This window comes from Hemicordylus capensis, chromosome 1, assembly GCF_027244095.1.
Source record: "Hemicordylus capensis ecotype Gifberg chromosome 1, rHemCap1.1.pri, whole genome shotgun sequence".
NCBI lineage: Eukaryota > Metazoa > Chordata > Lepidosauria > Squamata > Cordylidae > Hemicordylus > Hemicordylus capensis.
Window position 1 is genome coordinate 31,894,786 of NC_069657.1, and position 144,179 is coordinate 32,038,964.

Sequence of the window (144,179 nt, forward strand, 5' to 3'; positions counted from 1 at the left end):
TATATCAAAACATTTAACCAGGGAAGACCCCATTGTGGGCTGCACCTGAAGAACAATGCCCATGTAAATGGTGAAGCCTGACAGACAGTTAATTATGGATTTCCGTTTTGACTTCACCATATCCCTGTTGGCCTCTACTTTCTCGGGAACAGATTCAGGTTTGGAACACAGGAATCTGGCTTCTACTGAGTCAGACCATTGGTCTGTCTAGCTCAGTATTGTCTACACAGACTGGCAGAGGCTTCTCCGAGGTTGCAGGCAGGAGTCTCTCTCAGCCCTATCTTTGAGATGCCAGGGAAGGAACTTGGAACTTTCTGCATGCAACTATGCAGATGCTCTTCTAAGAGCAGCCCCATCCCCAGATCCAGGCAGGGAAGGAGAGAGGTTTTTAAAGCAAAGTGGCAGAGAGGAACCCAACAAAGAAGAGTATGAAGGGAAGGAGGAAATCTGCTCCCAGTTCCATTACCATCAGAGGTTCAGTTGGTGGTGACATGGAACCGGGCCTTCCCTGTGGTGGCAACAAGGTTCTCTCTCTCTCTCTCTCTCTCTCTCTCTCTCTCTCTCTCTCTCTCTCTCTCTCTCTCTCATTTTATCATTCAAGACTAACCCTTGTCCTTTCCTCAAAACTACTACCATTTTGAAATCTCAAACTTGTTTCACACAGAGGTCAGTCACACATTCAAAAACCTTGTTCTACCTGGGTTGGGAACTGTGTGTGCTCCCAATTTTTGTTTGTGCGCAATCAAGGTAAGAGGGAATCCTGGGTAGAAGGGATTGTATAGAAGCAAGGTAGGAGGGAAAGCTAATCAAGTTTCTGAGGCTATTCTCACAACAAGCAAAAACAGGGCTTGAGGTCTGAAGGCAGGGTTAGCACTCCCGTGTGAAACCTCGGCAGGCTCTCAAACAGGGCTCTATCAAAAGAGGGTCACCCAGTTCCCAGCCCCTCCTCTAAAACCAGGTTCAGCAAGCAGGGGAGGTTGCTTATCCCCTCCCAGTGCTCATGTGGAGCCACGGGACACTGCTTGGGGGATACCATAGAGCCTGGATACCAGAGTGCCCTGCAAGGCAAGCAGAATGTTTGGGAAAAGCCTGGCCATCTACAGCTCTCACCAGCACTCGCTCTAACTTTCTTAAAGTCGCAGGTACCTTGTAAATGAGCCCAAGGGAAAATATGAAAATAGGAAGCTGTCTTCCACTGAGTCAGACCATTGGTCCATTCAGCTTAGTACTGAATACACAGACTGGCAGTGGCTTCTCGAGGCTCTCAGGCATGATTCCCACTCAGCCCAACCTGGAGATGCCAATCAGGGAGCTCACCTGTGGCATCGCACCCCCACAACGCTCTCGCTCGCTCTCACCACCCCTGCAATGCTCTCGCTGCCCCCGCAATGCTCTCGCTCATTCTCGCCGCCCCCACAACACTCTCATTCACTCTCGTTGCCCCCGCAATGCTTTCGCTCACTCTCGCCACCCCTGAAATGCTCTCGCTCGCTCTCACCACCCCCGCAACACTCTCACCCCCTGCTCACCCCCCGCAAGTCTCTCCCCCACAAGTCTCTCGCTCGTGCTCTCTGACCTCCATCTTTCTATCTCTGTCTCGCAGTCCTTGCTTTCCCTGCCACTGCCAGGGACAGTCGCCTGCTCGCCTGACAGCCTCCGAGCTCCCTGCTCCCTGCCACTTCACAGTGCAGCTCAGCCAACCGTCTGCCTCCCGCAGCCCCCAGAGCCAACTGTCCAGCTCCCGAAGCTGCCCCCAGCCTCCAAGCTCCCTGCTGTTTCACAGCGCCCCCGATCCAACTGTCAAACTGCTTTCCAGCCACCGCGCAGGGCACATGGCCTGTCAAGAAGAATTAATAATATAGAATATCCCACTCTTCCTCCAAGAAGCCCAGAGCAGTGTACTACATACTCAAGTTCCTCCTCACAACAACCCTGTGAATTAGGTCAGGCTGAGAGTGAAGTGACTGGCCCAGAGCCACCCAGCAAGTCTCATGGCTGAATGGGGATTTTTGTGCTCCTTCCTGTCCCCTTCAAGTCACTGGACAATAGCAGGAGTGTCCCTGCCCTTGCCTGCAGCTGTCCTTGCCTGCAGCGTGGTGTAGTGGTTAGAGTGCTGGACTAGGACTGGGGAGACCAGAGTTCAAATTCCCATTCAGCCATGCTCCCTGCCCCACTCAGAATCCAGGGAAGGGAAGGGCAGGGAGCAGCAGGAGTTTTGCTATCACTCTCCTCCTTCTCGAGCAGAGAGCGGCTTCTCCGGGTGGGTCTGACAAGGTCTCCAACAGGCAGGGAGTGGGTGGGACAGCCGGCCAACCTTCCAGCAGGCAGGGGAGCCCCTTCCCAAAGTGCAATGGGCCCCGCTGTGCATCCCACCTCCAGAGGCTCCTAGCGGTTTGGCCTGCTGTTGTGCTCGCTTCCAGGCTGGGCCGGTAGACCACGGTGGTGGCAACAGAACTGGGCGCTGCTGACCAGGGCCATTCTGTGGCACTCCTGGCCACTGGAGGATGGGGCTCTCCTTCCTGGGCACGCTCCTCCCCCCACCTCATAGCTGCACGAGAGGGAGCCCTTCTCACCCTGCAAGGGGATGCAAGGATATGCTCCATACGGAGAGAGTGCAGGGCCCTCGAAAATGCAGGGCCCGTAGCATATGGCCAGTGGACAGGGTGAGTGGGCAGATGTTCAGCATCACCCGCCCACCCAGAGGTGCTCCTAGCCCCAGACCATGGGGCCCTTGCCCATGGCCCCCAAGGTGTGGGGGAGGCATTAAATGGCTGCTGCAGGGTTGTTTTCTGCCTCCGTGAGGCCAAATTACTGATCGTTAGAAGTATTCTAGCCACCATGTGTGCAGGCAGGGGCAGGGTTGGGGCAGGCCCCTGTGGTGGCAGTGGGTGGAGTGGGAGCGACCACTGGAATGACTGTCTGCGCAAGGGTCACTGGTTCGGCCTTGTGGCGGCAATGGAAGTGTGTGGGGGCTCGCGGTGGCAGCAGGGGGCTCACAGCAGCGGCGGAGGGCCTCATGGCGGGGGCAGTCCAGGTGCCCAATTTGCCTGTGTGTGACACAAAGGGGTTTCAGAGACGCAAAGGACTACTGGGAGTTTTTTAGAGCAACAGCGGGGAAGGGGTGGCAGGGAGGTATCCTGCCGCTCCAATTACTCTTAACATTACTGCACCAGAGCAGGAAAGCGGCGGGAGGGTAAGTAAACCCTCCCGCCGCTCTTAAAGTTACCCCCACCCCAGTGCCGGACCGCAGTTTGGCGGTTCCGTGCACACCCCTAACTACATTAAGGAATCCCATGGAAAATTGGTGGATGTTGTCAAGGGTTTTGACCTAGAAGTTGTAATGGTCCTTGTAAACTACATCTTCTTGAAAGGTAAAGCAGATGGTGCTCCCCCTGCCCAATGTAGTAGGAGACATCAGGGGTGTAGCTAGGGGAGAGGGGGCCCGTGTTTGCTACTCCCTCTGGCGGCCCCTCAGAGTGAGGGAGATAATGAAGAAAATTGGGGGCGGTGGATCTGGGAGGCCCTCAGGAGTTGGGGGTCCCAGGTTCTTTGAGCCCACTCGCTCAATTATAGCTATGCCCCTGGGAGAGGTCAAAGCACTAACTTCTCAGCAAACAAACCAAAATTATTTGCAAAGACCTCTTTGCATGGACTCAAAAGCCATGTAGGGGTTTTTCAGATATTTGCAAGTTATGTTAACGAAGGTATAGCTGGCAGTAGTAGTGACTGTGTAAACTCAGCCTTTCATGAGAAAGGGGAGAACTGAGAGTGCAGGGAGAGCATCTGTGGCTCATTTCCAATAACCAATCTAGAAAAGGAGATCTTTTTCACAATCAGTGAGAAGGGCTTAAGAACATGAGAACATAACAACATGACTGCTGGTTCAGGCCCAAGGACTATCTAGTCCAGTGGCCTGTTTCACACAGTGCCAACCAGATGCCTCTGAGAAGCCTATAGGCAAGAGTTGAGGGAATGCCCTCTCTCTTGTTGTTGCTCCCCTGCAACTGGTATTGAGAGGCATATCACTTCTGAGGCTGGAGGTAGCCTATAGCCACCAGACTATTATTTATTTATTTATTTATTTATTTGTCAAATTTGTACACTGCCCCAAACTTTTGTCTCTGGGTGGTTAACAATAACATAAAACAAGTTAAAAACATATACCTCATAAGGAAGATGCTCCAGGCCCCTTATTATCTTGGTCTCCATCTTCTGCACCTTTTCCAGTTCTACAATGTCCTTCTTAAGATACGGTGAACAGAACTGCATGCAGTACTACAAATGTGGCTGCTCGATAGATTTGTTATTATAGATTAGCACTATAATATTATCATTTTTATTTTGAATTCCCTTCCTAATGATCCCTAGCATGGAGTTTACCTTTTTCACAGCTGCCACCCACTGAGATGAGACTTTCAACCAACTGTCCACCATAACCCCAAGGTCAGTCAATGACAGCTCAGACCCCCACTGTATATTTGAAGTTGGATTGTTGTTGGGTTTTTTGCCCCAGTACAGTATGCATCACTTTACAGTTGCTTACATTGAAAAACATTTGCCATTTTGTTGCCCACTCACTCAGTCCGGAGAGATCCTTTTGAAGTTCCTCACAATCTGTTTTGATTTTCATGACCCTAAATAGTTTAGTGTCATCTGCAAATTTGGCCACTTGGCTGATTACCCCAAATTCTAGAACATTTAAGAACAAGTGAAAAAGCACTGGTCCCAGTACAGATCCCTGGGGGACCACACTTCTTACTTTCCTCTATTGTGAAAACTGGTCATTTATTCCTACCCCCTTTTTCCTGTCCTTCAACCACTTACCAATCCACATATGAACCTTTCCTCTTATCCCATGACTGCTCAGTTTACTCAGGAGCCGTTGGTGGCAAACTTTGTCAAAAGCCTGTGTCAACTGGTTCACCTTTATCCACATGCCTCTTGATACTCTGAAAGAACTCTAAACATTTTGTGAGGCAAGATGATCTTGCAGAAGCCATGCTGGTTCTCTTGCAGCAGGGCCTGTTCTTCTATATGTTTAACAATTTTGTCCTTAAGCATGCTTTCGATCAATTGAATTTATTGAGCACAGAAGTTAAGCTAACCAGCCTGTACCTATGACTGCTTGTCAGGGTACCTGGAAGTGGATATGGAATCCCAGTCAACTACACCTACTCCACCTCCCTACGTATTGAGTCAAGTCTGATGCTGCACTCAGAAACCTGACGGACATCTCTCTGCTCATTCAACTGGAATTCTGTTGCAGTCTATGCTGACGTGTTCATTGTTCTGTGTTGCATCATGCCCTGTTTTTCCATCACCTGATAGGATTTCCATCTTTGCTTTGTTTAATGTTCTTAATTCATGCTGGGACTGGCAGAAGTTTGCAACATAAATAATGAAGAGGAACAAGGAGAACAACAGAGCTGTCCAAATTAATAACAAATGCTTCTCTTGCCTCCAGGGCTCCAAAGTACTCCCTCTGCTTAATCAGAAAAACTTCTCTGAACAGAACATATGTATTCAATGATCCCATCATAATTTGGTATGAGGGAAAGATTTGTGCCATAACTAGTTGGTTTTGTGAGGTCAACACATTTCTAGACAAGCTTCTTAAAAGGCCTACAAGTTTCCCCAACCCATGACTATAAACGGGATTATTCACACTCAAGTCCACTTCTCTGAGAGGTGATCAATTCCAGGAATCCATCTTGGAGTATTACTTCCTTTAGATGAAACTTACAGTGACATGGTGATATGTGGCTCATTTCCAAATATACAAGCTGAGCATTAGAGCTCAATAGCAGAGCACTTAGAGAAACACAACAGGTAACTACAGTTCCAAGATAGACAACCAGCATCATTGGAGACTTTGACTAGCTCCCCTTTTTATACATTGCAGTCTCCAAAAACCCTGCATAGCTCTTCCTCTCCGTAGCTTGCCACCTGTATCTTTTCCTACTGATTTTGCAGACACTGTGTAGAGTGGGTAGGAGTGTGATGACTCATCTCATATCAGCTTTATCACATTTAAAGAGACAAGAGAAAAATACAAAAGGATTACCATATGTGAGAAAAATAGACTGTATGTCCGCTGTATGTCTTTTTTGTTAACTACCCAGATATTCACTGGATTCAGCAGAGGGTGAAGGGAAGAATCACCTCATATCTGCTGTAAAGGTAAAGTGTGCCGTCGAGTCAGTGTCGACTCCTGGTGACCACAGAGCCCTGTGGTTGCTTTTGATAGAATACAGGAGGAGGTTTCCATTGCCATCTCCCATGCAGTATGAGATGATGCCTTTCAACATCTTCCTATATCGCTGCTGCCCAATATAGGTGTTTCCCATAGTTTGAGAAACATATCAGCGGGGAGGCAAAATGGCAACCTCTGGCTTGCTAGTCAAGTCATTTCCCTGCTGCACCAATAGGTGGCCCAAGAACACAAGTGTGGCAAATACTTAAAGCAGGGTGCCCACACCTCAGGAGTGAAACATACATTGAAAACAATATGAGTAGCAATTATGATGTGCTGGCATGCTACATTGAGGTCTTGCACAAGATCGCCAAGACCCCCTGAGATGCCCACAGTAGCACAGGCCGATGGGAAGCATCCCCATAATGCTGCACAACATGTGGGCCATTAATTCTAAACATTTTGTTTGACCAGAGATGAGTCCAGGGCTCAGGGTGTCCATGGCAAGCTATGCTCTTTGTTGGCCTCCTGCTACCTGGGTTGGCCCCAATATAGATGCTCCCCACTACGTCCTGAAGGCACTGAGACAGTCTGGGCACTGAGACAGTCTGAGGGGTCGTTAGTGCACCCTTCTGAGGGTCTGGAGTCTCAGCAGCTTCCCAATAATACTGACACATTTCAGTGGCCCTGCATTGTACCAGAGAGTTTGAATACCATGCTATCCAAAATCTAAATGGGTTTTCTTAAAGAAAGAAAGGCAACTTGAGCCTTTCCAGGCTGTACAATTGGGGTAGTGGATGCAGACATTTGCCCCTAAGGAAAGGCTCATTTGCACTGTGGATGGGCCCATTGCCCAGTGGTAGAGCATTTGCTCTGCATTCAGAAGGTCTGGGGTTCAATCCCTGGAATTTCCAGGTGGGGCTGGGAAAGACTCCTATCTGAGACCTTGGAGAGCTGCTGCCAGTCAGTGTAGACAATGGTGAACAAGATGGACCAATGGTCTGATTCAGTATGGCAGCTTTCTATGTCTTCCTATATTTCACTGATCCTCTGTTGGAGTGGAATCAGTTCAGACATTTACTCTTCTCCTGAACAACTGCTCAGAAGGAAATGGGCTCATTTTATAAGTCTACATACAGTTTAGAAGCACAATTATTCTTCTTGCTTGTCCTGTTGGAGCTTCCGTAGCTGTAACTTTGTTGTGCAGTGCACAGAAATTGCAGAATTTGCAATTTCAAATTGCACAGAAAAGCGATGTGCAAAGGGGGTGTACACATACATTAAGAAATGCCAAGAGATTTATGTTGCCTTGATTGATAAATATGGATTCAAACTGGGTCCAAAAGCTAAAGTACGTACTGTTACAGCATGTAGGTAAGTCTTTTGTGCAGTAAGGATTAGGGGTGTGCAATTTGTATTTTTGGTGTTTTGATTCATATCCGAATTGAAAAAACCCCTGATTTGTTTTGGGGTCCAAATCTGACCCATCCGAATTACCCCAGTTTCTATTCAGAACCGAATTAATTCAAATCTGAATATGAATCGATTTGGATCAAAAAATGGGCCCCAGGACCAAAAGAGTGAGGTGGGGTGGTATGCTTAATGTGTGGAAGCTACCACACAAATTGCAGAGGAATTGGGCAAAGGGCTGATTTTTGGTGAATTGTTGAAGTGTTAGTGTCTATGGGGCATATTTGGGGCATAAAGGGGGATCTGGGGCGGAAGAGTGGGGTGGGGTGGTAGTGCCTAATGCATGGAGACTACCACCCAAATTGCAGAGGGATTGGGCAGATTGTTGGTGAATTGTTCAAGTTTATGCGTCTTTAAGGTTTCCCCCCATAAGTTATAATGGAGGTGTATTGCTTCACATCGGGGGGGGGAGGGGTGTCCTAGAGCAGTATGGGGTTGGTGGTAGTGCCCAAGTGGGGCAAGGAAGCTACCAGAATTTTTTAAAGGATTTGGGCAGAGGGCTGATTTTTGGTGATTTGTTGAAGTTTATGCATCTTTAAGGTTTTTCTCCATAGGGAATCATGTAGGCTTCCGAAGCCAAATAACTGCACTTGGGGGCACTGGGATGGCCCAGAGTGAGTGCCGGTGTAGTGAACAGAGGGTGCCATCCACCCTCATGGGTATCTAACCCATGGGGTACAGGGTTCTGTTGTTTCTGAGGTGTTCTGAGTGTGGATTCTCTGATAGCAAATGAGAGTGGATTCATGGTTTGTATTGAAAATCTCATTCCCTACCAGAGAATCTACACTCAGAACACCTCAGAAACAACCAAACCCTGTACCCCATGGGTTAGAAATCCATGGGGGTGGCTGGCACCGTCTGTTCACTACACTGCCACTGTACAGTATCTCAAAAGCCTTAGAGTGTCTGGCCGTTTGTTGAATATATAAATAGATTTTTTCTAGGCCCGTAATTACTTATCGTAAATTCTACTATTGCATTTTTTAAACTTTAGACAATTAATAGCTTTTGTTAAGATTTATGGATAACTAGCTTAGAGCATCACCGCACAGAGCATCTGCGTGCTAGTACTTGATTGCTCCCCTCACCATCTCCAACAGCCCCGCTCACTTCAGAGATCTATTCACCCTCATCTGAGCCACACTCCTGCTCCTTTTCCACCATCTGGATGCTTCCATTGTCCTCACCACTCTTGGTCACTCCTCCATCCCTTTACTCCATCCCCCTCACCCCTCTTGGTTGTGGGTACAGCATTGCTGGCACCCATAGGCCAAGCTGTGCTGCCCCTAACCCCAGAGACCTCCCCATCCTCACCTGAGCCCTGCTCCTCCCAACAGGAGCAGCAGCACTGCTTGATTGGGCCCTTCCTTGCTGCCGCCACCACCATGGTCGCTCATTCTCCTCAGGCAGATGATAGGCCTGGGCCCGTTCCTTGCCTGCCTGCCTGCCTGCCTCTTCCAATGGCCTCTGTAGGCCCAAATAGCAGCAGTGGTTGACTGGGCCCTTCCTTGCTGACCTACTCGGGCCTGTCCCTCACCCTTCCTTCTTTCTTTCTTCCCCTCACATCTTTTTTCTCTTTTTCTCTCTCCTCCACTCGCTCTTCCCCTCTGTCTTTCTCCTTCTCCCTTCTTTCTTCTTTTCTCTCTCTCTCTCTCTCTCTCTCTCTCTCTGAGTTAACAGATCTGTTTCACCTTTTTTCCTCATCTAATTCACACAGTGACAGCCTTCTTCTCCTCAAGGGGCTCTTTCCTCCCTCACAACCCCTCTCTTTGCAGACCCGTGCCCACTATCCTTTTCTATATACAGGTGAAACTCGGAAAATTAGAATATCATGCAAAAGTCCATTAATTTCAGTAATGCAAATTAAAAGGTTAAACTGATATATGAGACAGACGCATTACATGCAAAGCGAGATAAGTCAAGCCTTAATTTGTTATAATTGTGATGATCATGGCGTACAGCTCATGAAAACCCCAAATCCACAATCTCAGAAAATTAGAATATTACATGGAACCAAGAAGACAAGGATTGTAGAATAGAACAATATCGGACCTCTGAAAAGTATAAGCATGCATATGTATTCAGGACTTGGTTTGGGCCCCTTTTGCAGCAATTACTGCCTCAATGCGGCATGGCATGGATGCTATCAGCCTGTGGCACTGATGAGGTATTATGGAAGACCAGGATGCTTCATTAGCGGCCTTCAGCAATTCTGCATTGTTTGGTCTCATGTCTCTCATCCTTCTCTTGGCAATGCCCCATAGATTCTCTATGGGGTCAGGTCAGGCTAGTTTGCTGGCCAATCAAGCACAGTACACTGCATACTTTTCAGAGGTCCAATATTGTTCTATTCTTCAATCCTTGTCTTCTTGGTTCCATGTAATATTCTAATTTTCTGGGATTGTGGATTTGGGGTTTTCATGAGCTCTACGCCATGACCATCACAATTATAACAAATTAAGGCTTGACTTATCTTGCTTTGCATGTAATGCGTCTGTCTCATATATCAGTTTCACCTTTTAATTTGCATTACTGAAATTAATGGACTTTTGCACGATATTCTAATTTTCCGAGTTTCACCTGTAGATTCCTCTCCTCTACAATCAAAATCATCTTCCAACCAATAACAGTTGCATCACAACTGACTTTAACCATCACAGGCTCATTCTCCCTATCTGCATATGAAATCTCCACTGCCCAATCACAATGGTGCTTCTGTTCTCACAGGCTCCTTGTTCCTATCTGCATATGGATCCAGTTGAAATTTAAAAGTTAACATTGACATAGGTTATCAGAATACATCTCATTTAGATAGGATTTAGCTGTTCACTGATGAAGTAGTGGCCTCCTTCCAATGGAAGAGACTTTGGAAAAAATCTCAAATGGTAGCACAAGAAATTAATCTACAGGATTACTCAGTGTTTTAAATATATTTATTATACCGTTATTTTGCAGCTCTTCTCTTATTTGTCATCAAAATAATCATTACTGCACTAAAGGAGCTTGGCTCATGCTAGCAAAGGTGTACTGCAAATGCAAAAAATGGTTTCTTAATCATCGAACAGGGCTCTCTTTGTAAGCTTCTCTCTGTTCACTTCATATTCAGGAATCTTCAGGGCTTCCTCATTTTCCCAATAAAAAGCATGCTTCGTGTGCTATAATCAAAAATGACCATCAAGTATGGTCTATCGAAATCGAGATCAGAAGTCTCATCAAGAGAAGTTCCGGCAGACAATGGCATGTTCTCAAAAGTGGTGGTAGATGCTGTCTCAGTGCCACCTTCATGTAGATCCAGAACTGCCTTGTCAATAGCCTGCAGGGAAAGAACATCTTAGCCTCGTCCCATTTCACAAAAGCACAACTGAAAATGACACCACTATTAGGGGTGTGCAATTCGGGTTTTGGGGTGATTTGGCTCGGACCCCAACTGAATCACCCCTGTTCTGTTTTGTGCCCGAATCTGGGTCACCCGAATCACCCTTGATTCGGTTCGGATTCGGATTTAATCTGAATCTGAATCTGAATCGATTTGGGGGGGTAAAAAGGGGACCAGGGGCAAAATTTTGGAGTGGGGTGGTAGTGCCCAATGGGTAGAGTCTACCACCCCAATTTCAGCAGGATTGGGCAAAGTCCAGGTTTTTGGCGAATTTTTGAAGTTTTAGTGACTTTGGGGCAGTTCGGGGGCATAGCATGGGATCTGGGCAAAAGGAGTGGGGTGGGGTGGTAGTGCGTAATGGGTGCAGGCTACCACCCCAATTTCAGGGGGATTGGGCAAAGGGCTGATTTTGGGTAAATTTCTGAAAATTTCATGTCTTTGGGGCAGATTGGGGCAGAAAGTGGGGCCTGGGGCAGAATAGTGGGGTGGGGTGGTAGTGCCTAATGGGTGGAGGCTACCACCCCAATTTCATGGGGTTTGGACAAAGGGGTGATTTTTTGAGAATTTTTGAAATTTTAGTGACTTTGGGGCAGTTTGGGGGCAGAAAGTGGATCTGCCCCAAAAGAGTGGGGTGGGGTGGTAGTTCCTAATGGGTGGAGGCTACCACCCCAATTTCAGGGGGATTGGGCAGAGGGCTGATTTTTTGGGAATATTTGAAGTTTGGGTGTCTTTGGGGCAGATTGGGGGCAGAAAGTGGATCTGCCCCAAAGGAGTGGGGTGGGCTGGTAGATATTGCCTAATGGGTGGAGGCTACCACCCACCCCCAATTTAAGAGTGATTGGGCAGAGGGGTGAATTTTGGTGAATTTATTTTTATGAGGTTTGTCTTCATAAGGTGAAGTGTGCTAAATTGATTACTTCCTCATATTATTCATAGTAATAGAGAGTGTGAAAAAGTGAAAGTGGGGTCATGAGAGTTGCCTAATTGAAAAAAAATCTCATTTGCTATGATACAATGAGAATTCACACCTATTCCCTATTCCCACCCCACTATTCTGCCCCAGGCCCCACTTTCTGCCCCAATCTGCCCCAAAGACATGAAAATTTCAGAAATTTACCAAAAATCAGCCCTTTGCCCAATCCCCCTGAAATTGGGGCGGTAGCCTGCACCCATTAGGCACTACCACCCCATCCCACTCCTTTTGCCCAGATCCCATGCTATGCCCCCGAACTGCCCCAAAGTCACTAAAACTTCAAAAATTCGCCAAAAATCAACCATGAACCGAATCACCCAAATTTTTCAGGTCCGAAATTCAGGTGATTCGGCTTATGCCCGAAAAATATCGGGGGACATCGGGGTGATTCGGTTCAGCCCCGAATCACCCGAAATTGTTCGTTTCGGGCACAGATCGTTCTGTGCCCGAAATTTTTTGCACATCCCTAACCACTATTGAAATGCTGCCCAACACCTTCTCCTACCACTGTTCTGCTTTCTTCCCTTGTCCTGTGGAGTGATTGGTGGGAGGTGCTGTTGTGTCCACTGAGAAACAAGTGTTATGGCACATAGGGCAAGGCACATGAATGCTGCAGGGTCTTTATAGCCAGGGCTAGCCTGGGCATGGCGTGGAAACGCTAGAAGGGGGAGGCAACAAGCTCCTAATGAAAAGACTAGACATTGATGCAACAACAATCACAATATACTTACTCATTTGGGAATTCAGTAGGAAAAGGGTACCTAATTGTATTGCTAGCAAATCAGATTGTCAACATGGGCAATTTCAATAGACTAAAATCGCTGGCATATAGAAAAACATAGAATACACACAATAGCACTCATTTCAAAGAATGGAATAGCCATAGAGTTTTCAAACACATGACTCCTAGCAAGTGTTAAACTAGCTGCATAATGTGGCAATGCTCTGTGGGGATGGTGCAGGGAACCGATGCTGGGGGAGCTTGCAGGAGACTCCCCGGGAAGCCAGGAATGTGTTTCAGGGAGCTATGGCTTGAGAGGTCTGGAGTGACAGAAAGGATTTGAGGGAGGACTAGGCCTCACTTAGAGCAACCGTAGGGGTGGGCTTTTCCTTATAAGGAAAAAAGCCCAGGAAAACAACAACAGGCCAGAAGTTTTCTCTTCTTTAGTAACAAAAGTGCCCTGAGGAAGAAGTTGGCTGAGAAACTGCTAGGGAAATAGGAGACCACAGCCTGGAAGCTGGAGACAGCAGGAAGACCCCTGCCTGTGTAAGATAGGGACCAGTTCAGTTAGATGCCCAAGGGAAGTGATTTTCCTTTATTGTGTTGCTTGAATCTGAGTTGCCGGATTAATGAGAAACCTCTCTCTCCTGCAGTCTGCTCTATGAAAAGACAATTGTTCTTATTGCCTACCTATTTCTTTTAATCTGGAAATAAGCCCTTGTTGGTGAAGTGTGCTACTCTTCATTTGGAGGTCTGCTTTAGTCACATGCCTTTGGAAGCCTAGCAATGCTCAGCCCCTTTTAGGGAGGGTTTTGCCACTTTACTCCCCAGGAATCTTGTATGGAGAGAGTGGTTTGTCCCACATTAAAATAAAATGAATGGTGGCAGCCAGCTGTGAATCTCTTACAGTCAAGGATTCACTCAGTAGGAGCTATGACAGGGTCCTGTGGGGTTTGGCTGGATGTTATCCAAAGCATCGCAGGGAAGAGCAAAAGAAAGAAAGAAGGCTAATTTGTTCCATGGCAAGGCCAGTGTGGGTTAAAGAGTGGGATAAGGCATCACTAGCATGGTGAAGGGGTTTGCCCCAGACTGGCTTATGGGAGCTATTCAGCTGGGTGGATCATATCCTCTCAGGGCATGCCTACCCCCACCCACTCATGGTGGTGATTCTGACTAGCCTCCCTCGGGCACACCTTGGCAGGTGAACTATGAGAAGCCAGGAGTGAACCTAGGCCCACTCTGTGTCTCTGAAGCAGAGTGGTGTCCCATAATAGAGAAGGAAAATGATGGTGGCTGCCATAACATCACCACCGCCTCCTCAAGTTAAGCGTGTCATCAAGTCGATATCGACTCCTGGTGCCCTCAGAGCCCTGTGGGGTTTTTTTGGTAGAGTACAGGAGGGGTTTACCATTGCCTCCTCCCACGCAGTGTGAGATGATGCCTTTCATCATCTTCCTATTTCGCTGCTGCTTCATATAGTACCAGCAGGGATTCAAACCAGCAACCTTCTACTTGTTAGTCAAGCATTTCCTCACTGCGCTACTACTACTTATATACCACTCTTCAACAAATTTCTCAAAGCGGCTCACATAGAAAAATAAATAAGACATTAAAAAGTTGGTCCCCAAAAAAGCAGGGATCACCACTCTGAAAGCAAAAGTATGGTTTTGCATAAATAAATTTTGGTTAAGCCTGGTCTTCTTTCCGGCTGATCTTTCCCCTTTAGTGTTATCAGACAGTTTCGTTCCCAAATGGAAATCAGCTCTGAAATTAAAATTGCATCAATTGGGCATGTCTCAAGAAGCTTGTATTGGGCAAGGATTAGAGCAGGAGCTTTGCTTTCGGGTTATGGCTCCGAGATATAGATTTGCAGGAGGAGTCCGCACGGCTACCCAAGGGTATATACTTAGGTTCTCAAACTTTTAACTATAAACCAGCTGAATATTTAGACCAGATCTTGGTACCAAAATTTAGGAGATTTTTGACCCTTGCATGATTGAACGTTCTCTCTTCGGCAGTACTTGATGGTAAATTCAAATGACTTCCTTATGATCAGACTTCCTTATGATCTTCCTTATGATTATCCCTGCGGCATGTTTGTCTTTATTGCCAATTTTATAGAACATTCACACCAAATTTATTGCTCCTATTTTAGCCATTTATCCTGGTTACACAGACCAATTTTATTTGGAAATTATGCTGACCAATTTTAAACCTCTAATTTCAGATAATGTGGCAAAGTTCTGTTTCATGGTGTCGAAGCTCCCTCACGAATGTATTAGTAATGTGAACAGTTTGTGATTTTGTAAACTTTGAAATTTCTTGAATTTTCTTATTGTTATTAATTGTTAATCTGGTCAGTAACTGCAATAATTTTACTACTACTACTTCACTCCACAAAGCAAACAATTTGGAGTTCAAGTTGGTTCAAATCTGGATCCTGTTATCTGTCATCATATTAGACATGTTCCTCATTCTGTCAGACCTTTCACTACAGGGGCCTCAATCCTCCCTCTGCTCGCAATAGCTTTATGAAGCAAAAGAAGTTCACTAATCCAGTGAATTCTAGGGAACTAAAAACTTCTTCACATCAAACACTAAAAGAGTGATACCTATCACTGAATGTCCATGCTCTCTACTATAGGTAGGTAAAACAATTAGACCTATTAAAAGCAGGATAATGAAACATAAGAGCTGCATACACAGAGGGATGATTCAGGATGCTCTAGAGCAGTTTAGAACCCAGAGGCACACTTTGGACCGGACCTCTGGTCTGAAGTCCAGTCCCCTGCCATGTGGGCTGGGGCTAAAAAATGTCCCTCAGTTCCTGGTGGTGGCAGCCATGCCACCATTGGGTGACCACGTGTGCAAGACCACCCACCTTCTGATACTAGCAGCCTGCTGCCACCAGCCCCAATCTCTCTTCTGCGGGTGGTGGCAGAGGGGGATAGTGTGGACCACCCACCTGCCTCCTTGCAGAGGCTGGCCAAAGAAAGACTTCCGGATACCCAGGGGTTAGGAGGCCGAGGGAGGGAGCAAGCAAGCATGTGATCTGACATGCTTGCTTGCACGTCATGTTCTTGATTGCATGAGGGCAGCAGCAGCGAGAGGGAGAGAAGGCTGCTGTGAAGCCAGGGAGCAGCCCTCCACAGCAGCCAGACTCCACACCACCACAGCAGCAAGTGAGGCCAAGGCTCCTCCATAGCAGAGCAGCACCCTCTGGCTGTCTCCTCCCTCCCTCCCCCCTCCCTACCCTGCTGGTCTGCCTGGCTAGGAGACTCCGACGTGGGCGGGGCTCGGAGCTGCTCTCTATCTGAATGGTTATACTGCAGTTTCCAACAACAGTTTCCAACAACAGTTTCCAGCAATAACCCTCTTCAGATATTATCTAAAAGCTGCTCTACTTGTGTAGAGTGACTAAAATAGGACCAGAAGTTCCGCCCTGAATGCATCAGCCATGCCCCTCAGAGCCCCGCTTACACTTAGAGCAGTGTCCATCTACCTCTGGATAGGAGTTGCAGTACACTTCTCTGTCCAAAAAACCAACCCATAATAATAGTACTGGCAACAAATGGAGGAAAACAGAAAAGATTAAAGGTGTGCATACGGAGTAAGACCCCAGTTATAGCAGAGGTATACTTTTGCTAACTTTTGTTCCAAACCCCCACCTTCACTCACTGGCTCAGGCAACACATGCACACCAGCCATATACTGCTGCCTCTTGTTGTGGATCCATACTTGTCTCTTATATCTGGCAGAACAGCACAGGGGTCCTCCCAGAGGCTGTTTGCTAGTGTCTACACTGGGTCCCCTTTTCACCGTGAGCATCTTTAAGAGAGGGAACTTTCTTCTGTTCCTTTGATATAGAATCCGCTTTTAGAGAGCTTTTTTGGTTGAAAAGTGGTATATAAATATGATTACTACTACCAATACAGATTTGGAAGGGTCCTAATAACATTTCTTCAAAAAGATTGTGAGAGCAGCCTTCCATGTCTTCAAAGGTCAGATCTGTCCCAAGTACCTCCTGAGAGACATCCCATGACATTCTGATGACCTGTGGTAATGCTCAGGTGACACCTTCAGAGGCTACCTGGCTAGGTACACCTGACTCACTTATTCAAATCAGAAAGCAAGTCTTGTGTACACCAGCATACTTAAAATAAGCAAGCGTGGATAACAGTGCCACCTAGTGACATCTGCTATAACTATTTACCATCAGTCAACAAGGGGTTCTTTGGGTTCATAATTGGCTAAGCCCTAGTTCATGCTGGTTTGAAACCCTTACTCGGTTTTTGACACTGATATCTGAAGTGGAAAATTGGAGGAAGAGATTCATCACTTGTTATTTGCCAGGCAAGCATTTACCAGGGCTAGCACATCCTTGTGTTTTAGTTTGTCCCTGCCTTGCGGGGGTGGAGTCTGCTAGCGTTGGGGGAGGTCCACATTCTTTTGACCCACATCCTGTGTCTTAGTTGGAAGCCTACTGTGGAGAGAGCAGGAGAAGCTTCAGGGGGTGAGCAAGCTTTTCTAATCAACAACATCTAGTCTTTTTTCTCTTTAAACTAACTGAGGAGGGGAGACTTTGAGGGGCTGGTTTCTGTTCAAGAGATAAGTTCTCGTCTGTGTGTGTGTTATTGGCTAAAATATTCCTGTGTTTCACTTTGTCCTTGCCTGGAGGGGGTGAAGTCAGCAAGGGCTGGGGGAGGCCCCACATTCCTTTGGCCCACATCCTGTGTCTCAGTTGGAAGCCTATTCTCTACATAAGAGGTGTAGGCCCGAGAGCATAGCCAACAGGACGTTGGAGTTTTGCAGGAGTTTAACAGGAAGTGTGCGGGGGAGCCTGGAACAAGCCCCTGTGATCACAAGGAGCCCGGTGGAGAAGAGAAAGTAAGTACCAATCCTTCCCTCATATTCCTGAGAAAGGCACGTTGGAGAGTTAAATAGCTGACCATTACAGCTGAGACCCATCCTTCAAATAAACTATCTCTAAATACTGTAAACAGCCAACAAAACCACTATGAAGCTAGAAAGCCAGCAAGAGAAGGGGCACTTCCCAGTGTATTGCACAGAGTGCCACATGTATGACTATTTGCTTCATGGGCAGAAGTCATGGGTGTGTGCTCGGTGCAATGAGCTCCTGGATCTCAGGGAACAAGTTTGTTCCCTTGAAACCAAGTTGGCAGATCTGGAGAAGCTCAGAGAGGCATGCAGACGAGACCTTCAGGGATGTGGTAGAGGCATCCCACTCCAGGGCTGATAGCTTCTCTGCTGTCAGGGAGAATGGAGGTCTTGGGTAAGGAGGACATCGGTCTGAGGAAGAGGGAAATGCTCCTTTAGAAGAGACCCCCTCAGTGGATGATAAGCCCATATCCTCTCGCACAGGGGATACTCCTCCAGGGGATGCGGACCTCCATCAAGTGGGTGATTTGATCATTAGAGGTATAGAGAGAATGGTTTGTGACCTGAGTGTTGACCACACAGTGACTTGCCTGCCTGGTGCGAAGATTGTGGTCATCACATAGCAACTAGATAAGCTGTTAGGCAGTGCTGGGGAGGAGACAGCTGTCATGGTGCACGTCGGCACCAACTATGTTGGGAAATGTAGTCGGGAGGTCCTGGAAGCCAAATTTAGGCTGATAGGTAGCATTTTGAAGTCCAGGACCCCCAAGGTAGCATTCTCAGAAACGCTACCTGTTCCACATGCAGGTACAGCGAGACAGGCAGAGCTGAGGGGTTTCAGTGCATGGATGAGACGTTGGTGCCGCGAGGAGGGGACTGGGACACATTTTGAGGCAAACAAGGCCTGCACAAAAGGGACTGGCTGCACTTGAACCAAGATGGAATCAGAGTGCTGGTACTTAAAATCATAAAGGTTGCAGAGCAGCTTTTAAAATGACGCCTGGGGAATAGCCAACAGGAGGTGGGCAGTATCCGGTTCAGCCAATGCCATCCCTTAAAGTGCGAAGGTGCAAAGGATTCAGATAAAACAGAAGGGGACAGAGCAGACAGAAGGCTGTGCCAGCTGGTCAAAGAGTCAAAAGAAAGATAGCAGACACCAGGGAAGAGATACAGTGCATAGGTGCTTATATGCCAGTGCCAGAAGCCTCCGAGCCAAGATGGGTGAGCTGGAGTGCTTGGCTGCTAATGCAGAAATAGATATAGTGGGCATAAAAGAAACATGGTGGAACAGTGAGAACCAGTGGGACACTGTTATCCCTGGATACAAACTCTATAGAAAGTAGGGATGTGCGAATCGATTAGGATACAAATCGATTTGTACCCGAATCTAGCTGATTCGGGTGATTCGGAGACAAAACGAATCACCCCTGTGGTCCATTGGCTACATTCGGGTATAAATCGAATCGCGGCTGATTCGATTCGAATAGATTCGGGTTTCGGATATGTCCTATTAATTTCCCCAGATTCCCAGCTTTCATTTTAAAAAAAAAGCTAAGCTCTAGCCCTTATAGAAGTGGAGTTATGGAGCAAAATGTGTGGTCACTATTTTTCAAGTGTTCGGATTCTTTGGTGTATAATAACTTTCACTCAATGAATCCTTATGAGGATTCATTACACACCACCATTTCTTCTATTCATTTTGACTGTCTTTTAGACAGTGCCAATTGTCAACTGCCATGTGCCAACTACACCCCACTCCCACCCACAAGGCAGTGAGGTACTACTCAATTTAAGTTAAGTGCCTAATGGGTAGAGGCTACCACCCAAATGCAGGGGGTTTGGGCAAAGGGCTGGTTTTTGGTGAATTGTTGAAGTTTTCCATAGGAAATCATGTAGGTTTCAGCAGCCCCATAACTGCACTTGGGGGTTGCTGGGGTGGCCCAGAGTGAGTGGTGGTGTAGTGAACAGAGGGTGCCAGCCACCCCATGGGTTTCTAGCCCATGGGGTACAGGGTTGTGTTGTTTCTGAGGTGTTCTGAGTGTAGATTCTCTGGTAGCAGATGAGATTTTCAGTACAAACCATGAATCCACTCTCATTTGCTACCAGAGAATCTACACTCAGACCATCTCAGAAACTATAGAACCCTGTACCCCATGGGTTAGCAACCCCATAGGAGTGGCTGGCACCCTATGTGCACTACACCACCACTCACTCTGGGCCACCTCAGTGCCCTCCAAGTGCACTTATGGGGCTGCTGAAACCTCCATTATACCTTATAGGGAAAAACCTTAAAGATGAGTAAACTTCAACAATTCACCAAAAACCAGCCCTTTGCCCAATCCCTCTGCAATTTGGGTGGTATCCTCCACCCATTAGGCACTACCACCTCACCACACTCTTCCACCCCAGATCCCGCTTTATGCCCCAAATCTGCCTCAAAGACACTAAACCTTCAACTATTCACCAAAAACTAGCCCTTTGCCCAATCCCTCTGCAATTTGGGTGGTAGCCTCCACCCATGAAAGGTGGTAGCCTTTCACCCATCCGAACACTTTAAAAATAGTGACCACACATTTTGCTCCATAACTCCACTTGTATAAGGGCTAAAGCTTAGCTTTTTTTAAAAAAAATGAAAGCTGGGAATCTGGGGAAATCAATAGGACAGATCCAAAACCCGAATTGATTCAATTCGGATCAGCTGCGATTCAGATCCGAATCAAATTTGGGGTGATTCGAATGGGTCAGATTCGGATCCAAATCGAATCAGGGCTGTTTTGATTTGGTTACAAATCGAAACACAGAAAATCCGAATTGCACACCCCTAATAGAAAGGACAGGGAGGGACGCCTTGGAGGAGGAGTACCACTGTATATTAAAGAAAGGATAGATTCTAACACGGTAGAAAACATAGGTGGACTGGAGTCCTCCACAGAAATCCTATGGGTGACAATACAAGGCCTGAAAGGAAATGTGCTACTGGAGACATGCTATCGCCCCCGGATCAAAACGCTGACAGTGACTAGGAGTTCCAGGAGGAAATCAGGGAGGCTTCAAGGAGAGGCAGGGCAGTAATAATGGGTGACTTCAATTACCCACACATAGACTGGTTAAATTCACAGTCAGGTAATGACACAGAGGTCAAATTCTGGATACGTTGAAGGACTGTTCCCTAGAACAGTTGATCTTGGAACTAACCAGAGAGAAGGCGACCTTGGACTTGATCCTGAGTGGCCCCCAGGACCTTGTGCGGGATGTCAGTGTTATCGACTCTTTAGGCAACAGTGACCATAGTGCAATCAAATTCAGCATACATGTGGGGAGAGAATCACCAAAGAAGTCTAACTCAGACACTTTGAATTTCAGAAGAGGAAACTTCTCCAAAATGAGGAGTATGGTGAAAAGAAAGCTGAAAGGGAGAATCAGGAGAGACCTTTCGCTCCAGAATGCATGGAGTTTACACAAAACCACAATACTAGAAGCCCAGTTAGACTGCATTCCCCAAAAGAAAAAAATGTACCACTAAGTCCAGGAGGATGCCAACATGGATAACAGGAAAAGTCAAGGAAGCCATAAAAGGGAAGAAGACTTCCTTCCGAAATTGGAAGGCCTGCCCAAATGAGGAGAACAGAAAGGCACATAAACTCTGGCAAAATAAATGCAAGGTGACAATAAGGGAGGCAAAAAGAGAGTTTGAGGAACATTTAGCTAAAAGCATCAAGGGGAATAACAAAAACTTCTTTAAATACTTCAGAAGCAGGAAACCTGCCAGGGAGGCGGTTAGACCTTTGGAAAATGAGAGTGTGATAGGGATTATTAAGGAGGATATGGAGGTTGCAGAGAAGCTCAATGAGTTCTTTGCATTCGTCTTCATGGCAGTGGATACTGAGCATATACCTGTTCCTGAAACAGGCTTTTTAGAGATGGAGGCGAAAGAACTGAGTCAGATAGCAGTGACGAGATGATGTTCGAAATTGTCTTGAAAAATGGAAAACTAGCAAATCGCCAGGGCCAGACGGCATCCATCCTAGAGTCTTCAAAGAACTCAAGTGTGAAATTGCCGACCTCCTTGATAAAATATATTACTTATCCCTACAATTAGGCTCTGTACCAGAGGACTGGATAGTAGCCAAAGTAACACCAATTTTCAAAAAGGGATGCAGGGACGATCCGAGAAATTACAGGCTAGTTAGCTTAACATCAGTTCCAGGCAAATTGATGGAAAGCATCGTCAAGGATAAAATTGTAAAGCACATAGAACTGGCCCTGCTGGGAAAGAACCAGCATGACTTGTGCAAAGGTAAATCTTGCCTCACGAACCTTTTGGAGTTCTTCAAGAGAGTCAAAAAGCATGTGGATAAGGGTGACCCAGTTGACATAGTATACCTGGACTTCCAAAAAGCTTTCGATAAAGTTCCCCATCAAAGACTCCAGAGGAAATTTAGCAGTTATGGGATAAGGGGACAAGTACATATGTGGATTGCTAACTGGTTGAAAGACAGGAAACAGAGGGTAGGTATAAATGGACAGTTTTCACAATGGATGGAAGTAAGAAGTGGGGGCCCCACAGGGATCTGTACTGGGACTGGTGCTTTTTAATCCTCTCTAATAAAAGGCTTGGTGTCCGTCCGTGGTGTCCGTGCCGTGGTGTCCGTCCGTGGTGTCCGTGCCAAGTGTGTGTCCGTGCCTCCCTGGGCTGTTCTGGGCATGCACAAAGAGCATGCCCACAACAGAGCAAGGGAGACACGACCACCAGCACCCGGCGGCCATCTTGGGTGGCCAGAAGCAGCCGCCCCGAAGAAGCCGGGTAAGCGGCGGCAGGGGAAAGTGGCCGAGGCGCAGCCCAGGCGGTGGCGGAGCCATGGCCAAGGCCTGGCCGCGCCGCTGAAGCCGGGCGGGGGGAGGAGGCAGCGGGGGAAGCCGGACAAGGTGGCGGTGGAGCCACCGCCGAGGCCTGGCGCCGCCGCCGAAGCCGGGTGGCTGGGACACGTTGGGGCCCTTGCCCGGCCGGGGAGACGGAGGCCGGGACCGGGGGCCGAGCGGAGGCCATAGAAAGCATTAAAAAAAATGCAGCAGCCGCCGTTGCTGCCGAACTCCCACCCTCCCTCCCAACTTCCGAGACCACCTTACCCCGGCCCATGTCAGTTGGGCGAAAAAAGTCCTTAATTGAAGAGGGAGAGAGGAGCTCGCAAACAGAGCTCCTCTCTGAGCAAAGGCTCTGCCCGAACTGACACTATGGACGTGAAGGACCCAATAGGCGTCCTTCACGCCCAAAGTGCCAGTTCGTGAAGAGCCTTTGCTCAGAGAGGAGCTCTGCTTGCGAGCTCCTCTCTCCCTCTTCAATTAAGGACTTTCTTTGCCCAACTGACACGGGCCGGGGTAAGGTGGTCTCGGAAGTTGGGAGGGAGGGTGGGAGTTTGGCGGCAACGGCGGCGGCTGCATTTTAAAAAAATGCTTTCTACAGCCTCCGCTCGGCCCCCGGTCCCGGCCTCCGTCTCCCCAGCCCAGTCTCCGTCTCCTCTTGGCAGCATTTTCTTTTTAAAAAAACCACACAGACAAACACACACACACACACAAAACATAAAGTGGGGGGAAGGCTAGCGCCCGTTATTATAACGGGCTTAAAAATACTAGTTGATACATAAGTGATCTAGAAGCAGGGGTAAGCAGCAAGGTGGCCAGATTTGCAGATGATACCAAACTCTTTCTGGTAGTGAAATCCAAAACGGATTGTGAAGAGCTCCAAAAGGATCTCTCCAGACTGGGAGAGTGGGTGACAAAATGGCAAATGCGGTTCAGTGTTGGAAAGTGTAAAGTGATGCACATTGGGACAAATAACCCCAACTTCAAGTATAAGTTGATGGGATCTGAGCTGTCAGTAACTGATCAAGAGAGGGATCTTCTTGGGGTTGTGGTGGACAGCTTGTTGAAAGTGTCAACTCAATGTGCGGCAACTGTTAAAAAGGCCAATTCCATGCTAGGAATAATTCAGCTTCAGGAGGCCTCCCTGGCCATTTGGAAACCACCCCCCCAGCCAAACCTTGGAGGCCACGGACAAGGGCCCCAAGGTCCAGGGGTAATTACGCTTCTCTGACTGAGTCTCAACGCCTCTGAACAGCTCCTCCAACACTTGGGTGTGTTACAGATATTCCAGGCACATGCTGTAATCCTTTCAAACATTGCAATTATAAGATATGTATAATGGCTCTTTTAATCCATTAAGATTCCATCTACCCTAAAATTTCAAAATAATCTGGTTTAATGGACCACCTTGTGAATCACAGAACAGATATTTGGTAGAAAGTGACTTGTTGAACAGAAAAATCTTCCCAGTCTTCATTCATTTTCACACAAAAGCACACATGAGCATAGAATAATTACTGTGTAGTTACAAGAACCAACAAATATTTTTATGTTGATAATTGCCTATACTTTAGATTAGGAATTTTGTACTAGACAGAGAGATACCCAAAATAAAACACATTAGTGTTTAATTTGTTGCAAAATGTTTGTCAATGGCATTTCTGAAAGTAACTGAGGTCTAAAGACCTGTTCATGCACACTGCACATCAAACCAGATCTGTGTTCTCAGGGCTGTAAGTAGAATACTCTCTGTGCAATTAGTTTCCTACAGGGTTTAAGAACATAAGAACAGCCCTGCTGGATCAGGCCCAAGGCCCATCTAGTCCAGCATCCTGTTTCGCACAGTGGCCCACCAGAAGCCCCTGGAAGCCACAGGCAGGAGTTGAGGGTGTGCCCTCTCTCCTGCTGTTACTCCCCCGCAACTCGTACTCAGAGGCATCCTGCCTTTGAGGTTGGAGGTGGCCTGTAGCCCTCCATCTAGTAGCCATTGATAGACCTTTGAAACTCTTGCCATTAGGGATGTATGAAACATTTTGGATACAAAATGTTTTGTACTTGAAATGAGCCATTTTGGGGTTTTGTAGACAAAACAAAACATCCATTTTCCAAATCTGAATTTAATTAATTTTGAAATTTTTTTAATTTTAATTATTAAAACTTAATAATTTAAGTTTTAAATTATTAAGTTTTAAAATAATAAAATTAAATAAAATTCAAAACTTTCAGATTTTCAGAAACAGCAGAACCCTGTCTCCCATGGCTTAGCCAAAAATTAATTATTTAATTTTAATTATTAAAACTAATTTTAATTAGTTTTGAATTTTATTTAATTTTATTTAATCTGAAAGTTTTGTACAAAAAAACAAAAAGTCCCTGTTTTGGCTACAAACTGTTTTGTTGCTTCAGACCTTTATTTTGTGGTGATCTCTGAGTCAGTCTCCATTTTGTGTTGTCACCTTTTTGAATTTTCCGCCCTTCCACTCATCGCATTGGTGACCTAAATCATGGGCTGACCTGCTGACAATTCCCTCCTTGTTCCCCATTGGCTCTTATGCCTCTTGCCACTCTTTACTGACCCACCTTGACCAGGGGAAGGGTCGAAGAAGGGGCAAGGGTGGGGGAGAGTTCAAAGTGGGGTTTTCAATTCATTCAACAAGTTACTTACTTATTCGCCATTCTGCCTTTCTGCCTCATTGAAGAGAGAGAGAACTAGTTTGCATTGCATGGCATGACTCAGTTTGCCATGATGTTGCCATGCCATTGCCCATGCCTGCCTGCCTTGTTGCCAGCCTGAGCACAGCCTGCCAGCCTGAAATGGCTACTAAGATTGTGCTTTTTTTTTCCTGTGGGTTTTTTTTTTTGTTGTTGTTAGTTTGTTTTTTTGCCTGAATCCAAAACACCTCAATTTTGTTTTTTGTTTGAAATTGCAAAATCCGATCCAAAACATTTTGGATTTTGAAAAATGGCCCCAGGAAAAAAACTAGTGGGTGGGAATGGTAGTGCCCAATAGGTGGAAGCTATCGCCCAAATTTCAGAGGGATTGAGCAAAGGGATTATTTTTGGTGAATTTTTAAAGTTTTAAATTTTCCCCATAGAGAATAATGGAGGCTTCAGCAAAAGTATAGCTTCATGTCAGGGGAAAGGGGTGGCCCAGAGCAGAGTAGGTTGGGTAGTAGTGCCCAGTGCAGGCAAGGAAGCTGCCAGAATTATTTCAAAGGGCAGAGGGCTGATTTTTAAAAAAGATTTAATGGAGTTTATGCATCTTTGAAGTTCTTTCCCACAGAAGATGATGGAGGTTTCAGCAGCCCCATAACTGCAGTTGAGGGGAACTGGGGTGGAACTGGAGCGAGTGGTGGTGGAGAGCACATAGGGTGCCAACCACCCCCATGGGTTGCTAAGCCATGGGAGACAGGGTTCTGCTGTTTCTGAGATCTTTTGAGTGTAGATTCTCTGTTAGCATATGAGAGTGGATTTGTGGTTTGTCATGGGGAAAATCGTAAACTTCAAAAATTCACTCAAAATCAGCCCTTTGCCCAATTCCTCTGAAATTTGGGTAGTAGCTTCCACCCATTGGGCACTACCACCCCCCACCCAATAGTTTTGCCCTGGAGCAATTTTTTTAAAGATCCAGAATGTTTTGGATTCAGATTTTGCAATTTCGAACAAAGAACAAAATTGGGGTGTTTCGGAATGGCTGATCTCAAACAAAGAACAAAATGGGGGTGTTTCAGATTCGGGCCAAAAACAAAACAGAAAGAAAACAAAATGCACAATCCTACTTGCCATGAATATTATCTCATTTTCTGTAAGAATAATATTCAAGACAGGCCTGTTAAATATAGGTATAACGGGAAATAAAGTGATAACTACTTCATTGTCAGTGGTAGCTGCAGCTTCTGTGCCATTCTCATGGAAGTTCAGATGATCTTTTTGAATAGCCTGCATGGAAATGAAACAAGGATTAGGACTGAAGAGAGAGCCAGATTTTATAAAGTTCATTTGTTCTGGTCCTGCCAAGTGAAGGAGTTTCTTTAATCCCTTGCACAGGGGTTCTTGAACGTGGGTCTCAAAATATTTCTGGGTTCAAGGCAAGTCCAAGCACAGATTTGGCACCCCTTGTCATCCAAGTTACTGGCACTTTCTGTTTAGTAAATATTCAAAGCACATCCTTTTTGAATTAGTTACAAATTCATTGGGGTTGCCTCTCTCTCTCACCTTAGGAACTTACAAAGCTAACCTTGTCTAAGAGGAGGGCTAGTTAAGTGGGTTACCCACTATGAGGGAGCCCGGTGGTTCCCATGCTCTCCAAAAAGTGGGCTAGGCTCAGTTTCTGAAGATCTTGAGAATCGCCTCAATCAGTTTAAATAAACAAGAATACCAAGAGGAGCAGACCTTAATCTGCAATTTCCTGTTTGTGGCTATCCTGAATATATTGAGGCTCTTCACACGATCAGTGTGAGGAGCTGTGAGGGGGTTTGCAGGGAGAGTGGGCTTAGACCTACAGATGATCAAGCGCAGCCCTGGGCGGCCGGATTGGGTGCCCACACAACTGCCCACTCTGTCACAGGTAAACAGGTAAATTTGGCTGCAAATCATTTTGTACATGAATCGATTGACACATCCATACTAAATACTCAACAGCAGTCCTACCCACACAACTCTGTGGTAGGGATGTGCAAACAGTTTCCCACCTCGAACTTGTTCAACTGTCCGGGGTTGAACCGAACCATCCGAAAAACCCCTGACTGTTTGGGGTGTTCGTGGACGTTTCTTAAAAAAAAAAATAGATCGATTGTTTTAACTTACCCACTTTGGGGGAGTTGTTTGAGGCGGGGGGGTCCAATGGTTCCCCCTCCCCCTGCTGGCCTCCCTTTATGCCCATACCGGCCATTTGGGTCATGCAGAGGCCAATTGCAGAGGCACAGCAGCCTCCAAAATGGGCTGGTATGGGCATGAAGGGAGGCTGGCGGGTGGAGGGGAACTTCAGCGGACACCCCGCCACCTCCAGCAACTCCCCCGAAGGGTGTAAGTAAATATTTATTTATTTATTTTAAAAATTGTTTGTGAACCCCACTTGACCAAACAGAATTAGGGGGGTTCGAGGGGGTGCCAGACCATAGTGGCCTGGTCCGGTCTGGGTCCTGTCTAGAAACAAACCAAACTGGACCTTCCAGTTCCATGCGCACCGCTACTCTAAGGTAGACAAGGGCATAGCTATCATTAGGTGCTGGGCCGCCACCCCTCAAAGGTGCACCTCGAGGCCCCAACATGCCCTCCATGTCTGACCTCAGATGTGGGGGGGGGGGGCTGGTTTTGCTTCCGGGTGGGGCTGCACTGCCACATTCCTAAACCTCCAGGGTAAGTCCCTTCATCCTAAATGGCTCAACTGAAAATGACCATCCAGGCGAGTTCACCTATTTCTCTGGCTACTGAATGAGCATCATCAACTATTTCATTGTTTCAGAGAATCTGCTCCCCCTGGTGGAGAGGTTTGAAGTTATCCCAAAGTTCAATAGTGACCATCTTCCAATCATGCTCCAGCTAAAGCCCTTCATTCTCTTTATTGAGGACCTCTATCACCCCCCCCCCCCGCCTAAATCTACTACTGGAAGATGGTAGGTAGATAGATAGATAGATAGATAGATAGATAGATAGATAGATAGATAGATAGATAGATAGATAGATAATGTGCTCATTTCTCTCCTCCCCACCCCATTCCCCTTCCTTGCCTACATAACTGCTTCCCTTCTCTTCTTTGTTTGCTACTGTAGTTGTACTGTTTGCTTTTGAGGCATTTGTGCCCACATAACCTGTTTAGCGAAGAGAGCTGGTCTTGTGGAAGCAAGCATGGCTTGTCCCCTTAAGCTAAGCAGAGTCTGCCCTGGTTGCATACAAAAGGGAGACTAGAAGTGTGAGCACTGTAAGATATTCCCCTTAGGGGATGGAGCCGCTCTGGGTAGTGCATCTAGGTTCCAAGTTCCTTCCCTGGCATCTCAAAGATAGGGCTGAGAGAGATTCCTGCCTGCAACCTTGGAGAAGCCACTGTCAGTCTGTGCAGACAATACTGAGCGAGATGGACCTATGGTCTCACTCAGTATATGACAGCTTCCTATGTTCCTATGTTTTTCTTGTTTACCAGATACTTGTTATTTTAATATATTTCATTTCTTGTGCCTGAGTCTGTTGCTTCTCAGGGGCTATTCCAACATTCATATCTTCCTGTGCCCAGACTGTGGACCTCTGTTTTTGCACCCTTGCCAAATTTGTTTTTTGCTAATTTCTCCAATGCAGTGAAAAATGCATTGTCCCACACATGCTTGGAGACCCACATCTGAGCAAGTCTGGTTACACAAGGATATCTGTATATTCCTTTAGGAGTGGTTGCATCGTTAAGTCCCAGCTAGCAGAGCAGATGCTCGAAGTTGCTCAGCCTCTTGCACTCTTGATCCACTTGCACGTGCTACACATGCACAACAACAATAGCTTTGCATAATTTGCTGTAACATGTATGGGCTGAGGAACAGGTTTAACAGCAGAATGCATGCCACCAGCACAACAATAGTCTTGAACTCAACTCCTGACTTAGCAGAACTAGCTAACATAACATCCTTGCACTAGTGTGACATGTTAGCACTAGTGCAGTGTTAGTCTGAATTTTAATTCAGTATAAGCCCCATAATGATTCTTGAAAAGCATACCTCCAGCTCATGTTCCCCAGTAATTCCAGATTGTTCTGCTCTCTCTTTGAAAAGGTCAGTAACACCCAGGTTTTTAAGCACCTCTGTGATATCGTAACTTTCAGAAATTGAAGTCTTTGGAAGAGACACACTTCTTCTCCTGTGAATGAAGAAATAGAGGCCATGTGAGTACATGGAGTACAAGAACACATTGTACAAGGCACTCTGTATCGCAAATTACTATCTGGTCAAGTTGATAGAAAACCAACTTGAAATCCCACCTCATTCACATCAAGAGGCAACACAGTCCCATCTTCCCTGCCATCCATGAGTACAGCATCTGTTTTGTAAGACAAAAGCTGTACCAGTGGTTTCATCTGTGTGCGGAATGAGTTTTGGTCTGGGTGGCAGTATCCAGGCAGTGTGTGTGCATGTGCATTCAGAGGGGGCCTTCCTGATTCAACCTGAACAGTATCTAAAATTAACTGAACAGACATTAAGAAACATGAGCATGTGCACACAAACGCACACCTTAGAGAGAACCCTGGTGGGGGCGGGGGGGAGATAGCATTTTTGTAATGTACACTACAGTACATCAAAACCGAGCTGCAGCATCAGTGGGAGGTGGCAGCAGGGGCTCTCTCCACCCACTGCCAGACTCCCTCTTTCCACACATGCACGGATGTTGCCTTTCAATTGAGAAATCCCATTGTGTGGACTTGCAGAGCCAACCTGAGTAAACAACTGACTTCTACTCCAAGGAAGGGATTTCTCTGCTCCCCCAGCTTGGTTCTGGTGGCGCACACAATTGAAAGGCTACATTCACTTATGCACAGGGCCTGAAAGAGGCCACTGAGTCTCCGTCCAGGAATCTGGGAGCATGCCTCCATCAAACGCAACACCGTAGCTGCCCATTCACAGCGTGGCTGCCTGGTTATTTGGGAGGCCAGTGGGGGGTGGGTGGAACCCCCACTGCTACCTCCACTGTCCTTGCCGCCACAGCTTGATTTTGAAGGTACTATAGTATACATTACAAACAGGCTTGCTTGTTCCTGGCCCACCTCCCTACCGTCTCCCATTCACACTGCTGCTGTGGTTTGGTTTTCAAGTTACTTGAAATTCCTTGCTGGATTCCTCTTCACAAATATGCCTGTTGAGCTAGCTCACAAGGTGGGGATGTGGCTCAAATCACCAGCTCGTACCACCAACCCTATCTGGTTCTAGGGAGAGCCTTCAAGCTGAGCTGGCTGAATTTCAAGCCGGCTCACACACCCCTAGGCTACACCGGGAGCCGGGTCTCATGATCAGAGAGACCCGGTTTTGGAGAGTCGTTCTCCCCACCCACGAGCAGATAGGGAGCCCTGGGCGGCTGGAGTGCGCAGGGCATACTGGGGAGACCCCCGGAGCTGGGGGGCAGCTTTTTGCCTCCCCTCCGGGGGTCTACTTGTGGGTAACCACGCTGCACAGCTGCACCGCTGCACCGCGGCTACTCACAATCTTTAAAACCAGGTTTGCGGAGCACTCACTCCGCAAATCTGGTTTTAGGGCAGGGGTAGTTAGGCAGGGTACCCGCCTAGGAACCACCGGGCTCACAGCCAAGCCCGGTGGATCACACAATGGGGCAAAATCGGGCTATCCTCCACTAGCCCAGTTTTGCCCCATTGTGTGAATAGCCTCCATGACTCAACTACTGCAACACGCTCTACGTGGGGCTGCCTTTGTACGTAGTTTGGAAACTTCAGTTTGCGGTAGCCAGATTGGTCTCTGGGGTAACCTGGTGACACCATATTATGTCTGTCTTAAAACAGCTGCACTGGCTGCCAATATATTTCCAGATGAAATACAAAGTGCTGGTTATTACCTTTAAAGCTCTGAATGGCTTGAGTCTGGATTACCTGAGAGAGTGCCTCCTTCTGTATGATCTCCATCGCTCATTGAGGTCATCTGGAGAGGTCTGTCTCTGGTAGCCACCAGTACATTTGGTGGCGACTCGGAACAGGGCCTTTTCTGTAGCTGCTCCTGGTCTATGGAATGCACTCCCGGCAGATATCCACAGTTTAGGCTCACTGTCGGCCTTTAAGAGAGCTCTAAAAACCTATTTACTTGGCCTGGCATTCCAAGGCTTTTAAAGTTTTGTTGTTTTTAAATGTATTTTAATTGGCTTTAAATAGTTTTAATCATTTTTGAATTGTTTTTATATTGTTCTTAGCATTGTTTTAATTGTGAGTTTATGTCTTTTAAAAGTTGTTGTACACCGCCCAGAGCCTCTGGATGGGGCAGTTTATAAATGTAATAAATAAATAATAATAAATAATGTGTTCTAAGGTGGGAGTTTTAATTTGACAGAATAACTGGGTACAGTATGCATAGTTATATATGCATAAGGATAGTGAATATCTGCACAGAAAATAAAGCTAACACATCCCCTACACCATGCTGCATTACCGTAGTTTCAATAAGCCCTTCCATTTTAGCAAAATTTCTTCTCTGAATGCCTCTTCCACCAGTTTCAATTTTCCTTGCTCAGGCAGAATGAAGAGTGCCGAAACGTTGCCTTTGTAGGGGATCTCAACCACCTCACAGAACAGTCTCTTATCATAGTAACTCCTAAAATAGCCTTCCTCCTCCATCATATCAACTTTCACTGTTGTGTCTTCATCCACAAAGAAGAGATTTTCTTGAGCATTCAGAAGACTGAAAGGATTTTCCCAGGAGACTTATGAAAAGAAAGACAAGAGAATCATGGTTATACTATGCAAAAACATCTGTGCATTTTAAAAATCTAAAGGAGTGCAATATGTATTACAAAGTAATTAAAAGATCAGAAATTGAATATAAGCCTTTGTGCTTGGGAACATTTTCAGTTTCTTGTTTTAGAAATTCAGTTTTCAGAGCTATATGTGTATTCACAGTTGTGTTCTAAAAACTTCTTTTCATTTGCAAAATGGGAAGGAGTGATTTTCTCCAATCCCCCCTTTTATCTTGAATTTCCTGAAGCCCTCAAAAATCTGCTATTGAGGATCGTCCCCTCTGCATCTTGTTTAAATGGCCTATAGGCCTATAATGGCCTATATATAAATGGCCTATAATGGCCTATAATCTTGCCTATAACCTGAATGCCTAAACAAGGTTTGTGGGTTTCTCTTGACAAGGAGATTTTCTTTGACTATATGAAAGAACGTTTTGCTGACATCATATAGAGCTTTAAAATGAGCAGAAGGACACCAGAGAGAAGTAGCAACTAAACTTTCAGAGAAAGCAGCGTCTAGAACTACTTCTTAAAGAACAGCTCCCTAATAGCAGAAAAAGGAAGTTTGCAACAATAAGCAACTAAAAAAGGCATTGCTACAAGAATAGAGCAGGTTCTTGAACTGATGAGGGACCATATGTGAAAACCCACTTCAGAACAAATTGTAGGTCATTTGGAGAGGATTACCGCAAACGCGACCCATATCTAGATTGAACCTCAAAAAGAATCACAACTGCACTTCCCTCACTCCCAGTCCCCCATCTCAAGAACTAAACCCCTACTATTTGGTGGGCAGTAATTGACAGCAGGAGGGAGTTTGGCTTGCTCTCATACAGGTCTGACACTTGAAGATTTCTCAGCATAAACAGGAACATCATTTGAAATTCTGGGGTAGGCTGGAAAGCCTTTTGCCACCAATCACATCACCACCAAATACACTCATCATAGGGGTAACGGTAGGTCTTATTTCTCAGCATAAACAGGACCATTATTTGAAATTCTGCGGTAGGCTGGAAAGCCTTTTGTCACTAATCCCACCATCACCACATACACACATCATAATGGTAATGGTGGGTCTCATTTTATTTTATTTTGCTTCCAAGGGGTAAGGGTTTTTTAAAAATCCATTTTGTGAGAATTAACTTGCAAGCACTCATAAAACCTCTTCATGGTTTTTGAGGATTTGCAATAAGTGCTTTCGAAATATGATGGTAACATGCTGAGAAGGGGCTTGCCCTTTCCAACTATGTTTAGGAGGGAAAGTCCATTTACTTTACCTTTCATTATAATATAGTTTACGAGAAATATGCCATCCTCTGGATCAAGACCCCGGATCACATCTACTAATTTCCCTTGGGTTTTCTTCTTTAGGTAGCTTTGGATCTGGGCCTGGGCTTCTGTCCAATTTTTCAAGTCTATTGGAAGAACTTCAGCCTGGTAGTAAAGTTTGGAGTCATGCAAGAACTTTGCTTGTGGCTGCCATTTGTTATCTATGAAAAGAACATTCCCAATACGCAACTCAATGTCAGAGTTATTGCGGTTCATCATTTGGAAGAGATGATGAAAACATTCATGTATTTCTTGCTCATTCATCTCTGAATGGTTCAGACCAAGAACTGAAAAAAGCTGATTCGCAGTGGCAGACTTAGCCTCCAGGGAGACCATTGCAAGGACAGTGAAAATGCTCAGTGGAGAAAAGAAAATGTTCTTGCCAGGATCCTCCAAAGCAGCCTGGTGGTATAATTTGAAGGCAAAATCAGCACTTCCTGCAAATATCTTTTGACAAATCTCATTTTTGCTTCTTTGATGACCTTCAGCGGAAGGATGAGGGTCATATTGGTGAACATGTTCCTCATGGTGACCGGTAATATAATGAGCATAAGTAAAAGCACAGAGACCAGCAAACAGCAGACAGAGGTGAACATTAGCCATCATATTCCTATGGAGTTAATCTGAAATGAAAGAATCACATTATATTTGTAAATTTCAGTGTCAAGTGCTGCTGAGACACTTGCCACACAAATCTGCAGTCATGACGGAATCTACATGGGGAACAGGTGCATCTTCTGCTGCCATTAAACTCCCAACAAATGAGCAGGGTTTGAACCTCTTGCACAGCGACTGGCAACCATGCTGGCACTACTGGAGCCTTTGAGATAATGTGACAGCTCTCAGACTGTTTGTTCTACATTGGTCTAAATGGGTTCATAATCTGTAGTAATAAAACTTGGTGCTGATTGTCCCATGGAATCGTAGAGTGAAGGGTCTATCCCATGCAGAACACCTGGTCGTATCTTTGCCAAGGGTTTCCCACAAAGTCCATGTACTCCTATGGATGATATCAAAACATTTAACCAGGGAAATCCCCTTTGTGGGCTGCACCTGAAGAACAATGCCCATCTAAATGGTGAAGCCTGATAACCAATTTATTACACTTTATGGATTTCTGTTTTGACTTCACCATATTCCTATTGGCCTCCCTTTTGGGGGGAACAGGTTCAGGTTTGGAACATAGGAATCTGGCTTCTACTGAGTCAGACAATTGATCCATCTAGCTCAGTATTGTCTACACAGACTGGCAGAGGCTTCTCTAAGTTTGCAGGCAGGAGGCTCCCTCAGCCCTATCTTTGAGATGCCAGGGAAGGAACTTGGAACCTTCTGCATGCAAGCATTCAGATGCTCTTCCCAGAGCAGCCCCATCCCCTAAGGGGAGTATTGTATGGTGCTCACATGTAGTTTCCCATTCAAACACAAACCATGATGGAACCTGCTTAGTAAAAAGGACAATTCATGCTTGCTACCACAAGACCCGATCTCCTCCAGGTTCTCTGAAGAGCAACTGAAACATCCACACATTCACTTCACCAGATGTGTTCTTTAACTGCCGGCAACAGGCGATCACCTAATGGTAAAGAAACTCCCACATAGGGGTAGTGCTCCAAACGTTGGGGAAAGAAGACTGATAATCCGGACAGGAGCCCTGCAAGTGCGCAGGGCATACTGGGAAGACCGCCGGACCCAGGAGACGGCTTTTTACCTCCCCTCTGGGGGTCTACTCGTGAGTCACTGTGGCACGGAGCCGCACCATGGCTACTCACAATCTTTAAAACCAGATTTGCGGAGCACTCGCTCCACAAACCTGGTTTTAGCGGAGGGGTACTTAGGCGGGTTACCCACCTAGGAACCACCGGGCTTGCAGCCGAGCCCGGTGGTTCACACAATGGGGCAAAATCGGGTTAGCTTCCACTAGCCCGATTTCCCCCTATTGTATGAATAGCCTCTTTATTTAAAAGGGAGCACAGAAGGTGATGATACAATGTATCATCAAAGGACATCCCTAAAATCATGCTGTTGAGAGATGTGGTGCTGCTCTGTAAGCAGCAATACTCTCACCAATTTTTTTTTTGAGATTTTGAAATCTGTTTTTGAAGACAGGGTGAAGAAAGAGCAGGCTAACCCCCCCACCACCACACACACACACAAATACTAGTTCAAGTTCTTTAATGTTACAGCCACAAGCCAAAACAAAATAAAAAGTTTACAATTATATAACAATAGGTAGAGTGTATATAATTAGACCAGATTAGAATTAAAATTAGTTGAAATTTTTAACAAAATCGGAAACATAGTGATAATAAAAATTAAAACAATAAAATGTCCTTATTAACCATCCGGTGATGTATATTTATGGCAGCAGCACAGAATTTAGCCACAGTTGATGTAATTAAACACTCTGAGTCTGAAAGCAACAAGGAACAATAAAATTGTTCGACCGGGGAAAATCGACCGGGGAATTTACAAAGCAAAGGTGTGATGAAAGATTCACGAATATCCTTATAAAACAGACAGAATAACAAAACATGTTCAATAGTTTCTACCTAATCCAGCCCACAAGGATGTCAGCAAATGGATCCCCTCTATAGCACCCTTCTAGAACTGCCGAGGGTAAACAGTGGCAGCGAGCCAAGGTAAAAGCTTTTCTATGCCTCGGAAATTCCAGCCAAGTAAAATAGTTCATTGCAGAGACTAGATATCTTCTTTCCTCTGAGATGTAAAATTTGGAGACCTTCCCAAGGTCATTTTGCCATTCGGAATCAAGCACCCGTTGTTCAACCAGCAACCTTGCCTGATCAAATCCCAGCTTGGACAGAATTGTAACAGAGAGGCCCAATGTAGCTATTTTAGCCTCAATAGACTGGATTCACCTGGAGCCAAAAGCATCCTGTAAAATTAGGGGAGCCAGGCCAACTGGATGATAAATTAGTTTGAGCCAGGAACAAAGTATAATAATCCAGACACTGGCCTCTACCCTAATAAATGAGCCCCTAGTGGTGCAGTGGTAAAACCACCGCCCTGTAACCAGAAGGTTACAAGTTCGATCCTGACCAGGGGCTCAAGGTTGACTCAGCCTTCCATCCTTCCAAGGTCGGTAAAATGAGTACCCAGAATGTTGGGAGCATTATGCTAAATCATTGTAAACCGCTTAGAGAGCTCCAGCTATAGAGCAGTATATAAATGTAAGTGCTATTGCTAAGTGCTAGTGCTATAAAGCCAGTCTCCAAACAGGCAGCAGCATTTGAAACAGATCTTGGGATATTAAGAGCAGTTCTCAAAACTTTTGACTGCACACATTCCAGAGTTGTTATATTGGGGGGGGGGACCCAGCTGCGCTCCATAAAGTAGTTGGGACAGTGATTTGGCTTTGAATGGTTTAAAAGCTGCTGGTAAGTAATAGCCACCTTTTGATCGCAAGTACTGTAAAATGGCGAGTGAGCTTTTCTGGGTATTGGAGGCTACATAGTTCACGCGGGCCTTCCTAGTGCCCCCAGCATGGAAAACTACCCCCTAGGTACTTAAAAAATAATACCTGCTCAATAAGTTGGCCCTCAATCCTCCAAGTGCGAATCTTAGGTCTCCGTGCGAAAGCCATTATTTTGGTTTTCTGAAAATTTATCTCCAAACCCTCCTTCTTGCAGTACAGATTTAGTGCACTCTGCATTTTTTGAGGCCAGTTGGCGTCCTCGACAAGAGGACCACATCAACTGCATAAAGAAAGATAGATAGATGCCTCCCTACAAATTTAGTCAGGTGGAAATCTAAAAGGATCAAATGTTCCACTGTAGAATTTATGTAGTAATTAAATAATAGAGGAGCAAGTATGCAGCCCTGCTTAACACTTCTCTGAGTCACAATAGCACTTGTTAGATGCCCTTGAAGGCTGCATCTAACTTTAAGAGAAGAGTCTGAATATAGCGCTTGAAGCAGGCATAACAGACAACGGTCTGTGGAAAAAGTCCCCAGTTTTTCCCTAAGCTTAACTCTTGAAATAGAATCAAAAGCTGCCTTCAAGTCTACAAAGGCAGCATATAAAGAGGTCGTACCTCTTACTAGAACATACTAGAGGGAGAGAAGGCGGGGTCTAAGTGCCGAAAGGGAGCTCATTTCTTTAGCTCCGCATCTCTCAGGTTATTTACAAAGAATCAACTCGAAGAAGCTGAAACAGAGACAAGAAGCTGGTTTTTCCACAATAGTGAAGATCTTCTGTATCCGTCTAACATCTTTTTGAAGAATCCCCCTCCCCTTGGCCTCGTGCAGAGGGGAGGGAGTTTGTCCCAGCCCGGCCCTGCACGAGGCCAAGAAACAGGCCTACTGGCCCGTTAGGTTTGGGGGCAGGGTTTCGGCCGTGATCGGCCGATCCCCGCCCCATTCTCCTCAGTTTGGCCGGGCATTCTTGGTGGAAGGAGCTCCTGACGCGAGCTCCTTCTTGACGAGAATCGGGTGGGGTCGCCCAACAGTGAGCGTGAGGAGTATCCGGCGGGGCCTTCGAGCCCACATGGTGGCAGAAGGACACGGTTTTGGTGGTGGTGGTGGCGGTACGGCCGTTGGCGGAATTGGCGCTCGGCCGATAGGCCTCCGCGGCGGCATGGGGCTTCAGCATCTGAGGGCTTTAGCCCTGTGGTTTGTTCCCTCGCCCCCTTCCTGTTCCCCCGGTGGCTAGTTGTGGGCCGGTTTGGGCCCTTGGGTGGTGGCCATAGCTGGGGGGGGGGGCTTCCCTAACTCCCTCTGGGATCTTTGTTTATCAATCTAACCAACCCTTTTTAAAAATTAGAATCGGTTCACAATAATATTCTTATATCTATATGCTTTATTGTATGTTTCATTAGGTAATTCGATCTTTTGAGCAACCAGATTAAAAGTGTATACATTTAGTTTATATTTAGTTTAGTTTATAATTATTAAGGTTAATAAGATAGTTTAGCATGATTATTCCCAGTTGTTATAACTGCTGTCAGGACTGATTACTGTGAAGAGAGAAATTATCTAATTCTACAATAGTTAGTATTGAGAGAAGTCTATATAATAAGAGTAATTACTCAGATTTAATCCCTGTTTTTAAACTGCTATTAGTAAACATAGTGTGAAAGGGAACTCTTGTTGTTGCTCTTGTTGCTGTTCTTTAAGAATAATAGGTGGTGTTTTTTTGTATTGCTAAGATAAAACTGCATTACACTTCGCCATTATCTTTGACCTTGTGTTAAATATTAGTAGAAACTTTTAATCCCAGTGATTGAGTAGCAATCATTAAGTATTGTGTGAAGAGGGAAATCTACATGGATATAAGTATACAAGGGATGCTGAGTTGATTTACCTGAGTTAGTTTGGAAGGGATAGAATTTATTGATTACAGCTGAAATAGTTATTAGGTTGTCCATATAGATTGATGTACAGATATTTATCTGCAAAATCCATTAGAAGTATGCATAAAAAAGCAAAAGCATTAAAGCCCAAAAAAGACTCAGATGAGGAATCAGATACTGAGCCTGGCCCAGTCTCTTTTGCTAAATTTCAAGAGACACTTCTCAAGGAACTCCATAGTGTTTCTTCACGAATTCAGGGCCTGGATGCTAAATTTGACAATTTCCAGACGGAGGTCACCACAAAACTTTCTCATGTTACTCAAAAACTTTCACAATTTGATCAACTTACTTCTCAAGTTAATCAAGTCCAACTGGAACTATCAGAGGAGAAAACATCCTGAGAAGCAGACTTTAAGCGACTTGAGAACCGAATTGAAATTTTGGAATCTAAACAACATGCATCCATTTTAAAGATTTGGGGACTACCTGAGCAATTCGGAAGAGAAGGCCTTCATTCTGTCCTGGAAACTTTACTCTCGGAATATTTGGGTTCTGGAGATTCTTTAGATATTTTGGAGACATACAGATTGAATTCCAGATACTCCAGGGAGAGTAAAGTACCTAGAGACATTTTAGTTAAATTTTTGAGAAAAGATACTAAGGAATCAATCCTTCAAGCACACAAAAGAGCTCCTCTTGAGTATAGCAATACTCCCTTACAAATCCTTCCAGATGTTCCCATTGATATTCTAAACAAAAGACGAGAATTAAAATTTCTGACGACTATACTTCAAGAAAAGGGAAGAGAAAGCAAGACCCATGAACAAAAAAGGTGAATAATGATAAATGTATGAACAACCAGCTCTCAACACACATCAAAATAATCAAACACAACTGGATAACACATATGAAAATACATGTAAAAATACAACAACAAAATGCCAAGTAGAATAATGAAATACAATGGAAAAATGAAAAACCAGTTATGTAGGTTTCCAAACACAGTCCAAGATGTCTTCAAAAATGAGAAATTGAGAAGTACATGCAGTACTGGTGATGAGTCCTCAAATCCAAAGAGAGGAAACAAAGTACTCAGTGAAGTGATGAAGATGCATGTTGATCAAATCATGATTCCTTCATAGGAAGAAAGTGAGCAACCTGCTCTGCAATGACTAGCAATGAAAGATGGTGGAAGACAAGGCACACCAGGGAAAGTCACACGACAGTCACCCCAGGATATGGAGCTGTTTCACCGGGAGCTTCATCAGGGACTAGTTCCCATTAGAACAGGCTGGAACAATGAAATGAGAACATAAAACGATATCTGTAGCACTGTAGAGGAAAAATGTAAAACACTCACTAAATGTAAAGTAAAAATACAATACATTTAAGCTTATCCAAGCTTATTACGAAGACTCAAGGATCCTTTTTGTTAGATGATTATCTGTGGTCCATCCAATGGTTTCTTTTACATGTACATTTTTGGTTCTATTTGGTTTCTTTATGGCATGGTACGCTCTTTCACCTCACTTATCAGTTTGTCATTAGTGCAAGTATGATCTGCAGTTTACAATTACCTTTTCAGCTGTATGTTTTAAGGTACATAGCTTGAGGTTGGCTTTAATGATAGGCTACCACTTTAAGTGCAGTTTGACTTTTTGGGAACAGCTGATTCACCTCCCTGGTTAATCCTCTTCTTCCTTTTATAACCTGGGATAAGCACCCATTAGCTAGATGAACCCTGTGGCTTTAACATGCTTGGAGAAATTTGATCATATAAGAGATGCTATTCTACTTTTGTGTAAGTTTTGTCATATTTATTCTTTTGTATTATATCAGCAATGTTTCATTGCCTTTTATATATATTGGTTTATGTTTCTCTACATTACTATTTCAGTTTGTTCCCTTGCAATCATTACTAGGACAATTCACAAGTAGTATTTACTCTTCTTGTTTTGAGTCCTATTTGATATGACACTGTTTGAGGTTGCACTCATTATATACTACATCTTTTAGGGAAGTCTATTGTTTTAGGTACAGCTAAAAAATCTTTTAACTAATTATTGCTTGAGTTCAATACCCATGTTGAGCTTTCCATTAGTAAAATGTACCTTGAGTACCTTGAAGGTGAACTGTTAATCTCAGATGATTGGAATGCTTTTCTTTCCCCATTAATGGACAAATCGGGTCAATATAAGAAGAATTCTGGAAAGTTGCCTAAAAATGTACTGGAATATATGAGAACTTTATCGATTGATGATGCATGGAGGAATAAACACTCACTGGAAAGATAATTTACTTTTTTTCTCAACCTCATCAAACATATTCTAAAATTGACATTTGTATGGTTTCAAAGTCATTGCTATCTAGAATATATGATGTTGAAATTGCACCTTCAACATATGCTGACCATAATCCACTGATAGTAAAATTCCTGAACTTGGACACTGGACAGAAGAGATGGAGATTGAATAATTTTCTTTTAACAGAAGAGAAAATTCTTCTGAAATGCAATGATGAACTGTTACATTTTTTTTCCAAAGAAATAAGATATGTGACGTTTCTATTTTTTTCCGTTTGGGACTTCAGCAAGGCTTTTATGGGAGGAATCTTCATTTCTGAATCTTCCAAAAGGAAGAAAGAATTACAAATACAAAAAGATCGGATATGTAATGAATTATCCCATTTAGAAGATCTTCACAAGATTAATCCTTCCCAAGATATTTGGCAAAATATTAAGGAACTTCGTAAGCAAATGGATCTTATAGAATCCAAAGAGACATCTAGGAACCTGACTTATATGAAACAGAGATAATTTGAGAAAGGTAATAAACCAGATAAGTTGTTAGCATATCAGTTAAGAAAAGAACAGGAAAAGAGAATTATAACATCGGTTTGGAATGGCAAGGAATTGGTTATGTCAAATCATGAAATGTCTGAACAATTTGTACAGTGTTACTCTAAACTATACAAAGAAGATAAGAAAGATCCTGAGAAAATCAAATAATTCATAGAGGAAATACAATTGAAGTCATTCTCAGAAGAATCCCCCTCCCCTTTGCCTCATGCCGAGGGGAGGGTGTTTGTCCCAGCCCGGCTCAGCACGAGGACCAAGAAGGGTCCTGATTGGCTGACGGGGCTTGGGGGGCGTGATTTCGGCCGCTAGCGGCCATTCCACGCCCAGAGCTATTCAGTCTGTTGCAGACTGTCTGCAGGGAAGGAGCTCTTCAGTCGAGCTCCTTCCATTTTGGCTGGGAGGGGGGTTCGCCCGAAAGCGGGCGAGGCAGCATTTCGGCGGCGTGCTCCGTCACGGGGGCGTAGCGTCATCAGGTTTCGGCTTTTCGTGGGGGCTGTGTGTGGGCGGCTGGTCGCTGCGGCTATGGCGTCGGCAGGCTTTTTGGCCCTTCAGCCTTCTCGTTGCGGCATGTGTCTGCTGCCATCAGGGCTCTAGCCCTTGGGTTTGTGGGGTTCCCCAGCCACTGGGGGGGGGTAGCGTGGCACGTGGGTGGGCCTTGGTTTGGGTGGGTTGGTTCCCACAATTGCATTCTTCCTCCCTCTTCCGTCTTCCACTTTCAGGTCTTCTCTGGAACACGAGGGTTGTGTTTACTGGGGCTGGCAGTTTTTCCTTTTTGGGCTCTCTGCTTGGCTGAGCCTTTCTGAGGGCTTTTCAACAGGGAGTTGGGCCTGGGGTTAGGGACATTTTTTCCTGGACTGGGTTTTTGTGGTTTGAGTCGGGGATTGAGTAGAGTGATGCCTAGAAAGGCGAAAGAAAAGAAAGGGGGGCGGCCCATTCAGCAGCCCAAACAGCCTGCCCCTCCACCATCTTCCTCGGATGAGGAAGATGAGGAAATGATTTTGATTCGTGGTCTAATTAATAGGATGGAGGCGCTGGAGAAGGCTAATGCTGCGCCTTCTGATAAGGGTGCCGGGCCCTCTGGTGGGGGGTGGGGTGCCGCCCCCTAAGGTCCCTCGGCGGACCCGGGGTTCTGCTAGAAGTCAGTTGTTAACATCTCTTTCTAGCAGGTTGGAGGCGCTGGAGAAAGGCATGAATCCTGCTGGCCCGGGCTCCCCTGGACCGGTCCCAGGACAACCCGTTCCTGCGCTGCCGCTGCCGTCGCCTGTGGATCCGGTTCCTGAGTTGCCTACGCCGTCGATGCCTCAACCTGCTGCACCGGTTGACCATCCGCCTGTGGACCCGACTATGCCGGTGGTTCCGGGTGAGCCAGCAGCACCTACACCTCCCGGCGGCACCGGCCAGTGGCCTGCTGTTCCCTGGCCGATTCCTGCCATGGGGGGCTGGGGACCAGCTTCGTACTGGTCCCCCTACACACAACATTGGGGCATGGGCTTTCCTTGGGCTTTTCCCGGGGTTACTGCTGGTTTGCAGGGCACAGCAGAACAGGTGTGGTTGGGTGGTAGGCCTTCCGACAGTCAGTTGCCCCCTCCCGGGGGCATTCCCCCTGTAGTCCAGGATGCCAGTGGGAGGCCCGGTTATTACCCAATGGGGATTTTGCCTTCGGTGCAGCACACCCCCTATGGGGGCATGGGGCTCCCTCTGGGTGACCACCTGCTTCCTTCCACTAGGGAGAAGATCCTTAAGGGGGAGTATGTGGACATCTTTAGTCTTCTGTTTAGGGAACCAGAAGTCAAACATAAGGAGGGGGAGTCTTGCAAGGAACATGAAGCCACTAAGAGGAAACCGGTCGAAAAGACCTGGAATAATTGGTTATCTGGCTTCACCATTTATATGAGGGTGATAGTTCAGGCGCAGCCAGCACGGGGTCCGGCACTCCTGAAATATATGGATATTATTCACCGTGCAGTTTCCGATTTTGCGGGATCCTCTTGGATCCATTATGACAAAAGCTTCTGCATGAGGTAGGCCTTGGACCCCATATTGCCATGGGATACGCCCCTGCAGGAATTATGGCTGGTCATTATGTCTCCAGCTCGTCCGGTTGATGGGGACCGCTCAGATAGTGGGCATCTGTTGTCCAGGCCTTCCGGGGTCACGGTTCTATCGGGGGCAGGCCAGCCGTGAGTTCAACCCCACCTGGTCTGTTGGGAGTACAACACTAATGGCATGTGCTCCCATTCTCCCTGTCGCTTTAAGCACGCATGTGGCGTCTGCGGTGTGAAGCACCCTAGCGCATCATGCCCTAGAGCCAAGTTTAGTAGCCCCGGGTCCAAGTTCCGGCCCGGAAACAATAGGAAGGGTGGCCCCACTCCACCCCCTTCGGGTAAAGGGCCCCAGCCTCATCAGGCTTGATGCTTTGGAGCGGCTGCTGGTGGATTACCCCAACCAGTCCGCGGCTTCCTATCTGTTCAGGGGCTTTAGAGATGAGTTTAGGATTCCTTCTTCTTCCCGCCGGGGGCTTTGCAGCCCCCATAACCTTAAATCTGTGGTTGGTAAGGAGGAGGTGGTGCTGAAGAAGATCGGTAAGGAAGTAGCTGCAGGCAGGGTGCTGGGCCCTTACGATGCCCCTCCCTTCCCCCGGTTGCGAGTCTCGCCCCTCGGGGTGGTTCCTAGAAAGGTCCCTGGTGAATTTCAGTTGATTCACCACCTTTCTTACCCCAAGGGGTCGTCCATTAATGATGGCATCCCCGATAGTCTGTGTTTGGTGCGCTATACTTCTTTCGACGAGGCTGTCAGAGTAGTTAGGAGTATGGGTCCGGGGGCTCTTCTGGCCAAATGCGACATCGAGTCCGCCTTTCGCCTGCTGCCCGTTCACCTGGATGATTTTGAGTTGCTGGGCTTCACCTTTGCGGGCCAGTTTTATTTTGACCGGGCCCTGCCGATGGGTTGCTCGATTTCCTGTGCCGCCTTTGAGGCGTTCAGCTCCTTTTTAGAATGGGCAGTTAGGCGATGGGCGGGCCTGGCGTCCACGGTGCATTAATTAGACGATTTTCTTTTTGTTGGGAGGGGCAATTCCAGCGAATGCCATCATTTGCTGCGCTCCTTCATGGAGCTGACTGAAGTGCTGGGGGTGCCCCTAGCTAGGGATAAAACAGAAGGACCGGTTACGAGGCTATCTTTTCTAGGAATAGAGCTTGACACCCTCGCGGGATGCTCTAGGCTTCCGCAGGCCAAGCTGGTGGTGCTCTTAGACCTGGTTAGAGCTCTTGGGCGGGCCTGCAAGGCCACCCTTAGAGAGCTCCAGGTGGTGGTGGGGCATCTCAACTTTGCGTGCAAGGTTGTGGCCCCTGGCCGTGCCTTTTTACGAAGGCTATGTGATCTGACAGTGGGGCTCCGGGCTCCCCATCACAGGGTTAGGATTTCTGAAGGTGTCCGGGCCGACTTAGCACTTTGGGAAACCTTTTTGCTGGGTTTCAATGGAGTCACCTTTTGGAGGGACGAACAGCTTCTCGAAGCTGATCTGCAGGTTCATTCTGACGCTGCAGGTGGTGCAGGGTTTGGGGTTTACTTCAGGGGCCACTGGTGTGCCGCCCTCGGATTGGATAGAGCAGGGAATCGTGCAGGATCTGACTTTTTTGGAGCTTTTTCTGATTGTGGTGGCAGTTCACATCTGGGCGGAGGAGTTTGCCAACTCCTCTGTCCGTTTCTGGTGTGACAACCAGGCGGTGGTCCAAGTTGTCAACTCCCAGACTTCTCGTTCTCAGAGGGTTATGGGCTTAGTTAGAGCTTTGGTTCTGCAATGCTTGCGGGCAAATATTCTATTCAGGTCCCACCATGTCCCAGGGATTCGTAATGACATAGCTGATGCTCTTTCTCGTTTCCAGGTGGACAGATTCAGAGCATTAGCGCCCGAGGCTGCTCTGCACCCAGACCCCATGCCAGCCTTTCTGTGGCAGCTTGGCAGGTGGAGGCGCAGCAGGCCATAGTGGCGTCTTTGGCGCCCAGCACTAGAGTTAGCTATGCAGCCAAGCTCGAGGCTTTTTCCCTTTTTCGAAGGGCTGAAGGTTTGCCTGAGGTTTGCCCTGTTCCGGTGGGACAGTTGCAGCAGTTTTTGGTCACGTTACGTAGGGCAGGGCAGGCCGTATCTACGTTGGGGGGTTATTTGGCTGCTCTGGCCTTTGAAGCCCAGGTTAGAGGGGTTGGCAATTTCTCCTCTGACCCTCACGTGCGTCGCATGCTGGAGGGCCGGGCTCGGGGGGACCCTGGTACTGGGGACTCTAGGCGCCCGTTTACCTTGGATATGGTGGCTTCAGCGCTGAATCACTTACTAGGATGCTGCGCAGACTCCTGGGAGGTCTCTTTGTTTCAGGCAGCGTTATTGGTAGCCTTCTTTGGTGCCTTTCGTCCCAGGGAGTTGCTTCCATGTTGTAGGATTTCCCCTCCGGACCGTTGCTTACAGTTTTCTGACCTGTCCTTTCTTGGGGTTGAGGCGCAGCTGTTTCTCTGCCGCTCTAAGACAGACCAAAGGGGCAAGGGCCAGGTGGTTTGCTTGGCTGCTGCTGGGGATCTGCAACTGTGCCCGGTAGAGGCCTTGCGGCACTACACGGGTTTGGGTCCGGATTCTGGAGGGTGCTTGTTTGTTCACCGGGACCGGACTCCTCTCACCCAATATCAATTTCTTGCAGTAGTCAAGAAGGCCTTAGGTGCAGCGGGGAACCCCTGGAAGGGATTACGCTGCACTCTTTCCGTATTGGGGCAGCTACTACTGCCATGCGCATAGGCCTTCCGGAGGCCGAGGTTCGGAGGATAGGGAGATGGAAGTCCGTGGCGGTCAGACGCTATGTGCGCTGACAGCGGGCACCATCGGCCGCTATTGATTTGTGTTTTCTCTTGGCAGGTGCTGGGGGGGGCGGTGGCTCCGGTGCGGGTCCTGTTTTGCGGTCACTCGTTGGTCTTTTGGGCCTTCAAGCGGGCCAGCACTTCTCGCTGGGGATTGCAGCTGGGTTTTGGAAGACGGGCTTCCATGTACTGGTTGGGCATGCGGGGGATGCTTTGGAACCAGTTGCTGCCCGCGATTAGGGAACATCTAGTTAGCTTTCCTGCTCCCAAGGTTTTGATTTTGCATTTGGGGGAGAACGACTTAGGCCGGCGGACTGGCCTGGCTATCATTCAGCAAGCCTCCTCTGATTTAGCTTCATTGCGCGAGTGGATGCCAGGGGTGCGCATTTTGTGGGTCAATTGGCTCCAGCGCAGGGTGTGGAGGAACACCCATTGTGGGTTGAGTTTGGAAAGGGCCCGGCGCAAAGCTTCAGCCGCAATTGGGAAGCTTGTAGTGGCATCCGGCGGGGCTGTGGTGCAGCAGCCTGATGTGGCTGCTCGCTTTCCTGAGTTATATCACTCGGATGGAGTGCATCTTTCAGGGCGGGGTTGTGACTTATATTTGCACAACATACAGCGGGGGCTTGCTGAATTTTGAGGCAGGTGTGGGGCAGGGAGGTCAAGCTTGGGCTAACCTCCCTGGGTGGCAGTAACAGTGCGGGTTGAGGGGTCAGGAAGGTATAGATTATCGGTGAGCACCCTTGGATATTTAAAGGTGGATTGGTTAATCGCTCCCTTGTTGTCTGTGCGGCACAGGGAGGAATTTGATGGCCATGAAACCTGCTCCAGGACTTCACCAACCTTTGGGCTGCGCAGTCCGGGGTGTGTGTGAATACCTGGAGCTGTCTAGATCCCCTCTTCTAAGGGGGTGGTTGGCTTTGAAGGAATAGGGCAGGGTGTTCCTGCATCTTTCCTGAGCCAGGGTGTGTCACCCAGTGAGGCAATGGGTAGGATGAGGGAATCCTAGCCCATGCCGAGGGGCCCGCACTGTTTTGGTTGGTGATTAATCACCTATTGTTCAGTTTGCCTTTGCCTGTCGTTCTTTAATAAAGCGTGGCCCTTTTCACCCATAACAAATGTCTCCGTGTCTTCTTGGGCTAGGGTCTAGGAACAGCAGAGGAGCTGTTTAAATAAACCTATTTCCAGGGAGGAAACCAAGGTTGCAATAAAAAATCTTAAAAATAATTCGCCAGGCTCAGATGGATTATCTTCATTGTATTACAAAATGTTTCAGGACAAATTAATTGGACCTTTTAACAGAAGTAATGAATGTGATATTATCTCATTACACCTTACCGGTTTCTTGGCAAGAAGCATTCATTTCCTTAATTCATAAAGAAGGGAAAGACCCAACACGACCAGAATCATGTAGACCTATATCCCTTTAAAATGTGGATTACAAAATTTTTACTTCAATCTTGGTGGCTAGATTAAGAAATTCCCTGTCTGAAATAATCCATACTGACCAATCTGGTTTTATCCCCCAAAGGCTCATGAAAGATATGTTTTGAATGCAATTGATAAAGTAACCATGACATGTACAAAAGCAGCTATGATTTTCCTAAATGCCAGAAAAGCCTTTGACAATTTGGAATGGCCCTTCTTGTTCTCAGTGTTGGAGAAAATGAACTGTGGCCCTCAGTTTTTATTCTGGATTTGCAGTATATACCAACAACAAAAATGGTCAATGGATCCTTGTCTTCAGAATGTATCATCAATAAAGGTACTAGACAAGGATGTCCACTTTCCCCATTGCTGTTTATACTTGCTCTTGAATCTTTGGCAGCTAAAATTAGACAAGAGCAGCAGATTCAAGGTATCAAAATAGGTGATTGTGAACATAAAATAAAACTATATGCTGATGATGTATTGCTTACTGTCACGCAAGTCAAAGACTCCTTGGTTACATTAATGACTCAGATATATCAGTACGGTTCAGTTTCTGGCTATAAGATTAACAGAGATAAAACTCAGTCCATGACATGGAATCTTTCAGAAGACGAGATAGAATATTTCTCTAAAGTTTTAAGATTACAAATAATGAAGAAGCCAATAAAATACTTGGGGATTAATCTTATGAGGAGCAATAAAGATCTGTTTAATAATAACTATGTCCCAATTTGGAAATCAATAATGGCTGATCTGGATAGATGGAAGAGGCTAACTCTATCTTGGCTTGGAAGAATCTCTGCAGTAAAAATGAACATATTACATAAGATGAAATTTCTTTTTCAAATGATCCCCATAAAGATAGATGACAAGATATTGAATAGATGGCAGAGTTAGCTTAATTCATTTATCTGGAATTATTAAAAAAACAAAAACAAAAAACAAAAAAACAAAAACCAGCGTTCGATTAAGGTGATACAAGATTCCAAAGAAAGAGGTGGTCTTGGAGTTCCTAACTTGAAACTTTATTATCATGCTAGTAGCTTGACTTGGATTTCAAATTGGATTTTATCCCCTTACGGAAGTTTTACTCGAATGGAGAAACTTGGTCTTACTAGAGGATTGCATAATTACTTACAGATTTCTGGTTCGAGGAAAGATTTGGAGATACAACAACATACTATCCGACACAGTCTTTTTTATGTCTGGGATAAATATCAGAAAAGAATAAGTCCAAGATTATCACCTTTGGCCTCTATACTGAATGCTTATTTCCATGAAGAAGTATATTCTTCTAAGTATAATTTTTGGTGAGGCAGTCTATACTCCTTACAAGGTTTGGTGCAATATTTAGCTCTGGATAAATCAGTTTCTTCTGGGCAAACAACTCAACAAGCATCCTGGTTCCAACAAACTCAGATCAGCTCAATAGTTCGGAAAGAGTTACAGTTACAGGGTGGGAAACTTAGAGATCTGACTGAATTTGAAGAATTAATCACCTGAAACACTGATCATTTATTAGGCAGAATTTATAAACTATTACTGAAGTATGAAACAGACTGAGCAGATAAAAAAATGGATGATAAAATGGATGCAGAACTCTAATAGATTGATTGATCTCTCTGATTCGGAATATCAATGGAAAAAGAATGTGAAATTTACTTTGTGTACCAATCTAAGGGAAAATTGGTATAAGATGTTTTCAGATGGTATATAACTCCTTTGACTATTAATAAAATAGATGATTCTTTTTCAAAGAAATGTTGGAAATGTGACACATTTAGGTTCATTTTACCATATATGGTGGAGTTGCGGTAAAGCGCAACAATTTTGGAAACAAATTCATATGAAAGTTGAACAAATCTTAGAAGTTAAGATTTCCTTCCTTTCTTTTAAGTATGATAAAACCTTATATTCCCGCCAAATCAAATGAACTCTGTGTGTGTGTGTGTGTGTGTGTGTGTGTGTGTGTGTGTGTATGTATGATTACAGCAGCTAGGATTATATATGTATCTAATTGGCGTACTTTGGAAATTCCTTCCTTAAACTATTGGCTTTTGAAACTGTGTGACTATGCTTCAGTTTCAAAAGTCTCGGCTTTTGTACATGGTATCTCTACTGAATCATTCATGTCTGTTTGGGAACCCTTTATAAATGATATCTGTTATGGTCAAACTGTGTTCCCAGTTTCTGGATTTGACTTATAGTGTGTTTGATATGTAACTGACAGGAAGCTGAATAGATAGGATTTTATAATTTTAAGAGTCTGAATTTCTTTTCCTCTATCCTGTTTGAGAGATCTTTTTCTTTACTTATGTAATTAGAAAAATGAGGTTTTTCATTACAAAAAAATGATTTGTTTTGTATTGTCTTTATGGTGAATTGTCTTTGTCTTTTTTGGTTTACTTCTCAATTAAAAAAAAGAAAAAAAGAAAATACTAGAAAAGAGAGTGGGGAGGGGATAAGAGGGCAAAGCTCCCACTACACATGAGATGAGCACCAAGGTATGAAAAAAACACCCTGACTCAGCATGTAGCAAATAAAAACAATTGCTACAAAGAGAAAGGAGATATGGGGGGGGGGGGGGCTGGAAACAAAGTGTTTATTATTGAGTATATACTATCTCAAGGACTCTTTTAATCACTTTTCAATTTGGAACTTCTGTGGACATCTCTACGTCTCAGAACAAATGATATGGAATTAAAATGTGTGTAAACACCTTCTCTGGGACATGTTTCCTATCATCATCCTCATCATTACACACAGGCATGTTGCTGCATTCTCTATTATAAGCACTGACCATGGTACATGCTAATATCTTCCAAGCCATTTGACAAATTCTGGAATTTGGCAAGGTCTTACACATGACCAGCTCTACTGGGGCTTGCACAACCCTACCTGGGAAGGGTTGGTTATCTGGAGTACTGGGATTCATCCCAATGCCAGAGCTCTGCACCAGTGTAGCCTAAGTTTTGTACTCGGGTTTATAGAGTGGTTGAAGGCAGAGAGTGCACCCTTCTAATCCACTCCCCAGTCATGTGGACATTCGGGTTAGCTGCACACTGAGTGTTCATAGAGCCGAGTGACAAGAGTGTCTGGCAGTGGGGACATCCCCCACAGAACCGTGCAGCTCCTCCCATGATGCATTGTGGGATGTGGGAGGCTGCCACCTGCATTCCCCCTGTAACCTCGCTGCTCCCAGAACGCTCACCCACTGGTCGTGTGGGTGTGTGGCACTGGGAAGCCCAGGAGTGACACTGGTCATGTGGGGGAAGGCAGGAAGGCTCCTGCTCCCCCCCCCCACAAGATGGGTAAGCATGGTCATGGGAACAACCTTATAATGGAGCATCCATGTTCTGGCCCAACTTTTGACATTTCTGCAGAGAAACAAATGGAATAAATATTTTTCTCTTCTTCTGCACATTTCTCTCATTTACCACCTTTTTTGCTGGGCAATGCCTGCTGGCCTATGTGATTCATCCTGCTTTTTTGTCCCTTTAAATGTGGTACAGCTGATGTGAGGTGACTCTTCCCATCACCCTCTGATGAATCTAGCTAAGTAATTAGGTAGTTAACAAAAAGACACACAGTGAACAACCTACAGAGAGGAAGAAGTAGACAGGGGTTCTGGAGGCTGGGGTGCACAAGTGAGACAGAATGCAGAAGTGAAGCAAAGGTACAGGCATTCCTCTCTGGAAACTGGGGTAACCTATGGTTGTGCTGGTAGCTCTACTATTTCCATTCTAAATAGTGTAAATCTGTAACTAAATCAAATCTTACAAAGGTGCCATAAGCCTCCAGAGATGTCTCCTTGCAGAAACTGGGATCTGAGAAGCACTTCATCCCTGCACAGAGAACTGGTCCTGGGGATTCATAATGATAGATTTCATATATCCTGGTCAGTGAAACTGTTATACACATGAAGGCTTCCTGCATCCACACAGCTAAGGCACCAAGGATATGCTACCGAGATTATTCTCTGATACCCAATTAAGATTTGATCTCTCCATACTTACAGTACATTCAGAGTTGCCTTTCTTTAGAAGCACGGGGAGACCGTTGAACTGGAGTCGTGCTGCCAAGGGTTGCCAGTCTGATCGCTGGGTGGCTCTGTGAACGCTTTGTCCCACTTCACTATTTATGTAACAGTCTTGTGTAATGTGCTGCATTGATTAAAAAAAATATATTCAAGAAAACATGGCAATCAGGGCAGGTGAAGGGAAAGACTGAAAAGGCTAGTGAGAGGGAAACTGTTGCCACACTGGGGGGTGGCAGAGGAAGCTTGCATGATGCAATGAGCATGTTGACCTGGTTGCTTCACAGAGACCTGCTTGGATGAGAAGCACCTCAATGTCTTCTCTGAAACATGTTACATTTTAAGGGTATTCACATGTGCAGCCTAATCCAGGATGGGGCAGGCCATCCCGGGTTAGGCTGCATGTGTGAAGTGGCAAGAGCGATCTTAATCTTGTTGCTTCCCCCACCGCCAAACCTGGCTTCCCCACTGCCTGCCGTGATTTCTGGCACCGAGCCAGGGAGAAGGGGCAGCTGTGCCAAGTGCAGCGGCTGTTCTAATGACAGCATCTTCTGTGCTCATCACCAGGAGCACTTTGGGATGCAGGGGGAGGGGAAGTCCTCCCACTCCCTGCGTCTACCTCTGCCATATTGCCACTCATGTGGGCACAGTGCAGAAGTGTGGGGCACAGTGCAGAAGCGTGCTCATCTGTTGGGGAATGCAGGAAAGCTCCAGCCTTCGCCGCAGCCTGCCAAACCTCTTTATCATCTTTATTATTGTCTACTGGCATGGTAGAGCTTGTATTATGAAGATGAATAGATGAATCTTGCTCTGAAAGAAGGGGAGATAAGAGGCAATGTCCAGGGAAAAAAACCCTAACAATTCCCCATGATTCACCAGAAGAAGCCACTCTCCTTCCCAAATGCCACCAAGGGGGTAGTGGGGAAATGTTTGCTCTCACAGTTTCAATACTTTTTCATAAATGGACTGGAAAAGTTTATCTGAAATGTATTCAGTAAATGTCATAAACAAACAGCATCCTGTCACTGTTAAGTCTTGAAGAATCTGCACCTATCTGAAATTGGTCATGGAAATTCTGCATGTTGAGTGTCTTTTTCTGGCTTAATTTCAGGCTGTTTCATTGAGAAATCATGGACTAAGATATAGAGGTTGTCCCTTCTGTGTGTTTTTCTCCTGAATACATTCTATTTTGCTCACTTATGATATCTCTTTTGTGTTTTGCTCTTGTCCCATTAATTGTGATATAGCTGATATGAGATGATTCATCACACTCCTACCAACTCTACACAATAAGGCTATTCTCACAACCAGCCAAAACCGGGCTAAGAGCCCATCATGATTCTGGCTGGTGGTGTGCTGCAATGCTTCAAGCCAGCTTAAATGCCCGCCTCCCAATTAGGTGAGCAGAGCATGCACTCCACTAACTCAATTTTCCTGATCATGTGTCATCGCAGAGCGGCTCCGTGACACAGCGATTCATTAGTAGTTCCCCAATGGAGAGGCTACAACACATCTCCTGAGGTCGGGGGGGGGCTCCCCAGAATGCCCTGTGCACTTTTATGGGGCATTCTGGGACTTCAGGGTCCTGGAGGCCCCTGAACTGGCCACCGCAAGCGGCTCCATGACAGAGCCGGTAATTATCCAGGTGGACGATCCAGCCACTCAGTGAGGACTTCCTGTTCGTGTGCATCGAGAGCGTGTCAAGCCCGCTTTCCCCACAGACACCCTTTAGGCTCTCCACATTGCTTATGTGGAGAGCCTAAGTGTCTGCAATATCAGTGGGGAATGGCAAGCTATGGAGAACGAGAGCTATGCAGGGTTTTTGGAGGCAGCAGTGTATAGAATGGGGAGAGAGTCAAAGTCCCCAATGATGCTTGTTTTCTCTCTTGGAACTTAATTGCAGTTACCTGTTGTGTTTGTGTGAGAGTTCTGCTATTGTGCTCTAATTCTCAGCTTGTATATTTGGAAATGAGCCACATATCACCATGCCACTGTAAGTTTCATCTAAAGGAAGTAATACTCCAAGACGGATTCCTGGAATTGATCACCTCTCCAAGAAGTGGACCTGAGTGTGAATAATACTCTTTATAGTCACGGGTTGGGTGAAGCTTGTAGGCCTTGTAAGAAGCTTGTCTAGAAATATGTTGACCTCACAAAACCAACTATTTATGGCACAAATCATTTTCTAATACCAAATTAGGATGTGATCATTGAACACATACGTTCTATTCAGAGAAGTTTTTCTGATTAAGCAGAGGGAGTTCTTTGGAGCCCTGGAGGCAAGAGAAGCATTTGTTATTAATTTGGACCGCTCTGTTGTTCTCCTTGTTCCTCTTCATTATTTATGTTCCCAACTGCTGCCAATCCCAGCATGAATTAAGAACATTAAGCAAAGCAAATTTGGAAATCCCATCAGGTGAAGAGAAAACAGGGCATGATGCAACACAGAACAATGAACACGTCAGCATAGACTGCAACAGAATTCCAGTTGAATGAGCAGAGAGATGTCCGTCAGGTTTCTGAATGCAGCTTCAGCCTAGACTCAATACGTAGGAAGGTGGAGTAGGTGGAGTAGACTGGGATTCCATATCCACCTCCAGGTATCCTGACAGGCAGGCCTAGCTAAAGGCCGGTTAGCTTAACTTCTGACCCAAGTAAATTCAATTGAGGAAATCATACTTAAGGACAAAATTGTTAAACGTACACAAGAACAGGTCTTGCTGAAGGAAAACCAGCATGGCTTCTACTAAGGCAAGTCTTGCCTCACTAACCTTTTGGAGTTCTTGAAGAGGACAACCGAGATTATCAGGGGCCTGGAGTACCTTCCTTATTAGGCAAGGCTACAACATCTGGGGCTACTGGGAAACATGGTAGAGGTGTATAAAATTATGCATGGAGTAGAGATGGTGAACAGAGAGAAATTTCTCTCGCACGCACACTAGAACCAGGGGTCCTCTCATGAAACTGAAGTCTGGGAAATCCTCCCACCCCAAGTCCTGCCATGTTGCCTCATTGTGGTGGGGGAAGGTGTTCCTGGGAGGGATGGGAAACGTATGGCAGGAGATATACTCCCAGTAGGGCAACCCAAAGCACGAAGGTCATCCCAGCTGCCCATCTATAGCAAGTAGGCACCTATCTTGGGCAGCAGCGATATAGGAAGGTGGTGAAGGCAGATGATCACTTCAATAACAAGGACAAAGGCATCATTTCATAATGCGTGGGAGAAGGCTATGGTAAACCACTCCTATATTTTACCAAGAAAACCACATGGATAGACAAAAGGTGGGGAGAACCGTATAATCTCAAGCAGGGGTCAAGGGCTGATCAGGAACAGACAGAAACTCCAAAGCCAACATGAAGCTGGAATCCCTCAGAGTCAAAGGTTGGGGCTGAAACATGCTCCAGGAATGACGCATAGCTGTTTAGCAATATGGTCGTGGTCTGTTGGCAGATTGATAGTGCCTGGCTTTTATTTGTTGCAACAGTCTGTGTGTGTACACACACACACACACACACACACACACACACACTCCAGAACCACAAGCATTGGTTCAAATATTCCTTGGCAGCTGCCGCAGTAAAGGAGGGCCAGGGATTTTTGTGTGATGTCTTTCTTTTCACTGGATGTGAGCTTAGGGGTTTTCTGAAGGTAGGTTTATTTTTTCTTGTTCTGGGTGGGTGGGGGGTGCATTACCTTTCTGCTGCAATTCAAATGCTCCAGTTTGGAATGTGGCTGTACCCCCTCAGCTAGTTTGGGGGGCAGGCTCTGTCCTGGCCTCATTATGAGACACAAGGCAAGGACGGGCCTCCCATTGGCCAGTGGGCTGTTGAGGGCATGGTTAGCACACCCATTGCTTTTGCATGATCCATCCACCTCAGTCTAACTTTGAGAAGTGACCCCTCATAGTGCAGGCTTTGGCTGGTTGTCCTTCAGAGGGCAGCGTAGGAATTTTTTGGCTGTCAGCAAATTGGCATCAGTGACGAGTCTTTTTTTGCCTACCCCACACTATGAGCCATACATAGTTAGGTATTCCTGGTCACAATGGCAGGTGGAGTGTGGTTTCTATGGGGTAGTGTAGGGTTGGTGAGCATCTTTAGGCATGTCTTAGGCATGTGGAGGAGTTCCTATCCTTCCCTAGAGCTTTTGCAGCTCAGGGATTGCTGGATTGGGATTTACACCAAGCTGCTGTGGAACTGCCAGCCTTAAAGGCTTTGTGGCTTGGGGCTGGTGTTCGCTGAAGCAGATACCTTGACATTAGGTTGGCTAAGATGGGCAGCACCAGCCTTAGAGTGAACACTGCCTGGAGCCAAGGTGTGGCTCCCTATATGCTGAGGTCTGACTCATGTGGCAGCAGTGAGTCTTTAGCTTCTGCACTCTAGTGTGTGTGTGGGGGGGTGGACCCCTTCCTCCTTCCTGAAATTGAATGTTAATCAACAAAGTTGTGGCCCATTACTCCTTCTCAGTTGTGTCATGTCTTCATTGGGTCTAGGTGCAAAGGGCTTTTTTCTGTTCAATTCACTTGCAGATTGACACAGTCAGGGTTGCCACCTGTCCCTTTTCTCTCTTCCCTCTCTGATCTCTGCACCCCTTTACCTCTCCCCCCACTTTTCCCTGCCTGTGTCTTGGAATTCTGATTTGCCAATTCTTCTCTCTTGCAATTATTTAGAAATTCTTCTCTCTTGCAATTGTTTGTGCTAACTCCCAGCTTCTTCTGTGTTCTTGGCTAATATACATCATCATTCATCATCATTATTAGTATCTTATTATTACTGATTATTAGTATTATTACAGGGAGGGAGGTGCCTTCTTGAAAAGTGCTGGTAGTAGTGAAGAAAGGAGAAGGCAAAGAAGGCAGGTGGTGGTAAGAGATATGCAGCATGATATGTTTCATTGACCAACTTCAGTTGATAGATAAATATTCACATAGGAAGGCATAGAATCTAACAAGCTAGAAAACCTGGGAGGACTGGAGTCCTCCACAGAAACCCCGTGGGTGACAATACAAGGCCTAAAAGGGAACGTGCTACTGGGGACGTGCTATCGCCCTCCGGATCAAAACACTGACAGTGACTGGGAGTTGCAGCAGGAAGTCAGGAAGGCGTCAAGGATAGATAGGGCTGTAATCATGGGTGACGTCAATTACTAACACATAGACTGGTTAAATTCACAGTCAGGTCATGACAAAGAGGTCAAATTTCTAGATACGCTAAATGACTGTGCCCTAGAACAGTTGGTCTTGGAACCGACCAGAGAGAAGGCAACCTTGGACTTAATTCTGAGTGGCACCCAGGACATGGTGCATGATGTCAGTGTCATTGACCCTTTAGGGAACAGTGACCACAGTGCCATCAAATTCAGCATACATGTGGGGAGAGAATCACCAAGGAAGTCTAACACAGACATTTTGAATTTCAGAAAAGGAAACTTCTCCAAAATGAGGAGTATGGTGAAAAGGAAGCTGAAAGGGAAAATCAGGAGAGTCACTTCGCTCCAGAGTGCATGCAGTTTACTCAAAACCACAGTACTAGAAGCCAAGTTAGATTGTATACTCCAAAAGAGGAAAGGTACCACTAAGTCCAGGAAGATGCTGGCATGGCTAATGGGTAGTGTCAAGGAAGCCATAAAAGGGAAGAAGACTTCCTTCCGAAATAGGAAAGCCTGTCCAAATGAAGAGAACAGAAAGTAACACAAACTCTGGCAGAAGAAATGCAAGGCAACAATAAGGGAGGCAAAAGGAGAGTTTGAGGAACACTTAGCTAAAAGCATCAAGGGGAATAACAAAAACTTCTTTAAATACATCAGAAGCAGGAAACCTGCCAGGGAGGCAGTTGGACCATTAGACAATGAGGGAGTGAAAGGGATTATTAAGGAGGATATGGAGGTTGCAGAGAAGCTAAATGAGTTCTTTGCATCCGTCTTCACGGCAGAGGATACTGAGCATATACCTGTTCCTGAAACAGTCTTTTCGGGGATGGTGGCTAAAGAACTGAGCCAGATAGAAGTGATGAGAGATGATCTTCTAAACTGTCTGGAAAAACTGAAAACTAACAAATCACCAGGGCCGGATGGCATCCATCCAAGAGTCCTCAAAGAACTCAAATGTGAAATTGTTGACCTCCTTGCTAAAATATATAACTTATCCCTGCAATCAGTTTCTGTACAAGAGGACTGGAAAGTAGCAAATGTAACACCAATTTTCAAGAAGGGATCCAGGGGTGATCTGGGAAATTACAGGCCGGTTAGCTTAATATTCATTCCAGGCAAATTGATGGAAAGCATCCTCAAGGAAAAAAACTGTAAAGCACATAGAAGAACAGGCCCTGCTGGGAGTGAACCAGCATGGGTTCCGCAAAGGTAAATCTTGCCTGACCAACCTTTTTGGACTTCTTTGAGAGTGTCAACGAGTGTGTGGATCAAGGTTATCCTGTTGACATAGTATACCTGGACTTCCAAAGCTTTTGACAAAGTTCCTTATCAACGACTCCTGAGGAAACTTAGCGGTCATGGGATAAGGGGACAAGTACATGTGTGGATTGCTAAGTGGTTGAAAGACAGGAAACAGAGGGTAGGTATCAATGGAGAGTTTTCGCAATGTAAGAATGTAAGAAGTGAGGTCCCCCAGGGATCTGTATAGGGACCGGTGCTTTTTAATAGATTCATAAATGATCTAGAAGCAGGGGTAAGCAGCAAGGTGGCCAGATTTGCAGATGATACCAAACTCTTTCAGGTAGTGAAATCCATAACTGATTGTGAAGAGCTCCAAAAAGATCTCTGCAAACTGGGTGAATGGGCGACAAAGTGGCAAATGCGGTTCAATGTTGGCAAGTGTAAAGTGATGCACATTGGGACGAAGAACCCCAACTTCAAGTATATGCTGATGGGATCTGAGCTGTCGGTGACTGACCAGGAGAGGGATCTTGGAGTCATGGTGGACAGCTCGTTGAAAGTGTCAACACAATGTGCGGCAGCTTTGAAAAAGGCCAATTCCATGCTAGGGATCATTAGGAAGGAGATTAAAAATAAAACTGCTAATATTATAATACCCTTATACAAAACTATGGTGCAGCCACACCTGGAGTACTGCGTACAATTCTGGTCACCACATCTAAAAAAGGACATTGTAGAACTGGAAAAGGTGCAGAAGAGGGCAACCAAGATGATCAAGGGCCTCGAGCACCCCTCTTATGAGGCTAGGCTACAAGCCCTGGGGCTATTTAGTTTAGAAAAAAGATGACTGGTCTATAATATCATGCATGGTGTGGAGAAAGTGGATAGAGAGAAATTCTTCTCCCTCTCCCATAAACTAGAACCAGGGGTCATCCCATGAAATTGATTGCCAGGAAATCTAGGACCAGCAAAAGGAAGTACTTTTTCACACAACACATAATCAACTTGTGAAATTCTCTGCCACGAGATGTGGTGACAGCCAACAACCTGGATGGCTTTAAGCGGGGTATGGATAACTTCATGGAGGAGAGGTCTATTGACAGCTACTAGTCGGAGGGCTGTAGGCCACCTCCAGCCTCGGGGACGGAGTGCCTCTGGGTACCAGTTGCAGGAGAGTAACAGCAGGAGAGAGGTCATGCCCTCAACTCCTGCCTGTTGTTTCCAGCGGCATCTGGTGGGCCACTGTGTGAAACGGGATGCTGGACTAGATGGGCCTTGGGACTGATCGAGCAGGGCTGTTCTTATGTTCTTATGTTTTGCAACACGTTTTGCAACAAAACAGAAAGTCAGACAAAGGAATAAACTGTGTTCCACATTGGCTTGAACACTACATTTAGATCCCAAATAAAGATCAGTTCCTTGAAATATGGAACAGGTGACAAGCCTATCCTTCCATGGCCAATAGATCAGGGAAGTGTAAAATAGCCATGCCACAAACATTGCTAACTTGTCAAAGAGGCACCTTTGAACGTGGTGATTCTCTTTATTTAGCAGGGGGAGAGTAACTGGCCCTATCCACCCGCAGCACAGTACCTCCAGAGACTGTTGCTGGTATCTATCTTATGTTTCTTTTTAGATTGTGAGCCCTTTGGAGACAGGGTTCCATCTTATTTATTTGTTATTTCTCTGTGTAAACCGCCCTGAGGCATTTTTGGAAGGGCGGTACAGAAATTGAATGCATGAATTTAGTTAGTTAGTTAGTTAGATTTATATGTCGCCCTACTCCCATAGGACTCAATAATATACGCAACAACACAATTTCATTTAAAAAAATCTTACACAGCCTCATAAAACACAACCCTATACAATACTCATTCCACATGACATAATAACCATGGATTACATGAGCACTCTACGACCAGCTATCTCAGCGACCGAACACCCGGCAGAACATTTCAGTCTTACGTGGCTTATGAAAGGTCAACAGATCATGGAGAGCTCTGATATTATCTGGGAGACGGTTCCATAGAGTTGGGGCAACCACTGAGAAGGCTCTTGCTCTCGTTGATTGCAATTTAATATCCCTAGGGCCCGGGATCACCAAGGCATTACTTGTGGCTGACCTCAGGACCTGGCGAGGGACATATCAAACCAGGCAGTCTTGGAGGTCTAGAGGGCCCATGCCGTGTAGGGCTTTAAATGTTAAGGTTAACACCTTAAACTTAACCCAGGACTCAACCGGCAATCAGTGCAACTGAACGAGCAAAGGTGTCACATGTGCTCGCCAAGGTGCCTTAGTAAGGACCCCAGCCACTGCATTCTGCACCAGTTGCAATCTCTGAGTTAAGTGCAGTGGCAGCCCCACATAAAACGGGTTGCAATAATCTAACCTGCAAGTGACCATCACAAGGATCACAGTGGCCAAGTCCGGAGGGGACAGATAGGGGGACAGCCACCGTATTTGGCGTAACTTAAAGAAGGCCTTTCGAGCAACCTCCATGATCTGAGCCTCCATATTCAAAGAGGCATCAAGAATCATGCCCAGGCTGTTCACAGTAGCCTGAAGTATCAAACAAGCACTATGAAGGGTCAGTAATTGAAAACTCTCCCCTGACCTCTTCGGGCCCAGCCACAGAACTTCAGTCTTATCTGGATTAATCTGAATGAAAGAACGAACGAACGATTTGCTGGCAACTCCCATCAGCTGATTTCCTGAAGAGGGTTGGAATGAAAAGGAGGTTCTACTGTGTCCTCTGGTGGAGTCTTCCTCACCCAATGAACTCTGCAATGATACAGGGACCTGGGGAAGCACATTGGCCAATGGCAGGGGAGGACCCAGAGGCAAAGACAGCATGGCAGAAGTTGGCAGACACGCATCACCACTAACTTCTCAGAGTCAGCCATGTCCCAGGTCTATGTTTGGACCCTAGGGCCGGAGTGGGCTCTATGGGTCATGCCTAGCTATGCTTTACTTTTGACACCACCTTGGTCATTAAAGTAATTTTCCTGACAGCATGAGTTCTATCTTACCTAACTGGTCTGTCAACTTTTCTGAGCCTATTTTACTGTGTTGAACATTCTCCACAAACCATGCTCGTAAATGTGTTCTATAAAGTGTATTATAGTCTTAGGTACTAATTTCCCTTCAATATTTATGCTTCTCTTCTTTACACCACATGTTTCTTTTGTGACACATACACTTTCCCTCCTGTAGTATGTTCCTTGTATTCCAGGATGGCAGTGAAGTATCCGTTTATGTCCATAGGGGCACCTGCATCCCCATGGGTGGATGTCTGAAGGCTGCAAGTGCAGATCTGATGTAGTAAGGAGAAAGGTAACTCTCTTCTGTTGTCTAGAAAGGTGCATAAAATTTGAATAACATCTTATTGCAAACTGGAGAACTTTTCTCTCCATGCATAACTCTATTCATACGTTGTGCTCAACACTCATACTAGTGCACAGTGAACACAGAGACAGAGTACAAGGTACACTTATTCACAAGTTTTGTTCACAGAAGGACATGCCCTGTCTGTACCATGCGTTTGTGGGAGCCTGCTCTCAGGTTCACTTTTAATATGAATGCAGGTACAGTCATTCATGCAAAAAAGCATGTACAAGTATGCAGACATCTGAACATTAATACAATGTAATGTCTGAATGTGGCTTATCTCTCCTTAAAATCCTGGTTCTGTGGGCTGATTTGAAGAGAAATGCTAAACCGCCTTGACACTGAATTCAAACTGAGTATTGGGAAAACCCTTTTCACAATCAATGAATGGCAACTGCTAGCAAATTTCTTGAATAACACCCAACATTACTAACAGGCGGAAGTTCTTCCTACGGACTTCAAGTACCTGAGAGAAGCTGAAGGCAAGATCAGTGACTACATTGAGAAGAAAACCCATGAAAAATTGGTGGATGCTGTCAAGGGTCTTGATCTAGAGGTTGTAATGGTCCTTGTAAACTACATCTTCTTGAAAGGTAAAGCAGATGGTGCTCCCCCTGCCCAATGTAGTAGGAGACATCAGGGGTGTAGCTGATGTCTCCTACTACGAGAGGGGGCCTGTGTTCGCTACTCCCTCTGGCGGCCCCTCAGAGTGAGGGAGATAATGAAGAAAATTGGGGGGGGGTGGAGCTGGAATGCCCTCAAGAGCTGGGGGTCCCGGGTTCTTTGAGCCCACTTGCTCAATTATAGCTATGCCCCTGGGAGAGGTCAAAGCACTAACTTCTCAGCACTCAAACCACAATTATTTGCAAAGACCTCTTCGAATGGACTCAAAAGCCATGTAGGGGTTTTTCAGATATTTGCAAGTTATGCTCCAAATCAGCCCCAAAGACACTAACACTTCAACAATTCACCCAAAATCAGCCCTTTGCCCAATTCCTCTGCAATTTGGGCAGTAGCCTCCACCCATTAGGCCTACCACTCCACCTCACTCTTTTGGTCCTGGGACCCATTTTTTGATCCAAATCGATTCAGATTTAGATTAATTTGAATCTGAATCGAATCTGGGGTAATTCTGATGGGTCAGATTCGGACCTCAAAACAAATCAGGGGTGTTTAAATTCAGATCCGTATCAAAACACCAAAAATCTAAATTGCACACCCCTACTCCTCACTGCACACAAGTCTTGCCTACATGCTGTAACAGTATGTACTTTAGCTTTTGGACCCAGTTCGAAACCATATTTATCAATCAAGGCAACATAAATCTCTTGGCATTTCTTAATGTATGTGTACACCCCCTTTGCACATCGCTTCCTGAAATTTCTGTGCACTGCACAACAAAGTCACAGCTACGGAAGCCCCAACAGGACAAGCAAGAAGAAGAAGAAGAACTGTGCTTCTAAACTGTATGTAGACTTATAAAATGAGCCCATTTCCTTCTGAGCAGTTGTTCAGGAGAAGAGTAGATGTCTGAACTGATTCCACTCCAACAGAGGATCAGTGAAATATAGGAAGACATAGAAAGCTACCATACTGAATCAGACCATTGGTCCATCTTGTTCACTACTGTCTACACTGACTGGCAGCAGCTCTCCAAGGTCTCAGACAGGAGACTTTCCCAGCCCCACCTGGAAATTCCAGGGATTGAACCCCGGACCTTCTGAATGCAGAGCAAATGCTCTACCACTGGGCTATGGGCCCATCCACAATGCAAATGGGCCTTTCCTTAGGGGCAAATGTCTGCATCCACTACTACAATTGTACAGCTTGGAAAGGCTCAAGTTGCCTTTCTTTCTTTAAGAAAACCCATTTAGATTTTGGATAGCATGGTATTCAAACTGTCTGGTACAATGCAGGGCCACTGAAATGTGTCAGTATTATTGGGAAGCTGCTGAGACTCCAGACCCTCAGAAGGGTGCACTAATGACCCCTCAGACTGTCTCAGTGCCCAGACTGTCTCAGTGCCTTCAGGACATAGTGGGGAGCATCTATATTGGGGCCAACCCAGGTAGCAGGAGGCCAACAAAGAGCATAGCTTGCCATGGACACCCTGAGCCCTGGACTCATCTCTGGTCAAACAAAATGTTTAGAATTAATGGCCCACATGTTGTGCAGCATTATGGGGTCGGGATGTGCACAAAAGTGGTTTGCCTGGTTCGGTTTGCATTCGAACCAGGTTCGAACCAGGAGGGGGTAGTTCAGTTTTGGTTTTGCTCGAACCTCCCCCTGGTTCGGTTTGAATTTGAACCAGTTCAAACCAGTTTGAACTGGTTCAGACATCCACAAATTGGTACGATGGTAGCTGGCATCCAGGGGTACCTGCCACCCAAACCCCAAAGGAATCGGACACTCGTACGATTTTTTATGAATTCTTGAATATTATTTCTTTTTTTTTCATAGGATATAATGGGACTCCAACCAGCCCATTCCTTATTGTGGAGCACCCATGGGTGCCAACAACCATGCAAACCCCGAAGCAATCAGACACCCCTATGATTTTTTATGAATATTTGAAATATTCTTAATTATTTTTCTCATAGGGTATAATAGGACCCGAACCAGCCCATATCCCCTATTGTGGAGCACCTAGGGACACAAAATGGGGTGGGTGGTAGACAACCAGGGGTGCCTACTATCCACAAAGTTCCTAGGCAATCGGACACTCCTCTGATTATTGGTGAATTTTAAAATTATTTTGGAATTCCTCATAGTGAATAATGAGGATTGCAGCAAATGTATAGCTTCACGTCGGGGAGAAAGGGGTGTCCTAGAGTGGAGTGTGGTGGATGATAGTTCCCGAGGTGGGCAAGGAAGCTATCAGAATTATTTGAAAGGAATTGGGCAAAAGGCTGGTTTTTAAGTGATTTTTGAAGTTTACGCGACTTTAAGGTTTTTCTCCATAAAGAAGCATGGATGTGTCAGCAAATGTATAGCTTCACACCGGGGGGAAAGGTGTGTCCAAGAGCAGAGTGTGGTGGGTGGTAGTGCCCAAGGGGGGCCAGGTAGCTATCAGAATTATATGAAAGGAATTGGGCAAAGGGCTGATTTTTAAGTGATTTTTGAAGTTTATGAGTCTTTAAGGTTAGCAGATGAGAGTGGATTCATAGTTTGTCATTGAAAATCTTATATGCTACCAAAGAATCTACACTCAGAACACTTCAGAAGCAACAAATCCCAGTACCCCATGGGTTAGCAACCCATGGAGGTGGTTGGCACCCTCACTATGGGCCACCCCAGCACCCCCCAAGTGCAGTTATGGGGCTGCTGAAACCTCCATTCTTCCCTATGGAGAAAAACCTTAAAGCCACTTGTGGGGTGCTGGGGTGGCCCAGAGTGAGTGGTGGCCTATTGCAAAGAGGGTGCCAACCACCCCCAAGGGTTGCTAACCCATGGGGTACTGGGTTTTGTTGTTTCGGAAGTCTTCTGAGTGTAGATTCTGTTATCAGAATACATCTCATTTAGATAGGATTTAGCTGTTCACTGATGAAGTAGTGGCCTCCTTCCAATGGAAGAGACTTTGAAAAAAATCTCAAATGGTAGCACAAGAAATTAATCTACAGGATTACGCAGTGTTTTAAATATATTTATTATACTGTTATTTTGCAGCTCTTTTCTTATTTGTCATCAAAATAATGATTACCGCACTAAAGGAGCTAGGCTCATGCTAGCAAAGGTGTACCCCAAATGGGAAAAATAATTTCTTAATCATCGAACAGGGCTGTCTTTGTAAGCTTCTCTCTGTTCACTTCATATTCAGGAATCTTCAAGGCTTCAGCATTTGCCCAATAAAAAGCATGCTTTGTGTATTATAATCAAAAATGACCGTTAAGAATGGTCTATTGAATTTGAGTTCAGAAGTCTGAGCAAGAGAAGTTCCAGCAGACAATGGCATGATCTCTAAAGTGGTGGTAGATGCTGTCTCAGTGCCACCTTCATGTAGATCCAGAACTGCCTTGTCAATAGCCTGCAGGGAAAGAACATCTTAGCCTCATCCCATTTCACAAAAGCACAACTGAAAATGACACCACTATTGAAATGCTGCCCAACACCTTCTCCTACCACTGTTCTGCTTTCTTCCCTTGTCCTGTGGAGTGATTGGTGGGAGGTGCTGTTGTGTCCACTGAGAAACAAGTGTTATGGCACATAGGGCAAGGCACATGAATGCTGCAGGGTCTTTATAGCCAGGGCTAGCCTGGGCATGGCGTGGAAACGCTAGAAGGGGGAGGCAACAAGCTCCTAATGAAAAGACTAGACATTGATGCAACGACAATCACAATATACTTACTCATTTGGGAATTCAGTAGGAAAAGGGTACCTAATTGTATTGCTAGCAAATCAGATTGTCAACATGGGCAATTTCAATAGACTAAAATCGCTGGCATATAGAAAAACATAGAATACACACAATAGCACTCATTTCAAAGAATGGAATAGCCATAGAGTTTTCAAACACATGACTCCTAGCAAGTGTTAAACTAGCTGCATAATGTGGCAATGCTCTGTGGGGATGGTGCAGGGAACCGATGCTGGGGGAGCTTGCAGGAGACTCCCCGGGAAGCCAGGAATGTGTTTCAGGGAGCTATGTCTTGAGAGGTCTGTAGTGACAGAAAGGATTTGAGGGAGGATTAGGCCTCACTTAGAGCAACCGTGGGAGGGAGGACTTTTCCTTATAAGGAAAAAAGCCCAGGAAAACAACAACAGGCCAGAAGCTTTCTCTTCTTTAGTAACAAAAGTGCCCTGAGGAAGAAGTTGGCTGAGAAACTGCTAGAGAAATAGGAGACCACAGCCTGGAAGCTGGAGACAGCAGGAAGACCCCTGCCTGTGTAAGATAGGGAACAGTTCAGTTAGATGCCCAAGGGAAGTGATTTTCCTTTATTGTGTTGCTTGAATCTGAGTTGCCGGATTAATGAGAAACTTCTCTCTCTTGCAGTCTGCTCTATGAAAAGATAATTGTTCTTATTGCCTACCTATTTCTTTTAATCTGGAAATAAGCCCTTGTTGGTGAAGTGTGCTACTCTTCATTTGGAGGTCTGCTTTAGTCACATGCCTTTGGAAGCCTAGCAATGCTCAGCCCCTTTTAGGGAGGGTTTTGCCACTTTACTCCCCAGGAATCTTGTATGGAGAGAGTGGTTTGTCCCACATTAAAATAAAATGAATGGTGGCAGCCAGCTGTGAATCTCTTACAGTCAAGGATTCACCTCAGTGAACTCCCCCCTCCCCTTCTGGATCTGGTAGGAGCCATGACAGGGTCCTGTGGGGTTTGGTTTCCTAGGAGCTACATCTGGTATGACTGGGGGGGCAGCTGGATCTGTAGGTGCAGAGTCATTTGGTGGCAGAAGATGTCTCCAAGACTGTTTCTGAGCTATCAAGGGGTCAGGACTCAGGTGGTGTTTCTATGGCTGGGGGTCTGGGAACAGGAACCATGATGTGGTCCTCAAAAATTTCATCCACTCCTGACTTACAACATTCCTTATCAGGAGAAATCAACTTCCTTTCTTCAAGAATCTGATGCAGGGCCTGCTGGATGTTATCCAAAGCATTGCAGGGAAGAGCAAAAGAAAGAAAGAAAGAAGGCTAATTTGTTCCATGGCAAGGGCAGTGTGGGTTAAAGAGTGGGATAAGGCACCACTAGCATGGTGAAGGGGTTTGCCCCAGACTGGCTTATGGGAGCTATTCAGCTGGGTGGATCATATCCTCTTAGGGCATGCCTACCCCCACCCACTCATGGTGGTGATTCTGACTAGCCTCCCTCGGACACACCTTGGCAGGTGAACTGTGAGAAGCCAGGAGTGAACCTAGGCCCACTCTGTGTCTCTGTGGTGTCCCATAATAGAGAAGGAAAATGATGGTGGCTGCCATAACACTACCACCGCCTCCTCAAGTTAAGTGTCTCATCAAGTCGATATCGACTCCTGGTGCCCTCAGAGCCCTGTGGGGTTTTTTTGGTAGAGTACAGGAGGGATTTACCATTGCCTCCTCCCACACAGTGTGAGATGATGCCTTTCATCATCTTCCTATTTCGCTGCTGCCCAATATAGTACCAGTGGGTATTCAAACCAGCAACCTTCTGCTTGTTAGTCAAGCATTCCCCCGCTGTGCAACTACTACTTATATACCGCTCTTCAACAAAATTCTCAAAGCGGTTCACATAGAAAGCGGTTCACATAGAAAAATAAATAATACATGAATAAGTTGGTCCCTTGTCCCCAAAGGGCTCACAATCTAAAAAGAAACATAAGGTAGACACCAGCAACAGCCACTTGAGGGATGCTGCTGTGCTGGGGTTGGATAGGATCACAAACAAGGGCAGTCACTGGGATGAACCAAGACAAAAACAGAAAAGAGGAAAACCCACCCGTATCTGGAACATAAAATATATTGAAAAGATCATTTATTAGAATATAACAGCTCAAAATATATACTAATAACCATCCAATGGTTGGAAAAATAATATCTTGAACCAGAAATAATAAATAACAACTAATACTTAGAACATGAAAGATAGTGAGTTGCCTTCAACTGTCTGGTTGAAAGACAGTTGGAAGGCAACTCTGGGAAGAGCAGACACAGCTGAGAAGCTGAAAAGCTAAGCAAGCCCTTCTAAACATCTAGCATTTTCCACTTCAAACAAACCAAGAGGGGAGTTTTGCAGGGGCTGTTTCTCTCTAAGGGGTAGGTCTTAGTCTCTCTATATCTCTGTGTGTTACTTGTTAGGGTTACTTATTAGGGTTAAAATATCAGAGGGCTAGGAGTTCTTAGGGTTACCTAAAGGCAGTGTTACTTAGTAGTGGGGGTGGAGTCAGCTAGGGCTGGGAGGGGCCCCACATTCCTTCCTTTGACTCACATCCTGTGTGACAGTTGGAAGCCTACTCTACATATGAGGTGTAGGCCTGAGAGCATAGCGCATAGCGAACAGGGATAGCAAACAGGACATAGGAGTTTTGCAGGAGTTTAGTGGAAAGTGTGCGGGGGAGCCTGGAACAAGCCCCCGCGATCACAAGGATCACAAGGAGCCTGGTGGAGAAAAGAACGTAAGTACATATCCCTCCCTTGTATCCCTCATATTCTTGGGAAAGGCTGTTTGGACAGTTAAATAGCTGACCATTACAGCTGAGACCTATCCTAATAAACTATCTAATAAACGGACAATAAGCTCCCTAAATACTGTAAAGAGCCAACTAAAACAGTATGAAGATAGAAGGTCAGCAGGGGAAGAGGCACTTCCCAGTGTATTGCACAGAGTGCCACATATACTACTATTTGCCCCATGGGCAGAAGTCATGGGTGTGTGCTCGGTGCAAGGAGCTCTTGGCTCTCAGGGAACAAATCCGTTCCCTCGAGACCAAGGTGGCGGATCTGGAGAAGCTCAGGGAGACAGAGAGGCATGTGGATGGGACCTTCAGGGATGTGATAGAGGCATCCCACTCCAGGGCTGGTAGCTCCTCTGCTGTCATGGAGAATGAAGGTCTTGGGCGAGGAGGACATCGGTCTGAGGAAGAGGGAAATGCTCCTTTAGAAGGGACCCCTTCCATGGATGAGGAGCCCATATCCTCTCGCACAGGGGATACTCCTCTGGGGGGTGGGGGCCTCCTTGTAGTTGGTGATTCAATCATTAGGGGGATAGAAAGATGGGTTTGTGACCCGCGTGTTGACCGCACGGGGACTTGCCTGCCTGGTGCGAAGTTTGCGGACATCACACAGCATCTAGACAGGCTCCTGGGCAGTGCTGGGGAGGAGACAGCTGTCGTGGTGCACGTCGGCACCAACGATGTGGGGAAATGCAGTCGGGAGGTCCTGGAAGCCAAATTTAGGCTGATAGGTAGCATTTTGAAATCCAGGATCCCCAAGGTAGCATTCTCAGAAATGCTACCTGTTCCACGCGCAAGTACAGTGAGACAGGCAGAGCTGAGGGGTTTCAATGCGTGGATGAGACATTGGTGCCGGGACGAGGGGTTTAGATTTGTTAGGCACTGGGACACATTTTGGGGCAAGCAAGGCCTGTACAAAAGGGACAGGCTGCACTTGAACCAAGATGGAACCAGACTGCTGGTGTTTAAAATCAAAAAGGTTGCAAAGCAGCTTTTAAAATGACACCTGGGGAACAGCTGATGGGAGCTGGGCAGTATCCCATTTGGCAAAAGCCATCCTTTAAAGTGTGAGGCTGCAAAGAATTCAAATAAAACAGATGGGGACGGAGCAGAACCGCATAAAGAGCAGACAGGAGGCTGTGCCAGCAGGTCAAAGAGTCAAAGGAATAGCATACATCAGGGGAAAGATTCAGTGTATAGGTGCTTGTATGCCAATGCCAGAAGCCTCCGAGCCAAGATGGGTGAGCTGGAGTGCTTGGTTGCTAATGCAGAAATAGACATAGTGGGCATAACAGAAACATAGTGGAACAGTGAGAACTGGTGGGACACTGTTATCCCTGGGTATAAACTCTATAGGAAGGACAGGGAGGGGCGCCTTGGAGGAGGGGTAGCACTGTATGTTAGAGAAGGGATAGAATCTAACAAGCTAGAAAACCTAGGTGGACTGGAGTCCTCCACAGAAACCCTCTGGGTGACTATACAAGGCCGGAAAGGAATCGTGCTACTGGGGACGTGCTATCGCCCTCCGGATCAAAATGCCGACAGTGACTGGGAGTTGCAGGAGGAAATCAGGGAGGCGTCAAGGAGAGGCAGGGCTGTAATTATGGGTGATTTCAACTACCCACACATAGACTGGGTAAATTCACATTCAAGTCAGGACAAAGAGGTCAAATTTCTAGATACGCTAAATGACTGTGCCTTAGAACAGTTGGTCATGGAACTGAACAGAGAGAAGGCGACCTTGGATCTAATTCTGAGTGGCACCCAGGACCTGGTGTGTGATGTCAGTGTCATCGACCCTTTAGGGAACAGTGACCACAGTGCCATCAAATTCAGCATACATGCGGGGAGAGAATCACCAAGGATGTCAAACACAGACATTTTTAATTTCAAAAGAGGAAACTTCTCCAAAATGAGGAGTATGGTGAAAAGGAAGCTGAGGGGGGAAATCAGGAGAGTCACTTCGCTCCAGAGTGCATGGCGTTTACTCAAAACCACAATACTAGAAGCCCAGTTAAATTGTATACCCAAAAGGAGGAAAGGTACCACTAAGTCCAGGAGGATGCCAGCATAGCTAACGGGTACCGTCAAGGAAGCCATAAAAGGGAAGAAGACTTCCTTCCGAAATTGGAAGGCCTGTCCAAACGAAAAGAACAGAAAGGAACACAAACTCTGGCAAAAGAAATGCAGGGGACAATAAGGGAGGCAAAAAGAGAGTTTGAGGAACATTTAGCCAAAAGTATCAAGGGGAATAACAAAAACTTCTTTAAGTACAACAGAAGCAGGAAACCTGCCAGGGAGGCCGTTGGGCTATTAGACAATGAGGGAGTGAAAGGGATTATTAAGGAGGATATGGAGGTTGCAGAGAAACTGAATGAATTCATTGCGTCTGTCTTCACGGCAGAGGATACTGAGCATATACCTGTTCCTGAACCAGGCTTTTTAGGGATGGAGGCTAGAGAGCTGAGTCAGATAGAAGTGACAAGTGATGATGTTCTAAACTGTCTGGAAAAACTGAAAGCTAACAAATCACCAGGGCCAGATGGCATCCATCCAAGAGTCCTCAAAGAACTCAAATGTGAAATTGCCGACCTCCTTGCTAAAATATTTAACTTATCCCTGAAATCGGGCTCTGTACCAGAGGACTAGAGAGTAGCAAATGTAACACCGATTTTCAAAAAGCGATCCAGGGGCGATCCGGGAAATTACAGGCCGGTTAGCCTAACCTCCGTTCCAGGCAAATTGATGGAAAGCATCCTCAAGGATAAAATTGTAAAGCACCTAGAAGAACAGGCCCTGCTGGGAGTGAGCCGGCATGGCTTCCGCAAACGTAAATCTTGCCTCACCAACCTTTTGGACTTCTTTGAGAGTGTCAACAAGTATGTGGATAAAGGTGATACAGTTGACATAGTCTACCTGGACTTCCAAAAAGCTTTTGACAAAGTTTCTCATCAAAGACTCCTGAGGAAACTTAGCTGTCATGGAATAAAGGGACAAGTACATGTGTGGATTGCTAACTGGTTGAAAGACAGGAAACAGAGGGTAGGTATCAATGGAGAGTTTTCACAATGGAGGGAAGTAAGAAGTGGGGTCCCCCAGGGATCTGTACTGGGACCGGTGATTTTTAATTTATTCATAAATGATCTAGAAGTAGGGGTAAGCAGCGATGTGGCCAAATTTGCAGATGATACCAAACTCTTCCGGGTAGTGAAATCCCAAATGGATTGTGAGCAGCTCCAAAAGGATCTCTCCAAACTGGGGAGTGGGCGACAAAATGGCAAATGCGGTTCAATGTTAGCAAGTGTAAAGTGATGCACATTGGGACGAAAACCCCCAACTTCAAGTATATGCTGATGGGATCTGAGCTGTCGGTGACGGACCAGGAAAGGGATCTTGGGGTTGTGGTTGACAGCTCGTTGAAAGTGTCTATTCAATGTGCGGCAGCTGTGGAAAAGGCATATTCCATGCTAGGGATCATTAGGAAGGAGATTAAAAATAAAACAGCTAATATTATAATGCCCTTATACAAAACTATGGTGCGACCACACTTGGAGTACTGCGTACAATTCTGGTCACCACATCTTAAAAAGGACATTGTTGAACTGGAGAAGGTACAAAAGAGGGCAACCAAGATGATCAGGGGCCTAGAGCACCTTTCTTACGAGGCAAGACTACAACATCTTTGGCTTTTTAGTTTAGAAAAAAGACGACTGCGGGGAGACATGCTAGAGGTCTATAAAATCATGCATGGCGTGGAGAAAGTGGAGAGAGAGAGATTCTTTTCCCTCTCACACAACACTAGAACCAGGGGTCACTCCATGAAATTGATTGCCAGGAGGTCTAGGACCAACAAATGGAAGTACTTTTTCACACAACGCGTGATCCACTTGTGGAACTCTCTGCCACAGGATGTGGTAATGGCCATCAACCTGGATGGCTTTAAGAGGGGTTTGGATGACTTCATGGAGGAGAGTTCTATCAATGGCTACTAGTCAGAGGGCTGTGGGCCACCTCCAGCCTCAAGGGTGTGCCTCTGAGTACCAGTTGCAGGGGAGCAATGGCAGGAGAGAGGGCACACCCTCAACTCCTGCCTGTGGCTTCCAGCGGCATCTGGTGGGCCACTGTGCGAAACAGGATGCTGGACTAGATGGGCCTTGAGCCTGATCCAGCAGGGCTGTTCTTATGTTCTTATGTTCTAGTGACAAAATCAATCTTATGGGCATAATACTGGGCAAAACAAATGTGGGGCTGCAGGGCAACAAAATGGAGTGGACAAGGCCCTGAGCTGACTGTCCCTAACTGGCTAACATCAAAGGAGTGGCTGAAATAAAGCCGTGAAATTCATAAGGAGCTAAAAGTCTGCAAAACTGGGGTGGATGACCTAAAATACTGAAACCGTTTATGAAGCTCAGAGAGCAGAAAAACTGAAATGTTAGATCTTAAAAATCCGTAACATAAAGTAATATTTGTAATATAACATGGAAAAACAACAATGGAGTGAAAATGGTGAAAATATAGAATTAATGACAGCTAGTACTAGGGGGCAGAAGGAGGACAGTTACTGGGTGCGGCTGCTGTATAATGAAAATACTTTCAATGGCGCTGTCTCAGTCGCATCCATGCAAGGGTTAAGAGGTGCAAACTCCAGAAATAAGTCCAGCTGTGGGCATTGCCTCGGTAAAATGCAAGTTCAGTAAATCTCAGGCAGAAGCTGTAGAATGCTGTAAGATAAATACAGGTGAAACTCAGAAAATTAGAATATCGTGCAAAAGTCCATTAATTTCAGTAATGCAAATTAAAAGGTGAAACTTATATATGAGACAGACGCATTACATACAAAGCGAGATAAGTCAAGCCTTAATTTGTTATAATTGTGATGATCATGGCGTACAGCTCATGAAAACCCCAAATCCACAATCTCAGAAAATTAGAATATTGCATGGAACCAATAAAACAAGGACTGAAGAATAGAACAATATCAGACCTCTGAAAAGTATAAGCATGCATATGTATTCAGTACTTGGTTTGGGCCCCTTTTGCAGCAATTACTGCCTCAATGTGGCGTGGCATGGATGCTATCAGCCTGTGGCACTGATGAGGTATTATGGAAGACCAGGATGCTTCATTAGCGGCCTTCAGAAATTCTGCATTGTTTGGTCTCATGTCTCTCATCCTTCTCTCGGCAATGCCCCATAGATTCTCTATGGGGTCAGGTCAGGCGGGTTTGCTGGCCAATCAAGCACAGTACACTGTATACTTTTCAGAGGTCCGATATTGTTCTATTCTACAATCCTTGTCTTCTTGGTTCCATGTAATATTCTAATTTTCTGAGATTGTGGATTTGGGGTTTTCATGAGCTGTACGCCATGATCATCACAATTATAACAAATTAAGGCTTGACTTATCTCGCTTTGCATGTAATGCGTCTGTCTCATATATCAGTTTCACCTTTTAATTTGCATTACTGAAATTAATGGACTTTTGCACGATATTCTAATTTTCCAAGTTTCACCTGTATGTTGCAAAGGCAGCATGTGTCGGCCTCCATGTGCCATTAGATAAATCCGACCTTCATATGACAAAATGTGTATGTCCAACAGAGTACATATGGCTCTGTCCGGACATTTAAACAAGCCGTTTCGTAAAATGCTTCATCAGCCTATTTATTTATTTATTAAAACATTTTTGTACACCCCCCCAAAAAAGAAACTTATGTCTCTGGGCATTTTACAACAGAATGAAAACAAAGTAAAACATTAGTTAAGACAAAAATGAAAAAATTAACACATTACAACAATTTAACATTTTTAAAGGAATATTTTAAAACGGCATTAAAACAATATTAATTAAAAGCCTGGGTGAACAGATATATCTTTAAAGACTTTTTAAAAGCTGTCAAAGATGAGGAGGCTCTTATTTCACTAGGGCGTGCATTCCAAAGCCTCAGGGCAGCAGCGGAGAAGGCCTGTCCCTGAGTAGCCACCAAAGGAGCCGGTGGCAGCTGCAGACGGACCTCTCCATCAGATCTCAGTGGGCGGTGGGGTTCATGACGTAGAAGGCATTCTCTTAAATACCTAGGGCCCAAACTGTTTAGGACTTTATAGGTTATAACCAGCACCTTGTATTTTGTCCAGAAACCTATTGGCAGCCAGTGTAGCTCTTTCAATACAGGAAAAATATGGTCTCTCCTAGATGACCCAGAGACCAGCCTGGCTGCCACATTCTGGACCAACTGTAGTTTCCGGACTACATATAAGGACAGCCCCACATAGAGCGCATTACAGTAATCCAGTCTGGAGGTTACCAGCAGATTTACCACTGTTGTGAGATCATTCACCTCAAGAAACGGACGCAGCTGGTGTATCAGCCAAAGCTGACAGAAGGCACTTCTGGCCACTGCCTCAACCTGGGAGACCAGGGAGAGGCTCGGATCCAGAAGCACCCCTAGACTGTGTACCTGTTCGTTCCGGGGAAGTGTGATCCCATCCAGAACAGGCAGATCAAAATCATCTGGATATAGACATCAAACATAAATACAGTCAGCCAAATATTCACCCCACCGAGCATATAGCTACAAAGAAAAACGAAAAACACCCCAATGTAAAAATAAACACGAATCTCCTATAACACCAATTCCTCACTTCTCTGGCTAACCAAAGCCTATTTGTGCTGTTGAGTGTATATACCCGTATGAACTCCTCAATTTATACCAGTCTAATGAAAAATATTCCCTACAGCTGCGTGCAACGTCATTTAAATCAAAGTCAAACATGTGCGCCTGCATGTTGGTGACTAAGCAGAAAGTAAATTAGGACGTGTTAACAGACCATTAACTCCCTACTTCTCTTAATAGAAAAAGGCGCCCTAGGAATGAGCTGCAAAGAGCTAAGACATCATACTAACGAAAACGTCCCGCTTGTCATCCTATCGGATAACAATTTTATCTCTACACTCATATATTTAACAGATCCTTGATCCGATGAGGATCAGTCCAATGGCTGAGAACTATAATGTCCCAGGGGCAAAGAAATTGTGTATAATGGTAGAAACACAGTGTGGCAGAAGCGCACGTAATCTAACATTATAAAAGACCATGAATCCTGCCTCAATAGGACAGGAGACTGGATGCTGACAGGGAACGGACAAAAAGGAGGAGGAAAAGAGGGGGCAGAACAAGTGGAGACAAGCATGTCTGGAAAGGGGCAGGGGACATGCAGCACCTGTCGAGGAATAGTAGGGTGCTGAAACCGGGGAAGGACAACTAGAGTGCAAGTGGAGGAAGACTCGGCATGAGTCTCATCAGGTACAACACAGAGCACATTTGAGGGTTTATGCTCTGGCAGTTTGGGTGGCAAAAAAGCAATACTTTCCAGGAAGACCTTCAAGATTCTCCTGTGCTTGAGGGCTTTTAATTAGATTTTAATAATTTTAATTGTTTTAATAACTGGTTTATGCTATTGTTTTTATTGTGATGTGTATTTTAATCTTTGTTTACTTTTAAATATTTTAAATCTTGTACACTGCTTAGAGATGTACATATCAGGCAGTATAAAAATATGACAAATAGATAGATAGATAGATAGATAGATAGATAGATAGATAAAATGACTTAATTTCAAAATAGACTCCAAAACAGATGGTACTGTTATTTCAGCGGAGATCTTTACTAACTTCCAGAATCCTCCTAAACTAAAGAAAGCAGAGATTAAGGTTGTTCATATGACCAAAGCGGGGGAGGGGGCTGGGTGGAAGGCAGGCACCTACCTGCCTTCCCCCAGATGATCTGAGCCCAGCAGAGATCAGGAGCAGGGGGAGGAAGCCAGGCCACCAGGTATCCTACAATGCAACATGTGAGAAGTGTTACCTGCAGGAAGAGTGGCTGGATCATGAGCTTTCCCAGCACTTCACACAGGCAGCCTTACCTGGGGTAGCCCTGGCCTACCCCACAGGGCTGACGGTGTGAATGACCTTACAGTTCTTTGCAACTCAGGAGGTCCTTTAGGCTGTTTGGGAAAACTTATAATACAAAATGTAAAAAAAGATCACCGACACTCTGAACCCTCTTTTAAGGAATTAAAAACGTAAACTGCTGTATCTCAGCCATTTGAAATGTATTTGTACCAGATTTGAAGGGGTGGTCTCTCTTGCCCCCTAGTCGATGTGTGCAGGATTTCAGAGGGATTGGGTGGATACTTTTGACCTTATAAGCAATAGAACATTCAGGGGTTATAAATGGTGCAATGTTGAAAACACTCCTCATCTTAACTATACTGGCACAAATATGGCACTATAATGTATAAAATTAACATAAATATATCCAGTTAGGGGCCACCCTTGTGGACAGGTTATGTACCAAAATGCAAGTAACAAGGGCAGAGCTGAGAATGCAGTGGTTTGCTTGTTTATGCAACTTAGGCAGCCCAGTGGTAGGAACTTACTCAGGATAAGGGTTAAAATCTATATTTCTCTTTGATATAACAGCTTACCAAGAACTGAATTATTTCTGGTGACTGCAAGAGTATTAAAAACAGTGGGTAATGGAATGATTTACAGTACAGAGAATACAAGGGTTGTGTCCTTATGAACAGAGTATAATTTTTTTAAAAAGAATTTTTATGATGCAGTTATTTTGCGGCACTGGCCTTATTCATCCTCAGAAGAACAACTATGGCACTAGAGGGGCTTGTCCCATGCTAGACAAAGTGCACTGCAAATGGGAATAATAATTTCCAGAAGGCTGTCTTCGTATGCTTGAGTGTGTTCACTTCATATTCATCACTCTTTGAGATTATAAACCCTCCCTATGAAGAGTGTCTCACGAGTAGGGATGTGCAAAAAATTTCGGGCACAGAACGATCTGTGCCCGAAATGAACAATTTTGGGTGATTCAGGGCCGAACCGAATCACCCCCATGTCCCCCGATATTTTTCAGGCACGAGCCGAATCACCCGAATTTCGGGCACGAAAAATTCGGGTGATTCGGTTCACGGTTGATTTTTGGCGATTTTTTAAAGTTTTAGTGACTTTGGGGCAGTTCGGGGGCATAGCATGGGATCTGGGCAAAAGTAGTGGGGTGGGGTGGTAGTGCATAATGGATGCAGGCTACCACCCCAATTTCAGGGGGATTGGGCAAAGGGCTGATTTTTGGTAAATTTCTGAAAATTTCATGTCTTTGGGGCAGATTGGGGCATATTGGGGCAGAAAGTGGGGCCTGGGGCAGAATAGTGGGGTGGGGTGGTAGTGCCTAATGGGTGGAGGCTACCACCCCAATTTCAGGGGGTTTGGACAAAGGGCTGATTTTTTGAGAATTTTTGAAGTTTTAGTGACTTTGGGGCAGTTTGGGGGCAGAAAGTAGATCTGCCCCAAAATAGTGGGGTGGGGTGGTAGTGCCTAATGGGTGGAGGCTACCACCCCCATTTCAGGGGGATTGGGCAGAGGGCTGATTTTTTGAGAATTTTTGAAGTTTGGGTGTCTTTGGGGCAGATTGGGGGCAGAAAGTGGATCTGCCCCAAAGGAGTGTGGTGGGCTGGTAGATAGTGCCTAATGGCTGGAGGCTACCACCCATCCCCAATTTAAGAGTGATTGGGCAGAGGGGGGAATTTTGGTGAATTTATTTGTATGAGGTTTGTCTTCATAAGGTGAAGTGTGCTAAATTGATTACTTCCTCATATTATTCATAGTAAAGGAAAGTGTGAAAAAGTGAAAGTGGGGTCATGAGAGTTGTTTAATTGAAAAATATCTCATTTGCTATGATAGAATGAGAATTCACACCTCAGAAAAAACTGAGGTGGGGTTTGGAGCATAAAAAGAGCAGGCTATATATTAGTACAGTGCATTAAGAGACTCACATGGGATGTGGGGTTCTCAACCTCTCTGTAATCAGCAGTGAGATTTGTTGGGAATTCTCTCTGGTAAGAGATACCTTTCTATTACAGAGGAGTGCACAGAGGCAAAACACAGTGGAGTCTGCCCAGGCATGCGTGTATGCTGAGAGTAAAATAACTTGGAGCCAGTTCATAGTTTCAAATCTGTATAAGCAGTATTTATTAGTGAACTCCATTCTAGATAGTAAAGTGATACTATCTCTAATCTCTAATAGAGATTACTATTAGAGATAGTAATCTCTATTACTAGATAATAGATAGATAGATAATAGAGATAGCATCTCTAATCTAGCTAGCTAGCTGGATGCAGATGGATGCATCTCTGCACACATGGTGCAGGGAGAGAGGAGCTTGCATGTTGCAAGGGAGAAGGAAGGGAAGGAAAGAGGAAGGGGAAGTGGCAGGCAGGCAGGCAGGAACTTAGTCCCTAAGAGTAGCAATCTACATACCAAAGGGATAGTGTCAGAACAGTAGAGAAGGGATGACCAATGTCTTGACCTCTCTAGCCCTCTGACTCACTAGTCTGTCCCCCTCTGTCATTGAGACATGAGACAGCACAGAGTCCATCACTTCCAACAAGATTTGGGTCCCATCCCTTCTCCTAGTAGAACCAACTCCAGGTGTCTGATTGCTTCTAGGCTTTTCAAAACTGCTCCATATTGGAAGCATCTGAACACTGAAAAGAATCAGATCATCATTCTCATTCTAGTTTTGGAATTCTCCTTTTTAAAGTGACCTCTTTCTTTGCCAGCAATTTCTCTGTGCCTCCCCTATTTCAGGTTCACAGTTCAGATAGATCCTTCCCAATCTGAGGAGGGGTGCAAGTGCAACCCTTTCCTCGAAGATCTAAAACAAGGACTTCTGGATGTTAACCAAGACATTTCGGGGAGGGGAGGTAAAAGGCACAAAGAAAGCTAGTGCTTTCCATGGTAAGGTCAGTGTGAGCTAAAACCTTGGAGGAGGCATCAATTGTATGGTGAAGGGGTTGCTGCAGATCAGCTCCTCAAGGCTTTTCAGCGTGGTGGCCCAAAGATCTGGCTCACCTTGGCAGGTGAGCTGAGCAGTGAGCAGCAAGAATCCAAATGAGTCCTTCTCTGTGGCTTAAAAGATTTAAAATATATAAAATCATGACAGTCATCTCTAAAATAATAAGAGCTAATATGCGCTAAATAGATATCATATAATATACACAGAAATATAAACCAGTAAAGTAGTAGCCAGGAAGTTGCGGGTATATAGATTGTTGGGCTGCCACACTAAGGCAGTAGCTGTGGCTGTCCTCTTGTTCATAGAGATGGGCTCGGGGCACACATGGGAGGTCATTGTCTGCTGGATATTAATCATTGCCACACAGAACCTGGCGACAATGTAGGTGGTAGCAGGTTTGCTATCGGAGAGCAGCAAAGAGGTGTAAGACTTTTCACCCAGGATAGCCATGTAATAGTGGTAAGATGAGGGAGGCACAGATGTCCCTGTAGAACAGGCACTGCAGAAGAACATGTCCTGTTGTTTCTACCTGCCCTGAGCTTGTGCTCTGAGATTGGGATCTTCCTATAGTGACTTTCAAGTACAGCTGAGGGAAGCACATAGCAGCGCGCTGGTGTAACGACCCTCCTGTGCTTTTGGACTTCCAATTGTGTAGGGAATGGCAAGGGGGAGCTGACATACCTGAGTCCTGCACAGACAGGGAAGTTTGAGGTTTCCAGAGTGGAAAAGTTGGGGAAGGGGCCGAGCTGGGCATCGTAGAGTAACTGCGCTATCAACTTGGCTTCATACAGTTTTAGCACTGTATATAGTGGCCACCTCTTGTTCGGAGGAACTTAAGAATAGCGGAGGAGCTCCTCTGTGCATTTAGTGCTGCATACTCCCCATGTGTCTTCCTAGAGCCGGAGAAATGCAGGACTATCCCCAGATATTTAAAGCAAGAGACCTGTTCTATCTTGTACCCATCTATAAACCAGGAGCGGGATTTGGGCCATTTGGCTAGGGATGTGCATGGAACCAGCTGGCCTGGTTCGGTTTGAGTCTGAACCAGACTCAACCTGACCGGACCAGTTTGGCCCGGCACCCCCTCACCACCCCCCTCCGGTTTGAGAGGGTGTTTTTGTTTTTTTTAAGTCACTTACCCCCTTCAGGGGAGTTCCTTGAAGCCTCTGTTATCACTGCCTCCGGACCATTTGGCCTTTTTTTTTGCCCGTTTGGGCTTTCAAACCTTGGCATGTTGTTGACCATTTTGTACACCGCTGCACCTGCGCAATTGGCCTCTGAGAGGCCTGGGTCATGCCATGCCTTTCAGAGGCCAATTGTGCAGGTGCAGCATCATCCCAAATGGCCACCATGCCAAGGTGCAAAGGCCCGAATGGACTGAAAAACCAGCCAAATGGGCTGGAGGTGGTGATAACGGAGCCTGGCAAGGGGAGGGGTAAGTGACTAATTTTTTAAAAAACAACAACAACTCGCGGAATCCTGAACAGTTGAATGGTGTTCAGTTCGGGGTCAGATTGGACAGGGGGCTGTTCGATTCAACCCTGGACCGCTGAAACAAACCAGCTAGACTTCAAACCTCTTGATCATCGAGCCGGTTTGCACACCCCTACTTTTGGCAATGGCCATGATTTTGGTTTTGTGATAATTAAGCTCCAGCAAAACTTCCTTGTAATACTGGGCCAATGCCTTCAGTGCTTATTTAAGGCCAGTTGGGGTCCTTGAGAGTATCACTGCATCATCTGCATATAAGAGAGTGGAAATGTGGGCTCCTGCAAGTTTAGGGGCATGGAAGTCTAAGTTGCTAATTCTAAGTTGCTAAGTTGTCCCATCATTGTATTGATGTAGAAGTTGAATAGTAGTGGTGCTAGAATGCAGCCTTGTTTTGCACCCTTTTGAGTACCGATGGCACTTAAGTAGTATTAAGTATAACAAATGCCGGTCGATCATGAAGGCCTCTAGCTTCTCCCATAATTTAAATCTCAAGATGGAGTCAAAAGCCACTTTAAAGTCAATTCATTCATTCATTCATTCGATTTCTATACCACCCTTCCAAAAATGGCTCAGGCTACACAAAGGTATAACAAACAAATAAGATGGAACCCTGTCCCCAAAGGGCTCACAATCTAAAAAGAAACATAAGATAGACACCAGCAACAGTCACTGGAAGTACTGTGCTGGGGGTGGACAGGGCCAGTTACTCTCCCCCTGCTAAATAAAGAGAATCACCACATTAAAAGGTGCCTCTTTGCCAAGTTAGCAGGGGTCAAAGTCAATGAAGGCTACATACAAGGAATGGTTTCATGTAGATGTTAAAAAGTATAGGAGACAGTATGGAGCCTTGTGGAATGCCACACTTCAGTTCTTGCTTTGCAGAACAACAGTCTCCAAGCGACACCATCTGGAATTTGCCAGAGAGGTAGGAGTGGAACCACTGTAAAACACTGCCACCCAATCCCACATCCCTCAGGCAGTCCAGAAGGATACCATGGTCGATGGTATCAAAAGCCACAGAGGAGCATATATAATATTTACCAGATCCTCTATGATCATATGATTATCAGATGAGATAAGCCAAGTTGGGCAAGTAGGCCAGCTGCGTCCGTTTCTTGAGATAAGTGACCTCAGAAAAGTGGTACATATATGCGGATAACCTCCAGACTGGATTACTGCAATGCGTTCTATGTGGGGCTGCCCTTGTGTATAGTCCAGAAACTGCACTTGGTACAGAGTGTGGCAGCCAGGTTGGTCTCTGGGTCATCTAGGATAGACCATATTACTCCTGTATTGAAAGATCTACACTGGCTGCTGATAAGTTTCCGGGGAAAATACAAGGTGCTGGTTAGAACCTATAAAGTCCTAAACAATTTGGACCCTGTGTATTTAAGAGAACATCTTTGTCGTGAACCCCACCGCCCATTGAAATCATCAGGAGAGGTCTGTCTGCAGTTGCCACCGGGTCCTCTGGTGGCTACTCGGGGACGGGGTTTCTCCTCTGCTACCCCAGAGCTTTGAAACATGCTCCCTGCTGAAATAAGAGCCTCCTCATCTCTGACAACTTTTTAAAAGCCTTTAAAGATGCATCTGTTCACCCAGGCTTTTAATTAAATGTTGTTTTAATAGTTTTAACATTGTTTTAAAATGTTTTAAAATTTAAATTGTAATGTTTTAACTTTTTTTGGTATCATTTATTTTATTTTAACTAAGGTTTTAATTTTTCTGTTGTCATTTGTTCTAATGTTTTAACATTTTTGTTTTGTTGTAAACCGCCCAGAGACATGAGTTTGTGGAGGTATAAAAATAAGTTAAATAAATAAATAAAAATAAATAAGTAGTCACATTCTACAAAACACCTGTTCTTTTATTCAAAAGGCGATCCATTAAACTGGAGTACTGAGAAATTTTAAGGGTTATTCTATGTAATTTTAATTGCGATGTTTGTAAGGATTACAGTATGTGCCTTGAATATCTGCAACACACTCAGCTATTGGACAAGCTGTTGAAACAGCACACTCTGTAATGTATCTGCAAGTGGCACTGCAGCAGCAGCAAACCAGCAGCTGCCAGATGCCATTTTCTTTCCCTCAATGCACCAGAGAATGATGCTTTCCTGAGGGGGAAAATGGCAGCCCACAACTACTAGGACAGGGCTATTCAACTTCAGCCCTCCTGCAGTTGTTGGCCTACAACTCTCATCATCTCTGACTGTTGGCCAATGTGGCTGGGGATTCTGGGAGCAGTACTCCAAGAACCATGGCATAGGAACATAGGGAGCTGCCATATACCGAGTCAGACCATTGGTCCATCTAGCTCAGTACTCTCTACACAGACTGGCAGTGGCTTCTCCAAGGTTGCAGGCAGGAATCTCTCTCAGCCCTATCTTGGAGATGCCAGGGAGGGAACTTGAAACCTAGATGATCCATCCCCTAAGGGGATTATCTTACAGTGCTCACACATCAAGTCTCCCATTCAAATTCAACCAGGGCAGACCCTGCTTAGTTAAGGGGACAATTCATGCTTGCTACCACAAGATCAGCTCTCCTTCCATGATCCTCCCATAATCCTCCCATGTAATGATTATTTCTTAATACGGCTCCTACCAGTGCCACCTGACTGTCAGAGAGAAATCCCGCTTCCAAGAGAGAATTGGCATTTCAATGGTTCTAAAAAGGGATTTCCCAATGTTGGGTCCCCCAGCTGCTGTCGGACTACAAGCCCCATCATACCCAGCCACAATGGCTGGAAGGATGATGGGAGCTGTAGTTTGACAACAGCTGGGGACCCAATGTTGGGAACCCCTGTTCTAAAATACAGGTGCCTATCCATGTTCTTTCCACCTGCACGGGGAGTGGGGGGAGGCAAACAGCTCTCACTGGAAGGCTGCAGCTTAGTAGCCCTTTACTAGTTGAATGAGGAGCAATGTTGAAGCATTGCTACAATCACTGCCTGTAGAGACAATGAACAACCTTGCAAACTTTCTTAACTTCAATTGCCCACCTTCAATGACTGTAATGAACCTCTTCCTCCATTTTCCCACTTTGGATATCAGAGTCAAAAACTGAACACTAGCACAAATGGGGACTTAGGCACACAATTATGGACCAAAAGAACCCCTTGCTGACTGGCAGCAAATAGTTATAGCAGATGTCACTAGGTGGCACTGTTATCCACTCTTGCTTTTTAAAAGTATCCCAGTTTACACAAGACTTGCTTTCTGATTTGAATAAGTGAGTCAGATGTACCCAGCCAGGTAGCCTCTGAAGGTGTCACCTGAGCCTTACCACAAGTCATCAGAATGTCACAGGATGTCTTTCAGGAGGTACTTGGGATACGTCTGGCTTTTGAGGAAATCTTATTTGGATCCAACTAAATTTATAGTAGTAGTAGTAGTAGTAATCATATTTATATACCACTTTTCAATCAAAAAAATCTCTAAAATCAGATTCCATAGCAAAGAAAATAGAAGATAGCTCTCTCTCTCTCAAAAGGGCTCACAATGAAAAAGAGACCCAGTGTTGTCACTAGCAAACAGCCACTTGGAGGAACACTATGCTGCTGGGATAAAGACAGGAGCTGTTCTGCTACATATAAGAGACAAGTATGGATGTGCAACAAGAGGCAACAGTATATCCCTGGTGTGCATGTGTTACCTGAGCCAGTGACTGAAGGTAGGGCGGGGTGTATGTGCAGACAAAGGTTAGCAACTAAGACAGGAGTCCCTGCTATAACATGGGTCTTAAAGGTAGAGTTGTGCTGTCGAGTCCTCCTGGCAATAACAGAACCATATGGTTTTCTTTGGAAGCATACAGGAGGGGTTTACCATTGCCCTCCCATGCAGTATGAGGTGATGCCTTTCAGCATCTTCCTATATCGCTGCTGCCCAACATAGGTGTTTCCTATAGTCTGGGAAACATACCAGCAGGGATTTGAACCAGCAACCTCTTGCTCCCTAGGCAAGTTACTTCTCCGCTGTGCCATTAGGTGTCTCATCATGGGTCTTAGAGAGTCCTATTTCTGCACCCTGTTACAGAATCCTACCGACTGGCATCTCCCACCGTGCTGATGTGCTTATGCCTTCTGGTGGCCCATGTTTAGTGTTTCTCAGAAAAGGGGCAAATCAGTACAAGTGTAGTTTCCATGCACACCTTTGGATCCCAGGCTGATCCGGTGGTTTTTAATTCCAGTGATTTTTAATTTATTCATAACTGATCTAGAAGTAGGGGTAAGCAGCAAGGTGGCCAGATTTGCAGATGCTACCAAACTCTTCCGGGTAGTCAAATCCAAAACAGATTGTGAGGAGCTCCAAAAGGATCTCTCCAAACTGGGGGAGTGGGTGACAAAGTGGCAAATGCGGTTCAATGTTGGCAAGTGTAAAGTGATGCACATTGGGACGAAAAACCCCAACTTAAGTATACACTGATGGGATCTGAGCTGTCAGTGACTGACCAGGAGAGGGATCTTGGGGTCGTGACCTAGTGCACCTTTCTTATGAGGCAAGGCTACAACACCTGGGGCTTTTTAATTTAGAAAAAAGACGACTGCGGGGAGACATGATAGAGGTCTATAAAATCATGCATGGCATGGAGAAAGTGGATAGAGAGAAATTCTTCTCCCTCTCACATAACACTAGAACCAGGGGTCATCCCATGAAATTGATTGCCAGGAAATTTAGGACCAACAAACAAATGGAAGTACTTTTTCACACAATGCATAATCAACTTGTGGAACTCTCTGCCAGAAGATGTGGTGACAGCCAACCACCTGGATGACTTTAAGAGGGGTTTGGATAACTTCATGGAGGTCTATCATCAGCTACTAGTCGGAGGGCTATAGGCCACCTCCAGCCTCAAAAGTAGGATGCCTCTGAGTACCAGTTGCGGGGGAGTAACAGCAGGAGAGAGGGCATGCCCTTAACTCCTGCCTGTAGGCTTCCAGCAGCATCTGGTGGGCCACTGTGTGAAACAGGATGCTGGACTAGATGGGTCTTGGGCCTGATCTAGCAGAGCTATTCGTATGTTCTTATGTTTAGAAACTTGACATTTGGCATCACCTGAAACAAGTGTTAAGAGTCACTCCCCCGCTCCCCATCGGCTGCATCACATTTAAAGGAACCACAGCTACCCAAACTCACCACCTGTTCAGCCGGATCTAGTGCTTCACCACAAAACCTGATAAGCATCCCTCCCCACACCCAACCACGTTTCTGTGATTCAACCCCAAGCAAAAGTAAAACTGGCCGCAAACCAGACATAACGGCAAACCAATTCAATGACCAACCTTTGTCTCTTCAGAACAGTGCTTCTGAATATAATGTATACACCTATGAAATGATTCCATCCTATTTAGTATCAGAGAGTGATTTGTGTCAGAGCTAGTTATGTGAGATCAACATTTTCTGAGACAAATGGTTTACTGGATCCACAAGCTTCCCCAACCCATGACTGTAACATGTTTTGCTAAACACCCCTAATTCAACTTCTGTGGTTCTGTGAGTGATAAATGTCATGGGTACCGTGGTTCTGGGAGTATGGCTCCGTTTAAGGAGCTTTATGATACTTTTGTAATATTTAGTTTATTTAGAAATGTACAAGCTGAGCATTAGAAGGAGACGAATAGCAAAGCACTCCTGCAAACACAAGAGGCTACCTTAGTTCCAACCTGCATACCCAGGGTGTGTTTATCCAAATGTAGTAGTAGTAGTTCTTTTTTTGAAGCCGTAGGCCAAACAGAAACAAAAGTGACAATAACACAACCATTCAGAATTACAGTAAATAGAGTAAATATATGATACATATACCGATAAACGAAAATTACCATAAGATCATACCTATAAAAGACTGTGACGAGATGTCTGTCTCATCGCCCCATAAATAAATTTGGCTACCACTTTGGTGACTTCATCGACCCGACACCTCCACATCGGGCTGGGGGTTGCACTTCAAGGATCTCACAGTGGCCGACCTTTGGTCCCACCATCTCCAAGGGCAGACACATAAATTATCTTGAGTTGGTGGCCATTTTCCTAGCACTGAAGACCTTTTGCCATTGGATCAGGGGCCAGTCAGTGCCAACAAGGTGGGCAGGCACCCGCGCCCACTACCACCCCAAGTGTTTTTCATATGCAGTTCAGACCACCATGAGTGCGTGTGCCATCACATGACCTCCCTCGTGGCCTGAGAGGAATGTTTGGAGCCCTACTGGCAAAGAGGAATCTGGTGAGGATTCTCCTTTATCAGTAAAGGGGCAGCAGGAGCAGGGGCCTTCTAAAAGTGTTCACTTTTTTAAAGTGAAAAATTTAGAGGAAATTACTCACGGGGTCAGCTACTGAGGCAGCCACGGGGGGGGTGGCTCTGGATCCAGTTCCCCCAACCCCCACTGGCCTCCCTGACCCTGGGTTTCAGCCCTCTGTGTGTGCATGAAGGCCATTTCTTTGACCTCTGTGCATGTGCACTGGCCATTTGCATGACCCTGCTCTGCTGCAATTTTTTTTTAAAAAACTGCAGTCTGTTACTGAGACAGAGAGGCCTGGTTCAGACGTAACAACTAGACATCTTTAAAAGTGGTTGAGGTTCCCATTCTTAACTCCAAGTTGTGCCACAGACGTTTGCCAAACCACATCTAGCCAACTTCAGTTCCAGGAGAGTGGAGCCCCTCTTTGCTACTAGGACTTTTGAGGCAGATCCCAGCAAGCTACATGGCCAAACTGTGGGCAAAGTGTCACCGCATCAGCGGCTCGGCTGCAATTGGCCATGATCGCTAGGGAGGCATGTCCTCCATGCTCGGCTAGTTCCGGCTTGGCTGCCCAGCCTCCACATACCCATGACAGCTTAACCCTTTCCTCACCATACTCCTAGCTATGTTGTCTCAATAAACTTGCAGCTGAGAAGTGGCTTGTGGGGCTAATACTTGGTGGAGATGGGGGACACATCCTCAGGGGAGAATGGGGGTTTCTGGTCAGGGATGGGGGGCACTGTTGCTTTTAAGGCTCCATTAAAGGGCATGGCATGGCAGCTTGGTTAACCCAATTGGTACCACTTGCCTCCCTCTCCTCCACGACTGCTCTGAAAGGGAGAAACTGGTGCTATTCGCAACCACGCACTATGTCCCTTCCCTCAATACTCCTCGCCACCCCCAGGAGGTCTCTTTATAGCATTATCAGCAGATACTCCACCCCCCACCTCCCAAAAGCACCCATCGCCCTGCGCCATGCATGTTTAGAAGACCCCATGTTCCTCCCCTCCCCATTTAAGAACACACCTACATCTGCCACCCTCTCCTCATCCCTACAGGGGGATCATGTAGGTACATTCCCAGAGGCAACCCCCCCCCCACATGCTTTTCTGAAACCCACAATAGCACATGAAAAGTATGTGGGGGGGGGCAATGCCTCTTACTTCCCCAACCCCAGCCCTAAAGTTCATCACACTTTTCCCTGCTGCCCTCCATACCACTGTCCAGGTGTGAGTGCGGAACCAGCTTACCCCGATTTGAAATGAAAACAGAGCTTTGAAAATGAAAGGTTTAACTTTATTCTAACACAAAACCGCAAACTGGCATGGCTTCCATGAGCTAGGCGGGGGACAGGTGCTTGCTATCTGCACATCAGCCTGCTGCCATAGGTGTGGACAATAGCTCCATGCACCCTTCAGTGGTATAAAGGGCAGCAAGCCCTTCTGGCACCATGCAGCTGCCTGCCTCCCAGGTGTTTGGGGGGGGGATGCTCCCAGATGGGTCTTGCAGAGGCCACTCTCATTGCCAGTGATGCCATCATACCGCCAGTGATCCACAGCTTGTGATCAACCAAAGTCTCAGGTAGTGGCACTCAAGCAAGCATCACACCATCAAGAGTTTGAATTCAAAACATTCCAGACTTACACACTGGGGGTACATGACTTATGCTGTACCTGTATTCAGGTGTCTTCACACATGTGCATGTTTTTGTGTGAATGACTGTACCTGAATTCATTATAAAAGTCAACCTGAGTACAGGCCCTTTAAAATGCAGGATACAGACAGGAAGTGTAGCTGCATTCAACCTAACAGGTGAATAACCATACCCGTGTATGCTGTACATAGATTGTACAAGTGCTGGAATTAATAGGGCTGTGATCACAGAGGAATGCACCCCAAGGAGCATAAGCTCAACATATATTATCTCATGTGAATAGAGCAGATGTTCATATCTTGTGAGTGAAAAGACACTGTGATCCCTTCATTACAGATTAACTCCAAAGGAACACAATGTCTTATGTGCACCTGTCTGCTGTTTGCTGGTATCTGTGCTTTTGCCCTTGTTCATTATATTCCTGACCATCATGAGGGCTATGTACACCTTGACCATAACCATTGCCCCTCTGCTGAAGAACACCAAGAGAGGAAAGATAGACCCTGCCAGAAGAGAGCTACAGGCAGTGCTGATTTTGCCTTCAAATTATACCACCAGATTGGTTTGGAGCCTGGTGGCAAGAATATTTTGTTTTCTCCCCTGGGCATTTCTATCGCCTTTGCCATGCTATCATTGGGGCTAAGTATGCCACTTAGAACCAGCTTTTTGGCAGGCAGAGGCGTAACTAGGGAAAACGGTGCCCGGGGCAAGCACTGAAATTGTGCCCCCCCCCGCACACACACACACCCCGCCGCGCCGCCCTCCCAGCATAAATCTGACTGACACACAGTTGGCTTGTATCTCAAACAACAGAATTATGATGCAATGATTGATGATACACAAAACATTATACTTAGGTTTTTCCTCACAAGCAACAACCCTGTGGAGTTGGCCTGTATCTCAAACAACAGAATTATGATGCAATGATTGATGATACACAAAACATTATACTTAGGTTTTTCCTCACAAGCAACAACCCTGTGGAGTTGGCCTGTATCTCAAACAACGAATTATGATGCAATGATTGATGATACACAAAACATTATACTTAGGTTTTTCCTCACAAGCAACAACCCCGTGGAGTTGGCTTGTATCTCAGACAACAGAATTATTACAAAATACATTAGCAGACAACCCTTCCCTACAGCTCACATCAGACATGTTGCCAATATTTATTTATTTTTTATTTATTTTTGCATTTTTATACCGCCTTTCGTTAAAATATAACCCCAAGGTTATATATTCCTTTAAAAAGAAAAAAAAACCCATCTATAATAATTGCAATATCACATGCCTCCAAATCTCTCCTAGGTCTGATAGAAACTTCTTATAAGAAAGCAAAAAATCCTAGGAGATTCCAGGGAGGGGGCTTTATTTATGAGCAACAAGGAAACACATCACTCTCTCTTTTGCGAATTCCCACACTCTGCTTATCCCAAAATCCCACAGATTGCTATTGGTTCTTTCCTTGGCCAAAGTACAGAGTTGAAAAGAAATCCCTAGGGGAAAATCTGTTCATGTTCTTCTTGACAAACAACCCCGGTTATTCTAGGATCAGAGTCGTGCATTAGAATAAAGTCCCTTAAACTTTTTTTTTCTTAAAAAGCAAAGTCCACTCCTGCCACCCCAACGCAAGGTTCAGCTTTGAGAGTTAAAATAGATATGTTTTTAAAATGCATCTGTTGATGTGTGATTGCTAATTTGATCTTTCTTTTGGAGTTTTTGCCTTTCCTTTCTTCTTCTTTTTTGCGGGAGGGGTGGGATAACAGCTGCAAAAGGACATCAAGCCAAAATGCTTTAAAGAGGAATGAGCCTTGCAAACTTGGAAAGGCGACGAAAAAGAAAAGTATGTAAACACAGCCTTTTCCTGCTCCTGCTCTTCTTTGGAGTGGCTGCGCCCAGCGGATCAATACTCTGCAAACTGCAGCCAGCCAACACATTAATACTATTAAACAAAAAAATTAAAATCCCGTCCCCACTTCCCGCAATCTTAACAACATGGATGGAAGAGACAGAAAGCAAAAACAAAAAGAACGAAAAGAAAAGAAATATCCCCTGTGCAAATTGAGGCTTTTCCATTCTCTCTGCCTCCCAACACAGGCTGACACAAACAAAGCTGAGGCAGGCAATTACAATAATTTAATGCTTCCTATTTGAGGGATCCCGAGGGATGTGAGCCCATTCCAGGATTGGGGGGGGGGCACACACACACACACACACAGATTCTCCACGCAATCGCTCACCTTTTTCCCTGCCGCAACCCCCAACTCTCTGTCCTCTGATGATCTGATCTGCAATCAGAGGACGGCCAGACGCTTCCGGGAAGCTTCCCAAGTGGGGCACGAGGTCTCTCTCTCTCTCTCTCCCGCTCCCTGCCTTAGCAATCCGGGTTTGTAAGGAGGGCTGTAGAGAGGCCAGTGCCTGCTGCAGCCCCCAGGCAGCCCCAGCAACAACGCTCTCCTCGGCTCCGCGAGTCCGCGCCACGTGCAGCCAGCCAGGCGAACCGAGCTGGGAGGATGGATGCACGCATGCGCAGCGTGACTCGGCACGCCGCCGGCCGAGTTGCGCGTGCGTGCGTGTAGAGACCCGGCGGCTGGGCCACTAGGGGGCCTCTCTGGCTGGCGCCTGAAGTTCCAGAGCGAGCCTCAGCAGCCACAGGCAAGCAGCACAGCAGCATTAAAGGTGCCCGCTGCGGTGCCCGCCGCCAAGCCAGGCAGGCAGGCTGGCCAGCAAAGCAATGGGGGGGCCCCACGGGCGCAGAAGGCACCGTTTGGGGGGAGGGGCACCGACTCGCTCCCTTGCCGGAAAACTTTGTATTTTTTAAAAAAATTGGATCGGCAGGGGTCATGGCGGCGCCCCCCATGTGACCTGGAAAGATGGCGCCCGGGGCACGTGCCCCCCCTGCCCCCCCTATCGTTACGCCTATGTTGGCAGGATTTGGACAAACTACTCAAGTACTCAAAATAAGAATTCAAGAAGATAGTAGAAGTAGATTTAAGAATGGCATGTGTGATACTATCATAATTGAACACTCTTATGACCATCATGATTACAGAGATTGTGGACAAATTTATACTGCAGAGATATTCTCAAATGAACACACAAAAGGTGTTGCTACAAAAGGAAATTAGATGTTTGTACCCAAGCCTGTCTCATTGGGGTCATAATGATAGACAGATACTTCAGTCTTTTTGTAACATAATACAATGATCTTTTCCTTTAGAGCATTTGAAGCTATTTAAGAGTATCAATTGCAGTTGTTTCCAAATTTAGCCTCTTCTGGGCATTCAAAAGGACTTACTGTACAGTATAGCTCCTTACCTAGCCCAAGCAGCCACAGACTGGGTGGCTATTAGAGTGCCTGGCAGCAGGGAAATCCCCAATGCACCATGCTCCTTGTGTGGTGCATTGTGGGATTTCTGAAGGCCAGGCTGCATTCCCCTGCTCTCGGCAGCGTGGCTCGTGTAGGCATGCAAGCAGCATCACCCAAGGAAGGGAAGATCATCTGGGAGGAAGGTAAGAGTAATCATGCCTTCCTCCCCCAGTCCTTCCCACACCGCCATACAAGTTTGTGTAAATGACCTTAAAGTTTGACCATTGGTTGCCTATGAAAAGGTTGATTCAAAATAAATTGTTTCTGTTCTTTCTCTGTCTTTAGTGAGGCTAATGTTCAAACAAGAATACTTGAACTCTGACTATTGGTCATTTGATGAAAATTTCTTTTGAACACATCTGGAAGTCATTGTTTTACTTTCAAGGACTCTTTCAAAAACTATATTAAATCCTTTGTACACTATAACTAATAAGATGATTTATCTGATGAATATTTATATATTGCTTTTCAACAAAAATTCCCAATAAGGCTCCCTGTTCCCAAAGAGCTCACAATCTAAAAAAAGGAACATAAGACACCAGCAACAGCACAATTTTGTGGCTGTGTTTTATTCTAAGACAATTTAGAACAAGAAGATACAAGAAGTATTGCCTGGTTGTTTTAGAACATGCTGACACACAAGAGAGGGGGGAAATCTGTTTTAGGGGTGGTGATTAATATGTTTCTGAATTATACTTCATCCTTTGTCTTAACTTGCAGAAGCTGCACCTCTTGAATTTCTGCCTGGATGCATCCCTTTCCTGCCCAAAGTCCAGCTGAAAGACCAAGGCAAAATGTGTGTGCATGGAGTCTCATTTCTAAAGCCAGCATAATATACAAGACTACACAAAGTATTTGAAGCTTCTATGGTGGGAAACTTAAAATGAGCACCTGAGGGCCCTCTAGCCCCACCCCTCCCTATTTTCTTCATTATCTCCCTCACTCTGAGGGCCCACAAGTGGGGGGTGGGTGGGCCTCAGAAGCTGGGGGGACACGGGCCCCCTCTCCCCTAGCTATGCCCCTGGTACAGTACTATTTATTATGTAGATTGATATATAAGATCTGCTGTTATTGCATTTGTACTGCTTTTGTACTATATTTGTACTGTTATTACTGGTCTATGACCAAATGAAGCTATTCATTAAGCTCCTCCTCCATGCATCAGAGCACCACCCCCTTTCCTCTCTGCCTACTCTCTGTTGCCACCAGTTGTTGCATGCGCATACTTGGAAAACAGCATAATTTTTATTGTTGATATGGTTAATTGTAAGAATAAACTTGTTTGTACTTGTATGAATAAACATTTATCATGTTTTACTTTTGCTTGACTGCAATCTTCCTTGTGCCTTCCTTATTCTTATTCTGGTCAGCAGGAATGTGCTTTGCTCCCTCCTTCTCTACAGGGCACTTTGCTGCTTCAAAAATGAAGTGAGTAGGCAGTGAAGCACTTCACAAAGCCGGGGAAGCCGGAGAAGGATGGATTGGGACATGTTGCTGCTGACTGGAAGAAGAGGAGGGGATAGGAGTCTTCATTCTTTATGGGAGGTCACATCCCTTTTTAATTTATTTATTTATTCATTCATTTATTATTTATTTATTTATTCAATTTTTATACCGCCCTTGCGAGCAGGCTCAGGGCGGTTTACAATTAAAAGACAAAAATCATTAAAAACAATTAAAACAGAAATACAACTATAAACACCAATTTAAAAACATCTTTCAAAAACAATTAAACTATCAAAACAATTAAAACCCTGAAAGTCAGGTTAACATTAAAGCAATTAAAATGAATTAAAAACCCTGAAAGGCCAGGCCAAACAGATGAGTTTTAAGGGCTCTCTTGAAAGACAATAAAGAAGTAAGATTACGAATTTCAGCTGGGAGTGCATTCCACAGCCCGGGAGAAGCTACAGACAAGGCCCACCTCTGAGTCGCCACCAAACGAACCGGTGGTAACTGGAGACGGACCTCCCCAGATGACCTTAACGTGTGGTGGGGGTCATGTAAAAGAAACATTGGTAGACTTACCATGAAGGGTTCTTTTTCGGGTATGGGGAGGGCATCCGTCACGCGATGGGTTGTCAGGCTCCGCATGCTCCGAGACAGGGCCAATCAAATTCAAGCATGTACTCTATCCCAGCAGCACCACCTTCTGTGACCCAGTTCTGGTCATGTAGTGCGTTAAGAAAGTAAAGCTGAAGGAAAAACCTCGCACCGTATGGGTTAAATAAACACAGGTGGAGCCAGTAAAAGAGTCAAAAAGGGAAGATAAACTAAACACCCTAGGAGTTGCCCCTCCACCCCGAAGATCATCCTCCACATCTGCGGGTAGGCCGGATGCCCTCCCCATACCAGAAAAAGAACACTTCACGGTAAGTCTACCAATGTATCTTTTTCCAGGGTATGGGGAGGGCATCTGTCACACGATGGGACATACCCAAGCCCATTAAGGGAGGGCAGCGGATATCTATACCACCCGCTGAAGTACAGTGCGACCCACAGCAGCCTGAGACTCATAAAAAGATGGGATCTTGTAATGCTTTACAAATGGTGACACAGACGACCAGGTGGCAGCTTTACAGATTTCCTCTAGTGGGACCCTAGCTGAGAAGGCGGCAGAGGAGGCCGCACTTCTAGTAGAATGGGCCGTAAGTCCCTGAGGAACGCTCAAATGGAGCAACTCGTAGGCCAGAGATATAGTAGCCTTAATCCACCTGGCCAAGGCCACCTTGGAAGCCCTGAGGCTTAACCCTGACGGCTGAAAAGATACGAAAAGGGAATCGGACTTACGCCAGTCTTTAGTGCGCTTAATGTAAATGCGCAGGGCTCGCCGAACATCCAACGTGTGGCATACCTTTTCTTTTGGATGTTGTGGATTGGGGCAAAAGGAGGGCAAAACAACCTCCTGGGACCTATGGAACAACGAGTTAACTTTTGGCAAAAAGGTGGGGTCCAGCTTCATCACCACCAAATCCTTATGAAACACGCAAAGTTCATCCCTAACTGAAAGGGCAGCCAATTACGACACCCTCCTGGCTGAAGTAATAGCAACAAGAAAAAGAACTTTAAAGGACAAATTTTAACGCAACTGAATGGAGGGGCTCAAACGGGGCCTTAGTTAAGGCATTTAACACCTTATTTAAATCCCATGAGGGAAAACATTGAACCGGAGGAGGACCCAAATTTTTCCATACCCTGGAAAAAAAAGGCACTCTCTAAGATATCTCAGACCCAAGCCGTTCAGGGCTTTAAAGGTAATAACCAGCACTTTGTATTTTGCCCAGAAACATATTGGCAGCCAGTGTAACTGTTTCAAAACAGGCATGATATGGTCTCTCTGGGTTGCCCCAGAGACCAATCTGGCTGCCGCATTCTGAACTAACTGAACTTTCCGGACTACGTACAAAGGCAGCCCACATAGAGCGCATTGCAAAAGTCAAGCCGGGAGGTTACCAGCTGATGCACCACTGTTTTGAAGTCATCCTCTTCGAGGAATGGACGCAGCTGTCGAATCAACCGAAGCTGATAGAAAGTACACCTGGCCATGGCCTCCACCTGAGATACCAGGGTGAGGCCTAGGTCCAGGAGTACTCCCAAGCTGCGCACCTGCTCTTTCTGGGGGAGTGTAACCCCATCCAGCACAGGAAGATCTAACTCACCCCTCAGATTCTGAGCTCCCACAATGAGCATCTCCGTCTTGCTTGGATTCAATTTGTTATCCGTCATCCAGCCCATTACTGCCTATAGGCAGGCATTTAGAGAATGAGTGCCATTTCCTGAAGATAAAAAGGAGAAGTAGATTTGGGTGTCATCAGCATACTGATAACACCCAGCACCAAACCTCCTGATGACCTCACCCAGCGGTTTCATGTAGATGTTAAAAAGAATTGGTGACAGAATGGAGCCCTGAGGGACTCCATATAACAGCTCCTGTTTTGAGGAGCAGCTGTCACCAAGCTCCACCATCTGGAACCTACCTGAGAGATAGGAACGGAACCACTGCAAAGCAGTGCCCCCTATCCCCAACTTCCCCAGGCAATCCAGAAGGATACCATGGTCGATGGTATCGAACACTGCCAAGAGATCCAGAAGAACCAGCAGAGTCACACTCCCTCTGTCAATTCCCCGGTAAAGGTCATCCGTCAGGCCGACCAAGGCTGTCTCAACCCCATAGCCAGCTCTAAAGCCAGTTTGAAATAGGTCTAGATAATCAGTTTCCTCCAAGACTGCCTGGAGCTGGTCAGCTACCACCCTCTCAATCACCTTGCCCAACCAAAGGAGATTGGAGATTGGCCTGTAACTGTCCATCACTAAGGGGTCCAAGGAAGGCTTCTTTAGGAGTGGTCTAACCATTGCCTCCTTCAGGCAGGGAGGCACACTACCCTCCCTCAGCGATGCATTTACGATATTAACTAGGCCAACAATCTCCCTGCTAGATAGAAGCAGCCAAGTCGGGCAAGGATCCAAAGAACAGGTGGTAGGACGTACTGCCCCAAGCAGCTTGTCCACATCCTCAGGAGTCACAGATTGAAACTGATCCAATCTAATACTGCAATAGGGATTGCTGGACACCTCCTCCATAGACTGCAGAAATGGTGGAGTCCAAGTCAGCCCGAATACAGGAGATCTTATTCTCAGAGAACCCATTAAAGGCATCACAGCAGAGCAACTCCAGGGACTGATTAGAAATAGAAGGAGCAGAAACCAAACTCCTCACAACCCGGGATAGCTCCGCTGAGCGTGAACCTGCAGCCGCAATGTGCGCAGACCAGAATCTCTTTTTTGCTGCGCACACTGCCACCGCATAAGCCTTCAAATGGGTCACATGCTGAATCCTGTCAGATTCGAAACGAATTCTCCTCCACTTGCACTCTAGTCGCCTACCCAGCCGCTTCAGCCCTCGCAGCTCCTCAGTATACCAAGGGGCCATTTTTGCAGCAGGTCGGAAGGGACGCTTGGGAGCAATCGTGTCTACTGCCCTGTTGAGTTTCCTGTTCCAGGTTCCCACCAGGGCATTGACAGAATCACCGGCCACACCAACATCAAAATCCTCCAAAGCCTTTTGAAATCCCATTGGGTCCAGCAGCCTTTTTGGATGGACCATCCTAATAGGTCCACCACACCTGCAAGGGTTGGATTGCGGTACCTTTCCTGCGATAACAGCACAGCTGTTTCTCTGTGCACTTTGCAAACATTCTTTGCATGTGGTAAGACCAGAGAATTGGGAGTGGATCTCTCTTGCGTGGGCACAGACACCCAGACACAGCTGAAGCCTCATCTATTTCTAATCTGATGAATAGAACAGGTTGAATGAAGAAGAGTGGGGGAAGGCAGGGTCTGGAAGAGAGAATTCCCCCAAGTCCTAGCAATTGACTCTTCTTCCTCATCTTTTCTCGCACTTATACAGAGGAAGGAACAAGATACGCAGACCCCACACACTTAAAGATAGGTGACAAGAAGAAGAGGGGGGGGAGGTGCATGTGAAGGTGGAAAAAACACTCCCCCACCTCCCTCTTCCAGCCCATGCTTCCCACAGGAACCCGCAGGAACTCTATACACATATCCACCTCATATGCACAAAGCAGTCCTCCCGCACTCAACCTGGGGAAAATGTGGTGTCCCAGTCCCCACCCCCCGCAACACACACACACACAAATTTTTTAACATGATTTTGAGGGACAATTGGCTAAATCATTGTAAACCGCTTAGAGAGCTCCGGCTATAGAGCGGTATATAAATGTAAGTGCTATTGCTATTGCTATTTATGGCAGAAAGCTACAGATTTTTACATGCATCATTTATATGGGCAGCAACCACCTGCATTGAAATCAACACTGAAGCTGGTTCAAATTGCTGTTTAGAAAGGCTCTCAGTATCCAAACTGTATTCCCAGAAATCTCACAATTCCCTTCAAGTTCCACAATTCTCCCTTCTAATCCCTTCAGGATGGTGTGATCAGATCTTTGCTGCTGTCTCCTGAAACAGTTAATGTAGGCCTTAACACGCTGCTTCCTGGAGTAAAGGCCTCTGAACTGTACATTTTAAAAAATGATATATGGTAGCTCATATTCTGCTTATGCCCCATCCCCTGCCCCGCCACGGAGAACCAGTCCTCAAAGTCATGAAACGGCTACTCTTTTAAGGCTTGGAAACCTATGAGCCCTCCCGCGCCCTTCTCCTTCTCCTTTTCCTTCTTCCTTCCATCAGGACATGCAGTTTTAAAGCAAGCTTGGGAAAGTCGGGTGAAGGGCTGCTCAAGTCAAAATTGGCCCTTCAGGAGCTGATAATAAGAGCTCTTCTGGCCATGGGTCTTTTTAGCCTACATTCCTTAAGAAAAGCCGGCTTATGAGATCACCTGGCATTCTGTCCGTGTGGATGTGTGCGTGTGTGTGTGTGTCCGTCCATCCCACTATCAACTTCACAATGCCTGGACCAATATCAACCAATTGGGTACAGTCATAGGGACACACAGGGACACTTCAATGGTGTAGTTTGCGATGATATCATCCACACTGATTCAAGATGGCAAACGTGCAAACTTTTGAGGTACAAGTTGGTTAACGCGCTTGCTGGACTTGAGGAGGGAGGAAGCAACAAGCTTGTAGCAATATTTCCACAGCAAGTATATAAAATAAATAAATAAATAAATCACCAAGAAAACAAGAGGGGAAGGAGAAACTAGGTCTGCTAGGGCGGGGAATCTCCTAGGGTTGGATTGCTGGCTGGCTGGCGGTGTTTGTGTCTTTGCTAGAGGAGAAGCCTGAGTGGGGGATTCATTCATTCCAAGTGATGGCCCCAGCTTGTGGGAGCCCCCACATTCTTGAGCTGAGTCAGTTTGACTGTTGGTGTTGAATACAAGGCTCCAACCAGAGGAGCTTTGCTTCCAGGAGCTTTCCTAACAGGAGTTTGCAAACAGATAACAAAGAGGTTTTGCAGGAGTTTCATGGGAGATTGGCAGGAAAAGCTGTGGCGAGACATACAAGGCAAGAATAAGGTGAGTATTACCCAAACTTTGTAATTTTCTTGGAGGACAAAACTACAAACCATTAATTAGCTGACAACTGTACCCAGTACCTAGCTTCAAACCCCATATACTTTAAATACCCATTAAAACTTTGGAATTAATCCTGTGTAGTGCCCAGGACCTGGTGCGAGATGTCAGAGTTGCAGAACCATTGGGTAGCAGTGACCATAATGTAATCCAATTCAGTATATATGTGAGTGGAGAATTGTCAAGGAAGTCCAACACAGATGCATTGGACTTCAGAAGAGGAAACTTCTCAAAAATGAGGGGACGGGTAAGAAGGAAGTTGAAAGGGAAAGTCAGGAGGGTCAAAACACTCCAGAAAGCATGGAACTTATTTAAAACCACAGTACTAGAAGCACAGTTGGAATGTATACCAAGAAGGAGGAAAGGTACCACCAAGCTCAGGAGGATGCCAACGTGGCTAACAAGTAGAGTCAGGCAAGCTATAAAAGGGAAGAAGACTTCCTTCAGAAAATGGAAGTCCTGCCCAAATGAAGAGAACAGGAAGGAACATAAACTCTGGCAAAAGAATGCAAGGACACAATAAGGGATGCAAAGAGAGAGTTTGAGGAGCATATAGCTAGAAGTGTCAAGGGGAAAACCAAAAACTTCTTTAAATTTATCGGAAGTAGAAAACCTGCCAGGGAGCCGGTCGGACCCTTAGATGATGAGGGTGTGAAAGGGATTATTAAAGAGGATAAGGAGATTGCAGAGAAGCTGAATGAGTTCTTTGCATCCAACTTCTCTCTCCAGATATACCCTCTCCAGAATTAAGTTTTTCAGGTTTAGTGGCTTAGGAACTAGGTGAATTTGAGGTGACGATGGAAGATGTTCTAAACTATCTTGAAAAGCTAAAAATTAACAAATTGCCAGGGCCAGATGGCATCCACCCAAGAGTTCTAAATGAACTCAAATGTGAAATTGCCAGTCTCCTAGCAAAAATATATAACTTGTCCCTACAATCAGGCTCTGTACCAGAGGACTGGAAAGTAGCCAATGTGACTCCAATTTTCAAGAAAGGATCCAGGAGAGATCCAGGAAATTACAGGCTGGTCAGCTTAACTTTGGTGCCGGGTAAATTGATGGAAAGCATACTTAAGGACAAAATTGTTAAGCATATAGAAGAACAGGCCTTGTTGAAGGAGAACCAGCATGGCTTCTTCAAAGGAAAGTCTTGCCTCACTAAACTTTTGGAGTTATTTGAGGGTGTCAACAGGCATGTGGATAAAGGTGATCCAGTCGACATAGTATACTTGGACTTCCAGAAAGCTTTTGATAAAGTTCCCCACCAAAGGATCTTGAGTGAACGTAGCAGTCATGGAATAAGGGGACAGGTTCACGTGTGGATTGGTAACTGCTTGAAGGAAAGGAAACAGAGAGTAGGAATAAATGGACGGTTTTCACAATGGAGATAGGTAGGAAGTGGGGTCCCCCAGAGATCAGTAATGGGACCAGTGCTCTATAACTTCTTCATAGACGATATAGAAGTTGGGGTGACCAGTGAAATGGCCAAATTTGCAGATGACACTAAACTATTTAGGGTAGTTAAATCCACAATGGATTGCAAGGAACTCCAAAAAGATCTCTCCAAACTGGGGGACTGGGCAACAAAATGGCAAATGTGGTGCAATGCAAGCAAGTGTAAAGTGATGCCCATTTGGGCAAAAAACACCAACTTCACATATACACTGATGGGATCTGAGCTGTCAGTGACAGACTAGGACAGAGATCTTGGGGGACAGCTCATTTAAAGTGTTGTCTCAGTGTGTGGCAGCTGTGAAAAAAGCTAATTCCATGCTAGGAATCATTAGGAGGAGGGTTGAAAATAAAAATGCTAATATTATAATGCCCTTATATAAATCTATGGTGCGGCCTCATCTGGAGTACTGCGTACAGCTTTGGTCACTGTATTTTGAGAAGGATATTGTAGAACTGGGAAAGGTGCCAAAGAGGGCAACCAAAATGATCAGGTGCCTGGAGCACCTTCCTTATGAGGCTAGACTACAGCATCTGGGGCTCTACCTTGGAAAAGAGGTGGCTAAGGAGAGACATGATCGAAGTGTATAGAATTATGCATGGAGTGGAGAGGGTAGACAGAGAGAAATTTTTCTCCCTCTCTCACAACACTAGAACCAGGGGTCATCCTTGAAAATGAAGGTTGGGAAATTTAGGACCAACAAGTGGAAGTACTTTTTCACACAGTGCATAATTAATCCATGGAATTCCTTGCCATGAGATGTGGTGATGGCCAGCAGCTTGGATTGCTTTATAAGGGATTTAGACAGATTTATGGAGGACAGGTCTATCAATGGCTCCTAGTCTGGTGGCTATAGGCCACCTCCAGCCTCAGAGGCACAATGCCTCTCAATAACAGTTGCAGGGGAGCAACGGAAGGAGAGAGCATGCACATACTTCTTGCCTGTGGGCTCCCCAGAGGCATCTGGTGGGCCACTGTGTGAAACAGGATGCTGGACTAGATGGGCCTTGTGCCTGATCCAGCAGGGCTGTTCTTATGTTCTTAACTTGTGAACCACCAAACCAATTTGAACCAAATTTTCTACAGCTGTAGGGACAGATAGGGATAGCTCAACAGTGCAGTTTTTGATGATGTTATCCACCCCAATTCAAGATGGCTGACATGAATATCAAGGCTGAAGTTATTCATTCATTCATTCATTCATTCATCACACTTGTATACCACCCCGAAATCGCTTCTCTGGGTGGTTCACAATGGATAAGTTGTGAGGATGGTAATTATCAATTAAGAATATAGTGAAAGTAAAGTAGGCAGATTAGTTCTTATCCAAACAACTTGTCTTCTTTTAGTAAAGTTGTGGCACATTTTAATGAAACTTATTCATGTTTGTTTTTTCTTTTCTCGCTTTCTTTAAAAGGATTAGATTTTTAAAGTTGCACACAGATGACGCAGCCTCAAAACACAGACAGAATATATTTCTCCCCTTTAAGCCACATGCTTCTGTTTAATGGTTAATGGCTGACATGATGAGGAACATCGTGCCTAAGTAAACATAAACATGACATGGCAAAGTAAATATGACATTTGAAAATCATGTCAAAGTCATCCCACTGAAATTAAAAACATAAGTTAAGCATTGCTGAACTTCCCCTTTTTAATTTTGGCATGGTCACTTGGAGGAATTCCCCTCATTATGTCAGCCACTTTCTCTTTCTTGCTGTGTTCTCTACAAAGTAGGAGAGGCGGGGTTATTTGCATTCTTCTTTTAAATATACTAGCAAAGCCTATGTAGTGCACGGAACTAGTGGCCCGGTTCGGTTTGAGGCCGGACCATCCTCGAACAGAACCAAGCCAGTTCAGTCCGGCCCCCATTGAACCCCCTTGGTCTGGTCCGGTCCGTGAACTTTTTTTTTTTTTAAATTAAATCCAAAAAGTAACTACCTGCAGCCTCTTCAGGGGGTTTGCTGTAGCTGGGGGGTGGGGGTAATCTGAGCAGGTTCCCTTTCACCCCACCGGCCTCCCTCATCACTGCCACGGCCGGGTAAACATAGTCTTATGGGCCCCTTTGGGCCTCCATAAAAGTGAGCAGCCACCATTTTGGCCGCCACCAGCATGGCCAAAATAATAATAACAATAATAATAATAATAATTTGATTTTATACTGCCCTTCCAAAAATGGCTCAGGGCAGTTTACATAGAGAAATAATAAATATGATAGATCCTTGTCCCCAAAGGGCTCACAATCTAAAAAGAAACATAAGATAGACACCAGCAACAGTCACTGGAAGTACTGTGCTGGGGGTGGTTAGGGCCAGTTACTCTCCCCCTGCTAAATAAAAAGAATCACCATGTGGCCAGTTACTCTCCCCCTGCTAAATAAAAAGAATCACCAAATGGTGGCCACTTGCTTTTACAGAGGCCCGAAAGGGCCAAAAAGACTATGTTTACCCGGCCACGGCAGTGATGAGGGAGGCCGGCGGAGGGGAGAGGGAATCTGTGCGGACACACACACACCCGCAGCTACAGCAAGCCCCCCCAAAGGGGCTACAAGTAGTTACTTTTGGATGTTAAAAAATTTTTTTAAAAAAAAAGTTCGCGGACCTGCCGGACCAGACCCGGCAGTCTGGTTCTGGTCTGGACGGAACTGGGGGGGGCGGTTTTGGTTCGATCATGAACCCACGAACCCCCGGACCAAGCTGTCGGACCACAGACCTGTTCTGCACATCCCTAGCCTATGTCCTGTAGGGTGTAGGTAATGTCAGATTCCATGAGACTAATCTGTGTGCTGCAATAGCAGCCAATGAGGGCAGCACTAGAGGGATGGTGAGAGGCACCTTTAAGAATGAATCAGCAGGTGCTTACCCATGATTAGGCAGCACCTGCAAGCTGCCTCAAGCAGTGGCACTCTGCCAGCAATCCTGTGTGGGACTCTGCCCAGCATCCCAGCAGGCTGCAGTGTGGCCCTGGTCTCTCCGTGTGTGCAGAAGCTCCATTATGCACAGAGGCTAGGGCCACACCAGGCAGAGTGCAGGCAGCTTGCAGGTGCTGCCTAAATGCTGGTAAGCACCTTCTGATTAATTCTTAAATGTGCCTTTTGTCGTCGCTCCCGACACTGCCTTCACTGGCCGCTACTGGTGTGCTGCTGACTGAGACGGTGGTAATGGTGATGAGTTTATAATACAGGAAGTTTACCTTGTTCCCCATCCATATTTTTAAAAGGATTTTTTAATTCCTCCCAACACCATTTTCCAGGAATTATTTAAGCGTACTTGCTTTATTTCGAAATAAGTCCCAGTGAGTTTAATGGAGCTTACTCACTTTCCAGTGTGCATACAGAATTGGAACCGTTCCCACCTAATGCCAACAAACTACTATTCTGGTGTAGACCATGTGACACGTCACCTTGAGGTTTTGAGATGTTCATAGCTAGATAACCTCAAGCTGAGCCCTCATGTATCTCAGGATAGCTGTGTTGTCCTGGTATAACCCATATCAAAAAACAAGGTGCTGGTCATTACCTATAAAGCCCTAAACAACTTAGGCCCTGGGTATTTAAGAGAATGCCTTCTTCTCTATGAGCCCCATTGCCTGTTAAGATCATCTGGAGAGGTTCATCTGCAGTTGCCACCAACTCGTTTGGCAGCTCCTAGGGAATGGGCCTTCTCCATTGGTGCCCCTGGACTTTGGAATGTGCTCCCTGTTTAAATAAGAGCCTCCCCATCTCTGGCAACTTTTAAAAAGGCACTAAAGACATATTTATTCACCCAGACATTTAGTTAGATTTATAGTTTAATTTTTTTAATACTGGGTTTTAAATGTATTAAATGATTTTAATTGTTAATTGATGTGATGTTTTAAATTATTTTAATTGTAAACCACCCAGAGATGCAAGTTTTGGGCAGTATAGAAATATTAAAAACAAACAAACAAACAAACAAAATAACAATCCTATCTTCATGTGAGAATTGACAGAAAACTATGCCATCCAGGATAAACAGCAACCAAGGATATTGCAATAAATATGACACTTTTATCTTTTACAGTATATAGAGCTACAGTAAAATATATCTTCCAGCAGGTTAGCAGTAGCATCTCAAATTGACTCTACTTGTCACAAACTCCCTCACCTGATCAGCATACGGAATCCCCACTGCCCAGTCGTCATGGTACTTTTGCCACCTGTACTACCATACTTTCTGTACAAAATCTCAAGGATAACTTTATACCTTATGTATAAGTTGATATGTCGGTGATGTAGTGCTCATAATAATCCTCAACTCAACAAAAAGACCCTTTATTGCACAAAAAAGAAAAACTAAAAGTTGGTATAAAATGTTTCAGTGTTAATACATCATCCTCAGTGAAGCAAACAGATGAGCACAGATAAAAACGTCCTCCATTCCCCAGTTGTTAAATTCCTTAGACATGACAACTCTCTGTCCGTGACTGGTGGAGACATAATAGGCTGTGGGGCGGAGGATGAGAGAGAGAAAGGGAATTACCCGATTCTTCTCAGAGGCTAAAAAGCCTTATGGCATCAGCCAGTGTCTCCCAAGCATTAATGTCAGGTCTCAATTTCTCTATAAATAATGCTTCCTTTATTTTCCTCTTTTGTAGGTTCCTTTCAGTCCTCAAAATAGATATTTTAGTAGGCACTATTTTGTCTTCATGCTTTTTTCTCATATGCAATGACCAGGGTTTCATTCTCTGTGCACAATGCCTCATATATGCTTGATGTTCTTTGCCTCTAACTTCATTCTATATTGGGGATTCATTCTATATTGACCACTGAAAGGTGATTTCCCTTCTCCCCACCCCCTTGTGTATTATCTCTCCACCAGTCATGGAACAGAATGCTATCATGTCTAAGGAATTTAACAGCTAGGGAAAAGAGGATGTTTTTTAAATCTGTGCTCGTTTGTTTGCTTAACTGAGGATGGTGTTTTACATTAAAATGTTTTATACCAACTTTTAGTTTTTCTTTTTTGTGCAATAAAGGATCCTTTTGTTGAGAGTTTATATCAACCGCCTTGGGGTTGTGTTTTTAACGAAAGGCGGTATAGAAATGTAAAAATAAATAAATAAATAAATAAATAAATAAATAAATAAATAAATACTACAAAACATAAATTCAAACAAACATATATTGTCTAATTGTAATTCAAAAACAACCCCTCATTTCATTACAGACTGGCCTTGCATATGGAAGTTCTCAATGGGAGCAAACCAGCCTGTGAATATGGAGGTTTGATTTCCTCATTATGGTTAAGTGAAGTTTCAGTATTCACAGACAGTTTGGTTTTGATGTGGAACCTCCATGTTCAAAAGCAGTAGTCTTAACTGAGTGTTTTCTGCTCACTGGTCTCACTGAGAGGAGAGCTGGTCTTGTGGTAGCAAGCATGATTTGTCCACATAGCTAATCAGGCTCCATACGGGTTTGAAATGAATGGGAGACTAGAAGTGTGAGCACTGTAAACTATTCCCCTTAGGGGATGGAGCCGCTCTGGGAAAAGCATCTAGGTTTGAAGTTCCCTCCCTGGCAGCATCTCCAAGATAGGGCTGAGAGAGATTCCTGCCTGCAACCTTGGAGAAGCCGCTTCCATTCTGTGTAGACAATACTGAGCTAGATGGACCAATGGTGTGACTCAGTATATGGCAGCTTCCTATGTTCCTATGTTCAACTGAGACATACACACAAACCAACTATAATTCACAGGCATGTTTGAAAGTTTGTTTGGTATGAGAACAGCCTTACTGGTTTAAAATGGCCTACACAGTAATAAACGTCGTGAGACCACCAGAGTAGGGACTGTTCAAATAGCCCTTATCTTGATTACTGATATCGTTGCACAAATTGTGAGTCAAATTACAAATCTGCTTCATCAGATGTTGCTCTGTCTCCCTTTGATAGTCCATATTTGGTTAATGATTAATACTGTGTATTTCTAAGCTTGGCACATAAATGGATAGGAAAGAGTAACGCAGACCAGCTGAATACCATAAGGTTCTTTTGCTGATTCCGTAAGTACAATGCACATTTTCCTCTACCTTCTTCTCTGTCAGGCTTTTATTGTGTGTGGTTGTAGCATTTCACAGAGCATGTTTGCATGTCAACTTCCCCCATTACCCAAAAAGCACTTCCATACCAACATAGATGCTCAGAATTTGCACGTAAGGTGTGGGCATAGGAATGCTTGATGTCAACACTGCAGCATCATGTTACGTGGCCCTGGCAGATAGTGGGTGCCCTTTTTTCTGTGCAGAAAGGCAGTTTGGTGCCACAATCTAACAGTCCTAAACATTGTTCAAATCTGTGTAGGCTGGGTGGCTGAGGCTGTGACAATAAGGGAAATTCACCAGCAGTGGTGCAAGTTGTTGTTGTTGTTATTATTATTATTATTATTAATTCGATATCTATACCGCCCTTCCAAAAATGGCTCAGGGCAGTTTACAAAGAGAGATAACAAACAAATAAGATGGCTCCCTGTCCCCAAAGGGCTCACATTCTAAAAAGAAACATAAGACACACACCAGCAACAGTCACTGGAAGTACTGTGCTGGGGGTGAATAGGGCCAGTTACTCTCCCCCTGCTAAATAAAGAGAATCACCACGGTAAAAGGTGCCTCTTTGCCCAGTTAGCAGGGCAAGTTCACAATTTTATTTATTTATTTATTTATTTATTTATTTATTTATTTATTTATTTAACATATTTTTATACTGCCCAAAACTTACATTGTGAACTTTGTGTTGAAAAGTGATATATAATTCAGATTCCATTGAACTCCAGCGAGGATGTCTATTGGTCTGGACATGGGATGCATCCAGTTCATAAAGTAGAGTAAAAGAGTAAAAGTTGAAAACAAACAACAATGTCCTGCCCAAAATCACAGTTTTCTCTTTGAGAAAGTCATAATAGAAACTTCAACATCAATATTAAATATTCAATTACATTGAACAACTTTTCATTTACAGGTATAGTTATGGGTGTGGGAGCTACAACTGAGCTATAAAAAATAAGGAAATTCAATGGTCCATTATGTCCACACCAGGAGGGCATGAGATCTGATGTGCAGTATACTGACCTACAAAATCATAACGCAATTTGGCTAGGTCCTCCATGCTCCAGGAGACTACCTGCATAGGCTGGTAGCAAAATATGTGTTTAAGAAGAATTTGGGAACATGTTCCTCTGAGCATATGGTGAATGCTGTTTCATCAGCAAGCAACATCTACAATCAGCACAATTATTCCCAGGGTCCTCCCACAGAGACCAACACAGAAATGAATTCAATGGCAACAAAAAGTAAACATATACTCTGTTTTAGAGCTTCTCTTGTTCTCTTTTACTAATTGTGCTGATTATAGTTGTTGCCTGCTGAAGTAACAGCACTCACCATATGCTCAGAGGAACATGTTTCCAAATTCTTCTTAAACTTTCCTGTAACATTAATTGCTAGTGTTTGCTGTTACCACCAGCCCCCACTACTATGGAGCACCTAGCCAAATTGTGTTTCCATGGTTATGATTCTGTAGTCCAGTACAACATCTCCGACTGGATATCATATCTGCTGCCCTCATGGTATGAACATCATGGGCCACTGAATTGACTTGCTTCCTGGAGCTTGGTTAGAGCTGCACACTCATAACTTTCCCTATACACCAAAGGGTTTTTCCTTTGATTGAATCTCCCATATGTGCCACCTGCGGTATTGGTTTGTTCAGAACAAGGAAAGAGAAAAATACTGCTTTAGCATTGCCAATAAGGCATAACTTTATTTAACAAAAATGAGAAATATAGCAGGCACCATGGAAACACAGTAATTTCCACCATACCTGCTAAATATTTACACCGTGCCTGTATGACAGGTACTGCTTCCACCCTTATATGTCAGACAATGTTGTTTTGTCTGTTGAATGTTTGTCTGTCTGTCATACAACTAAACTCCAGGGCACTCTGACTCTGACAAGGAATACAGCAGCTCGCCTTCCATATGAGAAACAAGGTTGGTAAATGCCATAGAGGAGCACTGAGGCCTACCAGTTCTGAGGTAAAATGAAGCAAAATGAAGCACCCAGCTGAAGCCTATGTGACTGAGCCACTTCTCCTATTTGCCACAGGGACATGAGTTAAAACATTCAACAGTAATGGCTACCCTTTAATTTAAAGACATTTCTCCTTTTTTTGGCAGAGGGGAAAGATTTCACCAGCCACTCCTGGCAGAGGCCTTTCACAGCTGTTTCCAGGGCAAAAGACAACAAGGGTGGGGACTATTTACTCCCCCCTCCTTTCCCCACCCATTTACTCCTGCCACCCTCCCCTTTTCTCCTCATGAATATTCTGAAGGGGTCTCATGCAAATTGACATTTTGATGCGATCAATTTTCTTAATTTGTAGAAATTGAAAACACATCTGTCACAGAGACTTGTGCGAAAGAAAGACCTTCTAAAGAGACATTTCTCGGAGAAATTGCATCGGTCTGTGCTTCCCTATCTGGATGCAGAAAATCCCATTATAAAGATAGAGGAGGGAGTCCCAACTGTATTTGCAAGGTTTCATGTCTTCTTTTTAACTTCTGCTTCTCATAACTTTGCTGTTTACTCATGGATTCAGTAATATACTGGCAATTTTACATGTTGTGTAGCCAATCCTGAGCATTTTAAATGCCCTTTCTAGCACAACTAATGCAAACAGAAATCTTTAAAAAAATTTTTTAATGTTTTTTGACATTTTGTACTTTACATACATCTTGCCCCATTTCCCCCCTCTCTTCCCCCCAATTTTTAAGAAGCCACAGAAGGCTGAGTGGTTGGGTTAAATAACATGATAGAATGCTGTTTTACCTCTGCACCCTTAATATACAGGCACCTCTATGCCTGTGCAATGTTTGAGTTTTGGAAGCTAATTGTATATCCTCTCTAATAAAACGCTTGGTGTCCGTCCGTGGACGGACACCAAGCGTGTGTCCGTGCCTCCCTGCCCTGTTCTGCGCCTGCGCTTCGCGCAGGCCCAGAACAGGGCAAGGGAGACACGCTTGCCGGCACCGGCAGCCATCTTGGGCGGCCAGAAGCGGCCGCCCCGAAGAAGCTGGAGAAGCGGCGGTGGGGGAAAGCGACCAAGGCGGCGGCAGAGCCGCCGCCTCGGCCAAAATAGATGGAGGCTGGGGGCGGAGCAGAGGCCATGTAACTTTAAAATAAAAATTGCTCCCGCGGCCGACGCCGCCGACCGCCCACCCTCCCTCCCAGCTGCCGAGTCCCCCTTACCCTGGCCGACTGCTGTCGACCGAAGACTGCCCTCAATTTAAGAGGCAGAGAGGAGCTCGCAAGCAGAGCTCCTCTCTGTGCAAAGCCTCTTGCCGAACTGCCGCTTTGGGCGCAAGGGACGCAAGCGCCCAAAGCGGCAGTTCGGCAAGAGGCTTTGCACAGAGAGGAGCTCTGCTTGCGAGCTCCTCTCTGCCTCTTAAATTGAGGGCAGTCTTCGGCCGACAGCAGTCGGCCAGGGTAAGGGGGACTCGGCAGCTGGGAGGGAGGGTGGGCGGTCGGCGGCGTCGGCCGCGGGAGCAATTTTTATTTTAAAGTTACATGGCCTCCGCTCCGCCCCCGGTCCCGGCCTCCGTCTCCCCGGCCTGGCGGGGGCAAGTGCCTGGGCCGATTTGGCCCTTAAAGGTGGGGGGGGCGTACGGCGGAGGGAGGGGGAATGGCGGCGGGGGGCCAGGAGTGCCATTACTAGCGCCCGTTATTCAACGGGCCAAAATTCACTTGTTGAATATATAAACGTACAATCATGTAAATGATGATTATCAGATTTTCATTTCAGAATGCAACAGAAGCCCTCCTTCAGTTATGTTCTACCTGCATTCATATGTTTGTAGTATACTCATTTATATTTTTTTTAATGCTTGATTATAGCTGCATGCATTGTGAAGTAAACTTGGGTACAGACCCCCTGAAATACAGGATACAGATAGGGCTGACATACAGAGCAAGGATGCACTGATGTAGTGAGACAGCAACCTAATAGAATGTAGCGATGTACAAACCGGTTCGAATTCAAACCGGTTTGGTTTGATGTTTTGAATTCAAACCGAACCAGCCATCAGGTTCGAGCTGCAGGTTTAAATTCGAACCAAACTGGTGATGGTTTGTTTAGAACTGATCAAATGAGAGTGGATTCATGGTTTGTCACTGGAAATCTCACATGCTACCAGAGAATCTACACTCAGAACACATCAGAAACAACAAAATCCAGTACCCCATGGGTTAGCAACCCATGAGAGTGGTTGGCACCCTCTGTGCACTACACCACCACTCGCTCTGGGCCACACCAGGACCCCACAAGTGCAGTTATGGGGCTGATGAAACCTCCATGCTTCTTTATGGAGAAAACCCTTAAAGATGCATAAACAAAAAATCACTTAAAAATTAGCCCTTTGCCCAGTTCCTTTCAAATAATTCTGATAACTTCCTTGCCCCCTTGGGAACTACCACCCACCACACTCTGCTGTGGGCCACCCCTTCCCCCCCACAAGTGAAGCTATACATTTGCTGCAATCCTCATTATTCCCTATGAGGAATTCAAAAACACTTTAATAATTGGAGGAGTGTCTGATTGCCTTGGGGTTTTGTGGGTGCCCCATTTTTGTGCCTCTAGGTGCTCCACAATAGGGGATAATGGGCTGGTTAGGGTCCCATTATACCCTATGAGAAAAATAATTAAAAATATTTCAAATATTCATAAAAAAGTGTAGGAGTGTCCGATTGTTTCAGGGTTTGGGTAGTTGTTGGCACCCATGGGTGCTCCACAATAGGGAATAATGGGCTGGTTTGAATCCCATTATAACCCATGAGAAAAATAAATATATATTTCAAAAATTCATTAAAAAATTGTATGAGTGTCCAATTGCTTTGGGGTTTGGGTAGTAGGTACCCATGGGTGCCAACTACCACCCAAACCACTTTTGGAGGTTCAAACTGATTCAAACCAGTTCAAAACAGTTCAAATTCGAACTGAACCAGGAGGGGTTCAAGCAAAACCAAAACTGAACCTCCCGCTCCTGGTTCAAACCCAGTTCAAATTCAAACTGAACCGGGCAAACCATTTTTGTGCACATCCCAAATAGAATCTCCCAAGTAACTGTACTGGTGAATCAGGGAAGCAGAAACTGTTGATGCCTCCCCCACCCCTAGAAAACCGTCTGTGCCACCTGAAAATATGTTTCTGAGGACTGTGAAGCCCTTGGGGATATATTTTTGGGTAGCAAAGAGGGCTTCCTGGAGAAAGGAATAGGGTCAAAATTGGCTGTTTCCCCACTGCACCCATGGAGTTAGCTGGGAAGTTCACTGAGGCTGCTCTTTCACTGCACCAGTGCATCCTTGCTCTGAATGTCAGCTAGGAAGCAAACTGCTGCACCTGACTTCAATTTAAGATGTGATTAATGGTATCTGAGACCAATCTCTACTTCTGTATATTGTGTACAGGTTGACTGCTTGAAACATAGCATGTGATTAGGGCTAAAATCTTTTCTAATTCCTGGGATTGTGTATGAGGGGTTAATAATGGATCAATCATCTAATGTATTCTGTTGTTTTTGGTGTTTATTTTTAGGAAATGAACCTCATTCTCTTTTTCTTCCTGTTATTGATTGGTCCTCAAGTCCATTGTTCTGATCACTTCCCAGGACACCACAATCACCAGTATGCTCAAAGACATGAACTTTCATATGAAGTGCCCGAAGACATCTCAAACTTCCATAAAATAGTTTCTAGTAATACTGACTTTGCGTTCAGATTGTACAAGCAAATAGTTACAAATACAACTGCCCAAAATGTTTTCTTCTCTCCCCTGAGCATCTCCGCGGCTTTTTCCTTGCTGACCCTGGGTGCTAAAGGTGAAACGCTTAATCAGATTAACAAGGCACTTGTGTTTAACCTATCAGAGATTGAAGAGAAGGAGATACATGATGGATTTCGGCAGCTCATCCAAGTGCTTAACCGTCCACATAAACAAGCACAGGTGAGCATAGGGAATGCCTTGTTAATAAGTGACTCATTTGAAGTATCGTCTACATTTCTGGAGGATGTCAAAACCTGGTACAAAGCCAAAGCCTTTTCAGTCAACTTTGGAAATCCCACATTAGTTAAAAAACAGATAAATGCTTATGTGAAAAGAAAAACGCATGGGAAAATACCCCACGCATATGAGGACCTCGGAGGAAACAGTGTAATGGTTATTTTGAACTATATCTACTTCAAAGGTTAGTTGATAAATAGTTACACTAGAAATATTCACTCATCTAAACTATTGAGGCATAATTTATACATTCAGAATCAAGGAATTATCGCTGCACGAAGTCAACAATGTAGCAGGCAACTGTAGCAAAATCTTCAACTGAAATGAAGACTCGATCTGCATGGTTCTTGTTTGGTTTGAGAGCAGAATGTGCTGGAGCAATTTCTGTGGGTGGTTGTGGAGTCAAGCCATTAATATGCTGAGTGTTTCATCATCATTCTCAGTTAGAGAGGACTGAACAGGAGATGCTTCTTGTAGACAGGATATTCTGATCCTCTAGTCTGTAAACATTTTAGTGCCTCACTGCTCTGTTATTATATTTCTATACTGCCCCAAAGTAACATCTCTAAGTGGTTTACCTCTATTTAGTGTCCTTTTTAGACAATGTTGTGATACCTAAAAGGAATCATCAGTCTGTTTCCTTACATTTGGGTTGCTTAATCTCTGGCAATATCTTTAATTGAGCTATTGCTATTGCTAATTGAACTCAAGTGATTTTCTGTATAGCTATTATAACTAAATTTGCCATTTTAGGAAATAATAACAATAATAACTACTAGCTTAGCCCATGCAGAGCATCTGCGTGCTAGTACTTGATTGCTCCCCTCATCCCTTGCCTCAGCCCCCCTCACTTCAAAGATCTCTCCACCCTCACCTGAGCCACACTCCTCCTGCTCCTCCTCCTCCATCTCATTGCTCCCATGCCCCTCACCCCTCTTGGTCGTGGCTGCAGTGTTGCTGGTTCCTATTGGCCAGGCTGTAGCCCCTCATCCCCAGAGATCTCCCCACCCTTACCCAGGCCCCACTTCTGCTTCTCCCCGCAGGAGCAGCAGCAGCGGTTGACCAGGCCCTTCCTCCCTGCCACCACCACCACCATGGGCGCTCATTCGCCTCAGGCCGCTGACAGGCCTGTCCCTTGCCTGCCTCCCCCAATGGCCTCGGTAGCCTGAAACATCAGCAGTGGTCACTTGGGTCCGTCCTTGCTGCTGCTGCCACCATGGCCACTCATTCCTCCCAGGCCGCTGACAGGCTCGGGCCTGTTCTTTGCCCTTCCTTCTTTTTCTCTTCTTCTCCCTTCTTTTTCTCTCTTTCTCCCTCCTCTCTCTCTCTTTCTCTCCCTGAGTTAACAAATCTTGTTCATCTTGTTTCCTCATCTAATTCACACAACGGCAACCTCCTTCTCCTGAAGAGGCTCTTTCCTCCCTCATGACAACTCTCTTCCCAGACCACTATCTGTGCAGACCACTATCCAAAGCCCACTATCCTTTTATATACAGAGATCCCTCTCCTCTATAATCAAGAACGTCTTCCAACCAGTAACAGCTGCATTATAACTGACCTTAACCATCACAGGCTCCTCCTCTCTGAAATATGAAATCCCCACTGCCCAATCAACACAGTGCTTCTGCTCTCAAGAGCTGCCACACACAGAATTCGCCACAGTTATGCCTTAGAGAATTAAATAGATTGATTGATTATATTTTTTATTTATTTAGGAATTAATATTCAGACTATTCAATTGCCCATTTTTCTCTCAAGGCTCCTGGGAAATGCCTTTTGACCCTGCATCAACCAGAGAAGAAGATTTTTTTGTAGATTCAGCCACAACTATCAAAGTCAACATGATGTTCCAAACGGGAGGTTACAGAGTTCTCCATGATGAACGTCTGTCTTGCTCGGTGGTGCAAATGCCTTACAAAGGAGATGCCACTGCATGGTTCATCCTGCCAGATGACGGGAAACTGAATGACGTGGAGGCGAGTTTGGGAAAAGAAACTTTCTCTAACTGGATGACAACTGTTAGACAAATGTAAACATTGCTTCTTTGCTTTCTTCAAACGTCTCTTGAATTTTCAGCATTTTATCACTATACAGCCTGAAAATACTATTTACCATGCTCTAAGGGGGAAGAGGTGTGTTCCTGGCCCTACTTGACTCCTGAATCGCAGTGTGAGAACAACCAAGTTAAGCCTCAGTGTAGGCTATGGGAGGAGATTACTTCATGACTTTAGTGGTCCTCCTCCTGGTTTGCTATATCTAACCAGTTTCCTCTCCAGGGAAACTCCGACTGCCACACTAAAGAGCAGTCTTCATCATTGGCTGCCTTGGCTTTAAATGCCCCAGTATAGAGCTGACAGGGCTTAAAGCCTACACCAAGCCCTGCCCCCTATCTGGTCTCACTTCCTGTCTTCTGCCATGCCCAACCTGGCTGCCCCACTGGAGCTGTTCACCTCCACTCCCTTCGGGGGAAGGCAGAAGTGCCAAAGAAGGGACGCTGCACTCCCCACCAGACTCCACAGGGCCACATAGGCAACCAGGTAACACCGCATCCCAACAACAATAAAATCAATATTTTTTGGTCCTACCCACAGGAAATTTGGGATGGAAAATCTTCTTTGCTATGATCTGAGCAAGGTTTAGAAAATTCTGATGAATAATAATGGTTAGGTCTTTGCAGCTGTAAATTTTTCTTCTTTATACCTCTCACTGTTTGCAACCATTTCTCCCCCAAATAATGTATTTTAAAATCCCTTTATTTCCAATATGCAGTAGTGGCCAGTAAAGTTCACAGTAGGGGCACAAATCATGAGCTGCAGGTGCGGTTTGTTCCCACTCTTTTCACCCCATCCTGGCTGCCTCTCTTTCTGGCTCTTGCCACTCCCCCACGACAGTATTAATCCCAGGTGTATGGGGTCATTATTCACCAGGCTATCCATAAATTAACTGATTAATTGCTGTTGCTGGATAAAGTTCAGGATGTGGTGGTCCCTCCCATTTAGGACATAACTATAGTTGGCCTTCCAAGCATTTGTATACTTTTGCTCTGAAGATGCTTTAGGAAAAGCATGAGCATCTTCAGGCTGTTTCTTCTCAACAGGAAAAGATGCATGGGAGATTCAGCCAGCTGAATTGAAGCTTATTTTGTTGTGAACTGGTGTCACTTGGAGACTGCTGATCTTCAACGCAAGAGTTATTGTATGGAGTTCTGCAAAGTTCCAAATTGTCTCCATTGCTTTTTAACAGCTACATGAAACCATTGGGAGTTTTGATGCAGAGTGTTAGCAATATGCCAATTATACCTAAACCTACTTATCCATCTCAACTTCATCAGGAAATGACGTAACTTCATTAAAAGCCTGCCTAGAGGCAATAATAGGTTGGATAAGGGACAACAAACTAAAGTTGAATCCAAACGACAGAGGTACTGATTGTGGTGGGATCAGGACTCAAGAGATCCTTCAGATTTGCTTGTTCTGAATGGGGTTAGACTCCCCCAGAAAGAAAATATATGTAGCTGGAAAGTACTCCTGGATCCAAAATTCTGCAGTTTTTCAGGTTGAGGCAGTGGCCAGGAGTGCTTTGTATCAGCTATGGCTGACACATCAGCTACACTCACTTTTGGATGTAAATTACCTTAAAACACTGGTACATACAGTACGCTGGTAACCTCCAGTCTTTACTGTAATGTGCTCTACATGGGGCTGCCTTGGTCCGTAATCCAGGAACTACAATTGGAGCAGAATGCAGCAGCCAGACTGGTGTCTGGGTCAACTCAAAGAGAGCATATAGCACAATCTTAAAAGAACTGCACTGGCTGCCAATATATTTATGAGCAAAATACAAAGTGCTGGTTATTACCTATAAAGCCTTTAACAGCTTGGGTACAATGTTCTAAAGAGAGCCCCTTCCCTACCCTGCTGCCTAATGAGATCATCTGGAGAGGTCCAGTTCAAGTTGCCACTGGCTCTTTTGGTGACGATGCAGGGCCAGGCCTTCCCTATAACTGCCCTAGGGCTTTGGAATGCACACTCTATCAAAATAAGATCTTCTTCTCTGGCTGCCTTTAAAAAGACCCTATTTTCTCAGGGCATTTGTTAAAAATATTTTAAAAATTGTTCTAATATTTGTATTGTGTTTTTATTGCACCTAGAGACAAATATATCAGACAGTCTACAACTATAACATAAATAAATAAATAAATAAATCTCAATAAATTAGATCTATTCATCTAGCACTAGATAACTGTGAGTCTTTAACAAACCACTCTCCCTCTTTCATTGAGATGTTTCTTAATAACAAAAGGAAAACCAGCGGGGGCGGGATCAGAAGTGAACAACAATGATAGGAGAATAAAAATAGTATAGTACTAAATTGAATGCAACTCAGACACTGCAAATGCAATATATACTACTGGGTCTAGAATTACTTGTTACCCAACATGTAATGTATGTGTTGTTGTTTTCTGTTAATCAGATATATAGAACTGTATATTCCAAAATGTTCCATTACTACATCCTATGACCTCAAGCAACTAATGCAGGGACTGGGTGTGATTGATGCCTTTAATGGTGCTGCTGCTGATCTGTCTGGAATTGATGGAGGACGCAATCTATTTGTTTCCCAAGTAAGTATATGTGTGGAGTTGGTGATAGGGATGTGTGAATCGATTCAGGTACAAAATGAATTATACCTGAATCTATCTTATTGGGGCGATTTATAGACAGAACAAATCACCCCTGTGCTCAGTTGCCCAGATTTGGGTGCAAAACAAATCACCCAGATTCGGAACTGAAAAAAATTGGAGATTCAGACCTCTATTTTGTGGCCACAGTGAGTTTGGTGGTGGTGCTCAATGGGTGCAAGGAAGCTACCACCCAAATTTCAAAGAAATTGGGCAAAGGGGTGATTTTTTAACAAATTTCTGAGGTTTGTGTGTCTTTAAGCTTTTTGCATAGGGAGTGCTGGAGATTTCAACAGCCCCATAACTCTAAGTGGGGGGAACCAGGGTGGCCCAGAGTGGGTTGTGGTGTAGTGCACATGGGGTGCCAACCATTCCCAAAACCATAAGACCATGGGGTACTAGGTTTTGTTGTTGTTTTCATTTTTTGAGGTGTTCTGAGAGTGGACTCTTTGGTGCAAAATGCTTGTGGACTATCTGGTCATTCATCATTTTGCACCAAAGATGATGAATGAACAAAGATGTTCATTAATCATTTTTGATGCATAATGATGACTGAACAAAGAATCTACTATCATTGTTCATTCATCATCTTTGGTGCAAAATGATGAATAATTATCTATTATTGCCTATGGGGAAAAGCTTAAAGTTAAAAATTCCAACTTAGAAATTCTCACCCCTTTGCCCAATTTCTTTGAAATTTGGGTGGTAGCTTCCACCCACTGGGCACTACCACCCAACCCACTCTTTTGCTCCCAGAACTCCCTTTCCCCTTTAATCGATTCAGATTTGGATTGATTCAGATACAAATTGAATCTGAGGTGATTCGGGGGGGGGGAGCAGATTCGGACCAAAAACAAAATCAGGGGCGATTCAATTCGGGTACAAATCAGATCCCTAGTTAGTGGGAAACATTGCCTTTTTTTCTCTTTTAATAAAGTAGTTTTGAACATGTAATATGTCATTATAAGAATCTTTACTATTGTAATTGACAAATTTCCCTCCAAGCATTCATCAGAAGTGGTACAATTAATTAGTATTTGTAGGTCAGTTGAGTCAGTGTAATGAGTTCCAGGTGACCAGTCACCATCAGAAGCAGCAGCTGCAACATTTATGAAGTTACATTGGGTATTTCTCATGCAGAGTATGCAAAAGCCAGCACTAGATTTTGGAAGGTCCCAGGGAAAATGTTTTAAATGGGTCTCCAATGACTCTTGTCCTCCACCCCAAGTTCCCAGCATAGGAAGCTTATTGGGAAGTGCTGCTATAGTTGACCATACCATTTTACTAACCTCCTACCAATTACAGAAGAGCGGTGTCATTAAAAATGTGCTTGTTTTCACCTGTGAGATGTGGAGAGACTAAAATCTTCTTTTCCCACAGGCTACTCACAAGGCAATTCTGAATATACAGGAAAATGGCACTGAGGCAGCAGCACTCACCAGGATTAAGATTGATATAGCATCTGGTCTTTCCCATCCTCCTACCATCAGATTCAACAGGCCCTTCCTAATGGCCATAACTGATAACTCAACACAAAGTATGGTCTCTATGGGGAAGATTGTGAACCCAAATAATTCAGGAATATGAAGAGAACACGATGGAGCTTGGATGATTATGAAACAAATTTCCCCCTTTGAAGTGCAATTCCATATGTATGGGCCTAGCCACTTTAGTGCCTTCAGTTATTTTAAGACAAGAGCTGCACAATATCTGCATAATAAATTTGACCTTAAAACATTGTAATCTTATAGATTAATTTATTGTGCCCTCATTTAACATCTGTAACCGTTTTTTTCCTCCAGCAGGAAGTCACTAGATTAAATCCTAGTGAACTGCTAAATCCTACTGAATCTTTTTCATTTTCTAAAATGAAAGCTACAAGGGGGATGAGGGGAGACTCTACCAAAAGGAGCAGGCAATTCTCAGTAGGTCTTACTGAGTTCTATGGGGAAAAGTGAAGGGGGTCCAGTCAGGAAGAAAACAGGGAGCTAGAAAGAAAATAGCTCTTCAAAGTAAGTGGATGCTGGTGGGACTGAATACCTAAAGTGTGAACTGTCAGGAGTTATATCTGCATGGAAGACACCTCTCTGACCTACTTTTCCATTTCATATGTTAGTAGGTAGCTTGTGGTTAGTTGTTAGGAGGAGGAATGAACCCTCCATATTTTAAAGGATAATTTTATTTTTGCTATTAGTACACAGCTTCCAAGTCTCCCATAGTTCATACATTCAAGCCTGGAAAGTGCTTCAGTAGTGTTAGGTAGGAGTGGTGCAAGCCATATAGAAACCCAGTGATGGACCTACCCCTTTCGGACAGCATCTGGTCATATGGAGGCCTAGTCCAGGTGATTCTTCTCTGCTCTTTCATCTCCATGGCATGGCCTGCAGTCTGTGGGAAGTCAACTAATGTGGCTATAAACAGACACACACACACGCTCACACGCGCACTCACACATACATACACATACACAGCCCAGCAATTTACAAAGTTCATGAGTAAGCACTTGCAGAGGCCTTTGGTGTCTTTCATTAGAGTCTACACAGCTTTAAAACTGATCTCTCCACCTAACATTGGAGTAGAAACTGTTCCCCACTCATCAGAGTATTTGCTAGTATTTGCTCCGGTCACTGTATAAAATAAATACCTTCAAAAGGCATGCTTAATGTTTCAGAGGGGCTGCTTTACTCTCATCATAATGTTGATGTCTCTCTCATCAGGAGAGAAGAGCTGGTCTTGTGGTAGCAAGCATGACTTTTCCCCATAGCTAAGCAGGGTCTGCCCTGGTTGCATATGAATGGGAGACTAGAAGTGTGAGCACTGCAAGATATTCCCCTCAGGGAATGGAGCCACTCTAGGAAGAGCAGAAGGTTTCAAGTTCCCTCCCTGGCAGCATCTCCAAGATAGGGCTGAGAGAGACTCCTGCCTGCAACCTTGGAGAAGCCGCTGCCAGTCTGTGAAGACAATACTGAGTGAGATAGACCAATGGTCTGACTCAGTATATGGCAGTTTCCTATGTTCCTATGATTTGTGGGTATTCATAGGAGAGCATACAAAATCTAAAAGAAAAAAGACCTATTTTAACACAGTCAGGTTTCTTTACAATTTTCTTAAGTAAGCAAGTTTCCCCCCACTTTGAGGGCTTTTATTAGAGGATACTAGGCAGGTTCACATGACCTACAGGTAGGAGGTGTGTATGATTGTGAGAATTTACACTTTCCCCTCCAGCCCAGACTGCTTGCTGCAGGTCTCCCCAGCATTTGATCAATGGTGGGAAAGTGCAGAGCCCTCCTATGCTGATCATTCGACCATGTGAACACACATGCCGCTCCTATCTGGGCTACTGGCATATGCCATGCCCTCACCAACATAGATACCTGCGCCCAGAGCAGCCATCAGCACAGGACATGCTAGCCTTCATGCCACTGAAGCCCAACACTTCCCCCTCACCAACCATGCCACTCGCCCCTGCCTCTCCATGCAACCCCCAGCTCCTTAAACCTTCAGGCACGCAGCTGGAACAGGTCAAAGGGATTTTGTCATAGGTGTGTCCCTGTGACCCCCGCCCACAGCATCCCTTTTCAGAATATTGTGGTTGGACCCCCTCTTAGTGGTATGACTGATCTGTGGGACAGGTACCTGCTCCCTTCCTGAACAGTCGCTGTGGGTAGCATGGTCACAATGCAAAGTAGAATCAGAATTCTAGGGGTCACGGAACCAGTTTGGGACAGAAACCAGGTTGTGGGAGGAGGAAACAGATTGGCACTGGATTGGGGGAGGGGCAACAGGGCTGGGGTAGGAACCCACTGCACACTGGAGTGTGCAGTGGGATGTGTGGGATTTGTGTTCATGTTCTTGGTTTGACAGGGGCATTAGGATGATGTATGTTTCCTTACACTTGGATTTAATAATCACATAATTTCTGGCAATGTCTTTTAGTGCACTTACATGAGTTCAAGCCGAGCCGGGGCCCCCATTTGAGAGGGGCAAAACTGAACATGCCCAGTCCAGTTCGAATCTGGTTCAGATTCAAACCGAACTGGGCAAACCAGTTTGATACAGATCCCTACTGAGGAGACGGAGGGATTTGGCAAAATAATTAATAAGGTGTGATGAAAACCCTTCTCCCATGGACCTCACTCTCATGAGAGTGTTAGGCCATGGAGACATGTGTCTGGGTCAGATGGCAGATGCCACCCAGCCTGGTTGCTCCAAACAAGCAAGTGGTAAATCATTCCTTATTTCACAATAACTTAATTTTGATTGACCATGACAGTGGTAAATCATTCCTTTTTTCATAGTAATTTAACTCCTCCCGCCACCCTCAGACTGGGCCAAAACTGGCCTGAAAGGTTCAGTTTAACCTCCAACTGAATTGGGTCTGGTTCAGTTTGAGATCGAATATCTGAACCAGCCCAGGTTGAGTGTGAACTCATTCGATTTGGTGTGAAAATGTTCAATTTGGTGTGAGCCAGGGCAAACTGGTTCAATTCCCTACTCCCCAGATGGTTATTCTCATGGGTTGTGAATGTTTATCCCCATGGCCTTCCACTCTCATGAGAGTGATCCGCTCAGAGCTGCATCCATCCTCATCACATATGAGGAATCTCTCCTTTCACTAGAGACAATGCTGATCCTGCTGCCTGGCTCTTCTCATAAGTAAGCCTAGGGACTGCATGCTTTAACCCAAGGGCAAAGGGCTAGGCCCCCATCCCCCAACATCACTGTACAAAAAATAGACCTGAGCCATTCAAGAATTCCTTGGTGGGGCTGTCTTTTAAACCTGGCGCAGGGTATCCCCACCCTGCCATATGTTACCATCTCAGCAATCTAATGGTAGGGGTGTGCACGGAACCGCCTGGCCCAGTTTGGTTCGAGGCTGGACCAGCCTCAAATGGAACTGGGCCAGTTCGGTCCAGCCCCCATCAAAACGCACACACACGCGCCAGTCTGGTCCCGTCCCAGACCGGTCCATGAACTTCTTTTTAAAAAAACAAACAAACCTAAAACAAGTACCTGTAGCCCCTTCGGGGGGCTTGCTGTAGCCGTGAGGTGGGGGGTCCACGCGGGTCCCCTCTCCCCCTGCTGGCCTTCCTCATCACCACCATGTCTGGGTAAGCGAAGCCTTTTGGGCCCTTTCGGGCTTCTGTAAAAGCGAGGCCACAGCCTTTGCTTACCTGGCCATGGCAGTGATGAGGAAGGCTGATGGGGGGAGAGGGAACCCACATGGACACCCCCCTCCCCCCGCAGCTACAGCAAGCCCCCTGAAAGGGCTACAGGTACTTGTTTTAAGGTGTTTTTTTAAAAAAAAAAAAAAATTAAAAAGTTCGTGGACCTGCTGGACCAGACCCGGTGGTCTGGTTCCGGTCTGACAGAACTGGGGGGGGGACATGGTTCGGTTCGATCACGAACCCACGAACCCCTGGACTGAACCATCGGACCGCCGGACCGGTTCCGCACATTTCTATCTAATGGGGTTGCCCTGTTTATGTTGCCACCATGACTGCATGTGCTTGTGAACAAACATCTTTATTGCTAAATTTATGGAGAGCAAAACACATAGCATGTCTTGTCATCCCAAACCCTTTCTTTCCTGATTGCTGGGGTGGGGGTGGGACGACCAGGGACAGAGTGGAAAGAGAGCATGCCTCCATGGAACTTTCCTGTTTGAGAGGCTTACAAGCTTGGGGTGGGATATGGCAGCATCCCTGTTGCTAGGCAACTGCTTTATTAGATTGGATATAGTAGATGGAGAAGGGCCACAGGCATGGAGCGGGCACAATTCTGGGAAGGATTGGGCTGCCCTCTCTATGATTACAGTTCCAGAAATAGAAATTCCACAAAGAAACAGAAATTCAGAAATTCCACAAAGAAACAGAAACAGAAATTCCACAAAGCCGTGGTTATGACAGGGTTAACATTTGGATATAACTCTGCTGCCGCAAAACCTCAGGTTAGGGCAGCGAAACTCACTACAAACCAAAGGTTCAAATTAGAGTTTGGCGAGGAAAACTTCAGGTTGCTTTTGGCATTAAACTATGGTTTCACACATTCAGACGTACACAAATTCCAAACTCTGCCCCATTTAACTGCAGTCTGCGTTACATGCGAATGCGGCCACTATGTTCACATGCTGATGGATTCCTAATCTTGCGCCGAATACATGCTTGCATCATGCAAGTGAATGCAACTGAAATGTGGAACATTAATTAGAATGGTTTCTAGCAAACATTTTGATAACTGTCAAATCTTATATGGGGATTTTTTGGAAGACCCACTTGGATATGCACATTTAAACATAATGAAAGCACCTCCAGAATAAACAATAAGGTCATTCACATGACCAAATACCCTGGTGGCAGAGGGGAAGGCTGGCAGGAGTCAGGCTCCTATCTGCCTCCCCTCACACAATTAGTTTGAAGGTTCTGTCATTCATGCAGCACATGAGCTGTGCCACAGCAAGCGGCACAGCAGGGAGCCAGAGGAGGAAGTCCTCCAGGATCCCTCAATGCACGGTGCCAGGAATGTGGTCCATTGCAGGATTCTTCCCTCAGCTGGGCAATCTTGCCACCCGGTTCTGTGTGTGTTCAGACTTCCTGTAGGGATGTGCAAACTGGTTCTAGATAGAACCACCCCAATTCAACTGTTCTTGGTAGAGCCTGAACTTTAGTATAAAAATTAGAGCCAGTTCTAGGTCCAAGCCCAGTTCTAATAGAACTGGTTCTAACTGGCTAGAGTGGCCCGAACCTCCATTTTGTGTAAGATAGAGACTGTTGTCCATTTTGTACATCAAAGAATGTAATCTTCGCTATTCTCTATGGGAGAAATAATAAAACTTAGAAAAATCTGTTTAAAAATTATTTAAAATTGCTTTGACTAATTGCTTTGGGGCTTGGGTGGAAGTTGGCACACACGGAGGCCTACCACACACCCCACTTTGGCTCCTGCTTGGGAGCTACCCATAGGGAATAGTGGGCCAGTTTGAGCCCCATTATTTGCTATGGATAACTTTTTAGAATCGATTCTAGGGGGTTCTAATTCGAACCAGACCATGGGCCGGTTCTAACAGTTTAGAACCTGAACTGGTAGAACCAGTTCAAGTTTGGTTCTAATTAGAACTGAACCACAAAAAACATTTTTGTGCACATTCCTAGCGGCCCATATACACACATGACTGATATGTGGGTAAGAGGGCATGTGTGGCCCTTTCTACCTAGGTAATAACTCAAGGTACAACCTTGGACTACCTCAAGCCCGATGCTTCACTCAAACCTGGTCAGGGGCATATCTAGGGTGGGGCAGGCAGGGCACGTGCCCCGGGCGCTACTTGAAGGGGGGGTGCAATTTTTTAAAATGAACATTTTTTAAAAAAGAAATGGCTGCCAAAAACAAAATGGCCACTGTGCATGTTCAAATGGCCTCTGTGAGGCCATGGGCCATGCCAGGCCTCGCAGAGGCCATTTGAGCATGTGCAGTGGCCATATTATTTTTGACGGCCATAGTTTTCCAAGTACACCTCCACATAGTATTTGGGTATTTCATGAACCCGAGCATACTGAAATTGGTAGTTTTCCAGCATTTCTTGGTCTGGCTATGTCCACTGCTAAATAGTTTTTGAAATATTAAAATATTAACAAGCTTGATTTGTATTTTTGAGCTGATATTATGGTAAAGTTATCTGAAAGATGGGTGTCAGATGTTTGGCCAGGGGGTGCAATTTCAGTGCTTGCCCTAGGTGCTATTTTCCCTAGATTCGCCTCTGAACCTGGTGCTTCACACAAGCATCCCTACTCCTTTTGGGCTGTTTGTGTGAATAGCCTTTGAGTCAAGTAGGCAAGATCTAGGATTGTCTTGAATTTAAATTGATTTCCTCCGGTTTGGGAACTGTGCACTTACCCAGTTTGGGGTTGTGTAGGAGCAAACAACTAGATAGGAGGAGGGAGATGTGATTGTGTGGAAGACAGGAGCTTGGGTAGGGCAGTTTTTCCTCCTATCTTAGTCAAATGCTGGGTGTGAAAGCTGGGAAGGGCAATGCTGTCTTACCCAACTTTTCCTCCTACCCTGATGCCACACAATCACTTCTCCCTCATCCTACCTAGTTTGCTCCCACACAACCAAAAACTGGAAGCGCAGACAGTTTCCAAACCTGGATAGGACACTTGTCTTATCCCGTTTTCGGCTGGGTGAACAGCTTCACAAACTGTCCCAAGTTATTACTAGAAACCTATTGATTCTGAATAAAAGTGCATTAAAAGCACAGTACATAACTGTAAGCCACAGCAGCACCTCCTGATCCTCAATTACAAAGTCTCAATGAAATCAGGGGAAAGAGGAAGTTGCCTTATTATACTGAGTCAGTCCATTGGTCCACCTAGCTCAGGATTGTCTACACTGACTGACAGTGGTTCTGGAGGCTTTAGCCAGGAGTCCTTCCCCTCCCTACCTGAAAATGCTTCTTGCCCAGAGGCTGAACCTGAGATGTTCAGCATGCAAAGCAGGTGCTCTATCACTGAGCTACAACACCATCTCCTTAGAAAAATATCTTACATCAGGCAGTGTTCACAAATAGTCACCCATTCAAATGCAAAACAGGGCAGATCCAACTTAGCAACCCTTAGTACCCTGCTCAGTATTGCCTTTCTATAACATTTCGAAGCATGCAGATGCTGTTCCACTGAATTAAGGCCCCACCCCAAAGGGAAATAACTTACAACAGACAGTGCTCACACATAGCAAATCACCCATCCAAATGGAAACAGTGTGCGACTCAGAAGGAGTGCAGCCTAGGAGGTGGTGGAAAGCCAAAAACACACACACACAAGGTGAGGGTGACAAGGAAGTGCGCCGGCAAAAGGAGGCAAGAAGAAGAGCGGGTGTCCCAAGCCAGCAGGCTCTGCACTAGGTAGCGTCTTATCTCTCTTCTTGAGGGCTCCCATCAAGTACAGCCTTCACCTCTGCTCTTGGAGGAGATCCCTGGTGCCTGAAATGCTGATGGGGCCCCCAGCAAGGTGGTCCCTAAGATCTAGTCCCAATGGTGCCACTGCAAACAATGACATTTTGGGATATATAGACTCAAGACCTTCACACCTCATGGATTAAACTGGAAGGATAACACATAAAATCCACTTGCAGTCCATCATCCTTTTCCTGTCACCTTCCCTGGAATTCTGCTAACACAGCATTCTTAACTGCCACCGTGTCAACTATATGTTGTTGTTGTTGTTTTAAATCCATCTGATGTCAAAGCGTAAGCCAAAAGGTTAAACTTGAAATTGGTTTCCTCTAACTCTCTATTGTCAGTTACCTTTTGGTACAGGATTGATTGATTGATTGATTGATTGATTGATTGATTGATTGATTGACTAAGCATGTCTTTCCCGGATCCAGAGCGGGGGGATAACTCACTTCTGTCAGTTCTGTCCATTATGAGTCCGTGTAATGGGCAGCATGCTGACAGAGTCCTTACCCTGTGGTGGGGGCACAACAGCACATCAGATGCCAATCAAAAATTGGCAACAATTTGAGAAGGTACTTGGAGAGGGAGATGGTTTCGCTAATAGTAACCACAGATACCCCACTGCCCCACCTTTTGAACCAAGGCTGGTGCCGCACCCAGAAAACTGATGGACAGAGTATTTCTGAGCATCCAAGATCTCAGGTAGTTGCACCTGAGCAAACATCACACCAGCAAGAATTGTGACTAGTTTTCTTTGCTTCCAGTCATGCAAGACTTACACACTAGAGGTATATGACTTCATGCTGTACCTGTATTCAGGTGTCTTTACACACGTACATGCTTCTGTGTGAGTGACTGTTCCTGCATTCATTATAAAAGTGAACCTGGGTACAGGCCCTTTGAAATGCAGGAAAAAGAAAAGAAGTGTACAGCTGTACCTGTGTTGAACATCACATGAGAATAAATGTAACTGCGTATGCTGTACACAGATTGTACAAGTGTTGAACTTAATATGGCTATGGTCACAGAGGAATGCATTCCAAGGAGCATAAGCACAAGATAAATATATTGGCCACATTCACATGTAACATGGAGTTTTAGGGGGCAGAGGGGCAGTACAACTGTATCAGCCGAATGCTTGAAACTCCAGTTTTGTGAGCCGGCTGACCGTCAGTTTCACTTTAAAAACTCCAATTTGAGCCCTCGGGTCGTAGTGACTTTTGTCTCTCCAACCTGAGATTCCACGCAGCCTGTGTGTCATTCAGATTCAGAAGTGCAGGCTGTGTTTGCTGTAGCCGGAACTGAAAGAGGAAGCTCCTCCCTCCATCTATCCATGATTGGCTGTGTGGGCTATCCTTCATGCCGGAAGGAAACCCGCATGGTCAGTTCCCCCTCCTCTCCGCAGTCTCGCTAACAGCAGTTAGATCATTTTCCATGATGTCTGAATTTGGACAGGAGAGTGTTGGGGGAGCACAACCTCAGGTCCAATTGGTCCGTTTTAACCGTGGGTCCATTTTCAGTGTGAATGTGGCCATCATCTCATATGAACAGGATAGATGAAACATCTTTTGTCATGTGAGTGAAAAGACACTGTGATCATTTCATTACAGATTAACTTATGTGCACCCTTCTTGTGTTTGCTAGGCTCTGTGTTTTTGCCCAAGTTCATCATGTTCCTGACCACCATGACCATCACCCCTCTTCTGAAGATCACCAAGGAAGGAAACATAGACCCTGCCAGAAGACAGCTGCAGGCAGTGCCTTCAAATTCTACCACCAGCTTGCTTTGGAGCCTGCTGGCAAGAATATTTTGTTTTTCCCTCTGAGCATTTCCACTGCCTTTGCCGTGCTATCACTGGGGCTAATACTGCCACTTAGAACCAGCTGTTTGGCATGACTGGAGCATTACTCAAGCATTCAAAATAAGAAGATAGGAATAGGTTTAAGAATGGCACAGGTAATACAATCTTAATGGGGGTGTAAAAGGCCCACGGTAGCCTGTGCGCCCCCCCCCCCATTGCCAATCCCTAGTGCTTGTTTGTGGGGGCAGGCACTAGCCCTTCTGTGCTCAAAACACTTTGTTGCAACCTTACCTTGTTGTGCTGCCTTCTTCCTCTTCTCGCTGCCGCCACCTCATTACACTTCCTGATGTTTCAGGATGAGTGGGGAGCACCATGCATCCCCTCCCCTCCCCTCACTAGCGGCTCCAAGAAGCTTCCAAAAGTTCCCTGCAAGAGCCACAAAGGTGGGGATGGGATGCATCCTCTTTTGCACTGCTTGCCCCGAAACAGCAGGGACCATAATGGAGGGGTGGCTTCTACTGCCTCCTCCTCTTCTTGCCATCACCGCCTCCATTATGCTCCTTGCTGTTCAGGGGTGAGTGGCGAGAGAGAGGGTGTGTTCTTGGGAGTTCCCAGCTGGAGCCGTGAGTGAGGGGATGGGATGCATGGCACTCGCTTTCTCATCTCCAAACAGTGGGGAGTGTAATGGGGTGGTGGTGGTGGAGGGAGGCAGGAGGCAGCACCAGTGCAGCAATGCAGGGAGCTGAGCAGAAGGGCTAGCACCACCCCCACAAACCAGCGGTGCCTCCTGGGTGCATGGCAGGTTATGTTCACAGTGCACACGTGAACCGCAGTGGCTACACCCCTGCAAATCTTAATTAAACACTTTTATGACCATCATGATTATGAAGACTTTGTTCTGAAGACGGTTCTTCAGACTCTCTGAATTCCACCATTTAAACTTTATAGTCTGTTTATGCTCCCCCTAGAGATCCACTCCCACAATTCTTAGAACCCCATCTCTTTTAAGGGTTGGATACCTATGTGTCCTTTTCTTTGTATTCTTCTTCTTTTTTCTTCCCTCAGGACATGCAGGTTTTAAGAAAGCACTGGAAAGGTGGGGAAAGGGCTTCTCAAGTTCTCTCAGGCCAAAGTTCTTTCAAAAGGGTTTTTTTTAAAAAAGTTGTGCACAGATGACAGCCTCTGAGCACAGAGTAAATTCCTCCCATTTAACTCACAGGTTAATGACTGACATGATGGGGAACACTGTGTGTCAAAGTAAACATAAACAAGACAGGACAAGTACACATGACATTTGAAAATCATGTCACAGTAGCCCCACTGAAATTAACAGGACAGGGTCGGCATTCCAACATTGTCATCTGAAGAAATTTTCCTCATTATGTCAGCCACTAAGGTTGTTCACATGACCTGCCCAGGGTAAGGCTGGTCAAGTGGAGCGCAGAGATTGGTCCTGATCCTGGTGCTGGGCAAACAGGATGGCCTGGGTTTGTTTGATTGATTATGTGCCGTCAAAGCAGTGTGGACTCTTAGTGACCACATAGATAGATTCTTGGGTTAATAGTGAGGTAGAAGGGCACAAATGTGTTCTTCTATTCCGCTCCCCAGTCATGTGAATGCTCGGGCTGCCTATTCTTCTACATGTAGACCCCACTTCTCCACGGCTCCTTCAGAATTGGATAAAATCACCTGGAGTTCATATCCAGGAACAAAAGGAGTAAAATCTTGGGGAGTGATCTTTTCTGGCTGCTACATCTTAAACTACGACATATCCCTCTCATGTTGCATCTGCTCGTCTTCTAACTTGCACTGTTGTAACCACTGCTTCCTGGGCAAAGAGGCACCGTTTTAATATGGTGATTCTCTGTATTTAGCAGGGGGAGAGTAAATGGCCCTGTCCACCCACAGCACAGTATCTCTCCAGTGATTGTTGCTGGTGTCTATTTTATGGTCCTTTTTAAGATTGTGAGCCCTTTGGGAACATGGATCCATCCTATCTATCTATGTATCTATCTACCTACCTATCTATCCCACTTTGGAAACTTTTGTTGAAAAGTGGTATATAAATATTTGTGTTATATAAATGTGTGCTCTCCTATCTTCCAACTCCATCTTCTACCTTTCTTCCAGACCATGTTGCCTTACGTTTTCACAAAGTTCTTCTCTCAACCAGTGCAGCTCTTTCAGCACCTGAATATACTATTGCTTTCCAACCACATCCCACAGGTATACTGGGCTCTTTCACCATCAGAACCTCTTGCAAAAACTTTCTCAGATCTCCAACATCTAGGCCCTCATGTGATAGTCCTAAGGCCTGACATAATCCAATAGGTTCACCTTATGCATGTGTGCTAGCAATGGATAGCTTCCTTTGCTATTTTTGTATCCTTGGGCTTTAAATGGCCCCATACATTAATATATAAAGTGCGTGGGGCATTCCGGAGTGACCCGCGGGGCCAAGAGGCTTGTTTTAGCCACCCAGCCGGGGTCTCCTTGTCTGTTGCCATAGTGTGGAGCCATGCCACGGCAGCACACGACCAAGTAAATGGGGTTAGCGGAGTGCTCATATATAAATGGGGTTAGCAGAGTGCTCATAAGTAAATGGGGTTAGCGGAGTGCCCAATCTCTCTTGGTTGTGGGAATAGCTTCTATATGGTGTGTGTCTGTGTTTGTGTCTGTGTCTATGTGTATGATAGATAGATAGATAGATAGATAGATAGATAGATAGATAGATAGATAGATAGATGAGAGAGTACCCCAGACCAGTGTAGTATTATGCATTCCAGCAAAGGAAAATCTACCATGAACATGATAACTATAAGCTTGGGTTAATAGAAAGCCCCTGTGTTTTTCACTATTCCCGTTCCATTTTTTGTACCAGTTTGTAGGGGAAGGGGGCCCCAGCCTCTTCTCTGGAGGTGCAAGCATGCAGTCTCAGCAATACTTCATGAGTGGAAGTGTCCAGTGGGACAAAGGGAATGTGCTCCTGTGTGATGATAGATGCAATGGATGCTTAGTCCCTTCTCCCAAGGATCGCTTTCTCATGAGAGTGTCTGGCCATGGAGACATGCATGCAGACTGGAGGGCTGTTGCTGCCCATTCCAGTTGCAAGTTCCATGTAAGCCCCAGGGAATGGTATCCCAGCAACCCCTTTACCATTTCCAGTGAGTGCCACAAACCAAGAATCCAAGAGCTCCTTCTGAGAGTTTGGTCTCCCCACAACACATATCTATGGTTTTATGTTTTGCTTGTTAATTTGTTTATTTGTTTTGCTTCACATGGTCACTTGGCTTGCCAGAGATTTCTGAAATCTGGCGGGTGGGGGGGCTGCCCCACAGCGGCCAATTTACACACACTGCAATTCCAGTCCCAGCCTGGCTTATTTGGCTGTGGACATAAGATCCGTCTCTGGTCTTTCCCAAATCTGCTCACCCAAAACCACTTGGACACATGAAATGGACCTGACTCCTTGAAAGTCTGGAAGGGTTGAGTGAAGAGGGGAAGGTACAGAGTATGAGTTCTATTATTAAGCAGAGATACTGGGAGTCCCACATCAGTGGGGGGCCCTATAGTAGGATGCCCTACCTCTTGAGAGTGCAGTCCAACAGAGACACAAAGCACACGGTGCCTCTATTTTTCTGTGGTGGACTGGCCCTTTCATGAAAGGGCTAATCTCCAGCTGGCAAGCCAGGATGGGGGCAGGGGTGTGTTGGGTGTGTTGGGGCTTCCTAGATGGTTTGGCCCAGATCTGTGAGTCCAAGAGCATCCTTTGTCAAAGTGGACCAAACTCAGGATCCTTTGGCTGCCCTCATATACATATTCCCTCCTAGAGAGTCATCATGATCCCTTCCCGGGGTAATGCTGCTTGAGCCTCATTGGCTGACTGACTGATCTGATTCACTCACTGATGAACATGAAGCTCTCAGACCAAATCACAAAAAATAGAAACATTCTGTTTTTACAGGTAGGTTCCAGACCTTTCTCAGACTACAAAAAGACAAAAGCAACCACCCGCACACACAAAACCCCCCATTACTTCCCTGGAAAAACTCTCCCTTTGGACAGCATGGGCAATGAAACATCATAGAGCTATAAAAATACTAGAGAGAGAGCAAAATAAGATGTTAATAAGTTAGCAAATTGCAAGCCATTTTACTAATATGTATATATTGCTTTTCAGCAAACAAAATTATAATAAGGTGAACTTGCACCACTATTGCACCACTGCTAGTGAACTTCCCTATTATTGTCACAGTTCCATTCATCCACCCTGCACCTTGCCATCCCCCAATATCTATAATTGTGCTTGTGCAAGAATCTATCTATCTATCTACCTATCTATCTATCATATTTCTATACCACCCAAAACTTGTGTCTCTGGGTGGTTTACTATTAAAATAATATAAACATTAAAATCACTTGTTAAAATCATTTAAAACCCAACATTAAAAGTATTAAAATTATAAATCTAATTAAAAGCCTGTGTGAACGAATATGTCTTCAGTGCCTTTTTAAAAGTTGCCAGAGATGGGGAGGCTCTTATCTCAACAGGGAGCGCATTCCAAAGCCCAGAGGTAGCAAAAGAGAAGGCCCATCCCTGAGTAGCCACCATATGAGCTGGTGGCAATCATAGATGTACCTCTCCAGAAGATCTCAATGGACAATGGGGCTCATGGAGAAGAAGACGTTCTCTTAAAAACTCCTGGAAGGGCAGCGATGCAAATGGTGTGAGGAAAGGATTAAGAAGTCTTTTCCCTGCCAGGGGCAGGTGATCAGTACCTAAAAGGCATGATCGCACTGGGCACACCCCCTAGATGATCATGGACAATGGATGCCACTTTACTGGTGTTCTGATGCCTTGCCGGCAGTCTGGTGACATAGGAACATAGGAAGCTGCCATAGACTGAGTCAGACCATTGGTCTATCTAGCTCAGTATTGTCTTCACAGACTGGCAGCGGCTTCTCCAAGGTTCCAGACAGGAATCTCTCTCAGCCCTATCTTGGAGATGCTGCCAGGGAGGGAACTTGAAACCTTCTGCTCTTCCCAGAGCGGCTTCATCCCCTGAGGGAAATATCTGGCAGTGCTCACACTTCTAGTCTCCCTTTCATATGCATTCAGGGCAGACCCTGCTTAGCTAATGGGACAAGTCATGCTTGCTACCACAAGACCAGCTCTCCTCTATGCGAGGTACAGAGCTTGCTGGGATGCAGCCTGCAACCAGGAAGAGGGAGGAGGAGTCCCTCTGCCCAGACATCAGGGGTTGGGAAACTTCAGTTGATTGTCTGCGGGATGATTCCTGGCTTCCCAGATTAACTACAGGTTCATCTAATCAAGGTTTCTTGTTATGTCCAAACAGGCCCCTACTGTCACAAGCTCTCTCACCCAGTCTGCATGCAGAATTCCCCCTGCCTAATCATCATTTATTTTATTTATATATCACCTGTCTCCAAAGGCTCTATGCATTCTGGTTGGGTGACTGGTGCTGCCTGTACTATCTTCTGGACAAAATCTTCAGTATAACTTTATAACTTACCGCAAACATAAATACAAACCAATTTTCTAACTGTAATTCATTTTGTCACAGATTGCCCTTGAATATGGAAGTTCTTCATGAGAGCAAACTGCCTGTGAGTATAGAGGCTTCATTTCCTCACTATGGTTATGTGAAGTTTCTGTATTCACAGGCAGTTTGCCTCTGGTGTAGACTCTCCATATTTAAGGGCTGTGGTTTCAGTTTAGAGGGTTCTGCTCACTGAGTTCTATGGCCACAACAACTCTACATTCACAGGCAAGATCTTGTTACCATTTGGAAACATCTGTTGAGTATGAGAACAGTCCCACTGGGTCAAAATGGCCTATCAGAAATAAATGGCTGGAGGGTAGGGACCATTCAAATAGCCCTTATCTTGATTGCTGATATCATTGCACAAATTGTGAGTCAAATTACAAATCTGCTTCATCAGATGTTGCTCTGTCTCCCTTTGATTATCTATATTTGCTTTGCTTAATGGTTAATGATTAATACAGGGTATTTATAAGCCTGGCATATAAATGGGTAAGGAAGAGTAACGCAGACCAGCTGATGAATACCAAAAGGTTCTTTTGCTGATGCCGTAAGTACAATGCACATTTTTCTCTATCAACTTCTTGTCGGTCAGGCTGAATATGTTTTTATTGAGCATGTGTCAAAATTAGGGATGCAGAATTTCACAGAGCATGTTTGCATGTCAACATCCCCCATTGCCCAAAAAGCAATGCAAAAGTAAATACCAACACAGATGCTCAGAATTTTCATGTAAGGTGTGGGCACAGGGATGCTTGATGCCAACACGGCAGCATCATGTTACATGGCCTGGGCAGATAGTGGGTGTCCTTTCTAGGGATGTGCATGGAATACTTTGAGCACATCTCAGGTGGTGGGAAGGGCTTCCCTTAAGAGGAGGCAGGCATGTCCTACCTGCCCCTCCTGTGAGCCTCCACCACCCCACACCAGGGAGGTGCACAAAATCACCTGGGCCACTTCAATTCGGGTTCGATCCAAACTTGAACTGAACCGGATCAGTTCGGTTTTGGCCCCCTTTGAACCCCCCCTGGTTTGGTTCGGTCCGGAGGGAGTTGATGACCAATTTATTTAGATAGATATAGATATAGATATAGATAACTCAACTTACCCCCTCCAGGGGCTTCTCCAAGGTGGAGAGGGGTTCCGTGGAGGATCCCCCTCCCCCCCACCGGCCTCCTGGGGAGTTAAAAATTGCCCGGTTTGACCATCTTCAGCCCTTTCCAGGTCTATTCCCTAGTGCAGTGGCCATTTTGGAGGCCGCCGCACCTGTGCAGAGGGATCCTGAGAAGCCGGGGCATGACCCAACCTACGTCACACAGGGTCCTACTGCACAGGTGTGGTGGCCTCCAAAATGGCCTTCGCACCAGGAAATAGGCCCAGAAAGGCCAAAGACACCCAAACAGGAACCTCCGAGGACCCCCCACCACCACCTTGGAGAAGTGCCCGGAAGGGGTAAGATGGGGTGTGTGTGTGTGTGTGTGTGTGTGTGTGTGTGTGTGTGTGTGTGAATTGCTCGTTGAATCACCAAACTGGAGGGGGCGGTGTTCAGTTCGTGGTCTGGACCTTCAAACTGAACCGGTTTGACATCAAACCAATTCAGTTTCGAACCTGTTTGCACACCCCTACCCCATGCTGCCCCATCGTGGAGCTGTTCTAAGAACCACATCCCCATGAAAGAGGCAGCCCATGCCGCAGTCTCCTTTAAAATGCCCTGCTGTGGCGATGGAATGCTTCCCCCAGCACTCCTCGCATGGCATCAGCACGCAAATGGTGTCGGTGCATGTATCAACGCCATTTGTGTGGCCAACAACAGCATGCTTCTATCCACCTAATGGCGGAGCGGGGAAGTAATGTGTCTATGGAGCAAACGGTTGCTCGTTTGAATATTTGCTGGTATGTTTCACAAACTATGTGAAACTCCTATATCGAGCAGCAGTGATATAAGAAGATGCTGAAAGGCATAATCTCATACTGCGCAGGAGGAGGCAATGGTAAACCCCTCCTGTATCCTACCAAAAACAACCACAGGGCTCTATGGTAACCAGGAGTAAACAACGACTTGACGGCACAACTTTAACTAAACTGGTATATATTTTTAAAAGCCATTCCCCCTGCTTCTCAGCTGGCATGTGGGGAGATTTAAAGAAGCAGAGCAAGAGGCACAGGCTGCTCCACCCACGCTTCCCCTTGGGCAGCTTCTTTAAACCTCCCTGTGTGTCTATAAAGAAGTAGGGAGAGCAACCATTTAAGTTTTACACCCCCCTTCACTTCTCAACGAATGCGGGAGAAAGTTTAAATAGCCACGCTCCCTACACAGGCTGTTCCACCAATCAAACCACAAGAGTGGATTGTTTTGCTAGGAATCCTAACCCCAATTGTTGGGTTAGGTCAAGCACTGCAGTTTTGTGGTTTCCATGAAGATTACCCCCATTATATTGGAGGGCCTGCTGGATTGCACTGTTTCCCTAAAAGTGTGGAGGTAAAGTGTGCTGACGAGTCAGTGTCAAAATGACTTTGCCCAGTCAATGACGGGACTCACCTGAAAGTGCTTATGTAACCCCTGCTCTTTAAGGGTTAGAAGATCAGGTGATATAGGACTGTCCAGTAAGGGGCTGCAAGTTAAATAGAGACTACCATGTATGGTAAGAAGGGAATAATCCTCCTCAGAGGATCCGAGGTCTGCTGAAGAAGAGAGAGCTCCTGTGGGCTGGTTTTTTGTTAAGCCTATATTTATTAGTTTCAGGCTTTCAAGAAGGAGAGAGAAAAACAGACTATATCTTAATGCCACAGCAAAGAAAGAACTCTAAACAAGCCAAGAACACCAAAAGTAAAAACCTCAGTTTGGACACAAGTCTGAGCAATTCTCTGTAACTTTTTTGTAATTTTGCAAATTCTGTTTGTGCTAAGAAAGAAACTTTAAAGTGCAAAGTTATCATTTAATTGCTGTTATGATTGTTTTTCATTCATGCCAGGCCTCACAGAGGCCATTTGCATATGCACGGCAGCAGGCAAAATGGCCACAGCGCTGGTATATATGGCGGCCTGAACAGGCAAGAAAGTGCGGCTGAATGGGCCATGGCAGTGATTACCGAGGCTGGCGAGGGGATGGGGAACCTTCTCAGACACATACCCCCGCAGCCTTTAGGACGCCCCCCAGCGGGGGAGTGTTCAGTTCCGGTCCGGATGGAACCGGGGGTGTTTGGTTCGACCCCGAACCATCAAACCGCCAAACCGAACCATCCAACCTTCGAACCCCCAAACTGGTTCACACCTCCCGATTTCCTATTACTCACAGGCAGAGATGTTCCTGGCATCTCCAGCCTCCCGGCTATGACTCCCAGCACCTCCTCAGACAGCCACTTCCTCAGGGAACTCTTGGGACAGAACAAACAAACAGAACAAAGCTTTCTCTTCTTCTGATGGTGGCTGTGAGTGTAGTTCCTGACCAGCGCTCTGGACTCATCCTTCTATTTAGATTTTTCGGGGCTTTTCCCCATATTTGGAAAGGCCCACCCACTCAGCAGTTGCTAAGTGAGGCCTTCCGTGTCTGTCTGAACCAGGTCCAGTCTCGTTTGACCATTGAACTGGGCCAAACCATTTCGGGGGATAATTGTAAAGGGGAATCCCAGTGTGGCAAGTGTGCTCCCCCCCTCCTTTACCAAGCCAGCAGCTCAGTAAAGGAGGGGAGAGTGCACTTGCCAAACCAGGAGGGCGAGCAGTTGTGAGTGACTGGGGTAAGTTAGCAGCATTTCCCCCCTCTTGCCACCACCTTGGGGATGCCCCTGTTCATCCCAAACCAGTTTGCCCAAATCAGGCCTGGTTCAGTTCGATCACAGACTGAACCACCCATGGTTCAGTCCAAAACTGAACCTCCGAACCAGCCCCGGTTCAAGGTGGACCAGTTCAGAACTAACCATTCATGCACACCCCTAATAGAAGGTTGAGTGGTTTGTTGAAATAACATGATAGAATGCTGTTTTACTTCTCTATCCATAATACACAGGCACAGAAGTGCCTGTGTAGTGTTTTAATTTGTGAAGGTGATTGCATATTGAATGTTGAAGAATACTTCCATGGAAACAATGTCTTATCATACTTTCATTTCAGGATGCAACAGAAGCCTTCTTCAGATATTATATTGTACCTGCATTTGTATGTCTGTACACATTTCTTGTTTTTATGTGCATGATTGTACCTGTGTGCATTTGAAAAGAAACGTGTGTACAGGTCCACTGACATTCAGGAAACAGATAGGGCTAACATTCAGAGCAAGGATGCACTGATATAGTGAAAAAACAGCCTAAAAGAATGTCCCAAGTAGCTGACCCTGTGCATCAAGGAAGCACAAAACTTTGTGTGCCACATGAAAATATGTTTCTGAGGGCTGCACAACCTTCAGGTACATATTTTTGAGCAGCACATAGGCTTCCTGGAGAAGGGGAAGGGATCAAAATTTGCTACTTTCCCACTGTATCAGTGCAGTTAGTTGGAAAGTAGTTGGAAAGGTTAGGCTCACTGTACTGAATCATCCTTCCTCTGTACTTCAGCCAGGAATTATATTGCTACACCTAAGTTAAACATAAGATATGAATTACTGTATCTGAATACAGATCCATTCTTGTGTATACTGTGCACAGATAGTATGAGTGTTGATAATGTGTGATTATGGCTAAAATATCTTTTAATTCCTGGGATTGTGAATGAGGGTTTAAGAATGCATCAGTCCTCTAATGTAGTCTACTGGTTTTGTTTTTTAGGAAATGAAGCTCATCTTCTTCTTGTTGTTATTGATTGGTCCTCAACTCCATTGTTCAGATCATTTTCCAGGATATCACAATCACAGCCATTGCCAGCATGCTCAAAGAGACCAACTTCCACTTGAAGTCCCCCGTGACATCCCAAACTATTGTAAAATAGCTTCCAGTAATACTGACTTTGCATACAGATTGTACAACCTAATTGTTACAAATGGAACTGACAAAAATGTTTTCTTTTCTCCCCTGAGCATCTCCACAATTTTTGCCTTGCTGACCCTGGGTGCTAAAGGTGAAACGTTTAATCAGATTAACAAAGCACTTGCATTTAATCTATCAGAGATCGAAGAGAAGGAGATACATGATGGATTTCGACAGCTCACCCACGTGCTTAACCATCCACATAAACAAGCACAGGTGAACATAGGGAATGCCTTGTTCATAAATGACTCATTTACAATATTGCCTAAATTTTTAGAGGATACCAAGACCTGGTACAATGCCAAAGCCTTTTCTGTCAACTTTGGGAATACTGTGGAAACTAAAAAACAGATAAATGCGTATGTGGCAGAAAAAACACATGGGAAAATAGCCCATGCTATTGATCACCTCGCCAAATACACTGCAATGCTTATGTTGAACTATATCTTCTTCAAAGGTAAGTTGAAAAGTTATTATAAACTAACTGACCTGGTGCAGAGCATCTGCGCCCCTAGTTTTCCCTGTCTTTCCCCCACATTCCTTCACCCGTTCTCGCCTGCTTCAGCCCCAGTTTGTTCTCCCCCTCCCCCTTCAAACCCAGCTGCCACTTCCGCTCAGCAGCTGGCCCACTGGCAGAGGTGTATCAAGGGAAAATAGCACCCAGGGCAAGCACTGAAATTGCACCCCCTTTCCAAACATCTGACACCCATCTTTCAGATAACTTTACCATAATATCAGCTCAAAAATACAAGTCAAGCTTGTTAATCTTTTAATATTTCAATAACTATTTAGCAGTGGATGTAGCCAAACATAAGTTTTAAAAATAAATGGAGAATTTGACTTTTCCCAGATACTCTGAAAATAATTAAAGGATATGCAGTGTAAATTGTGTCACTGCCTGAAATATATTCTAGTATTTCAGAAAGACAGTTAAAATGAGAGAGAAAGAGCAAGAAACTCCCAGTGGGCCTTAATACTAAGGATTTCACACTGATTCAAAGACAAACTCCCCATTAATAGTCATATTATTAAGACATCACATTTAACTCAGTTATCACAAGAAGCAAAGTAAGAGCAAATGAGTACAATGCTAGCTCATAAGCTTCAGCTCAGTATTCACAAGCCCTGATTCTCTGTACATAGTGCCAAACTGAATATGTGTACAGTGACATATTAATTTTTTTAAAAAAAAATTTCTTTACCTGTAGTCCCTTTGGGGGGGCTTCCTAAAGGCCGTGGGGTGTGTGCAAAGGTTCCCCCTCCCCCCGCTAGCCTCTAGGAGGTCCTAGAGGCCATTTGAGCATATGCGGTGGCCATTTTTAAAAATAAATTTTTTTTAAAGGCTGCTGAGAACAAAATGGCCACCGTGCATACTCAAATGGCCTCTGTGAGGCCTGGCATGGCCTAGGGCCTAACAAAGGCCATTTGAGCATGTGCGGTGGCCATTTTGTTTTCGGTGGCCTTTTTTAAAAAAAAATTTAAATGGTGCCCCCCTTCAAGTGGCGACCGGGGCATGTGCCCTGCCTGCCCCACCATAGATACACCCCTGCCTGCTGGCCTGGCTGCTGCTTCCTCTCACTGGGTGGCACTTTGACTTGCTGCCTGGTGGCCAACCTGGCCACTACTTCATTTCCTCTCAGCAGGCAGCAATTTCTCTCGCCGCCTGGTGGCACTGCTTACTTTTGCTGGCCGCTGGCCTTCCTCTCCCCCTCCCCTCATTCGCAAAATCTCGTGAGAGCTGCCACACATGGGATTAGCCACGGGTATGTCTTAGTGAATTATATAGATAGATAGTTATAGTAGAAACATTCACTCATAATTTATACATTCAGAATGATGGAATTCTCTCTGCACAGAGTTAATAATGTAGCAGGCAACTGAGCAAAATCATCAGCTGAAATACAGACTGTGCAATCACATAGGAAGCTGGCAGTGGCATGGGTGCAACCCTTCAGCAGTGGCCCCTGGCACCCTAGCCATGGCCCCTGCATTTGACATCAAATGCTTTGCCCTCTGCATCTGACCCGTCTGTTCCATGATGGCTCCACCCTTGCTTTCGTGCTTGGTCAGTTTGAGAGCAAAATGTGCTGGAGTAATTTTCCATTTTTTGTGGTGGTTGCAGAGTAAAATCGTGAATGTGCTGGATGCTTCATCATGATTTTTAGCTAGAGAGAACTGAATGTTTCTTAGATATTCTGATCCTCCATCCTGTAAAGGTTTCAGTGCCTCAGTGCTCTTTTTATATAGTTTTTTGATACCTAACAGGATTCAAGAGTTTCCTTACACTTGGGTTTCTTAACCATTTAATTTCTGGCAATGTCATTTGTTGAACTCAAGTGATTTTCTGTACAGCTATTATATACACATTTGTCAGTTTGGGAATAATAATAATAATAATAATAATAAATAATTCACCATCAGCCAATTACAAAATGCAACTTTACTGGGAACAGCCTACATTCTGCGACAATATCTATAACAACAGCAACAACATTGACAATAAAATTCAGCCATCCTAGGTCCTTGGGAAGGACTCGATGTCTGGATAAAACAAACCAGTCAATAACACCTGTCTGACTGTGTAAATAAATAAATAATATATAAAATTAATATTCACACTACTAAGTTGCCCATTTGTCTCCTAAGGCTACTGGAAAATACCTTTTGACTCTAAATATACCAGCGAAGAAGATTTTTTTGTAAATGCAACCACAACCGTCAAAGTTGACATGATGTTCCAAAAAGGATATTACAAGGTTCTCCATGATGAAGATGCATTTTCCTGGGTGGTGGAAATACCTTACAAAGGACATGCCTCCGCATGGTTCCTCCTGCCATCTAATGGGAAGCTGAATGATGTGGAGGGGTCTTTGGAGAACAATATTTTTTCTAAATGGATGGCAAAAGTTAGATACAGGTAAAGCATTTTTTAAAATGTCTCCTCTGTTTATAGAGGTGTTTTTCAGCATTCTGCCTATACAGAACCTGAATATTCTGCATTATAAAGTCAACATTTTGGGTCCTATTTATAGGAAATTTGGTTTGGAAAATCTACTTTGCAAGGAGTATGATCTGAGCAAGGTTTAGAAAATTCTGATGAATAACGACTGAGTCTCAGCTGTTGTGTAATTTTCTTCTTAAATCTATACCTCCCATTGTTTGCAATCATTTCTCCTCCAAAGAATGTATTTTTAAAATCCCTATATTTCCAATATGCAGTAGTGGCCAGTAGGGGTTGCATTAGATGCAGCTTATTCCCATTCTTCTTGCCCTGTCCTGACTGTCTCTCTTTCTGTCTCTTACCACTCCCACCACAGTGTTAATCCCACACACATGAGCTGGCCATTTGCCAGGTAATCTAGCAAGTGACTGGTTAATTGCTGTTACTGGATAAAATTCAGGAGGTGGTGAACCCTCCCACTTAGGACATCACTATAACACCAATAGTTACTTCCAAGTTTGTGTATTATTTTTTTATTCATCTTATGCTCTGAAGATGCTTTAGGAATCATGGACATCTTCAGGCTGATTGTCTCCAACAGGAAAAGATGCTTGGGAAATTCAGCCAGTTGCATTGATGCTTATATTGGTGTGAACTGGTAACACTTGTAGACTATTGCTTTTCAAAGTGAGAGTCATTTGAAAGGAGTTCTGCAATGTCCCATACTCTCTCCAGTGCTTTTTAACAGCTACATGAAATTGCTTGCAGAGACCAGAAGAGATATGGTGCATATTGATAATATATCAATCTTATATTAATAATTTGGCATTATCAATAAGCTGATAACACCCACATCTATTTCTTCATTTCAACCTCATCAGGAACTGGCATAACTTCCCAAAATGTCTGCCTGGAGGCGGGAATGGGCTGGATGAGCAATAGTGAACTAAAGTTGAATCCAAATAAGATGGAAGTATTGATCTGGGATGGAGGGGTGGGGATTGAGAGATAGTTTAGATTGACCTATTCTGGATGGGTTACATTCCCCCCATAAAGAACAAATATGGCACTCCTGGACCCAAAATTCTCTCTCTTAGCCTACTTTCCAGTAAGCTTATGAGATCACCTGGCATTCTGTGTGTGTGTGTGTGTGTGTGTGTGTGTGTGTGTGTGTGTGTGTGTGTGTGTGTCCGCCACCACCAATTCGCAACGCCTAGACCAGTATGAACCAAATCAGGTACAGTTGTAGGGACACATAGGGATACCTCAACAGCATAGTTTGTGATGATGTCATCTACCCCAATCCAAGATGGCAGACATGTAAACCTTTGAGCCACAAGTGGGATAACTTGTGAACTGCTTAACTGATTTGAACCAAATTTGCTACAGCTGTAGGGACACATAGGGATGCCCAAATGGCATGGTATGTGATAATGTCATCCACTCCAGTTCAAGATGGCAGCTGCATAAACATCTAAGGCACAAGCAGGCTAATTTGTGGACTGTCTAACCCATTTGAACCAAATTGGATACAGTTTCAGTAAGTGACACACATGGACACCACAATGGCATAGTTTGTGATGATGCCATCCACCCCAATCCAAGATGGCAGGCGCATACACTTTTGAGGCGCAAGTGGGCTAACTTGTGAACCGCTTGACCAATTTGAACCAAATTTGCTACAGCTGTTGGGACATATAAAGATGTACCAATGGTGTAGTTTGTGATGATGTCATCCACCCTGATTCAAGATGGCAGACGCATAAACTTTGGAGGTGCAAGTAGGTGGAGGTGCAAGTGGAGGTGCAAATTCATGTTAAGCAACATGAATTGCTTAACTGATTTGAAGCAAATTTGCTACAGCTGTAGTGACACATAGGGACACTTCAACAGCATAGATTGTGATGATGTCATCCAACCAATTCAAGATGGCAGACACATAAACATTTGACGCACAAGTGGGCTAACTTGTGAACTGCTTAACCAATTTAAACCAAATTTGCTACAGCTGTAGGAACACATAGAGATGTCCCGATTGTGTCATTTGTGGCAATGTCATCCACCTTGATCCAAGATGGTGGATGCGTGAACTTTTGAAGCACAAGTACACTAACCTGAGGAGTGTCCATTTGAACCAAATTTGATACAGTTGTAGTGAGTGACACACAGGGACACCTCAATGGTATAGTTTGTAATAATGTCATCCACCCTGATTCAAGATAGTGGATGCATGGACATTTGAAATGCAAGAGATCTAACTTGTGAACCTCGATTTGAGATTCAGTCCACATTTAGTCCAGTTGTAAAGACAGTGAAAGGTAAGTAGGCTGATTAGTTCTTACTGTGTTCTATGTGACGCTGCCTTTGTATATAGTCCAGAAACAACAATTGGTGCAGAATGTGGCAGTCAGACTGATCTCAGAGACAACCCAAGAAAGTACACAA

The 144,179-nt window shown here is 45.3% G+C and overlaps 3 protein-coding genes and 1 long non-coding RNA gene across 5 annotated transcripts in view; 2 read left to right on the top strand and 2 right to left on the bottom strand.

The window, feature by feature from the left end:
- Positions 1 to 10,578: 10,578 nt before the first annotated feature.
- On the bottom strand, positions 10,579 to 91,161 carry LOC128340661 (alpha-1-antiproteinase 2-like). Of its 2 annotated transcripts, none has more exons than XM_053286079.1 (6): positions 91,137 to 91,161; positions 33,196 to 33,870; positions 31,615 to 31,885; positions 29,191 to 29,329; positions 26,363 to 26,431; positions 10,579 to 10,976 (listed from the first exon to the last, which is right to left on the bottom strand). In XM_053286079.1, exons 2-6 carry the CDS (start codon positions 33,851 to 33,853, stop codon positions 10,776 to 10,778), a joined length of 1,338 nt encoding a protein of 445 aa, XP_053142054.1. In that variant the 5' UTR covers positions 33,854 to 33,870; positions 91,137 to 91,161; the 3' UTR covers positions 10,579 to 10,775. The 2 variants fall into 2 exon arrangements, with proteins under 2 accessions (XP_053142054.1, XP_053142053.1); XM_053286078.1 differs by lacking the exon at positions 91,137 to 91,161 and adding an exon at positions 51,697 to 51,838.
- Positions 91,162 to 92,893: 1,732 nt separating this feature from the next.
- LOC128340666 (uncharacterized) lies at positions 92,894 to 95,100 on the bottom strand. Its single transcript, XR_008313868.1, has 3 exons — positions 94,295 to 95,100; positions 93,585 to 93,767; positions 92,894 to 93,042 (listed from the first exon to the last, which is right to left on the bottom strand). It is a non-coding gene; the product is annotated as an uncharacterized LOC128340666 (long non-coding RNA).
- Positions 95,101 to 108,741: 13,641 nt separating this feature from the next.
- Positions 108,742 to 119,257, top strand: LOC128340663 (alpha-1-antitrypsin-like). Its single transcript, XM_053286083.1, has 5 exons — positions 108,742 to 108,774; positions 112,374 to 113,022; positions 114,597 to 114,867; positions 117,312 to 117,462; positions 118,900 to 119,257. Exons 1-5 carry the CDS (start codon positions 108,763 to 108,765, stop codon positions 119,104 to 119,106), a joined length of 1,290 nt encoding a protein of 429 aa, XP_053142058.1. The 5' UTR covers positions 108,742 to 108,762; the 3' UTR covers positions 119,107 to 119,257.
- A 19,341-nt stretch (positions 119,258 to 138,598) lies between these two features.
- LOC128340316 (alpha-1-antitrypsin-like) overlaps positions 138,599 to 144,179 on the top strand; it is a 19,793-nt gene continuing 14,212 nt past the window's right edge. The window contains exons 1-2 of the mRNA XM_053285289.1: positions 138,599 to 139,250; positions 141,440 to 141,710. Coding sequence (XP_053141264.1) covers positions 138,599 to 139,250; positions 141,440 to 141,710 — 923 coding nt within the window. The remainder of the gene's footprint in view (positions 139,251 to 141,439; positions 141,711 to 144,179) is intronic.

Excerpts from the sequence above, each read along its gene's own strand:
- LOC128340661 (XM_053286079.1), bottom strand. The coding sequence starts at position 33,853 with ATGATGGCTAATGTTCACCTCTGTCTGCTGTTTGCTGGTCTCTGTGCT. Across the intron at positions 31,886-33,195 it reads AAACTATATTATAATGAAAG|TCTCCTGGGAAAATCCTTTC; the intron begins GTAAAGTAAATG and ends TCTTTTCATAAG. Across the intron at positions 10,977-26,362 it reads CAGCTACCACTGACAATGAA|GCTATTGACAAGGCAGTTCT; the intron begins GTAGTTATCACT and ends CTTTCCCTGCAG.
- LOC128340663 (XM_053286083.1), top strand. Across the intron at positions 114,868-117,311 it reads ATGACAACTGTTAGACAAAT|ATATATAGAACTGTATATTC; the intron begins GTAAACATTGCT and ends TCTGTTAATCAG. Across the intron at positions 117,463-118,899 it reads GCAATCTATTTGTTTCCCAA|GCTACTCACAAGGCAATTCT; the intron begins GTAAGTATATGT and ends CTTTTCCCACAG.